Raw genomic sequence first — 144,179 nt, forward strand, 5'->3', positions numbered from 1 at the left:
GCCCCCAACACCTTATCTTCACCATGAACATCCAGCCCCTATACACCCCCATCTCCCATCATGAAGGCCTCAAAGCCCTCCGCTTCTTCCTTTCCTGCCCAACCAACCAGTACCCTTCCACTGACACCCTCCTTCGACTGACTGAACTGGTCCTCACTCTGAACAACTTTGCTTTCCAATCCTCCCACTTCCTCCAAACCCGCACGCGCATGGGCCCCTGCTATGCCTGCCTCTTCATCAGATTTGTGGAACAATCCATCTTCTGCAGCTACACTGGCACCACCCCCCCCACCTTTTCCTCCGCTACATCGATGACTGTATCGGCGCTACCTCGCGCTCTCACAAGGAGGTTGAACAGTTCATCCATTTTATTAATACCTTCCATCCCGACCTCAAATTTAGCTGGACAGTCTCAGACTCCTCCCTCCCCTTCCTAGACCTCTCCATTTCTATCTCGAACGACCGACTCAACACGGACGTTTATTATAAACCGACTGACTCCCACAGCCACCTAGATTACACCCCCTCCCACCCTGCCCCCTGTAAAAATGCCAACCCATATTCCCAATTCCTTCGCCTTCGCCGCATCTGCTCCCAGGAGGACCAATTTCAATACCGAACAACCCAGGTGGCCTCCTTCTTCAAAGACCGCAATTTCCCCTCAGACGTGGTTGAAGATGCTATCCACCGTATCTCCTCCACTTCCTGCTCCTCTGCCCTTGAACCCCGCCCCTCCAATCGCCACCAGGACAGAACCCCACTGGTCCTCACCTACCACCTCACCAACCTCCAGATACATCATATCATCCTTTGTCATTTCCACCACCTCCAAACAGACCCCACCACCAAGGGTATATTTCCCTCCCCTCCCCTATCAGCATTCCAGAAAGACCACTCCCTCCGCAACTCCCTCGTCAGGTCCACACCCCCCACCAACCCAACCTCCACTCCCGGCACCTTCCCCTGCAACCGCAAGAAATACAAAACTTGCGCCCACACCCCCCCTCTCACTTCCCTCCAAGGCCCCCTCCCATATTCATCACAACTTCACCTGCACCTCCACACACATCATTTACTGCATCCGCTGCACCCGATGTGGCCTCCTATACATTGGGGAGACAGGCTGCCTACTTGCAGAACGTTTCAGAGAACACCCGCACCAACCAACCCAACCGCCCCATGGCTGAACACTTTAACTCCCCCTCCCACTCCGCCAAGGACATGCGGGTCCTTGGCCTCCTCCATCGCCAGACCATGGCAACACGACGCCTGGAGGAAGAGTGCCTCATCTTCCGCTTAGGAATCCTCCAACCACAAGAGATGAATGCAGATTTCTCCACCTTCCTCATTTCCCCTCCCCCCATCTTTTCTCAGTCCCAACCATCGGACTCAGCACCTTCTTGACCTGCAATCTTCTTCCCGACCTCTCCATCCCCAACCCCTCTCCGGCATATCACCCTCACCTTAACCTCCTTCCATCTATCGCATTCCCAACGCCCCTCCCCCAAGTCCCTCCTCCCTCCTTGACACACCCTCCTCATTCCTGAAGAAGGGCTTATGCCCGAAACGTCGATTCTCCTGCTCCTTTGATGCTGCCTGACCTGCTGCGCTTTTCCAGCAACACATTTTTCAGCTTAGAACATAGGAAAGCAAACTTGGCCAAACCATACCAAAAACACCCAGAATGCCTCAGCAGGGACCAAGCAGGCTGACAAGTGAAATCAGACAGCACTCGCAAACATGGGAATACACTTCCCAAAACCCACGAACAATACCAGATCATCAAAGCAGTCCCAAAGCCCGAGGGCAGTCTCATGACACAGCAATACCAAAGCCACACAAAAGAAAGGTCAGACAGAGAGGCACCAAAGGACCCTTCTCCCAGGACAGGAAGAATGGAAGCACCTTCCTCACCTAGATTACATTAGATTGGATTACTTCCAGTGTGGAAACAGGCCCTTCGGCCCAACAAATCCACACCGACCCGCCAAAGCACAACACACCCAGACCCATTCCCCTACATTTACCCCTGCACCTAACACTACAGGCAATTCAGCACGGCCAATTCACCTAACCTGCACATTTTTGGACTGTGGGAGGAAACCCACACAGACACGGGGAGAATGTGCAAAATCCACACAGTCAGTCACCTGAGGTGGCATTTGAACCCTGGTCTCTGGCGCTGTGAGGCAGTAGTGCTAACCACTGTATCACCATGCCGCCACAAACCTGTGAAGAAGACTAGAAGCTCCTGACCATGTCAGGATGTTGCATTGCATTGAGATTCGGGACATTTATCCGGCACGGTGGCACAGTGGTTGGCACTGCTGCCTCACAGCGACAGGAACCTGGGTTCAATTCCCACCTCAGGTGACTGACTGTGTGGAGTTTGCACGTTCTCCCCGTGTCTGCGTGGGTTTCCTCCGGGTGCTCCGGTTTCCTCCCACAGTCCAAAGATGTGCGGGTCAGGTAAATTGGCCATGCTAAATTGCCCGTAGTGTTAGGTAAGGGGTATATGTAGGGGTATGGGTGGGTTGCGGGTCGGTGTGGACTTGTTGGGCCGAAGGGCCTGTTTCCACACTGTAAGTAATCAAACCAAAAAAAAAAACTGCTTTTTCAATTATCATCATTGTGACTAGATTACTCCATTTCCAAATACATTGTATATTTCCCCATTTTTAATTAACCTTATTGAACAAGATTCTTACAAAACCTGGCTTCATCCTCAGCTCGAGGAAGAGAACCCTTGATCTATCTGTATAGGCTGTCAGTTCTGTGTCAGCCTAGTCAATTTCTCTTCCAGCCATGTAGCTTGTAATAAACAGCTTGTCAATTTCATCCGATCCAGCTAGTGTGGTCTCTGCTTTATTGGGCTAATTTCTCTGAGTTACTAAAATACAACCCCTTTCATACACACGTTCCCTCTCAGACACACACACCCTCTATACGCACACCCTCTCACAGGCTTATACTCCATCACACTCACACTTTACCATGGATGCCCACAAGTAAACACGCACTCTCTTATGCACACACTCAGGCACAAAGTCTCTCTCACACACACACACACACACACACACACACATAAAAGTCTATGGAGTGAATTTGAATTTAGAGTCAGTCATAGAGATGTACAGCATGGACACAGACTCTTTGGTCCAACTCATCCACGCTGACAAGATATCCTAATCTAATCAAGTCCCATTTGTCAGGACTTGGCCTATATCCCTCTAATCCCTTCTTGTTCATGTGTGCATCCAGATGCTTTTTTAATATGGTAATTGTACTAGCCTCTACCAGTTTTTCTGGCAGCTCATTCCACACATGCGCATCCTCTGTGTCAAAAAGTTGCGCCCCTCACTCTAAACTTATGCCCTCTAGTTCTGGACTCCCCGACCTCAGGGAAAATACTTTGTCTATTTATCCAATCCATGCCCCTCACAATTTATAAACCTCAATAAGGTCACCCCTCAGCCTCTGACCCTCCAGGTAAAACAGCCCTAGCCTATTCAGCCTCTCCCTATAGCTCAAATCCTCCAACTCTGGCAACATCCTTGTAAATCTTAACTGAACCATTTCAAGTTTCACAACATCCTTCCAATAGGAAGGAGACCAGAATTGCACGCAATATTCCAAAAGTGGCCTAACCAATGTCCTGTCCAGCTGCAACATGACCTCCCAACTCCTATACTCAATGCATTCAATGGATCAAATAGCCTCTTTCTGCACTGCAGGGATTTTATGACTTTATTCTGTTTCCCATTCAATTTTAATCATTATCTCTGGAGTATAGTGTGTCAATGTGGAATTACTGGTACCAGAATTGCACGCAATACTACAAACGTGGCCTAACCAATGTCCTGTGAAATGTACCAAACACCACCTTCACTATCCTGTCCACCTGTGACTCTACTTTCAAAAGCTATGAACCTTCCATAGAGTCATACAGTATGGAAACAGATCTTCAGTCCAAACAGTTCGTGCCAAGCATAATTCCAAATTAAATTAGTCTCTCCTGGCATGTATCCCTCCAAACCTTGCCATTCATATACTTATCCAAATATCTTTTAATTGTCCCAGCATCGACCACTTTCTCAGGAAGTTCATTCCATACATGACCTACCCTCCACATAAAATTAGTATTTGAATGGCAAAGACAACTCAGCTGAGCAATCGTAAAGCAAGTGAGTAGGGGAGTGGGGGGGGGGGGGTGCACTTTGACCTTGAGCTGTTAAAAAGAAAATAAGCTACTTCTCATATGCCTTTTTGCTGGAGAGATCTGATGCTGTAAGAAAGTTGGGACGCAGTAAAGGTTATCTCAATGTTGGGCTCAGACTCTCATTGAAAGCTGCACAATCCAAAAGGTTTTTGTTTAAAAGTTACTGATTTCCAGTGATGCGTAATAACATCCTCAATGATTTTTTTTTTGTCACACTATACCAGGTTATAGTCCAACAGGCTTATTTGAAAGCGCAAGCTCTTGGAGTGTAGCCCCTTCATCAGGTGAAGTCATGAATTAAAATGTGCAGAAAAGAGAATCCAGATGAATGATCAGCCATGCATGGTGACGAAAGACAGAGCATCTCAATGGTCAATTGACTACTCCCATTCCTATTTCTGTCCTTAATGTATGACAAGTTGTATTTTCCAAATATTAAATATAAACATTTAAGAAGGGTCAGTTTGTTCTTTCTCACTTGGGCACATTGTGACCCAGAACATCTTTTTTGGCACTATTAATACCATAAATGCTCTTATGAGATATCACAGGAGCAGTTCATAAACAAAATTTGACGCAGTCAGTCTAGTGGATACAAGAACAGAGCAAGCTAATATATTAAGGACAAAAGGGTAACTAGGGAGAGAAAATGTGGAAGATACTAAATAAATATTTGCAGTTACTAGCGGTGTTCCGCAAGGATCTGTTTTGGGACCATTGCTGTTTGTCATTTTTATAAATGACCTAGAGGAGGGGTTTGAAGGTTGGGTGAGCAAGTTTGCAGATGACACGAAAGTCGGTGGAGTTGTGGACAGCGAAGAAGGATGTGGCAGGTTACAGCGGGATATAGATAAGTTGCAGAGCTGGGCAGAAAGGTGGCAAATGGAGTTCAATGTAGCTAAGTGTGAAGTCATTCACTTTGGTAGGAGTAACAAGAAGATGGATTACTGGGCTAATGATAGGCTACTTGGTGGTGTGGATGAGCAGAGGTATCTTGGTGTCCATGTACACAGATCTCTGAAAGTTCCCACCTAGGTAAATAGTACTGTGAAGAAGGCATATGGTGTACTGGGCTTTATTGGTAGAGGAATTGAGTTCCGGAGTCCTGAGGTCATGTTGCAGTTGTATAAGACTCTGGTGCGGCCTCATCTGGAGTATTGTGTGCAGTTTTGGTCGCCATACTATAGGAAGGATGTGGAGGCATTGGAACGAGTGCAGAGGAGGTTTACCAAGATGTTGCCTGGCATGGTAGGAAGATCGTATGAGGAAAGGCTGAGGCACTTGGGGCTGTTCTCATTGGAGAAAAGAAGATTTAGGGGAGATTTGATAGAGGTGTACAAGATGATTAGGGGTTCAGATAGGGTTGACAGTGAGAACATTTTTCCGCTAATGGAGTCAGCTGTTACTAGGGAACACAGCTTTAAATTAAGGGGGGGTAGGTATAGGACAGATGTTAGGGGTAGATTCTTCACTCAGCGGGTTGTGAGTTCATGGAATGCCCTGCCAGTAGCAGTGGTGGACTCTCCCTCTTTATGGTCATTTAAGTGGGCATTGGATAAGCATATTAGATTAGATTACTTACAGTGTGGAAACAGGCCCTTCGGCCCAACAAGTCCACACCGACTCGCCGAAGCGACAACCCACCCATACCCCTACATATACCCCTTACCTAACACTACGGGCAATTTAGCATGGCCAATTCACCTGACCCGCACATCTTTGGACTGTGAGAGGAAACCGGAGCACCCGGAGGAAACCCACGCAGACACGGGGAGAACGTGCAAACTCCACACAGTCAGTCGCCTGAGGCGGGAATTGAACCCAGGTCCCTGGCGCTGTGAGGCAGCAGTGCTAACCACTGTGCCACCGTGCCGCCCTAACCTACACTAGCCCAATATGGAGGTTATTGGGCTAGTGTAGGTTAGGTAGGCTTCGGTCGGCGCAACATCGAGGGCCGAAGGATCTGTACTGCGCTGTATTTTTCTATGTTCTATGTTCTATATTTTGCATCAGTATTTACTGTGGAAAAGGATATGGAAGATATAGAGTGTACGGAAATAAATGGTGACAACTTGCAAAATGTTCATATTACAGAGGAGGAAGTGCGGGATGCCTTGGAATGGTTAACGGTGGATAAATCCCCAGGACCTGATCAGGTGTACCCGAGAACTCTGTGGAAAGCTGGAGAAGCGATTGCTGGGCCTCTTGCTGAGATATTTGTATCATTGATAGGCACAGGCGAGGTGCCAGAAAACTGGAGGTTGGCAAACGTGGTGCTACTGTTTAAGAAGGGCGGTAAAGACAAGCCCCCAATAGACCGATGAACCTGACCTCAGTGGTGGGCAAGTTGTTGGAGGGAATCCTGAGGGATAGGATGCACATGTATTTGGAAGGGCAAGGACTGATTAGAGAGAGTCAACATGGCTTTGTGCATGGGAAATCATGTCTCACAAACTTGATTGAGTTTTTTGAATAAGTAACAAAGAAGATTGATGAGGACAGAGCAGTAGATGTGATGTATATGGACTTCAGTAAGGCGTTCGATAAGGGTCACCATGGGAGATTGATTAGCAAGGTTAGATCTCATGGAATCCAGATGGAACCAGCCATTTGGATACAGAACTGGCTCCAAAAGTAGAAGACAGAGGGTGGTGGTGCAGGGTTGTTTTTCAGACTAGTGGCCTGTGACAGTGGAGTGCCACAAGGATCGGTGCTGGGTCCTCGTCTTTTTGTCATTTACATAAATGATTTGGACGCAAGCATAAGAGGTACAGTTAGTAAGTTTGCAGATGACACCAAAATTGGAGGTGTAGTGGACAGCAAAGAGGGTTACCTCAGATTACAACAGGATCTAGACCAGATGGGCCAATGGGCTGAGAAGTGACAGATGGAGTTTAATTCAGATAAATGGGAGTGTTGCTGAACAAAGAAATCTTGGAGTGCAGGTTTATAGCTCCTTGAAATTGGAGTCGCAGGTAGATAGGATAGTGAAGGTGGCATTTGGTATGCTTTCCATTATTGGTCAGAGTATTGAGTACAGGAGTTAAGAGGTCATGTTGCGGCTGTACAGGACATTGGTTAGGCCAATGTTGGAATATTGTGTGCAATTCTGGTCTCCTTCCTATCGGAAAGACGTTGTGAAACTGAAAAGATTTACAAGGATGTTGCCAGGGTTGGAGGACTTGAGCTACAGGGAGAGGCTGAACAGGCTGAGGCTGTTTTCCCTGGAGCATTGGAGGCTGAGGGGTGACCTTATTGAGATTTACAGAATTATGAGGGGCATGGATAGGATAAATAGACAAAGTCTTTCCCCTGGGATCAGGGAGTCCAGAACTAGAGGGTATAGGTTTAGGGTGAGAGGGGAAAGATATAAAAGAGACCTAAAGGGCAACGTTTTCACAGAGAGGGTGGTATGGGTGTGGAATGAGCTGCCAGAGGATGCGCTGGTACAATTGCAACATTTAAGAGGCATTTGAATGGGTATATGAATAGGAAGGGTTTGGAGGGATATGGGCCGGGTGCTGGCAGGTGGGACTAGATTGGGTTGGGATATCTGGTCAGCATGGACAGGTTGGACCGAAGGGTCTGTTTCCATGCTGTACATCACTATGATATGAGAAATTGGGAATCTAACCAAGAGTCATCAATGTGAAGTGTTAACAGGTCTTCACTTTCCAATGATGCTGCCAGATATCCTTGGTTAGAGACAAAAAAAAACTGCAGATACAGGAATCCAAAATAAACAAGCAGGAAGCTGGAAGACGACAGCAAGGCAGGCAGCATCAGGAGATGGAGAAGTCGACGTTTTGAGTGCAACCCTTCTTCAGGACTGGGGGTGGGACAGTGCTGCGACAGAGCCAGTGACTCTCAAAATTCTGACAAACTCCGTTATCCGTCAAAAATTCATTTGGAGAAGCCTCTCAATAACATCTGTAGGTGGAGAAAGTGTGTTTAATAATGAGTCATGAAGAAAGGCTGCATTTATCTTTTATTGTGAAATTTCACTCATACATCTCACGACAGAACTTATGAGCCTGGTCAGAAGCAGCCTATGGGAATATAAGATGCCAGTGGCTATTTCCAGACCAGGATTGACTTTTAACGGAAAGCATAGACATTTTAAATGAATAGGGTGCCATTTGTTTTAAATTCAGATGAATTTAACAGGCACTGCATTGGCTTAAAAATGAGGATTTTTGACAGACAAAGCTGAAATCATCACAATGCCATTATGAGCAAATTGGAATTAAGGCTGGATAGGCTGGGATGTTTTTCTGCTGGTGCAGAGCAGGTTGAGAAGTGACATTGATAAAACCACGAGGGGTATAGGTAGGATCAATGGTAATTGTCTCTTCCCAAGGGTTGGGGATTTCAACACCAGGGCACATTTTTGTGGTGAGTGGAGTGAGTGAAAAAAATACGTGGTGCAACTTTTTTTTACACAGTGTGGTTCCATTTGGAATTAACTTCCAGAGGAAGTGGTGGACACAGGTACAACTACAACATTTAATAGACAATTGAATAAGTATGTGAATAGGAAAGGTTTGGATGGAAAGGGAGAGGCTGAATAGGCTGGGCTATTTTCCCTGGAGTGTCAAAGTTGTATATACAGGTTTATAAAATCATGAGGGGTACAGATAGGGTAAATAGTCAAGGAATTTTCCTCTGTTGGGGGAGTCCAGAACTTAAGAGAATTGGTTTAAAAGGGTCCTGAGGGGCAACCTGTTCATGCAGAGAGTAGTACGTGTATGGAATGAGCTGCGTGGAGGCTGATACAATGTCAACATGTAAAAGGCATCTGCATGAGTGTATGAATCGGAAGAGGGCAGAAAGGCAAAAACGTCCAGACTGACATCTGAGTTTTAGAGACCCTGAAAGTTAATATTTTCAGGACATTGGGATACTGCTGAGAGTGAGCAGGTCTGTTTTTTGGGAAGCAAAAAAAATGTCAATTCAGAATGAACCTGCAATGCCGCAAAGGGTACATGTGGTGATCGGAATGAGAAATCAAGACATTGACACCAACAACCAGAGAGAAACTGATCATACAGATGTGACAAACATTAGTAGCAAGCCAGACTCAGATGTACAGCACAGACACAGACTCTTCGGTCCAACTCATCAATGCTGACCAGATCTCCAAACCTAATCTAATCCCATTTGCCAACATTTGGCCCATATCCCTCTAAACCCTTGCTGTTCACATAGCCATCCAGATGCTTTCTGTACCATCATCCACCACTTCCTCTGGCAGCTCATTCCTCACAAACACCACCATCAGCATGAAAACATTGCCCCTTAGGTCCCTTTTCAATCTTACCCAGCCCCCCAACCCAAACTATTACCCTCTAGTTCTGGTCTACCTTATCCCAGGGAAAATACCTTGTCTATTTACATTATCCATGCATATATAGATTTTATAAACATCTATAAGGTCACCCCTCAGCCTTTGGCATGCTACAGACAGCCGCCACAGCCTATTCAGCTCAAACCGACAAAACGTCCTTGCAAATCTTTTCTGAATCCTTTCAAGTTTCACAACATCCCTCCGATAGGAGGGAGAACAGAACTGCACACAATATTCCAAAAGTGGCCAAACGAATGTCCTGTACAGCCACAACATAACCTCCCAACTCCTATACTCAATCAGAAGATTGGATAAGTTGTCAAAACCCACAAAAGACACTGGGAAAAATGGAGGAACAAACCAAACTTTTGAGGGTCAGCTTAGAAGCATCAACGTCCGGAGCGGGGGTGGGGGGAAAGGAAGCCGAATATACTGCAGCCAAGTCGGAGGAAGAAGAGGACGCAAAATCGTGGCAGTCAGCTTGATGCTGCAGTGAGGAATATTGCATGTGCTGTACTTGTACCTGTTGCATTTATTTGTGGAGATCGGGTGTATTTTAAAAATAGAAACAGTAAAGCAATCGACGCCTTCTCCTTCCCAATTTCTATCCTTCCCTCCTTCCTCACCCGGGTGATTAAGAACACATACCTGGGTTTCCAGATTCTGCTCCCTCCATGAATTCACTCCAGTTGCTACAAGTGGATAGAATTCCTCCCCTCTCCCTCTCCCTCCCCCAGGATGAGGAGTTGCCCAGAGGGAGGGATATTCATTCTGTAACTTCCACGTTGTAACGTCAACAATGGGGCGAGGCGAGGCCGACCGCAGAACCCGCCCTGTGCCTGTTCCAGACGGCCAGCAGTCTGGCCTGCACTGCCCTGCCCTGCCCTGCAGCAGAACGGGAGGAGAGCACAGTTTGCAAAAATCCCTTCCCTTCATAGATTCCCTTCAGGATGGAAGCAGGCCACTCGTTCTAACGAGTCCACACCGACCCTCCAAAGGGTAACCCACTCCGTCCCATTCCCCTACCCTATTGGTCTACATTTATCCCTCCCGTGTAAAACACTTCATTTCCCTCCCCCATCCCATCAATGGGAAATGCAAAAAGAGTTCTGAAACTCTGGAACTGGTTGGAATCCCACAGTGCAGAAACAGGCCAATCAGCCCAACAAGTCAAGAATGACCACTCTACATTTAGCCCTGACTAGTGCACTTAGCCTGCACATCCCTGCACACTATGGGTCAATTTCAGCATGGCCAATTCACCCTAATCTGCACATCATTGGACGGTGGGAGGAAACTGGAGCACACAGAGGAAACCCATGCAGACACAGTCGCCTGAGGATGAAATCGATCCTGGTTCTCTGCCACTGTGAGGCAGCAATGCTGACCACTGAGCCACCATGCTGCCCACGTGTGCTGAAAGAGGTGGGAGGTGGGAACTTTATTGACTGTATTCCACAATGGATTGTTGAGTCAGGTTAGATCTCACGGGGTCCAGGGCGGGCTAGCCAACTGGGTACAAAATTTAGGAGCGTATTGCTGCAGATGCTGGAATTGTCCTGAAAACAACAAATGCTGGAGATCACAGTGGGTTAGGCAGCATCCACGCAGAGAGAGCAAGCTAACATTTCGAGTCCAGATGACTCTTCTTCATTGAGATTTATAGAGTCATTGGGGATATCAATAAGTTGAATAGCAGGAGTCTTGTCTCTGGGCTGAGGAATGTCAAGATAAGGGGACATATTTTTAAGGTAAGAGCAGGAAGATTTAAAAACAAAACAAGGGGCAATGTTTTTACGCAGAGTGGTTCATGTGTGGAATGAATTTTCAGAGGAAGTGATGGATGTGGGCACAGTCACAACTCTTAAAAGACATTCGAAAAAATACGTGAATAAGAAATGTTTAGGGGGATATTGGGCCAAGCACAAGCAGGTGAGACAAGTTTAGTTTGGGATAATGGTCGACATGGATTGATTGGACCGAAAGGTCTGTTTCCGTGCTGTGCGGCTCTATGACTGGATAATGTGGATGTGGAGAAGATGTTTCCGCTAGTAGGAGAGACTAGGACCCCAGTTCACAGGCTCAGGGGGAAGGGATGCCTTTAGAACTGAGATGAGAAGGAATTTCTTTAGCCAAAGGGTGGCGAATCAGTGGATCTCATTGGAGCGGAGAGCTGTGTAGGCAGAGTCATTGAGGGCATTTAAGACAGAGTTCTTGATTAGTAAGGAGATTAAGGGGTATGGGGGGAAGGCAGCAGAATGGCGTTGAGAAACATATCAGCAATAATCGACTGGTGGAGGAGACTTGATGGGCCAAATGGTCTCATTCTGCTCCTGTGTATTATAGTCTTAAAACTAGGCCGATTATTTAAGTGGTTTTCACAAAGAAGAATTGTTGGACTCAAAACATTAACTTTGCTTTCCCTCCATAGGTACTTGCAGTCCTGCTGAGTTTTTCAATGATTTTTGTTTTTGTTTCAGATTTACAGCATAGATTCATAGAGATGTACAGCACAGAAACAGACCCTTCGGTCCAACCCGTCCATGCTGACCAGACATCCCAACCCAATCTAGTCCCACCTGCCAGCACCCGGCCCATATTCCTCCAAACCCTTCCTATTCATGTACCCATCAAATGCCTCTTTTAATGTTGCAATTGTACAGGCCTTCACCACTTCCTCTGGCAGCTCATTCCATACACTTAACACATTCTGTGTGAAAACATTGCCCCTTAGGTCTCTTTTATACCTTTCCCCTCTCATCCTAAACCTATACCCTCTAGTTCTGGACTCCGCTACCCCAGGGAAAAAAATTTAACCTATCCATGCCCTTCATAATTTTGTAAACCTCTATAAGGTCACCCCTCAGCCTCCAACGCTCCAGGAAAAAACAGCCCAAGCTTGTTCAGCCTCTCCCTGTCGCTCAAATCCTCCAATCCTGGCAACTTCCTTGTAAATCTTTTCTGAACCCTTTCAAGTTTCACAACATCTTTCTGATAGGAAGGAGACCAGAATGGCACGCAATATTCCAACAGTAGCCTAACCAGTGTCCTTTACTCAATATCGGACCAATAAAGGAAAGCATACCAAATGCCTTCCTCGCTATCCTATCTACCTGTGTCTCCACTTTCAAGGAGCTATGAACTTGCACTCCAAGGTCTCTTTGTTCAGCATCACGCCCTAGGCCCTTACCATAAGTCCTGCTAAGATTGGCTTTCCCAAAATGCAAGCATCCGCAGTTCTTTGTTTTATTTATCACAGTCACTTCTTGCTCTCCTCGGGTGTCTGAAACTTCATCTCCCTGATCCAGAAACTGTTCACTTATACCAGAAATGAGTACCTCCCTGTTGGATTAGATCTTTTTGTTACACAACGAGTGTTCAATTTTGTGACCAAAATAATTGGGTAAGTAATTACTTACCCCAGAGATTCTCATTATCTCAGGTAAGAACACAGCCAAATTGTTTCAGACAATATATTCACGTGATTTGATACAATTCCTTATTCCCTACTTTACCAAGATGTTGCCAAGAATGGAGGGTTTGAGTGATAAGGTGAGCCTGGGACGTTTTTTCACAGGAGCTTAGGAAGTTGAGAGGTGACTATCGAGGCTTAAAAAAATCATGGCAGATATGGATAAGGTGTCTTTTCCCTAGAATTGACAGGCAGGAGGCTCATAGTTTGCTACAGTGTGGAAACAGGCCCTTTGGCCCAAAATGTCCACACCAACCCTCCCAGGATTATCTCACCCAAACCGATTCCCCTACATTTACCCCTTGAACAGCATGTAATGGAACCGACAAGGAAGCAAGCTATCCTAGATATGGTCCTATAATGAAACAGGAATAATTAATGACCTCATAGTCAGGGATCCTCTTGGAAGGAGTGATCACAGTATGGTTGAATTTAAAACACAGCTGGATTGTGTGAAGATAAAATCCAAAACCGAGGTCCTGTGCTTGAATAAAGGGGACTATGACAGAATGAGGGAGAACCCGGCTAAAGTAGACTGGAAACAGAGACTTTATGGTGCAACAGTTGACGAGCAGTGGAGGACCTTCAAAAAAGGTTTTCAAAGTGCTCAGCAAAAAAGAATATTCCACTGAGAAGGAAGGACTGTAAGAGGAGAGATAATCTGCCATGGGTGTCGAAGGAAATAAGGCAGATATAAAAGTGAAAGAGAAGGCATAGAAAGTGGCCCAAAACAGCAAGAATCCAGAAGAGTGGGAAAACTTTATAGCACTTTTTGTGGCTTTCAGTTGACCTTTAAAGAAAAGTAGAGTATGAGAAAAAACTAGCACAGAATATGGACAGATAGCAAAGGTTTCAATAAATATATGAAACGAAGAAGAGTGGCTAAAGTAAGTGTTGGTCCTTCAAAGGATGAGAAGAGGCAGTTAGTTGTGGAATATGATGAAATGGCTGAGGCATTGGTCAGGCACTTTGCATCAATCTTCACAGCGAAGGATACTAATAACATGCTAGTAAGTGACAAAGAGACAAAGGTAGGTGAGGACCTGGAAACAATTATTATTACGGAACAGCTAATGTTGAGTAAGCTAATGAAGCTAAGGATAGAGAAGTCTCCTGGCCCTGATGTTTGCATGCCAGAGTACCAAAAGTGATGGTGGAAGAAATAGAAGATGGGCTGGCAGTAATTTTCCAAAATTCACTGGACTCTGGGGCAGTCCCAGCAGATTGAAAAGTAGCAAATGTGATGCCACAGTTTAAAAAGGGACGTAGACAAAAGATGGGAATTATAGACCAGTGAGCTTAACCTCTGTAGTGGGGAAGATGCTGGAGTCTATTATCAAGGAAGAAATAGCAGGGCATCTTGAAAGAAATTGTCCCATTGTACAGATGCAGCATGGGTTCATGAAGGGCAGATCATGCTTCACAAATCATTTGGAATTCTGTCAAGACATTTCAAGCAAGGTGGACAATGGAGATCCAGTGGATGTGGTGTACCTAGATTCCCAAAAAGGCTTTTAACAAGATGCCATACAAGGCTGCTGCATAAGATAAGGATGCATGGTGTTAGGGGTAAAGTATTAGCATGGATAGACTATTAATTTGACTGACAGGAAGCAAAGAGTGGGGATAAATGAGTGCTATTCTGGCTGGCAATCAGTGACTAGTGATGTGCCTCAGGGATCTGTGTTGGGACCACAATTACATTTTATCTAGATGATTTGGAGTTCAGAACCATGTGTACGGTGTCAAAATTTGCCGATGACACTTAAGATGAATGGCAGAACAAAGCGTGCAATGGAATTTTGTAGAGGAACATAGATACATTGAGTGAGTGGGCAAAGGCCCAGAAGATGGAACACAATGCTAGTAAATGTGAAGTTATACATTTTGGTAGGAGTAATTTGGTAGATTATTACTTGAATGGTAAAATGTTGCAGCATGCTGATTTGCAGAGGGACCTGGATGTCCTTGCGCATGAATTGCAAAAGGTTGGTCTGCAGGTACATAAAGTAATTAGGAAGGCAAATGGAATTTTGTCTTTCATTGCTAAAGGGGTTGAGTTTAAAAAGCAGAGAGGTAATGTTACAGCTGTACAAGGTGCTGTTGAGACCACACCTGAAGTACTGTGTGCAGATTTGGTCTCCTTACTTAGAAAGGATGTACTGGCACTGGAGGCGTGCACAGGAGATTCACTAGGTTAATTCCGGAGTTGTGGAGGTTGGCTTATGAGGACAGGCTGAGTAGATTGAGATTATATTCATTGGAATTCAGAAGAATGAAGGAGGCTCTTATAAAAACAGAATTATGAAGACAATCAATAAAATAGAAATAGATAGGATGTTTCCACTGATAGATGAAACTAGAACAAGAGGGCATAGCCTCAAGATTAGAGGAAGCAGGTTTAGAACTAAACTAAGAAAGAACTTCTTCATCCAGAGGATTGTTAATCTGTGGAGCTCCCTAGTCTTCATCTTCCATCCCACCAACCTCAGTATACATCGCACCATCCTTTGCCATTCCCCACCATCTACAAATGGACCCAACCACCAGAGATATCTTTCCTTCCCCACCCCTATCCGCTTTCCATACAGACCATTCCCTTTGCGACACTCTTGTCAGGTCCCCACAGGCACCCTCCCCTCCTGCCACCATAGGAGTTGCAAAACCTGTGCCCACAACTCCCCCTTCACCTCCGTACAAGTTCCCAAAAGAGGCAGAGTTTTACCTGTACTTCCACACATCATTTACTGTATCTGTTGCTCCCAATGTGGTCTCTTCTACATTGCATGTAGGCATCCTGTCTCCCCAGAGTGCTTCAGAGAACATCTCCAGGACACCCAGACCAACCAAACCCACCGTCTCACTCTGTCAAGGACATGCAGGTCCTGCGCCTCATCCATCGCTACTCCATAACCACCAGATGCCTGGAGGATGAATGCCTCATCTTCCGCCTCGGGACCATTCAACCCCACGGCATCAATATGGACTTCACCAGTTTGCTCATTTCTCTTCCTCCCACCTTATCCCAGTTCCAGCCTTCCAACGCAGCACCACCCTCATGACGTGTCCATCTTCCTTCACACCTATCCACTCCACCCTCTCCAGTCTATCACCATTACTCCCACCTCAGTCTATCTATCACAATCTCAGCTACCTTCCCCACCTCCCCCTCCCCTCCCCCCCCCCCTTCCCATTTCTCTCTCCACCTCTTTGGCTCACAACCTCATTTGGCTTTTGTCCGAAACATGGATTCTCCTGCTCTGCAACTAACAAGTGGCATTGACTGGCACAGAAGGACGCTTAGGCCCCTTTCTACATCCAGACATCATTCATGATGAAGGGCCCTTACCTGAAACATTAACTCTCCTGCTCCTCAGATATTGCCTGACGTGCTGTGCTTTTCCAGTGTCACACTTTTCGACTATGATCTCCAACATCTGCAGTCCTCACTTTCTCCACACCCCAACTTATGACAAATTAAACAATGGACCTGCTTTCTGCTTTTTTTTTAAACCTAGAGCAAAACCTATAACGTAATACTGTGGTACTGCATTTGCCATGTGTTTGCCAATTGAGACACAGGTCTGGACTAACTATTCCAGAGCCGGTCCCCTCCCTGGATTCATTCCCTTTCATTTCAGTTGCTGGAAGTCAACAATTAAAACCCAGAATGAAAAAAAATACAAAAGGTGGTGAGAAAAGTGAGTGTTGTACTTATAAATATTGGACAGAAGAATGAAGTTGCAGTCTGGAGTGAAGCTCAATCTTCATTCAGAGAGAGATGAACATCATCAACTTCATGATCGAACTGACGCAGACAATAGCAGGGCTCTGATTGGCAGGAGGACCACGCTCCTTCTGGTCCTCCAGGTCTCCCCAATGGTTCAATAAAAGAAAGTTCGCACGCCGTTTCGGTGGACAGCGAGAAGCATGCGCAGAATTCTGGGACACTAAAGAACATGCGCAGTGCCTGCTGACACCGAGAAGCATGTGCAATATGCTCTGTGATGTCCTTGGTATTATAGGCGGATTTTGTGTACAAATGGCAATAGTAGAAAAAAGGCTGGAGCGACAACTTATGTTCCTTTTGCATTTTGTCCAGCTACTCAACTTTTGTATATCTTTCCCCCAGGGTAGGGGAGTCCCAAAAGAGAGGGCGTAAGTTTAGAATGAGAGGGGAATGATTCAAAAGGATCACATTGATTAGAAAAAAATTGTAAAATTCCCCTCAAGAAACGCCCTGTGAGGATGTTGTGAAACTTGAGAGGCTTCAGAAACGATTTGTCACAATGTTGCTAGGATTGAGCTATCGGGAGAGGCTTGAATAGGCTGGGGCTGTTTTCCCTGGAACATCAGAGGCTGAGGATTTATCTTGTAGGGGTTTATAATATCATAAAAGGCACGATTAGGGTAAATAGATAAGGTCGATAAGAATGAGAGGGTATCAGTTTCGGATGAGAGGGGAAAGATTTAAAGAGAGAGGGGTCAGTGTCCTACAAACTGTAACCCACTCCTCCCACAGCAATCATGTTTCAATATACGCGTGGCTAAGGCAGTAGAATCATATAATCCCTGGAGGCCATTCACCCCATCGAATTCACACCAATCTTCCAAATAGCATCCAACCCAAACCCTACCCTACAGCCCTGCAGTTCCCCATGGCTAACCCACCATTTCTAAACACTTAAGCACAGCCGATCCATCCTAAACTGCAGACCTTTGGCTTGTGGGAGGAAACCAGAGCACCCAGAGGTAACCCACGAGACACAAGGAGGAGAACATGCCAAAGACGTCACTCGAGGGCGAAATTGAATCAGGGTCCCTGGCACGGAGGCAGTTCCTCTCCACTGCAGCCCTCTCTCAGGTTCCCCCTTACCTGCCTAATCAGAACACTCTGGAGAGGAATGACCGTCTGCCAGAATAGAGTGTCCGGTTAACTTTCCCCCTTTCCCACACAATGTGTCTGCAGCCTGGTTTCCAGATTCATTTCTCTGAGCCGCAGGTCCTCCAGCATGTGTTTCCCATTGATGACAGAATCCAGAGTCTCCCACCTTCAGCAAATTGAAAGACAATCCCACCCTACGCTCTCCAATGTGTGTTTTGTCATGGTTCAATCGTTTCTCGTGGCTGAGCAGAGGCTGATAGCCAAGTTCGAAACCCACAAGGAGGGCCTCAACTAGAACCCCACTGTACTGTTCATGTTTTTTCACACACACACACACTCCATCAAGCACACACTTTACCAAAATGTACACAGGCAAACACACTCGCATTCATGCACACACAAGTGTATGGGGTGAATTTGCATTTGCAAAATATTTGCAGATATTTGATTTTGCTCAAAAAAACTGCACAATCGGCAGGCAGTCATAAAATCATAATGATGCATAGCACGGAAACAGACCCTTTGGCGCAATTTGTCCATGCCAATCCATCTAACATTTTATAAATTTCTACTTTGGAAATAGACTTAAAATTGGAATACTGACAGACTCTAACCTCACACCTTTCATGCATTGTCTGAGCTGAGAAGTTACTCATTTTTATAAAATGTTAAATTATCCCAAACGTGTGACCTAAAAATAAATTCTGGGTTTACATATTAATAAACCGAAACCTGCAAATCACTCTAAAAGATGAAAGATTTAACAGCAATCTATTTGCTCAATATATCATTTCTGTTACATGACATTGATCTTTTGCTACAAATTCTGTCTTATGATCCTGATCCACAGCTACCCGATGAAGGAGCAGCACTCCGAAAGCTAGTGCTTACAAATAAACCGGTTGGACGATAACCTGATGGTGTGTGATTTTTAAACTTTGTCCACCCAATCCAACAACAGCTCCTCCATATCATTTCTAGTGAACACAGCCCACAAACCCTGGTGTTGCCAGTAAACTTTACAATGCTGATGAAACAATGGAGTACCTGCACTCCTGAAAAATTTAAAATTTCTAACGATACTAGCTACTCTTTCACTGCTCCTTCTGATACTACATTGGAAATTTTGAGCTGGAGGTTGAAAGAAATTAGCAGCTTTAAAAGAAAAACCTGTTGGATCCCGCAGCTTTCAATGAGAGTCTGAGTCAGCTCAGGTAACCTTTATTGTGATCCAATGTTTGTTACAGATCTCCCCAGCAAGAAGGCAGACAAAAAGTAGCTTTTTCTTAAAACAGCTCAAGCTCAAAGCACATACACTTCCCCCCACCACCCCACCCAGCTGGGAATTTGTGTTGCAGACATTTCGTCCCCTGTCTAGGTGACATCCTCAGTGCTTGGGAGCCTCCTGTGAAGTGCTTCTGTGACGTTTCCTCCAGCATTTATAGTGGAGAAAACATCACAGAAGCACTTCACAGGAGGCTCCCAAGCACTGAGGATGTCACCTAGACAGGGGACGAAATGTCTGCAACACAAATTCCCAGCTCGGCGATCAGAACCACAACAATGAGCACCCAAGCTACAAATCTTCTCACAACCTTTGAACCCCCACCCACTTTAGTATTGGTCAGGACTGAGCTGTCCCTATGTAATTGGATCCTTGGTACCTTAACCTGTAGGGAGTATTGCCTCACTCAGCACTATCAATGCACACACCTGTATCCAAGTAAGTTTCTCCCCACTATTTGCCAGGGCAGGGAGTAGGAGATGGATGCAGTCAAGAGTCAACCACACATCTGTGGGTCTGAAGTCACGTGTTAAGGATGCATCTGGGACAACCAAGTGAATCCTTTCTGACAACGGCAGTTCCCTTTCCTAAAAAGTACAAGTGAATCAGGTGGGGCTTTTTCCTCCTGAAAATGGTTTCATCATTAGATTCTGAACTCCAGATTTCAGACCGAATTCCAATTCCACCATCGGCCGTGGCAAGATGCAAACCCAGGATCCCCAGAACAGGGTTGATAGTCCAGTCAATAATGGCACTGGGCCATTGCTCCTTCAATCTTCCTGCGATGGCATATGAACTCGCTGGTGCCTCCGCAGGTGGGAGGAGCGGGTGAATCCCTTCCTGCACTGAGAGCAGGTGAACGGCCTCTCCCCAGTGTGTACCCGCTGGTGGGTCTGCAGGCCAGAAGAATCAATGAATCCCTTCCCACACTGAGAGCAGGTGAATGGCCTCTCCCCAGTGTGGACCCTCTGGTGGGTCAGCAGGGTGGAAGACTTGATGAATCCCTTCCCACACTGAGAGCAGGTGAAGGGTCGCTCCCCTGTATGGACCCGCTGGTGGGTCAGCAAGGTGGAAGAATTGATGAATCCCTTCCCACACTGAGAGCAGGTGAACGGCCTCTCTCCGGTGTGGACCCGCTGGTGGGTCAGGAGTGCAGCTGACTGAACGAAGCCCTTCCCACACATTGAGCAGGTGAACAGCTTCTCTCCAGTGTGGACCCGCTGGTGTGTCTGCAGGTTGCCCATCTGACTGAATCCCTGCCCACACACTGAGCATGTGAACGGCTTCTCACCAGTGTGGATCCGCTGGTGAGTCAGCAGTGTAGATGACTGAGTGAATCCCTTCCCGCACACAGGGCAGGTGAATGGCCTCTCCCCGGTGTGTACCCGCTTATGGGTCAGCAGTCTAGATGACTGAGCAAACCCCTTCCCGCACATGGGGCACGTGAACGGCTTCTCTCCAGTATGGACCCGCTGATGCGTCTGCAGGTTGCCCATCTGACTGAATCCCTTCCCACATGTGGAACAAGTGAATGGTCTCTCCCCGGTGTGTATGCGCTGGTGTCTCACGAGGTGGGATGCTTCAGTGAATCTGTGCCCACACTGAGAGCAGGTGAACGGCCTCTCCCCGGTGTGAACACGTCTGTGGTTTTCCAACGCCGATGGGGAAGAGAATCCTTTCCCACAGTCCCCACATTTCCATGGCTTCCCCATTGGGAGAGGGAGCTTTCCTTGCGTTGCTCAGGGTTGAAAATACAAATAGAACAAGTATGCAGTCTCTCCCTACCGTGAGGGGTGAGATTTTGATCCCCCAAACTGAGAAAATGACATGAAGCACTTTTTAGTGCACTGAATCTCCCACACTCGGGTGTCTCAGTATTCTTCCTGCCACAGTGTCCAAAATTTCTCAAGCAAACATTTTTTCCCCAATTTGAATGATTGCTGATGTTCAAGTCCCAATGAATCAAGTGACTCCATCAGAAATCGATGTATCATTTGCTTTCAGATTTCTTTCTGCAGGTCTTTCTGCAAAAAAAATTCACAAAATAAGAGATCATGGTCAGTACTGTTAAATGAACATAACGAGGTTGACAATTCCTGTAGATTGCCAGATGATTGCATACTATCCAGGACACAGAAACCCAAAAACCCTCATGCAACCAGATAGCCTTCTGTGTGTACGGAGGAAAACTTCATTTCGGTGACAACGACTTGGAACAAGCTGCCTACAAAGGTGCTGGAAATGGAGCTGAATCAGGGACGTGACAATGAAATGTCAAGGCTACTTGAGAAAGGAAAGCCAGTAAAGTTGCTGAATGACTTCCTTCTGTCCTATTAAATAAGGAAGATGACAAGAAATACAGACATATGTCCATTACTACATTAGAAGGTGAAGAGTAATTTTATATCAATGTGCCAATCCCTTAAATGCTGCTTGGTTCCATGAGAAACTACCCTTTCAATTGTGAACATGAGGAAACAAGCAATCCTTTACGAGTCTGCAAACTGTATACGTGCCAAACTGTGGGAATACGTAAGGAAAATACCTTTAAGAGGGTCAAGAGAGCATCTGAGCACCTTTGCAGAGTCTGCTCCTTCCCTGGATTCAGTCCAGTTGCTACAAACCTACGGTGTCTCACCCCACTCTCTCTCCCTCCCAGAATGAGGAACAGAAAGGGGAAAACATTGCTTTGCTCCTAGATGTTGCCCAGAGAAAGGGAGGTTCCCTTTGGGACTGAGAGAACACTTTGCAAACTCTCCTCCAAGTCAACGTGGTTTAGTTCAAGCAAAGCATGGGGTTTAATTTTAGCTTCACATTCACAGAAAGCCTCATTATCTGTGAATCTAACATTTTACTCCTCCCTCCACTCCATGGAAATAGCAATTTCTGAGACTCCACAGTTGAAGTTGTTACCTGCTGTAAGGGCTTTGGTAAAAACGGTTTATTTTGTGAACCATTTCAATTCAATCCCATCCTTGCCATTTAACACAGAGGATGGTTCACATGTGGATTGAACTTCCTGAGGAAGTGGAGGATGCAGGATCCAAAAGACATCAATTGGAAAGGTTGGAAGGATACAGGCCAGGAACAAGCAGGAGTGATGGGTTTTATTTGAGATTATGGTTAGCGTGGACTGGTTGGAATCTACTTCCATGCTGTGAGACTAGATGGCAGATTCACAGTTGCTTGAAAGTGGACTCGCGGGTACACAGGATAGTGAAGATGTTTGGTACACTTCACAGGATATTGGTTTGGCCAGTTTTGGAGTATTGCGTGCAATTCTGGTACCAGTGATCCCACCTTGACACACAGTACACCAGAGATAGTGACTAAAATTGACAGGGACACACAAAATCATTAAATCCCTGCAGCGCAGAAAGAGGCCATTTGGCCAATTGAATGCATCGTGTATATGAGTTGGGAGGTCATGTTGCGGCTGTACAGGATACTGGTTCAGCTACTTTGCATTCGATTCTGGTCTCCCTGCTATAGGATAAGAAGGATTTTGTGGAACTTGAGAGGGTGCAGAAAAAATTGATAAAGGATGTTGCTTGGATTGGAGGGTTTGAGGTACAAAGAGAGGCTGAATAGAATGGAGCTGTTTTCCCTGGAGCATTGGAGTCTGAGGTTTGTAAACTCATGAGCAGCATGGATAGGGTAAATAGGCAAGGTCTTTTTTCCTGGCTGGTGGTGCCCAAAACAAGAGGGCATAGGTTTAGGGGTGAAGAGGGGAAACACTTAAAAGGGACATAAGGAGCAACTTTTTCACACGTGCTGCGTGTATGAAATGTGCTGCAGAGGAAGTGGCTGGTACAATTATATTCAAAAGGCATGTAGATGGACATGTGAATAGGGTGGGTTTGGAGGGATATGGGCCAAATGCTGACAAATGGAACTAGATATACATGGGATATCTTGTCAGCTTGGATGTGTTGGTTGGAAAAGTCTATTTCTGTGCTGTATATCCTTATGTCTACTTGATAACAGATGCTTTATTTTTGTTGATGTTGTTATAAATCATAGCTGGACACTAATATTTAGATAAGGGACAGAATTCCTCAAGTAGGGCACGACAAGAATCCTTGGAGATTGTACTTCTAGTATACTTCCAAGTGAACAAATATAAAGCACGAGAATCTATTTATTTCTAACTTTGTTTCACTTTTCATGTTTTATTCCCTGCTATGATGACTCTCTGTCTGGACAGTTGACAGACTGGGAGATTGTGGGTTGGGCCTTCATTTATTGAACGTTTTATTGTTCCAGAAAGTGTAAAAGGGGGACAAAACTTCAGCAGAAAACCTGCAGAGCTGAAAACAGACTACATCTTACTCTGTGGGAACAGGGAGATCAAGAGGACAGAGAAATCAGAACCTGAAATCTGAGCTGACACCAGACTACCATGTTATCAATGCTTTGATTAGCAGTGCCGACCGTCTACCTTTACCTCACTTCCCAATGGATTTGAATGCCACGTATCCCCTCGATATTCAGGATCGAATCCTTATCATCCTGAAGCCATGTCTCTGTCGGGAGTCTGAAATCATAATTACTCTCGTCAATGTGCGCAGTCAATTCATTCACTTTTGTTACAATGCAGCACACATTCAGTCAGTTTTTTAGTTTCAATTTTTGTGATCTTTTGAATGCAGCATTGATTTTTGGTGGATTGATGAAAAAGGATTAGGAGAATCATTCTGAGATTCATTTCACACATTCCCCTTCATTGCTCACCGGCCTTGATTTGGATTGGTTTTGCTAAATTGCCCACAGTGCCAATGGATGTACAGGTTGGTGGATTAGCCAATCAGAAATACTGAGTTATAGTTTCATAGTAATAAAAGCAGGATAGGCCATTTGGCCCATCGAATCTGCTCCACCATTCGTTAAGATAGCAGCTGATCTATCCATCGTCTCAACTCCTGCTGCTTGTAATAACCCAACTACTCAATTTCCCTACCATACAAAAACCCATCCAACAGTGTCTTGAATGTACTTAATGAAGCTGCCTCTACTGCTTCCTTGGGCAGAGAAGTCCATAGATTCACTACTCTCTGGGAAAAGTTGTTCCTCTTCATCTCTGCCCTAAATCTACTCTGCATAATCTTGAGTCCATGTCCCCTCATCCTAGTCTCACCCACCAGCAGAAACAACTTGGTATGGTGGGGGATGTGCGCTGGTGGCATGCTCTTTGGAGGGGTCGGTGTGGACTTGATGGACCAAAGGCTTGCTTCCACACTGTAGGGCTTCTTTAATTTCCTGCAGTTGCGTTTGCCCCGGATCATAGCACCCAGAATCTCCCATCTTCTGCAATTCAAAAGACAGGTCCCACCCTGCCCTCTTGTATGTGTGTTATCTAACTGCTTAATCGTTTCGAGTGAATACAGCCCATACCTCCCGCTGTTGCCAGTAAACTTTACAATGCTGATGAAACAATGCAATATCTGCAGTAATGAAAATCATAAGGCTTCTAACAATACCATTTATTGATTCACTGCTCCTTCTGATGCATAGCACTGGAAATACAATGTTAGAAGCTGCAAGAAGGGACCAACTTAAAACAAAAATACACCGAACACTTCACTAGGCTCCCCAATCAGCACACTTTACTTACTGCCAGTAAACCTTAAACCACTTCATCCCCACAGTGCAACGAATACCTACTTTTAACCAATATACCAGATGAGCTCCCTCACTCAGTTGCTGTCTCACAAATGAAACATTTCACTGTAACTTCCTCTGCTCCCAGTAAGGGCAAAACATCTTTGAAAGCTGCTCTGAAAGGCCAGTCTTCACGACAATTCTGCTTTCACCGAAGACAATTAGAGTCTCACAGCACAGAAACAGATCCTTCTGTCCAACTCATTTGTGCTGACCAGATATCCGAACTTAATCAGGTTCCATTTGCCAGCATTTGGCCCGTACCCCTCTGAACCCTTCTTATTCAAGTATCTATCTAGATGTCTTTTATATATTGTAATTGTACCAGCCTCCAACACTTCTGTTGGCGGCTTGTTCCATACACGCACCACCCTCTGTGAGAAAAAGTTGGCTGTAAGGTTCCTTTTAAATCTTTCCCCTCTCACCTCAAATTTAAGCCCTCTAGTTTTATACCCCCTATCCTGTGCAAAAGATTAGATTACTTACAGTGTGGAAACAGACCCTTCAGCCCAACAAGTCCACACCGACCCGCCGAAGCGCAACCCACCCATACCCCTTACCTAACACTACGGGCAATTTAGCATAGCCAATTCACCTGACCCGCACATCTTTGTGACTGTGGGAGGAAACCAGAGCACCCGGAGGAAACCCACGCAGACACGGGGAGAACGTGCAAACTCCACACAGTCAGTCGCCTGAGGTGGGAATTGAACCCAGGTGCCTGGCGCTGTGAGGCAGCAGTGCTAACCACTGTGCCACCGTGCCGCCCACTAAAGATCTTGGCTATTCACCATATCCACGTCCCTTATAAACTTCTCACAAGGTCACCCCTCAGCTGACGGTCCAGGGAAAACAGTCGCAGCCCATTCAGCCTTTCCCTGCAGCGCAACCCCTCGAACTCTGGCAACACCCTTGTCGGTCTTTCCAAACCCTTTCAGAGTTTCATAACATATTTCCTATACCAGGAAGATTGGAGCTGAATGCAATATTTCAACAGTAGCCCATACCAATGTCCTGTACATCATCATGACCTCCCCAACTGCCATACCCACTGACCAATTAAAAGCAAGCATACTAAACACCTTTTTCACTACCATATCTTCATGTGACTCCACTTTCAAGGAACTATGAATCTCCACCACAAGGTCTCTTCTTTTCCCAGCAACACTCCCCATTAACAGCGTAAGGCCTGCCCTGGATTGCTTCACCAAAATGCAACACCTCACATTCATCTCAGTTAAACTCCATCTGCCACTGCTCAGCCATCAGCCCATCAAATCAATTCTAATTTATAACAAAGTTTCTTTCATCTCTCATTTACTGAAAGCTGAAGTTCTCCATCCTACACACTCTTCCCCCCCATTCTTACTTTGCTGAACCTAATCCTACTGAAGGGTCTGGTACATGCTGATTAACAGGCCCACACTCATGGGAGATCTAACTGAAACATGCAGAATAATGAACGGTATGGGCAGAGTGGTCGTTGGGAGGATATTTCCATAGGTAGGAGAGACTAGACTCAGAGAGATGTACAGCATGGAAACAGGCCCTTTGGTCCAACTTGTCCATGCTGACCAGATATCCCAACCCAATCTAGTTCCACCTGCCAGCAATCGGCCCATATCGCTCCAAACCCTTCCTATTCATATACCCATCCAAATGCCTCTTAAATGTTGCAATTGTACCAGCCTCCACCACTTCCTCTGCAACTCATTCCATGCATGTACCATCCTCTAAGTGAAAATGTTGCCCTTAGGTCCCTTTTACATCTTTCCCCTCTCACCCTAAACCTATGCCCTCTAGTTCTGGACTCCCCGACCCCAGGGGAAAGACTTTGTCTATTTATCCTATCCATGCCCTTCATAATTTTGTAAGCCCCCATAAGATCACCCCTCAGCCTCCAACACTCCAGGGAAAGCAGCCCCAGCCTGTTCAGACTCTCCCTGTAGCTCAAATCCTCCAACCCTGGCAACATCCTTGTAAATCTTTACTGAACCCTTTCAAGTTTCACAACATCTTTCCGATAGGAAGGAGACCAGACTTGCACGCAATATTCCAGCAGTGGCCAAACCAATGTCCTGTACGGCCGGAATATGACATCTCAACTCCGTATTCAATAGTCTAACCAATAAAGGAAAGCATTCCAAATGCCTTCTTCACTATCCTATCTACCCACTTTCAAGGAGCTATGAACCTGCACTCCAAGGTTTCTTTGTTCAGAAACACACCCAAGGACCTTACCATTAAGTGTATAAGTCCTGCTAAGATTTGCTTTCCCAAAATGCAGCACCTCACATCTATCCAAATTAAACTCCATCTGCCACTTCTCAGCCCACTGGCCTATCTGGTCAAGATCCTGTTGTAATCTGAGGGAACCTTCTTCGCTGTCCACTACACCTCCAACTTTGGTGTCATCTGCAAACTTACTAACTATACCTCTTATGCTCGCATCCAAATCATTTATGTAAATCACAAAACGAAAAGGACCGATCATTGTGGCATTCTACTGGTCACAGGCCTCCAGTCTGAAAAACAAACCTCCACCTACACCCCGTCTTCTACTATTGAGCCAGTTCTGTATCCAAATGACGAGTTTTCCCTGTATTCCGTGAGATCTAACCTTGCTAACCAGTCTCCCATGGGGAACCTTGTCGAACACCATACTAAAGTCCATATAGATCATATCCACCGCTCTGCCCTCATCCATCCTCTTTGCTACTTCTGCAAAAATACTCAATCAAGTTTGACAGACATGAGTTCTCACACACAAAACCATGTTGACTATCCCTAATCAGTCCTTGCCTTTCCAAATACATGTACATCGTGTCCCTCAGGATTCCCTCCAACAACCTGCCCACCACCGATGTCAGGCTCCTTGGTCTATAGTTCCCTGGCTTGTCCTTACCACCCTTCTTAAACAGTGTCACCACGTTAGCCAACCTCCAGTCTTCCGGCATCTCACCTGTGCCTATCGATGATACAAATATCTCAGCAAGAGGCCTAGCAATCACTTCCCTATCTTCCCACAGAGGTCTTAGGTACACCTGATCAGGTCCTGGGGATTTATCCACCTCTATGCGTTTCAAGACATCCAGTACTTCCTCTTCTGTAATATGGACATTTTGCAAGATGTCACCAGCTAGTTCCCCACAGTCTATATCTTCCATATCCTTTTCCACAGTAAATGCTGATGCAAAACACTCATTTAGTATCTCCCCCATTTTCTGCAGCTCCACACAAAGGCCGCCTTGTTGAGCTTGGACGGGCCCTATTCTCTACCCACCCTTTTGTCCTTAATGTGTTTGTAAAACCCTTTGGATTCTCCTTAATTCCATTTGCCAAAGCTATTTCATGTCCCGTTTTTGCCGTCCTGATGTCCCTCTTAGGTATATCTCCTACTGCCTTTATACTCTAAGGATTCACTTGATCTATCCTGTCCATACCTTACATATGTTTCCTTCTTTTTCTTAACCAAACCCTCAATTTCTTTAGTCATCCAGCCTTTCCTTTACCTACCAGCATTTCCTTTCACCCTGACAAGCATATACTTTCTCTGGATTCTCATTATCTCATTTCTGAAGGCCTCCCATTTTCCAGCCGTCCCTTTACCTGCGAACATCTACCCCCTATCAGCTTGTGAAAGTTCTTACCTAATACCGTCAAAATTGGCCTTTCTCCAATTTAGAGCTTCAACTTTTAGATCTAGTCTATCCTTTTTCATCACTATTTTAAATCTAATGGAATTATGGTCGCTGGCCCCAAAGTGCTTCCCCACTGACAACTCAGTCACCTGCAGTGCCTTATTTCCCAGGAGCAGGTCAGGTTTTGCACCTTCTCTAGTACGTACATCCACATACTGAATCAGAAAATGTTCTTGTACACACTTCAATTCCTCTCCATCTAAACCCTTAACACTATGGCAGTCCCAGTCTATGTTTGGAAAGTTAAAATCCCCAACCATAATCACCCAATTATTCTTACAGATAGCCGAGATCTCCTTACAAGTTTGTTTCTCAATTTCCCTCTGACTATTAGGGAATCTATAATGCAGTCCCAATAAGGTGATCATCCCTTTCTTACTTCTCAGTTCCACCCAAGTAACTTCCCTGGATGTATTTCTAGGAATATCCTCCCTCAGCACAGCTGTAATGCTATCCCTTACCAAAAACACCACTCCCCCTCCTCTCCTGCCTCCCTTTCTATCCTTCCTGTAGCATTTGTATGCTGCAACATTTAGCTGCCAGTCCTACCCATCCCTAAGCCATATCTCTGTAATTGCTATGATATCCCAGTCCCATGTTCCTAACCATGCCGAGTTCATCTACATTCCCTATTAGGCCCCTTGCATTGAAACAAATGCAGTTTAATTTATTAGGACCCAAGTGCACAGCCTGAGAGTAAAGGGAAGTCCTTTTAGAATGGAGATATGGAGAACTTCTTCAGCCAGAGTGTGGTGAATCTGTGGAATTCACTTCCACAGAAGACAGTGGAGGCCAGGTCACTGAGTATAGATAGGTTCTTGACTGTCGAGGGGATCGAGGGTAATGTGGAGGAAGCGGGTGATTGGGGTTGAGCAACTTTTCAGCCATGATTGAATGGCGGAGCAGATCCGATGGGCTGAATGGCCTAACTTCTGGTTCTGCGTCTTATGGTCTCTTACTGTCCTGGACACAGAGTGAGAGAATTGGACGTAGGAGTGGACCATTTGGTCTTTTAACCCTACACCAGCATTGAACAGATCATAACTGGATATGAATAAACGTAGGTGGATAAGCTGAGACTTTTTCCACTGGAGCATAGGAGGTTCAGAGGTGACCTTACAGAGGATTATGAAATCATAAGGGGTATAGGTTTATGGTAGGTGGCTTTTCCCTAGGGTGGGATTTTCAAGATTAGGGAGCAAATTTTGAAGGTGAGAGGAGAAAGATTTTAAAAAGACTAAGGGGCACCATTTTCTTTTCCACAGAGTATGGTTTGTGTGGGGAATGAACATCCAGAGGAAGTGATGGATAAACGTTTAAAAGACATTTAGATAAGTACATGAATAGGAAAAGTTCACAGGGATATGCAGGTGGGATTAGTTTAGTTGGAAAACAGTCAGCATGGACTAGTTGGACTGAAGGGTCTGTTTCTGTACTGTATGACTAACTGTTCTATACTTGTCTTCCCCCATAACCATCCACTTCTTTCTTGTTCAAAAATCAGATGAACTCAGCCTTGGACGTATTCAATGACCCCCTAACTGCAGGAAGACATCGCCACTTCTGAACTCAATTCCCCTGGTTAACACACTACTTGCCTTACACATTGCTTGCTGCACCTGTCTGACAACTGGCATTCACTGGTGTCGAAGGTCTCCTTGTACAACCATTTATGCCCTTTTTAATATCCACGCAATATGCCTGATGTTGGGCTCCCGCCCGAAATAACGACTCTTCTGCTCCTCGCATGTTGCCTGAACTGCTGTGCTTTTCCAGCGCCACAACTCTGATCTCCTCACTTTCGCCATATCCCAATATATCGCCACTTAAAACATGGGCCTCAGTTTCTGCCTTCTCTTTTCACAGCAAAGGCTGTGGCACTGCAATTGCCGAGTTTGCCAATTGAGACACAGGCCTGGACCATCTTTTCCAGAGTCTGTCCCCTCTCTCTGGATCCCCTTCAGTTCGTACAAGTCAACTAAACCCCAGAACCGAAAAAAGAAATGGAAAAGGGGTTAAGAAAAGAGAGTGTCGTACTCACAAAGGTTGGACAGAGGAAGGAGATTGCAGTCTGGGGTAAAGCTGAATCTTCACTCAGAGAGAGAGGGGAGGGGAACAACAGCAGCACCTTCAGAAATCCGTGACCCAACTTCCGCATTCCGGGTGTCTTTGATTGGCAGGAGGGAAAGGGCTCCTTCCGGTCGGTCCAGAGGTTCCCATTGGTTCATGACAACAATGCCTCTGCCGTTTCAGCGGACAGCGGCGAGCATGCTCGGGTTTTTTTTTCGCTGACACTGGCGCACATGCGCAGTATGCTGTGTGACGGTGTTTGTGTGACTGACAGATTTCAAGTGTCTGAATGCCATTCGGAGATAAAGAAAGGCTGGAATCAAAATTTTGTTTTTTCCCCCTGCGCCTTGATTTTTTTTTTCTTTTTGCATTTAGTTCGACTATGTAGGTGTTTTCCCCAGGGTAGAGATTTAAAAAGGAACGTAAGGGGTAACGTTTGCACGCACAGGATGGTGGGTGTATGGAATAAACTGCCAGGGGAAACAGTGGAGGCTGGTCTGACAACATTTAAAAAGCATCTGGGTGGGTACATGAATAGGAAAGATTAAGAGAAATATGAGCCAAATGCTGCCAAATAGGACACTCGATTAATTTAGGATATCTGGTAGGTACGTGCAGAAGGGTTTGTTTCTGTATCCTATAATTCTATTACTCTATTTCTACACAGTTCGAAGCAATTTCACAGGACTAGAAATAGGCCATTCATCCCTCACAGCCTGTACTCAAATGTAGCCTAACTCCACATATTTGAATGCAAGTTTCAGAAAGATGTCTGCAGGATTTTTATTTAATTGAACAAGCTTTCAGGCTTGAATGATGTTTCTGAATATATCATTTGAGGTATTCTCAATTTTATATATCAGCCATTTCTCACACAACCTCTCTCTCCCAAGTAGAGTCATCACCATCCATTCTCTCTGTCTTCTGAGAAGGGCTTGATATAGCTGCAATTTCCCTTTCAAGCTTCTCCTGTCCTGAGCACATTGGTACCCAAATCCTGTTGCCATCTGGCCTCATCCGCCAACTGCAGAGAAGAAAGAGAACAAAGAACAAGGAAAATTTACAGCCCAGGAACAGGCCCTTTGGCCCTTCAAGCCTAAGCCAATCCAAATCCACTGTCTAAACCTAACATCTGATTCCTCAGGATCTGTATCCTTCTGCTACCCACCTACTCATGCATCTGTCCAGATGAATCTACCATGCCTCCTCTACTACCTCTGCTGGAAAAACATTCCAGGCACCTACCACCCTGCGTAAAGTACTTTCCACATGTATCCACCTCTCACCTTGAAAGCGTGACCTCTCATTACTGAATCCCTCACCCTGGAAAAAATGCTTATCTCTATCTACCCTGTCTATACTCTTCATGATTTTCTAGACCTCAATCAGATGCCCCCTCAATCTCCTTTTTTCGAATGAAAACAATCCTAACCTACTCAACCTCTTTCATAGCTAGCACCTTCCATTCCAGGCAACATCCTTGTAAACTTGCTCTACATCCTCTCCAAAGTGTCCGTGTCCTTTTGGTAATGTGGCGACCAGAACTGTACACAGTATTCTAAATGCGGCCGAACCAAAGTCATGTACAATTTTAACATGCCCTGCCAGCTTTTATACTCAATACCCCGTCCAATGAAGGCAAGCATACCATATCCCTTCTTAACCACTCTATCCACCTATGCAGCAATCTTCAGGGTGCAATGGAACTGAACTCCCAGATCTCTCTGCTCAGTAACTTTTCTCAACACTCTTCCATTTACAGTATAGTTCGCTCTAAAATTAGTCTTCCCAACATGCATCACCTCACATTTGCCTGGATTGAACTCCACCTGCCACTTCTCCACCCAACTCTCCACTCTATCTCTATTCTCTTGTACTCTTTGACAGTTCCTTATGCTTTCTGCTACTCCACCAATCTTCATGTCATCTGCAAACTTACTGATCAGACCAACAATCCAAAGCCATTCAAGTCGGCAGAGTCATCATCTGCATTTTGAAGTTTCTTATTCAGCAATTTCAGTGCATTTGCTGTTTCATTTGCAATCACTTCAAAATCATGGGCAAGATCTGATATCTGGTTCAAGGCCATCTGCACTCTCCAGCCAGGTATCAATCCTCCCACTAATCTAGAGTACCATGAATGATGATGGAAAAAGCTAGAGAGGTCTCTTTATCTTCGGGTTGCTTTGTGTTGAGTTGGCACACTGTGAGAATTAATCCATTGTTGCGCTTTCCATTCAAAGACTTCCTTTGGCATGTCATGGTGTAAACTGAAACCTGGAACAAGATATGTCAGAGCGCATCTTCTTTGCCATTCCCTGGCTAAGTAGTCATATGCTGAGTTTCCACATACCCAATAGGTTCCTGTAGGGGTATTTACTGCATCGCCAGTGGAGTATGCAACAAGTCCAGTCAATGGGATAGCAGATTGAGTTAAACAGAAGTTGTTATCAAGAGAACGATTATTCATTGTCTGGTGTGGGGGCAACCGTCAATTATTCTGGATGACATTGCATAACATTTGTCCTTAGGGAGGTCCCCCATCGGGTGGGCTCCATGTGTATGTTCGACACAACAGTTGAAAATAGGGAGGATATTAACTTGGGAGAGTTTGGGTTTCTCATCACACCGTACACATGACCTGATCTGCTCTTTAGTATATTATTTATTGACACGTTAATATTCTCATTTCTTTCTAGCTTTGTCCATTACAATAGCTATCCTGTTGTTAAAACAAATTACACAGGACACAAGGGTGTATTCCAGCAGCTCATATTCAGAATTCATTGACTGCCGACAGTGGGTGTGGGGTACTATTTTAGGTGATCCTTTTTCACCTTTAGAAGCTAGGTTATGAGCGTAACCCGCCAGTTTCTTCATAACCTTTAAGTACGTCTTCTGATATCCTGGAGGTAGCAGAGGAGTAATCATAATAGGGGTTACAAGTCCAGTGCTTTGATAGCTAAACCTGGGTTGATGGGTAATATTAGGATCAACTTGATGCCAATATGATGGGTAACATTATCATAACTGGTTACGTTAGGGCAAAATATGATTGCATGATGGCAAGTTGCATTGTCCATGATTGACTCTGTCATATTCTGATAAACTATAAGGGCCATACTTCTGTTGTTAAAATGACAAAGGCCTCTATCTGTTCTGGTATTGTGCACTCATCCCCTCTGGTGCTTGTCTCATTATCGCAGAGACAATCATTCTCTTCTGTGGTAACTCTGCATCTTTCATTTTGATAGCAGTGGGTGTATTGTGTTACATGACAGAAGTTCATGGGAGATGTTTTTGATGTGATATCGCTGACCGTCTCGCTACTCGTAATGATGATTGATGCTACTGCATTATTAATAGCAGTACTTGAGGATGAGGTTGCAGACAAGACATTAGATCTTTTTTTCAGACTGTGTTGGAGTGACAATTGGACTGGTTGCATCTGCATTTTCTTCCATAATATTATGGGTAACATTGCTTGCCATCGTTCCTCCTAGGATGAGGAAGGTGCATCTGACTAATTTGCAGTGTCCCTTGGTAGACCTATCTTGGGCTTCCTCTGCATTTGATGGCTGTTTTCAGTAGTCAATACTTGAAAGGGTCCCTTACACTGCAGTCCCAACTGCTTCTTATTGAAGTTCTTGATTAAAATGTAGTCTCCAGGTTTGACGTCTTTGGCATCAAACCTGGAACTCTCCTTTTCTTCTTCTTGGATATAGGCTTCCTTTACTTGTTGATGATAAAACTGGAGAGCTTTGGTTTGTGTAATAAGGTGCATCTCTTCTGCCCTGAGGTGTACATTCACAGGGCATGTGGATGGTACCAGTCCTGACCATGGGGTTTTCAAAGAGCAGCCATAAATAATTTCAGCTGCCATGAATCCCATCTTTTTCTGGGTCATTGTTCTCATATTGAGCAATGCCAGAGACAAAAAGTGAAGCAAATTAAGTTTCATCTCTTCCCTGAGTTTGGAGAATTATCATTTCAGTGTGCTGTTGGCGGGTTCCATAATTCCTGCTGCTTGAGAATGATTCACACAGTGGAATTTTTGTTTTATACCAAGGGCTGCACAAAGCTCTTTATTAAGTTCCAAAATGAAATGGGAGCCATTGCCCATTAACAGACGATGGCACTCCAAGTCTTGGGATAATCACTTTCATCAATGTTTTACAAGTGGTTTCAGCAATACAATTTGTACATAAAAATGCTTCTATCCATTCACTAAACACATCCACAATAACTAGACAATATTTATAGCTATAACATTGTAGTAACTCTAAATTCTAACTGTATACAATCAAATGGTGCATGCCTGCAAAGGGGTAATTGCTGGTTAAGGTAGATTTACCTTTACCTGGGTTGTGTTTTTGACAAAACATACAATTTGCTGCAGCTTTTTGAGAAAAAAGACTTGAAAATCTGATTCCACCAGGTATCCACCATTGAGGAGAAAGTGAGGTCTGCAGATGCTGGAGATCAGAGCTGAAAATGTGTTGCTGGAAAAGCACAGCAGGTCAGGCACCATCAAAGGAACAGGAGATTCGACGTTTTGGGCATAAGCCTTCTTGAAAAATCGAATCTCCTGTTCCTTGGATGCTGCCTGACCTGCTGCACTTTTCCAGCAACACATTTTCAGTTCTATCCACCATTCCCTCTTTCACAACATGCGTTCAAGTACATACATAATCAACCAAAATAGGCAATAAAGAATCAGGTAAACAAGTTTGACCCTGTGGAATAATCCACAAGCCATTGTAAGTATTTATACAATAAGCAGTGAGAGGAAGTGGCCAGCACAATGGCATTTAAAGGCACCTGGATGGGTATGTGAATAAGAAGGGTTTAGATGGAAATGGACCAAATGCTGACAAATGAAACTAGATTTATATCGGATGTTTTGTCGGCATGGATGTGTTGGACCAAAAAGTCAATTTCTGTGCTGTATGTCTTGATGCCTATTTGATAGCAGATGATTTATTTCCATTGATATAAATATTGTTATAAATCATAGCTGGGTACTAATGTCAAAGTCTTCCTGAGAGCTCCTGTGGGTAAGGGATGACTCTCTACTGGAGTCTACTCAACCTTCGCTGGTTCTTTCCCTGAGATTGTTCAATGCCTGGAATAAAGCTCTTACAAGCATTCCATTAAAGGTTTTAGTACATTTATTTAGACATTTACATTTAAAAAGAGTATCACAGTTCCAGAGTAACAAAACAATAAGTCCTAGTGTAAAGCCTCAGCAGAGTAGCAGTACTGGCACTCACCAACCCAGTGCTCTCTCGGATTACTCCAAAGTGGCACTCAGTATTCTTTAGTACTTATACAGTTTTTAACCAATCATCATGTCAATCAAACATCTGCTGATGAACATGATGCCCTCACCACATTCCTGCTGTGTTTATTTGCTGACTGTGACCATTTAATCCCATTACTGACTTTGTGATCCAGAGTAGCGATAATGAAAAACTGCCCTTGTTCAAAGTTTGGGAGAAGATTTGTAGCTCGAGTGCTCGTTGTTGTGGTTCTGTTCGCCGAGCTGGGAATTTGTGTTGCAGACGTTTCGTCCCCTGTCTAGGTGATATCCTCAGTGCTTGGGAGCCTCCTGTGAAGCGCTTCTGTGATCCTTCCTCCGGCATTTGCAGTGGTTTGAATCTGCGCTTCCGGTTGTCAACAAAGACGGCATACTCAAACTACTGGACCTGTGCCTCACAATACACTTCACATTCAACAACCAAATAGATGAACAAATCAACGGCACACCCATGGGCTCACCCATCTCTGGACTCATAGCAGAAGCGGTAATGCAAAGATTAGAACAAACAGTCTTACCGCAAATTCAATCCAAACTCTGGGTCAGATATGTGGATGACACCTTTGTAATCATTAAGAACACAGAAATAGAGAACACACACCGGATCATCAACGCCACACTCACAGGAATCCAATTCACAAGAGAAGAAGAAAAGGACAACCAACTCCCATTCCTAGATGTGATGGTACAGAGAACACCTAACAGAGAATTCAGCACAAAGGTATACAGGAAAGCCACACACAGACCAAGTCCTGAACTACGAAAGCAACCACCCCAACACACAAAAGAAGTTGCACCAAGACACTATTCAAAAGGGCCACAACATGCTGCGGTACACCAGAACTGCAAAAAAAGGAAGAAGAACACCTATTCAATGTATTCGCCAAAAACGGATACCCGCGCAATTTTATCGACAGATGCCTAAGGGAAAGACAACGGAACGAGGACAAGCCGCAACCCAAAGGACTAGCCACACTACTATACATCAAGAGCATTTCTGAACTGACAGCCAGACTACTGCGACCACTAGGACTCATAACAGCACACAAACCAACAGCCACTCTCAGACAACTCACCAGAACGAAGGACCCGATACCCAGCATGAGCAAAACCAATGTAGTTTACAAAATCCCATGCAAGGACTGCACAAAACACTACATAGGACAAACAGGAAGACAGCTAATGATCCGCATCCATGAACACCAACTAGCCACATAATGACACGACCAGCTATCCTTAGTAGCCACACACGCAGATGACTAGCAACATGAATTCGACGGGGACAACACTACTATTATAGGACAAGCCAAACAGAGAACAGCCAGGGAATTCCTAGTGGCATGGCACTCATCCACAGATTCAATCAATAAGCACATCGACCTGGACCCAATATACCGACCACTGCAGCAGACAGCTGGAACTGACAACCGGAAGCGGCAGATTCAAACCACTACAAATGCCGGAGGAAAGATCACAGGAGCACTGAGGATATCACCGAGACAGGGGACGAAACGTCTGCAACACAAATTCCCAGCTCGGCGAACAGAACCACAACTGCCCTTGTGACTGTTCGTACTGATGTGGGCAATAACATTAATTGCTGATATCCTCAAAAGTTTGGTCACATACTCATCACCTCATGTCCTTATCTAAACCTGATTGTTGACTGCCTTTTTTTGTCTTAAGCTCATTCTTCATCATTTTCCATCTCATGTGCTCGGTCAGTAAACTCTTTATCCAAACCGCTATTGTCTTTTCTCATGCGTACTTTAAGTTTGAAGCGATCTGTCAATATGTTCCTTTCCACTGCAGTTTCTATACCTCCTTAATAACTAATTTTAAGTTTTGCAGCTACCTAAACTTGTTTTTGCACTTTGGTATTTTTAATTCTATGCCAACCCTCTACCTTTACCTAGCTTCGCATTTGACTTGAATTCCACATACTGCCTCGATATTCAGGATGCAATCCTCGTCATCCTGAAGCCATGTCTCTATATGGAGTCTCAGATCACAATTATTCTCTTCAGTGTGTGCAGTCAATTCATTCAATTTTCTTATAATGCAGGACACATTCAGACACCATTTTTAGTTTCAATTTTTGTGATCTGAGTGCAGTTTTGATTGCTGGTACATATATTCTCCTTGTCCCTTTCTATCATTCTCTGATGTTCCTCTTCCACATCACGACATTGCTCACAGGCCTCAGCTTGGATTGGCCATGCTAAATTGCCCACAGTGTCCAGAGATGCAGAGGTTAGGTGGGTTGGCCATGGGAATTGCAGGGTTATTGTTTCATCATAGTAGAAGCAGGAGCAAGCCATTTGGCCTGTCGAGTCTGCTCTGCCATTCATTAAGATCATGGCAGTTCTGTCCATCTCAGCTCCTCCTACTTGCATTATCCCAACTACCTTTAATTCCCCTACCATGCAAAGATGCATTCAACTGTGTCTTGAATGTTCTCAAGGAAGCTGCCTCTACTGCTTCCTTAGATGGAGAATTCCACAGATTTACTACTCTCGGGAAAAAGGAGTTCCTCCTCATCTCTGTCCTAAATCTACTCCCTCTAATCCTGAGGCTATGTCTCGTAATCCTCATCTCAGCCATCAGCAGAAACTGTGTGTGTGTGTGTGTGTGTGTGTGTGTGTGTGTGTGTTCTGGGTGGCATGATCGTCAGAGGGGTCAGTTTGGACTTGATGGGCTGAATGGCCTGCTTCCACACAGTATGGCTATTATTTACCGCAGGTATGTTTGCTCCGGATCACAAAACCCAGAACCTCCTACCTGCAAATTGAAAGATCAGTCCCACCCTGCCCTCTGGTAAGTGTTATCTAACTGCTTAATCATTTCTTGTGAATACAGCCCACAACGCCTGCTGCTGCCAATAAACTTTACAATGCTGATGAAATACCTGTAGTACAGAAAACCATAACAGCTTCTAATGATACCAGTTACTGACTCACCGTTCGTTCTGATGCACAGCATTGGAAATACAATGTTGGAGGCCGAAAGAAATGAGCTGTTTAAAATGAAAACCCACCTCACCCTCCATTAGGCTCCCCGCTCAGCACACTTTACTTACTGCCGATAAACTTTAAAGCACTTCAACCCACAGCGCAATGAATTCCCACTTTCCACCAAAATCCTGAATGTGTTCACTTACCCAGTTGCTGTCTCACAATTGAAAGATTTCATTGTAACTTCTTCTGCTCCCAGTAAGGGGAAAGTATCTTTGAAAACTGCTTTGAAAGTCCAGTCTTCACAATGACATTTCTGCTTTCACCAGTGACTATTAGAGTCCTACAGCGGAAACAGACACCTTGGTCCAACTCGTCCCTGCCGACCAGATATCCCAAATTTATCTAGTCCCATTTGCCAGCCTTTGGCCCATACCCCTCTAAATCCTTCCTACTATTATACCCATCCAGATGCCTTTTAAATGCTGTAATTATACTACCCTCCATCACTTCCCCTGACAGCTGATTTGATAAATGTACCACCCTCTGCATGAACAAGTTGCCCCTCAGGTGCCTTTAAAATTGTCCCCCCTCACTTCAAACTTCTGACCACTACCTTTGGGCTCCAATATCTGGGGGAAAAGACCTTGGCTATTCACCCTATCCATGCCCTTATGAATTCCTCTCAGCCTCCAATGCTCCAGGGAAAACAGTCCTAGCATATTCAGCCTTGCTCTGTAGATCAAACACTCCAACTCTGGCAAGAGCATTGTAAATATTTTCCAAACCCTTTCACAAAAAAGTGGCTTAACCAATGTCCTGTACAGCCGCAACATGACCTCCCAACTTCTCTACTCAATGTTCTGATCAATAAAAGAAAGGATACCAAACACCTACTTCACTATCCGATCTACTTGCAACTTCACTTTCAGGGAACTATGAACCTGCACCCCAAGGTCTTTTTTTCAGCAACATTCCCCATGACCTTACCATTAAGTGTATAAGTCCTGCCCTTATCAAAATGTAACACCTCACATTTATCTAAATTAAACTCCATCTGCCACTCTGTTGCCCATCAGCCCATCTGATCAATTCTAATTTGTATTGAACCTTCCTCTCTCATTCTCTAAAAGCTGTAAATCTCTATCTCACACACTTTCCCTCCATTTTCACTTTGCTGAACCTAATCCCTTGCTATACCTCATCTTGAAGGGTCCTAGTTCATGTTAATTAACAGGCCTACACTCAGGGGATTCTCAGTGAAACATACTGAATACTAAATGGTCTGAATAGAGTGAACATTGGGAGGATGTTGCCATTGGTAGGAGAGACAAGGACCCGAGGGCAAAGCCTTCAAGGAAAGGGAAGACCTTTTGAAATGGAGATAAGGAGAAACTTCTTCAGCCAGAGAGTGGTGAATCAATGGATTCACTGCCACAGAGGCAAGATGACTGAATATATTTAAGACTGAGATAGATAGGTTCTTGAGTGTCAAGAGGAGCGAGGGTTAAGGGGAAATGGAATAATAGGGTAGAGAAACCTATCAGCCAGGATTGATTGGTGGAGCAGACCTAATGGTCTCTTGCTGTCCTGGATACAGTGTGACAATTGGGATCAGGAGTAGGCCATTTAGTCTTTCGAGCCTGCACCAGCATTGAGCAGATCATAACTGGATATAATTATACCAACATCTAGGTGGATAGGCTGGGACTTTTTTCACTGGAACATAGGAGGTTGAGAGGTGATCTTATAGAAGTTTATAATATCATGAAGGGTATAGATGAGGTGAAAGGCAGGTGTCCTTTCCCTAGGGTGGGGGGTTTGAAGATTAGGGAGCAAACCTTTTAAGGTGAGTGGAGAAAGATTTTAAAAAGACACCAGGGGCACTTTTTTGTTTTTACAGAGAGTAATTTGTGTGTGGAATGAATGTCCAGAGGAAGTGGTGGATGCAGGTACAGTTACAACGTTTAAAAGACTTTTGGATTAGTGCATAAATAGGGAAGGTGTGGAGGAATAACGACCAAACACTGGCAGGTGGGACAGGTTTAGTTTGAGAACATAGTCAACATGGACTAGTTAGTCTGAAGGGTCTGTTTTTGTGCTGTATAACTCTGTAACTATTTTGTACAGGTCTTAAAACCATTGTCTTACCTTCCCCCATAACCATCCACTTTGTTGTTCAAACATCAGATGGACTCTCCCTCTTTATGGGCATTTAAGTGGGCATTGGATAGGCATATGGAGGATAGTGGACTAGTGTAGGTTAGGTGGGCTTGGGTCGGCGCAACATCGAGGGCCAAAGGGCCTGTACTGCGCTGTATTTTTCTATGTTCTATGTTCTAACTCAGCCTTGGATATATTCAATGACCCCCTAACTGCAGGAAGACATCCCCACTTCTGAAATCAATCATTTCTGAAATATCTTGCTGATATACCACTTGCCTTGCTGATTACTTGCTGCACCTGTCTGACAACTGGCATTGACTGGTGTAGAAAGACACTGAGAGGCCTTTGTACATCCACATGCTATTCCTGATGAAGGGCCCATGCCCAAAACATTTACCTTCCTGCTCCTCAATCGCTGCCTGACCTGCTGCGCTTTTGCAGTGCCACACTATTCGGCTCCGATCTCCAGCATTTGCAGTCCTCACTTTCTCCATATCCTAATATACCACCATTTAAACAATGCACCTGCTTTGTTTTTTTTCCCCACAGTAACCACTTTAACTTCACATTATGATATTGCATTTGCCAATTGAGACACAGACCTGGACCAACTTTTCTCAAGTCTGTACCATCCCTGGATTCACTCCCTTTCCTTCCAGTTGCTGCACATCAACAACTGAACCGCAGAATGAAAAAAATAAGAAATCGAAAAGGGGGTGAGAAAAGAGAGTACTCACAGATGTTGGGCAGAGGAAAGTAGTTGCAGTCTGAGGAGAAGGTCAATCTTCATTCAGAGAGAGAGGAGCAGCTGTAACCCCAGAAATTCATGGTCCAACCTCCGCATTCTGACAAGGAGTGGGCTGTGATTGGCAGGAGGTCAAGACTCTTTCTGGTCCTCCAGGGCTTGCCATTGGTCCAACAAAGGAAGGTCGTGCATCGTTTCTGTGGCCAGCGAGAAGCCTGCGCAGAATTTTACTGATACCGGCGAACATGCGTAAAATTACACTGTGAAGTTGCTGGTGTTACTGACGGATTTGTGTCTAAACCGCAAGAGGTGGAAAAGAGGCTGCAGCGACATTTTATTACTTTTGCATTTTGTCTGGCTACTCAATTATTGCATAAAGCCAAAGTACAAAGGGATCTGGGAGTGCTAGTCGAGGATTCTTTAAAGGTAAACATGCAGGTTGAGTCCTGTGATTAAGAAAGCAAATGCAATGTTGTCTCTTATCTCAAGAGGGTTGGAATATAAAAGCACTGTTGTGCTACTGAGACTTTATAAAGCTCTGGCTAGGCCCCATTTGGAGTACTGTGTCCAGTTTTGGTCCCCACACCTCAGGAAGGACATACTGGCACTGGAACGTGTCCAGCGGAGATTCACACGGATGGTCCCTGAAAAGGTAGGTCTAACATACGAGGAACAGCTGAGGATCCTGGGATTGTATTCGTTGGAGTTTAGAAGATTAAGGGGAGATTTAATAGAAACTTACAAGATAATACATGGCTTGGAAAGGGTGGACGCTAGGAAATTGTTTCCGTTAGGCAAGGAGACTAGGACCCGTAGACACAGCCTTAGAATTAGAGTGGGTAAATTCAGAACAGAAATGCGGAGACATTTCTTCAGCCAGAGAGTGGTGGGCCTGTGGAATTCATTGCCGCAGAGTGCAGTGGAGGCTGGGACGCTAAATGTCTTCAAGGCAGAGATTGATAAATTCTTGATGTCACAAGGAATTAAGAGCTACGGGGAGAATACGGGTAAGTGGAGTTGAAATGCCCATCAGCCATGATTGAATGACAGAGTGGACTCGATGGGCCAAATGGCCTTACTTCCACTCCTATGTCTTATGGTCTTATGGTCTTAACTTTTCCCTAGGATGGCCGAGTCCCAAACTAGAGGGCATAGGTTTAGGGTGAGAAGATTCAAAAGGATCCTAAGGATTAGAAAAAAATCGTGAAAGTTAATTCCCCTAAAAAAAACCTCTCTTATGCCCTGAACAAAATAGATTGTTCAAAGTATGTTAATCTCTAAGTAGGAAGGATGTTGTGAAACTTGAAAGGATTCAGAAACGAGTTATAAGGATGTTGTTAGGTTTGGAAGGTTGGAGCTTTAAGGAGAGGCTGAATAGATTGGGCCTGTTTTTCCTGGAGCATTGGAGGGTTAGAGGTGACCTTATAAAAGCTTATAAAATCACGAAGGGCATGGAAATGATACCTAGACAGGGGTGGGGGACTAGGAGAAAGTGAGGACTGCAGATGCTGGAGATCAGAACTGAAAAATGTGTTGCTGGAAAAGCGCAGCAGGTCAGGCAGCATCAAAGGAGCAGGAGAATCTATGTTTCGGGCATAAGCCCTTCTTCAGGAATGGTCTTCTTCAGGGGTGGGGGACTCCAGAACTCAAAGGCATTAATTTAGAGTGAGAGGGGAAATATTTAAAAGAGACCTAAAGGACGACATTTTCACATAGAGGGTAGTGCGTGGATTGAATGAGTTTTCAGAAGAAGTGGTCGAGCCTGGTACAGTTACAATGAGTAGAAAGAGTTCAGTGGGATGTGGGCAAAGGGCTGGCAAATGGGCCTAGATTAATTTAGGATATCCGGTCAGCATGGACCAAATGGTTTGTTTCCATGCTCTACAACTCTATCACTATTTCTATATAGTTAGAACCAATTTCACAAGACGAGTAATAGGCCATTACAGCCTGTTCTCAACTGTGGCCTGACATAGTTCAATGCAAGTTTCAGAAAGATGTCTGCAGCTTTTTTTATAAAATTGAACATAATTTCAGGCTTAATGATATTTCTGAATATGTCATTTTAGCCATTCTCAATTTTAAAGATCAGCTATTTCTCGTGCACCTGCATGTCCCAGGCAGAGTCATCACCATCCATTATCCCTCCTTTTCTGAGAAGGGCTTGATATAGCAATCAAAGAGGGCTCCAGGCATGAGAAAGTTTTGGGGAATGGAAGAGACAATGGATGGGGGATAGTGTACGGGGGCCATCAAGAGACTGTGGGCACAGAGAGTTGGGGGGGGGGGAAGACTGGGGAGACAAAGGGTGGGCTAAGAGAATGAGGGGGAGAGAGACAGTATGGTGCAGAGGGTTGCAGGGGGAGAAATAATGGACGGGGAGACAGTGAGCGGGGGAGACACAGCACAATTCCCACCTTCCCCAGGCCTGGTGTCAGTGTCCCACGAACTGGAACCCACTTCTCTCACAGCAGTCCATTTCTCAATATACACATGGCTAATGCAGTCAAATCATATAATCTCAAAGGCCATTCAGCCCATCACATTCACACCAACCTTCAAAACAGCATCCCACCCAGACCCACCCACTTACCCTACAGCTCAGCACTTCTTCATGCTAACTCATCCAAATATGCACATCCCTGGACACTTCAGCATGGTCAATCCATCCTAAACTGCAGATCTTTGGAATGTGGGAGGAAACTGGATCACCAAGAGGTAACCCTCACAAACACGAGGGGGAGAATGCACCAAAGTCCACACAGACATCACCTGAGGGTGGAATTGAATCCGGATCCCTGGTACTGTGAGGCAGTTCCTCCCTGCTGCAGCCTTCTCTCAGATTCCCTTTACTTGCCTGACTCGCAATCACATCCTTCTGACCCTGTCCACTGACCCAATCAGAAGGATCTGTCCAGAGGGGAATGAACATCTCCCAGAATAAAGAGTCCAGTTAACTTTCCCCTTTCTCCCCCAACATGTCTGCAATCTGGCTTCCAGCTCCATCTCTCTGAACGAAGATCCTTCAACATGTGTTTGTCCTAGATCACAGCATCCAGAGCCTCCCACCTTCTGGAAATCGAAAGACAAATCCCACCCTGCCCTCTCCAATGTGTGTTGTGTAACTGCTTAATCATTTCTAGTGGCCGAGCAGAGGTTGATGGCCAAGTTCAGAAACCATGAGGGTGGCCTTAACCAGGAGCTTGGGTTCCTGTCACACTTCAGGTAATTCCACTACACTATACACTTCCTCTTACACACGTTCACCTACACACACTCTGACATACTCAAACACTCACAAAGACCCTCTTGCAAAGACTCTCCGACACACACATTAATGACCATACTCACACCCACGCACTGCACCCCCTCACAGTCTTATACTCCAACACACACACACACACACACACACGCGCGCGTCTGGGGTGAATTTGCAATTGCAGAATTATATTTGCAGATACGTTCTATTTTGCTTAAAAAATGCACAATTTGCAGGCAGTCATAAAGTCATAGAGTCAGAGAGATGTCCAGCATGAAAACAGACCCTTCAGTCCAACCCATCCATGCCAAACTCATTTAATATTTTGTAAATTTCTACTTTGGAAATAGAACTAGTCTGACTCAAGATTGGGATAAGACAGACTCGAACCTCACACCTTTAGTGCATTGTCTGAGCTGAGAGGTTGCTTTTTTCTCCCTAAAAGCTTAAGCTATTTCAAGAATGTGATTTAAAAGAAGTTCTGAGATGTACATATTAATGAACCGAAATATACATCTCACTCTAAAAAATGAAAGACTTAACAGCAATCTAGGTTTGTTCAATATATCATTTTGGTTCCATGACACTGTAATCTTTTGCTATAAATTCTGTGTCTTATGATCCTGCTCCACAAATACCCAATGAATTAGCAGTGCTCTGAAAGCTAGTGCTTCCAAATAAACCTGTTGGCCTATAAACTGGTTTTATGTGATTTTTAGTCTTTATTTCTAGTGAATACAGCCCACACCTCCACTGCTGCCAGTAAACCTTGCAATGCCGATGAAATGATGAACCTGCATTCCTGAAAAATTCACAATTTCTAATGATACTAGCTGCTCATTCACTGCTCCTTCTGATACACGACATTGGAAACTTCGTGCTGGAGGCTGAAAGAAATGAGCAGCTTTAAAACAAAATCCTGTTGGATCTCACAGCTTTCTATGAGAGTCTGAGTCTGACAGGAAATTCAGGTGGCCTTTATTGCGACGCAGCTTTGTTACAGCTTCAGGTCTCCCCAGCAAAAAGGTGCATGAAAAGTAGTTTTTTTTAAGCAGGTCAAGGTCAGCGCATACATTCCACACCCCTACCGCCCAGCCCACCTGCTTTACAAGTGGTTAACACTGAGTTGTCCCTGGATAATTCGATCCTCGTTACAGCCTTAACCCATAGGAAGTATTGTCTCACTCAGCAATTTCAACCTACACACTGTATTCAAGTAAGTTTCTCCTTGCTCATCTATTGGGTGATGGGGGCTGCTGTGCATCTGGAGACTGGTGTCGGCCAATATCAGGTAAAGGATGCAGCTGGGACAACTGAGTGAATCCTGCCCTGCAAGGGCAGTTTCTTTCCCTAAAAAGGACATGAGTGAATCAGATGGAAGACTTTTTTTCCCTGAAAATGGTTTCATCACTAGATTCTGAACTCCAGATTTCTGACCAAATTCCAATTCAGCCATCTGTTGCGGCAAGATTTTAAACCTGGGAGTCCCAGAACTGAGTTGATAGTCCAATCAAAAATGGCCTTCGGCCTTCACTCCTTCAGTCTCGGGAGTGGGGGTCTGCAAAGGAAAAAGGAAAAATAAAAAGGGGGGAACTAAAAGACAATGAACATAAAAAAGAGACATGAGAAAGAAAGGGAGACTAAAAAGAGACAGGAATAAAAAGGCAAACACAAGTAAATGGGGGGCGGTGGTGCAAGAAAACAGACAGGGCAACAGAAAGAGATGGTGGAGACAAAAACCAGGGGGAGTTGTTCTGCAGCGAGATGAAGGGTAAAAAAGAGAGGACATGAGAAAGAAGAAACCAAAAACTACAAGACAGAAACAAGGAAAAAAAGAATGGGAAAGAACAGAGACAATAAGGTTAAAGTCAGAAATGCAAAAGAAATAGTCAGGCAGGCAGGCACCCAAATCTGCGCCCAAATCTCAACTCATCCAGTCAGCTCCTTCTCCCTAGGGCATACCTCCCCCAGGTTGGGAGGCATCTTCATGAGCTGAGAGGGGGCAAGGAGGTGGTGAGAGAGAAAGCAACAGCTCAATAGTTTAGTCCAAACTGCCTGTCGGTTCATCTCCTCCCTTGCCCACCTCCTCACCTCACACACAGGCTCCAGACTTAAAATGCATACAGACAAAAAGCTGCAATTTCAAACCAGCAGCAGCAATTCATTTAAACAACAGAACACAGGCATCTGCACCCAATGGACACAAATTTATTTCTCAAGGAAACACAGGATTTTCACACATATCAATGTAACATGTGAGTAGGACTGAAACAAACAAGTCAGCAAGTTTACTTTTAATAAGTTTTTGAGAATTCTGCCAATGAAACAATCAAGTTTACAAATGGTAATTATACAGATTTGTTGTATAAAGTAATATACGCTTATTAAACAGAATAACCCTGATCATATGCAGAGTGACATTGTCTGTGTATATCACTGTGTTTGTAAAAGTTAGTGATTCTGTGTCTCACTGTCTGTATTGGTCCTCGTGGGTTTTGGGGATGTGTGGAGGGGAGGGAGGGGAGGGGAGGACAGGACTTGCAGCCAGGTGTGAACTTGCTTGTGTCTCAGAGAGTGGGATGACTGAGTAAATCTTTCTCACTGACAGAGCAGGTAGCAGCTCCTCACCAGGGTGCACTTACTGGTGTTTCAGAAAGTTTTTTGAATAGACAAATAGTTTCCACACAGAGAGCAGGGGAATGGCCTCTCCCCAGTTTGAGCAAATTAATGCATCAGCATTACACATCTGCATAAAACATAGAACATTACAGCGCAGTACAGGCCCTTCGGCACCGACCTGTCATACCAATCTGAAGCCCATCTAACCTACACTATTCCATGTACGTCCATACTCTTGTCCAATGATGACTTAAATTTACTTAAAGTTGCCGAATCTACTACCATTGCAGGCAAAGCATTCCATACCCTTACTACTCTCTGAGTAAAGAAACTACCTCTGACATCTGTCCTATATCTATCACCCCTCAATTTAAAGTTATGCCCACTCATGCTCACTGTCACCATACTTGGAAAAAGGCTCTCCCTGTCCACCCTATCTAATCCTCTGATTATCTTATACCTCTCAACCTTCTTCTCTAATGAAAATGGCCTCAATTCCCTCAGCCTTTCCTCATAAGACCTTCCCTCCATACCAGGCAACATTCGAGTAAATCTCCTCTGCACCCTTTCCAAAGCTTCCTTCTTATAATGCGGTGACCAGAACTGTACACATACTTCAAGTGTGGCCGCACCACAGTTTTGTACAGCTGCAGCATAACCTCATGGTTCTGGAACTCAATCCGTCTATTAATAAAAGCTAAAACACTGTATGCCTTCTTAACAACCCTGTCAACCTGGGTGGCAACTTTCAAGGATCTGTGTACATGGACACTGAGATCTCTCTGCTCATCTACACTACCAAGAATCTTACCAGTACTTTGCATTCCGGTTACTCCGACCAAAGTGAATCACCTCACACTTATCCGCGTTAAACTCCATTTGCCACCTCTCAGCCCAGCTCTGCAACTTATCTATGTCTCTCTGTAACCTACAACATCCTTCATCACTATCCACAACTCCACTGACCTTAGTGTCATCTGCAAATTTACTAACCCACCCTTCTACGCCCTCATCCAGGTCGTTGATAAAAATGACAAACAGCAGTGGACCCAAAACCGACCCTTATGGTACACCACTAGTAACTGGACTCCAGAAAGAACATTTCCCATCAACCACCACCCTCTGTCTTCTTTCAGCAAGCCAATCCCATTCCTCCGCATTTTGTACAATAGCCTACTGTGGGGAACCTTATCAAATGCCTTGCTGAAATCCATATACACTAATTCAACCGATTTACTCAAATCTGCCTGTCTGGTCACCTTCTCAAAGAACTCAATAAGGTTTATGAGGCACGACCTACCCTTCACAAAACCGTGCTGATTATCCCTAATCAAATTATTCTTTTCTAGACGATTATAAATCCTATCTCTTATAACCTTTTCCAACACTTTACCAACAACTGAAGTAAGGGCTCACTGCTCTATAATTACCAGTGTTGTCTCTACTTCCCTTCTTGAACAGGGGAACCATATTTACGATCCTCCAGTCTTCTGGCACTATTCCTGTAGACAATGATGATTTAAAGATCAATGCCAAAGGCTCGGCAATCTTCTCCCTGGCTTCCCAGAGGATCCTAGTATAAATCCCGTTCGGCCCAGGGGACTTATCAATTTTCACACACTGCAGGATTTCTAATATCTCTTCCTTGTGAACCTCAATCCCACCTAGTCTAGTAGCCTGTATCTCAGTATTCTCCTCGACAGCATTGTCATTTTCTAGAGTGAATACTGTTGAAAAATATTCATTTAGTGCTTCCCCTATCTCCTCTGACTCCACACACACCTTTCCCACTACTATCCTTGATTGGCCTTAATCTTACTCTCGTCTTTCTTTTACCCCTTAAATACCTATAGAGAGCCTTAGGGTTTGCCCTGATCCTATCCGCCAACAACTTCTCATGTCTCCTCCTGGCTCTTCTGAGCTCGCTCTTTCGGTCTTTCCTGGCTACCTTGTAACCCTCAAGTGCCCTAACTGAGCCTTCACATCTCATCCTAACATAAGCCTTCTTCTTCCTCTTGACCCGAGATTTCACTTCCTTCATAAACCACAGTTCCCGCACTCTACAGCTTCCTCCAAGCCTGACAGGTATATACTTACCTAGGACACACAGGAGCTTTTCCTTGAATAAACTCCACACTTCTAATGTGCCCATCCCCTGCAGTTTTCTTCCCCATCTTATGCTTTCTAAATCTTGCCTAATCACATCGTAATTGCCTTTCCCCCAGCTGTAGCTCTTGCCCAGTGCTATACACCTATCCCTTTCTATTACTAAAGTAAACATAACAGAATTGTGATCACTATCACCAAAGTGCTCACTTACTTCCAAGTCTAACACCTGGCTGAGCTCATTACCCAGTACCAAATCTAATGTGGCTTCGCCCCTTGTTGACCTGTCCACATACTGTGTCAGGAAGCTCTTCTGCACACACTGGACAAAAACTGACCCATCTATAGTACTCATACTATAGTGTTCCAGTCACTATTTGGAAAGTTGAAGTCCCCCATGACAACTACCCTGTCTCTCTCACTCCTATTGAGAATCATTTAAAACTTTTCTCAGTGTGAGCATTTGAAAGGTCTCTCATCAGTGTGAACCAGTTGATGTGCCCAGAGGTTGATAACAAAGAATGCTTTCTCGCACTCAGAGTAGGAGAATAGCCAACCCCAGTCTGAACTCGCTGGTGTGTGTCAGCAGGTAGGATGAGTCACTGAGTGCATTCATGTTTCTCAAGGTCAGGTGACTGAGTGAATCCCTTCCCACAAACAGAGCAAATGAATGCCTCTCCCCAGTGTGACTGCATCAAAGAGTTTCCAGCATAGATGGATATTTGAATCCCTTCCCACAGTCTGCACATTTCCATGGTTTCTCCATGGTGCAGGTGCCCTCATGTCTCTCCATATTGGATGATGAGCTGACTCCTCACCCAGACAGAGGACAGGGATACAGTTTCTCCTCACTGTGAATGGTAGGACGTTATGCAGGCTATGGAACTGGTGCAGGACCTATGCACAGTCAGTTCACTGGGCACACTGATGTTTGCAAACTTTTCCTACTTGCAAGTATTGATAATCCAATGGTTTTCAGCTCCTGATGTATTGACTCACTAAGATCTTGAAAGGATTTTTGTTTGGGATTCTCTGTCAAAGAATTTAAATCAGGAAAAGGAGAGATTGAAAAATAAGACACTAAAGAAGATTGTTCAGAATCATAGAAACCCAGTGTGAAAGCAGGCTCTTCAGCCCAGTGAGTCCACACCCACCCTCTGAATAGCATCCCACACAGACCCACACCCTTTGGCTAATCCACCTAGCCTGCACAGCCCTATACATTATGGGCAATTGAACATGGCCAATCTACCTAACCCAGATATTATTGAATTGTGGGAGCAAACAGGAGAATCCAGAGAAAATCCACACAGACACAGGGAGAACTTGCAAACTCCACACAGTCACCCAGAGGCTGGAATCAAACCCAGGTCCCTAGAGCTGAGAGGCCACAATGCTAACAACTGAGCCACCATGGAGCTCATTGAATCCAGTAATTTGTGTGAAAGACATTCAAGTAGTGACCATGAAAAGTTACTGGATTGACATTAAAAAGTCAACTAGTTGACAAATGTCCTTCAGGGAAGGGGATCCACTGCCTGTCCTGGGCCTCCACAAGACTCAGCCCTCATCGAGAGCAGTGAGATACGAAAGAACACAATTTCTTCCATCCCCATCACAGGACTAACTGTGACAGGCCCACCCTTTAAGAAGATCGAGACCAGCATGTATGGAGAACTATCACCTATAAACTCTGCTCCCAGACACACACTGTCATCTTGTAGATACATGTCACTGTTTCTTTATTGCTGCTACCTGATAATCCTGTAACCCGTCACTGAACAGCACTGTGGGAGAACTATCACAGCCGCACAGCAGTGCACGTGTAAGGTAAATTAGAACTATTCTTGTGCATTTTTAAAATTTATTTCAAAAATATACTTTGTTCATCGAAATCTTGTGGCACCTGTAGAGTTAGTGATACTATTCATATATACATTACATGTCTTTACATTTGTATACACAAGTCCAGACGTTTAGCTGAAACATCAGCGGAGCCTAACTGTTGAGTGGGCTCCCATTGTTCTTTGGCAGCAGACCTTACACAGTGGTCTTTCCCCACCGCGCCTTGGCAGCAGCTGCCACAGCTTCAATGCGTCCCTCGCACATAGTCCTGAACCTTGGAATGTGCCAGTCTGCAACACTCAGTCGGGGTCAACTCTTTCAGCTGGAAGATCAACAGGTTTTGGGCACACCAAAGAGCATCTTTCACTGAGTTGATGATCCTCCAGGCACAGTTGATGTTCGTCTCGGTGTGTGTCCCAGGAAACAGACCACAAAGCACGGAGTCCCACGTCACGGAGCTGCTCAGGAAAATCTCGACAAACACCACTGCATTTCCCTCCGGACTTCCTTTGCATAGGCACATTCCAGAAGGAGGTGTGTGACAGTCTCGTCCCCTCCACAGCCGCTTTGAGGGCAGCGTGCGGTGCGGCAGAGAGACAGGGTGTGCATAAAGGATCTCACCGGCAGAGCCCTTTTCACCACCAGCCAAGCTTAGACCTGATGCTTGTTGGAAAGTTCTGGCAATGAGACATTCTGCCAAATTACTTTAACAGTCTAGGAGAAAGTGAGGTCTGCAGATGCTGGAGATCAGAGCTGAAAATGTGTTGCTGGAAAAGCGCAGCAGGTCAGGCAGCATCCAAGGAACAGGAGATTCAACGTTTCGGGCATGAGCCCTTCTTCAGGAATGAGGAAAGTGTGTCCAGCAGGCTAAGATAAAAGGTAGGGAGGAAGGGCTTGGGGGAGGGGTGTTGGAGATGCGGTAGGTGGAAGGAGGTGAGGGCGATAGGCCGGAGTGGGGTGGGGGCGGAGAGGTCAGGAAGAAGATTGCAGGTTAGGAAGGCGGTGCTGAGTCAGCACTCTATCAGCATTCCGAAAAGACCACTCCCACCGTGACTCCCTCGTCAGGTCCACACCCCCCACTAACCCAACCTCGACTCCCAGCACCTTCCCCTGCAACCGCAAGAAATGCAAAACTTGCGCCCACACCTCCTCCCTTACTTGTCTCCAAGGCCCCAAGGGATCCTTCCAAATCCGCCACAAATTCACCTGCACCTCCAGACACATCATCTATTGCATCCGTTCACCCGATGTGGCCTCCTCTATATTGGGGAGACAGGCCGCCTACTTGCCGAATGTTTCAGAGAACACCTCTGGGACACCCGCACCAACCAACCCAACCACCCCGTGGCTCAACTCCCCCTCCCACTCCACCAAGGATATGCAGGTCCTTGGACTCCTCCATCGCCAGACCATAACAACACGACGGTTGAAGGAAGAGCGCCTCATCTTCCTCCAACCACAAGGGATGAACTCAGATTTCTCTAGTTTCCTCATTTCCCCTCCCCCCACCTTGTCTCAGTCAAATCCCTTGAACTCAGCACCGCCTTCCTAACCTGCAATCTTCTTCCTGACCTCTCCGCCCCACCCTACTCCGGCCTATCACCCTCACCTTGACGTCCTTCCACCTATCGCATCTCCAACGCCCCTCCCCCAAGTCCCTCCTCCCTACCTTTTATCTTAGCCTGCTGGACACACTTTTCTCACTCCTGAAACGTCCGAAACGTCGCATCTCCTGTTCCTTGGATGCTGCCTGACCTGCTGTGCTTTTCCAGCAACACATTTTCAGCTCTACTTTAACAGTCTACCCAGGGAACTGCCCAACAGGATCCACCCTCTCCTTTTCCTGAAGGGTCTCAAGGACACGACGTGCTGACCACTTCCTGATGGACTTGTAGTGAAAAGTGTTTTCCTTCATACATTTCTCCACAAAGGACAGGTGATACGGAACAGTCCAAATACTTGGAGCGTTCCACAACAGCGGTGCCAGGTTCTGGGAATAGGCCAGACCTGTGCCACATATAACACTGGGAGTACCTCACACCTGATGACCAGGTTTTTACCCACGAAGGAGAGCGACCATTTCTCCCATCTGCCCATTTTCTGCCTCGCATTGCTGATGTGCTCCTCCCGAGACTTGGCGCAAGCCCCAGCCCCTGCAAACCAAATACTCAGCATCTTCAGGTGGTCAGTTCTAATGGTGAAGGGGGTAGAGGATTGGTCAGCCCAGTTCCCAAAGAGCATGGCCTCGCTCTTGCCCGTTCGAACTGGTCACAGATGCAAATGAGTCTGTGCACGGACAGCAGATCTGAGCAGAAAACAGCGACATCATCCATGTACAGGGAAGCCTTAACCTGTAGGCCCCTGCTGCCAGGAATAGTCACCCCTCCTGGCTCGCATCCTTCCTGATGGACTCGGCAAATGGCTCTATGCAGCACACACACAAGGCAGGAGAGAGAGGACAGCCGTGCCTGACTGGGAAACTATCTGATACCCACCCATTGCACTGACAATGTTGATGGAGAGCAGTCGGATCCAATTGCACATTCCCTCCTCAAAGCCCATTTTGGAGAAGACATCTCTCATGTACATATGTGATATCCTGTCAAATGCTTTCTCCTGGTCCAGGCTGATGAGGCAAGTGTCCACTCCCCTGTCCTGCATGTAGGTGATCGTATCCCTGAAGAGTGCCAGACTCTCAGCGACCTTCCTGCCCAGTACAGCACATTTTTGGTCAGGGTGAATCACCGAACCCAGAGCAGAGCTGACCCAGTTGGCAACGACCCTTGACAGAATTTTGTAACCTACATTTAGCAGCGAAATTGGTTGCCAATTTCTAATTTCCTCCCTCTCCCCCTTCTGCTTGGAAATCAGGGTGATGATGCCTTTCTTCTTGGACTCACTCATGATACCTGCCAGAAGCAAACTGACATACACCTCCAGCTGGTCCTGGCCAATCAAGTCCCACAGAGCAGAATGGAGCTCGACCGGTAAGCCGTCACTTCCGGGAGTTTTATTCTATTCTTGTGAATTTTTTTTTAATTTCAAAAATATACTCATACAAAATATTTTGTTATCTATACAATTTGTGATGCCATTCATATGTATATATTGCATTTATTTACATACAGAGATCAAAATTAATCATTCATACATACAAGTCTGTATGTTGACCATCCATATATATTGCTGAGATGTCAGCAGAGCCCAAGTACTGGGTGGGCCCCCTGTTCTTCTTAGGCAGGCAGTCTCTACACGGTGGTCTTTCCCCACCGTGCCTTGGCAGTAGCTGCCCCAAGCTTCAGCGCGTCCCTCATCACGTAGTCCTGGACCTAGGAATGTGCCAGTCTGCAACACTCAGTCGGGGTCCAACAAGATCAACAGGTTTCGGACCGCCCAGAGAGCGTCATTCACCGAGTTGATGATCCTCCAGGCACAGTTGATGTTCGTCTCGGTGTGTGTCCCGGAGAACAGACCATAGAGCACGGAGTGCCGCATCACGGAGCTGCTCAGGATGAACCTTGACAAACACCACTGCATTCCTGTCCAGACTTCCTTTGCATAGGCACATTCCAGAAGGAGGTGTGTGACAGTCTCGTCCCCCCCGCAGCCACTTCAAAGGTGTGTGCGGTGGGGCAAAGAGTCTGGGCATATACGAAGGATCTCACCGGCAGAGCCCTTCTCCCCACCAGCCGAGCCATGTCTTGGTGCTTGTTTGAAAGTTCTGGCGATGAGTCATACTGCCAAATGACTTTTACAGTCTGCTCAGGGAACCGCTCAACAGGATCCACCCTCCTCTTTTCCCGAAGGGTGAAAGGGACACTACGTGCTGACCACTTCCTGATGGACTTGTAGTCAAAGGTGTTTTTCTTCATAAATTTCTCCACGAAGGACAGGTGGTATGGAATGGTCCGACTACTTGGAGCGTTCTGTGGCTGCGAGGCCAGGCCCATCCTTCACAACTCCGGGGACAGGTAGAACCTCAGTACGTAGTGACACTTGGTGTTTGCGTACCGGGGATCCACGCACAGCTTGATGCAGCCACACACAAAGGTGGCCATCAGGGTGAGGATGGCATTGGGTGTGCTTTTTCTCCCGTTGCCCAGATCTTTATACGTGGTGTCCCTTCGGACCCGGTTCATCTTCGATCTCCACATGAAGTGGAACATGGCCCGGGTGACTGCGGTGGCACAGGTTCCGGGAATAGGCCAGACCTGTGCCACATATAATAACAATGACAGTACCTCACACCTGATGACCAGGTTTTTACCCATGATGGAGAGTGGCTGTTGCTCCCATCTGCCTACTTTCTGCCTCACTTTGCTGATACGCTCCTCCCAAGACTTGACGCACGACCCAGCCCCTCTGAACCAAATACCCAGTATGTTCAGGTGGTCAGTCCTGACGGTGAAGTGGATGAAGGATTGATCAGCCCAGTTCCCAAAGAGCATGGCCTTGCTCTTGCCTCGGTTTATCTTGGCCCCTGAGGCCCGTTCGAATTGGTCACAGATGCACATGAGGCTGTGCACGGACAGCGGATCCGAGCAGAAAACGGCGACGTTATCCATGTACAGGGAGGCTTTAACCTGCAGGCCCCCGCTGCCAGGAATAGTCACCCCTCTCAGGCTCGCATCCTTCCTGATGGACTTGCAAACGGCTCTGTGCAGCACACAAACAAGGCAGGAGAGAGAGAGGGCAGCCCTGCCTGACTCCAGGTCTGACTGGAAAACTGCCTGAATCCCTCCCATTGATTGAGACCGCACTGACAATCTTGCTGTAGAGCAGTCAAATTCAATTGCAGATTCCCTCCCCAAAACTCATTTTGTATCCACCCCCCTGTCCTGCACAGAGGAAATCGTATCCCTGAGGAGTGCAAGACTCTCAGAGATCTTCCTGCCCGGTACAGCACAGGTTTGGTCAGGGTGAATCACCGCTCCCAGAGCAGACCTGACCCGGTTGGCAATGACCTTTGACAAGATTTTGTAATCTATGTTTACTGGTGAGATTAGTCTCCAATTTCTGATTCCCTCCCTCTCTTCCTTCTGCTTGTATATGAGGGTGATGATGCCCTTCCTCATGGATTCGCTCATGGTACCTGCCCGAAGCATACTGACATACACCTCCAGCAGGTCCTGGCCAATCAAGTCCCACAGAGCAGAGTAGAGCTCAACCGGTAAGCCTTCGCTTCCGGGAGTTTTATCTTTTTTTTATTTCAAAAATATACTTTATTCATAAAATAATTTGATGGTCTGTACAGTTGGTCATGCCATACATATGTAAACATTTACATACAGAGATCAGAATTTATCATTGTTATATACAGGTCTGTACATTTTTCAATCATATGCCCATATATCTAGCTGAGGCATCAGCAGAGCCCAAATGACTGCATGGGCCCCCTGTTCTTCTTTAGGCAGGCAGATGTTACACGGTGGTCTTTCCCCACCGCGCCTTGGTGGCAGCTGCCCCAAGCTTCAGCGCATCCCTCAACAAGTAGTCCTGGACCTTGGAATGTGCCAGTCTGCAACACTCAGTCGGGGTTAACTCCTTCAGCTGAAAGATCAACAGGTTTTGAACCGCCCAGAGAGCGTCCTTCACCAGGTTGATGATCCTCCAGGCACAGTTGATGTTTGTCTCGGTGTGCGTCCCGGGGAACAGGCCGTAGAGCACGGAATCCCGCGTCACGGCGCTGCTCGGGACGAACCTCAACAAACACCACTGCATTCCTCTCCAGACTTCTTCTGTGTAGGCACATTCCAGAAGGAAGTATGTGACAGTCTCATTCCCCCCCACCGCAGCTGCTTCGAGGGCAGCGTGCAGTTTGGCTGAGAGTCCGGGCATGCATAAAGGATCTCACAGGCAGAGCCCTTCTCACCACCAGCCAAGCCATGTCTTGGTGCTTGTTGGAAAGTTCTGGCGATGAGGCATTCTGCCAAATGCTCAGGGAACCGCTCGATAGGATCCACCCTCTCCTTTTTCCGAAGGGTCTCAAGGGCACTACGTGCTGACCACTTCCTGATGGTCAAAGGTGTTTTTCTTCATAAACTTCTCCATGAAGGACAGGTGATATGGAATGGATCAGGGTGAGGGTGGCATTAGGTGCATTTTTTCCCCCGTTGCCCAGATCTTTGTACAGTGAGTCCCTTCGGACTCGGTCCATCTTTGATCTCCATATAAACTGGAAGATGGCCCGGGTGACTGCAGCAGCACAGCTTCTGGGAATAGGCCAGACCTGTGCCACGTATAATAGCAATGACAGTGCCTCACACCTGATGACCAAGTTTTTTCCCGTGATGGAGAGCGACCGTAGCTTCCATCTGCCCAGTTTCTGCCTCACTTTGCTGATACGTTCCTCCCAGGACTTGGTGCATGCCCCAGCCCCCCGAACCAAATACCCGGCACCTTCCGGTGGTCGGTCCTGACGGTGAAGGGGATCAAGGATTGGTCGGCCCAGTTCCCGAAGAGCATGGCCTCGCTCTTGCCTCAATTTACCTTGGCCCCCGAGGCCCGTTCGCACTGGTCACGTATGCACATGAGTCTGCGCACAGACAGCGGATCTGAGCAGAAAACGGCGACGTCATCCATGTACAGGGAGGCCTTAACCTGCAGGCCCCCGCTGCCAGGAATAGTTACCCCTCTCAGGCTCGCATCCTTCCTGATGGACTCGGCAAATGGCTCTATGCAGCACATAAACAAGGTAGGAGAGAGGGCAGCCCTGACTGACTCCAGATCTGACTGGGAAACTATCTGATTCCCACCCATTGATTGAGACTGCACTGACAATGTTGGTATAGAGCAGTCTGATCCAATTGCAGATTCCCTCCCCAAAGCCCATTTTGGAGAGAACATCTCTCATATACCTGTGTGATATCCTGTCAAAGACTTTCTCCTGGTCCAGGCTGATCAGGCAGGTGTCCAACCCTCTGTCCTGCACGAAGGCGATTGTATCCCTGAGGAGTGCAAGACTCTCAGCGATCTTCCTGCACAGCACAGTACAGGTTTGGTCAGGGTGAATCACTGACCCCAGAGCAGTGCTGACCCGGTTGGCAATTAACTTTGACAGAATTTTGTAATCCACATTCAATAGTGAGATTGGTCTCCAATTTTTGAGTTCCTCCCTCTCCCCCTTCCGCTTGTAGATGAGGGTGATGATGCCTTTCCTCATGGATTCACTCATGGTACCTGCCCGAAGCATACTGACATACACCTCCAGCAGGTCCTGGCCAATCAAGTCCCACAGAGCGGAATAGAGCTCGACCGGTAAGCTGTCACTTCCGGGAGTTTTATTCTTTTCGAAGGACTCGAGGGCCTTGGTCAGCTTGTCCAGAGATAGCAGCTGGTCCGGCCTCTCGCGTGTCTGTCGTCTAAGACCTCCGTGATAGACGACAGGAACGACTGGGAGGCCGCGCTGTCGGTCGGCTTCACGTCATACAGACTGGCATAGAAGGATTTACTGATCCTCATGATGTCAGCCTGAGATAACGTTATCAAGCCATCTTCTTCCTTCAGGCTGCTGTGCACAGAGCTCTCTTTGTGCACCTTCTGGAAGAAGAAACGTGAGCACGTCTCATCCTGCTCCACCGAGCGGACCCTGGACCGGAAGATTATCTTGGAGGCCTCCGAGGCAAAGAGCGAGGCTTGCTGGCCCTTCACCTTGAGGTCCTCCGTGACATCGACCCCCATCGTCTGCAGCAGGAGCAGGTTCTGCATAGTTTCCTGGAGCTGGGACAGTTTTCCCTGCCTCTCTCTCACCTCCTGAACACCTTTGAGGATGAAGAACCTCTTGATGTTCCCTTTTACTGTTTCCCACCAGTCCGCTGGGAACTCAAAGAGGGGCTTCATGGTTCTCCATGAATTCTGTTTTCTTTAAGTTTCTTATCAGTTTTGCTTCTCATAATCATTCAAAGAGCTCTACCAACTGTACCATTTGATCTTTCCATGACTCCCTAAGGATCACCACATCATCAAGATATACAACACAGTTACTTAATCCAGCCACAACACTGTTCATGAGTCTTTGGAATGTGTTTGTAATTCTAATTCTTCATTTCACTTGAATTGGAGTTACAAACACAGAAACTACTTTTGCTTTCTCTGATAAAGTTACCTGCCGATAATCATGCAATAAGTCCAACTTTGTGATGTAAGTTGGCTTGTCCAAATTTCTCTATACAGCCCTCCAATCTTGGGATTGGGTGTGGGTCTGAGTTTGTTATGGCATTGACCTTCCGATAGTCTACAGAAAATTGTTGAGTCCCATCAGGTTTGGGAACTAACACAATCAGTGAACTCAACTCACTCTAACTTGGTTTGATGATATCTTTGTTGACCCTGGCATCCACTTTTCCAGACCTGGACAGCTTCAAGAGGACTCAGCCTATGGGGTGTTGTTTTATTGGAACAGCATTCCCTTCTTCCACCTCATGCACAATACTATTAGTCCTCCACATCTATTCCTATATATATCCTCATACTACTGCAACAAATCTTTCTTTGCTCTTGAGACAGATAGCTCACTATCCTATTCCATTCCTCAAGTACTACCTCAATGCATTTTGAGTCACATTACAATCCAGGTCATCTGGATTTAATTCCACACTCTGTAAGGCAGTAACTAACACCTGTTTTTCCAGTTTCCTTTCTCTATTATAGTGAGGTTTCAGCATGACATACCCAAAGCAGTTTTTTTCTAGCCGACACCTTTACCAGACTCAATTTTTTCTCAATTTGATAGAGACCACTAAAACTGGCTTTGAATGGTTCTCTTACCACTGGTAACAATACAAACATGTTATCACCAGGGGAAAATGTTCAAATTTTTTATCTGCTACCTACTTGATTCTATGCTGTGCCCTCTTCAGGTGTTGATAAGCTAATTCACCTACCTGATTTAACCTTTCCCTCAACTCAGATATATAATCCAAATGTAAAATCTCCAATTTTAGTCCTATCATTTTTTATTAATGTCAGAGGCCCTCTCACTTTATGTCTGAATATTAACTCAAAGGGAGTAAACCGAGTAGATTCATTTGGGGCATTTCTAATGGCAAACATTATGAATGGAATATCTTTAGCTTAACCATTCGGGCAATCTGACAGGACACTCTTAACATGGTCTTCAGGGTCTGCTGCCACCTTTCCAAGGTTCCCTGGGATTCAGGATGGTATGCATTTGATTCAATGCTGTATACCTAAGCTATCCATGTCTTCCTTAAACAGCCTAGCAGTAAAATTAAAACTTTGGTTTGCCTGAATATCTCTGGGTAGCCCGTATTGGGTAAAGAAAACTACAAACTCCTCCATCACCCTTTTTTGCCTTAACACTCCATAATGGAATCGCTTCTGGAAATCTGGTAGGCGTATCCATTATGGTTAGCAAATATTGGTTCCCACTTTTAGTTTTAGGAAAGGGACCTACACAAACAATCATAATCTATGTAAAAGGTTCTTTGAATGTGGGAATTGGCAACAAAGGTGCTGGTTTTATAATTGCCTATAATTTACCTACCATTTGGTACATATAACATGTGTGGCAAAAGTCAACCACATCCTTGTGCAGTCTTTTATATCTTAGTGTGAGTCCTTCCTCACATCAAGGTGATTTCCTACTAGTAATTCATGTGCTACTCATAATACTTCCTGTCTGTTTGCTACCAGCAACACAATCCTGTGCACGTCCACCCATTTCTCCTATGCACTAACCTGCTGTGGTCTTCATTTTCGTCTTAAGATTCTATCCTTAGACAATAATCCTCATGAATACACTCTGAACCCTTTTCTAAGTAGGCTTCATTATCTCATCTTTCTGTTGTAAGCCCATTAGCCTTTCAGGACAAAACAACTCTGCCTGACTCACTATCTGTTCAGGTTTTTCCTATTCCATTACCTCAAACAGGGTGTCAACTAACTGAATCTCAACTCTTTCATCTTTCTCTTTAGCCTTTCCTTCTTGCAGTAACTTATGATAGTGGACCTTGTTACCACACAGTCTGAAAAAATCCTGGGTATTTTTCATTTACCTCCTCCATTCCCTGGTTTCCTGGTTCTCCACCACAATAGCCATCACTCTCACTTTGGATCGTACCACGTTGTTCCCAAGAACAAACTGTATTCCTGTTTCTGACACGCTGTCCATCACTCCTACTGTTATTTCCCCAGTCTTGATTTGGCTCTCCATCTTAATCTTACACAGGGGAATGCTACATTTCTGTCCATCTATTCCACAAATTGCCACACTCTCGTGTGACATTTCAGAAAGAGTGCAAATTCTTTTATCTCTTACTGTTAGAGACTGATTAGCTCACGTATCTCTCAAAATTGTAACTTCTTTCCCTTCTCCCTCTGTTCTTCTTGAGTAAATTTTACCCACAGACATAAAGTCTTTATAGAGATCGGGCAGTAACTCATTATCCTGCCCCTGTCTAAGCTGTGCACTCTCCCGCAGCTCCTTTCTTTTTCCTGGGTTTCCTTTTATTATTTTCATTAATACGACTGGTTTAGCCTTTTTTTTAACCACTTCTTTTCCCACAGTGCCTTTCTCCAAGGACCAGCACTGTGATTTTACATGTCCCACTTTCTGGGAGTGAAGACACCTTTTCCCAGTAGCCTGCTTAAACCATCAGCACTGGAACTTTGTGTGTCCCACTCCATTATAGAAAACACCTGAGGCCTTTTAATCCCCCGGGCTTCTTTTTCACCGGTGATAAATTATTCCCATTGTGATCCACTCTGTTTTGTAGAGAAGGATCTTCACTTCTCCCAATTTCTATCAGAAATTCCTGTCGGAAATGAAATTTTGCCTTATGCACGAATGCATATTCATCTGCCATCCCTGCCACTCTTCTCACTTTTAAAAGTTTCTGTTCATCCACTTAAGTTTGTAGCATCTCTGTAAGTGAGTTTTTGAACTCCTCCAGCAGAATAATCTCTCTTAGAGCCTCATAGGTCTTATCTATTTTTAAGACCTGCGCTATCTATCAAAATGGCTATCTTTAATGCTTTAGCACTCAACATAAGCCTGACCTGGTTCCTTCTTTATGTTTTTGAACCACTGTCTGTATGTTTCTGATACCAATTCATAAGCACTCAAAATACCTTTTTGTCATCTGTATAATCTCTTGACCCCTCATTTGACAGCACTGCAAATGCCTCACTGGCTCTGCCTACCAGCTTAGTTTGGACTAGCATTACCCACAAGTTTTCTGGCCACCCCTAGCCTAGCCAAATTTTCAAATGAAATAAAAAAGACTTCGACATCTTTCTCATCGAAATGGGGCAATGTTTTAAGATATTTGTATACATCCCTACCTTTTCCCTTCATCTCCATCCTGTTACCTTTACTTTCCTGACTAATTCATAATTTCTGAAGTTCAAATTCTCTCTCTGTTTCTCTTTGGTTAGGCAAGAACCTCCTCACCATTTCTTCATCTTCTAACATGGCTCTTCTTTCATAGAACACAGAACAGTACAGCACAGTAGAGGCCCTCGATGTTGTGCTGACTTTTTAATCCTACTCTAAGATGAAACTAACCTACATACCCTTCATTTTACTATCATCCATGTGCCTATCCAAGAATCACTTAAATGTCCCTCATGTGCAGTGCATTTCACAAACCCACCACTCTCTGTAAAAAAACCTACCTTCTTTTCTTTATCTTCTAACTGCAGTTGCCTCAATTGCAATTTAAGTCTTTCTAACTCTACTGTGCTTGTCCGTTCATCTAATACACCAAAGTACTTGACCAACTCCAGAACCTCTTTAGCAATGTTAAGAGCTATTTCTCTCACTTTTAATTTAACCAACCATAAGTAACCGACATTAAATACATTTTCTCACCTAAGTTTTATTTAAAGATCAAGGACACTAATTGCCAAGTGCTTAAATCTGCTAAAACCTTTCATACCCCAAATCTATTCAAATATGTCCAAATCTCTGGATCTATATAAACCTGTTCAAATCCCCGACAACAAGCCCCCAAACCACTACTTCATAGAGGTCAAGCCTCTCTGTTAATTAAAACCAAACACACAGAAAAGCTTGCCTCATCTCGTAATATGTTAAAATGTGAGTAAGTGACAGAGAACTCCTCAATTTCACGATATAAAGAAAAATAACAATTTATATTTTAAACTCTAATGTTGAATATTAAACAAAAACTATTCACAATTCTAAGCACCCCTTTTTAACTATTTATTATCTGACCCCATCGCTATAAAATAATTTGATGTTCCCATAACACATTTATTCAACATTACACTAACTTAATCTCTATCGTTTTTGGTGTTTTCACTTTTCCTGATCTCCATGAGTGTTTTTTTACTATGAGTATGTTTCACATGGAAAGGTACCTTTGACACAGAGTGTTTCCTAATTTCTTTGAGGAAGAGGTATTAGATGGGCAGTTGCTCTCTCGCTCTGTTCGATGGCAGTTGTTGTCTTTCTAATTTTCATAATATTGGGTTTATTTGCCGCCCCCCCATCCCATGATACAGTAAATTTTTATAATTTGGTTTCTAGGTGTCAAAACAATAAAATTTAAATTCCATTGACTTCTGGGCATAATTTAAATTAACTGGTTAAATTTGACTAGTTAAATTCGAATTGGTGTCAAAACATCAAGCAGAACTCAGGTATCCATTTAATAGCCAATTGCTACATTTGGAGCAGTCCGACGTTTTGCTGGCAGCTGTGGTTGTGCTTTAAACTCAGAAAAGCACTCTGTATCTTAAAGTGACCATACATGCTTTTGACTTCATAACATTGCATTGATCATTCGTCCTGGACAAACACGAGGACCCCAGCACCATGATGAAACCATGGAAATGTTGAGACTGTGGGAAGAGATTTAGTTACCCTTTCCAACTGGAAATTGATTGATGCAGATACAATGGAGAGAGGTTGTTTACCTGCTCTACATGAGGGAAGGGATTCACAGTGTTATTTAGCCTCCAGAAATACCTGCTTATTCGCACTGAGGGGATACTATTTAGGTGCACTTCCGTTGGAAAGTGTTTCACAAAGTCAACTTCACTGCGCACCAACAAGTTCACATGGGACAGGTTGTTTATGTGTCCTGTGTGTGGGAAGGGATTTGCACGACCATCAAACTTGTTGCAACACCTGTGAGTTCACACTGGAAATGAATTATTTACTTGCTCTGAGTTTGCGAAGGGATTTGCATAGTCCCAAAACTGGTGATACATCAACACTTGCATACTGGCAAGAGTGTGTAAAAGAATTCACTCAGTCTATTCTTCTGCCAGCACATCAGTTCACACTACGGAGAGATCATTCACTGCTCCGAGTGTGATAAGAAATGCATTCAGTTTTCCCAATTGCTCAGCTCTCCCAGTGCAGTTACAATACTGACATCTACCCAACAATGTGGAAAATGGCCAGAGAATGTGCTAACATGAGAGTGCCAGACCTTGACCTCAAGGCTGCATTTGACCCAGTGTGGCATCAAGGAGCTTTGCTTAGATTCCACTCTATAACTTACTACAGCGTATACAGAATAACATATGAATCACCCTGATCCCCTTGATTAGATTCCAGTCTGTAATTCCTTCCCAAGTAGCATTTCCAGACTTTTCCTTGAGTAATGTTTGACTGGAGTCTTTCTAATCTCTGTCTCACTCACTTGATAATTTTGGTGGTTTGTAATTCGCTGTGAATGTTAGACTGCACTCCTCAATCTTCTGCATTTATCTTATTCAGATATGGGACCTGAACATCGTTAGCATCTATTTGCCATCCCTCATTGTGCCATTCTGAGTTCCAGACTTCAGATCTCTGGGGTTCTATGTCAGCTTGAATGAGAATGTTGGGACTTTACTGAGCTCCTTGAATTCAGAGGCACAGAGAAGATGATAGAGATAGCGAAGGACAAGACTATGAGCAAAGGTTAGCATTTTATAATGCATTACCAGAAGCCTGTGTGGGACAGCAGGCACGGGAATCATATATTAAATTAACTTGGTGTGAGGAAGGCGAGAACCAGCTCTGGAATGAAACGAGGTCACTGGACCTGAAACGTTGACTGTACTGTCTGCCCATTGATACTGCCAGACCGACTGAGGTTCTCCAGCAATTTTTGTTTTTGTTTCAGATTTCCAACATCTGCAGTTATTTATTTCTTGTTTATTGGTCTGGATGATCTGTTTTTTGGGGGGAATAGAAAGCTGCAGGCCTTCAGGAATGTGTCAGAAGAATCAAACTCAGAGGTAACAAATGCATAGATGTAATTTTCAGAAGCAGATGAGCTGAGGTGGGGAAGAGTCAGATATTATTCCTAAGGTTTAAAGAGGTGGTCATAAGGCAAGTGTGTATATGCAGTTGGAAGCTCATCTGGGAGGAAAATCATTTACCAAGCTTTCAAGTGGCAGGTTTAGCCTCCCACATTTGGCATGAAGGTAGATGGAAGTGGTGGCTGGAGAGTGGTGTTTGCAATATGGTTTGGACATAATGAACTTGAACTTCTCATTATTTAATTGTGCAAGATTTGCAAGTATCTAGAATTGAGTGTTGGACAAGTCAAGACAGTAAGAAATACGGAGAGAAACTTGAGGATAATGGTTTTCACATATACCTGCTTCTCAGGTCGAAATTTCACAAGTTCTGTCATTGTATTAACGATACCTGAAATGTCCACCCTTTCTTCCCTATCTCTCCCACTTCTCACTCTCTCTGCTTCTGTCACTCTCACTGTATTTCCTCTTTCAGGGGTTAGAGTCATGTGTCAATCCAGACCAGGAAGTAGAGTTTCTTCACTGAAGAACATCATTGAATCAGTGACAATCGAGCAATGTTTATGATCACTATTTCCTAGTTTGGATCCCATAAATGATCAAAATAATTCAGGTCTCTGTGATTTTCTGATATCTCAATCAATCTTTTTGTTGTTTCAGATGAAGTAGTGGATAGGAATGATTTACAGGTCAGGAAATAAAACCATACATCCCATCAGGATCTGACCGAGAAACCCAATTTCTCGTATCCTGAACATCTGTTTCTGTTGGATTAATTGAATCTTGCCCAGTCACAGATATTTTGAATGAACATGAAATAAATTCACTTGTTTTGAAGCAGATTAAACAATAGTCTTTTTAATTTCTCTCACACAAGGTTTTTCTTTTCTTTTCAAAGATTGGCTCCCAACAGTGTCTCCTCCCCCATCCTGTCTAACAGCTGAAGAACAGTGCTCCAGTTTCCTCCCACACTCCAAAGATGTGCAGGTTAGGTGGATTGTTCATGCTAAATAACCCACAGTGTTCAGGGATGGATAGGTTGGGAGCATGAGACTGGTAAATATAGGAATGGGTCTGGGTGGACTTGTTGGGCTGAAGGGCCTGTTTCCACACAGTAGGAATTCTAATTCTACTGCATAGTTTAAGTGGTGATATATTGGGATGTGGAGAAAGTGAGTACTCCAGATGCTGGAGATCAGATTTGGCAAGTGTGGTGCTGGAAAAGCACAACTGGAGCAGGAGAGTCAACGTTTCAGGCAGGAGGCCTATATCGGGAATGATGTGTGGATGTACAAAGAATCTTCTACACCAGTCAATGTCAGTTGTTAGACAGGTACAGCAAGCAATGCGCAAGGCAAGTGGTATATTAGCAAGAGGAATTAAGTTAAGAAGTGGGGATGTCTTCCTGTATGTAGGGAGTCATTGAGTACGTCCAAGGCTGAGTTCGTCTGATATTTGAACAAGAAAGAAGTGGATGCCTATGGGCATAGGCAAGAAAATGGTATTTCGACCAGTACAGAACAGTTAGAGTCATACAGCACAGAAACAGACACTTCAGTCAAACTAAACTGCCAGTCTTTGGCCCAAAACCCTCCAAACCTTGCCTATTCATATACTTAACCAAATGACTTAAACATTGTAACTGTACCTACATCCCCCACTTCCTCTGGACATTCATTCCAGACGCAAACCACTCTCTGTAGAAAACAAATGATACCCCTCATGTCTTTTTAAAATCTTCCTCCTCTCACCTTCAAAATTTGCTCCCTAGTCTTGAAGCCCCCACCCTCGGGAAAGAATACCTATCATCCACCTCATCTATACCTCTCATGATTTTATAAACCTCGATAAGGTAACCTCTCAAACGTCAATTTTCCAGTGAGAAAGGTCCCAGTCTATCCCTTAGATGTAATTTTATTCATATTCATTTATGATCTGTTCAATGCTGGTGCAGGCTCGAAAGACCAAACGGCCTACTCCTGCTCCCAATCCTCACACTCTATGTCAAGGACAGCAAGAGACCATAAGACATAGAAGCAGAAATTATGCCATTCAGCCCATCAGGTCTGCTCCACCATTCAGCATGACTGATAAGTTACTTAACCCCAATTTTTCCCTCTTTCTCCACATAACTCTCAATCCCCCTGATACTCAAGAACCTCTCTATCTCAGTCTTAAATCTTCTCAGTGACCTGGTCTCCACAGCCTTCTGTGGCAGTGAATTCCACAGGTTCACCACTCTCTGGCTCAAGAAATTTATTCTTATCTCCATTCCAAAAGGTCTTTCTTTTACTCCGAGGCTGTGCCTTCAGGTCCTAGTCTCTCCTACCTATGGAAATATTCTCTCAACTACCACTCTGCCTAGGCCGTTAAGTATTCTGTATGTTTCAATTAGATTCCCCCATGAGTGTGGACCTGCTAATCAGCATGTACCAGACTCTTCAGTATGAGGTCCAGCAGGGATTAGGTTCAGCAAAATGAGAATGGGGGGACAGAGTGTGGGAGGGAGATTTTCAGCTTTCAGTGAATGAGAGAGGAAAGAGACTTGGCTATGAATTAGAATTGATTAGATGGGCTGAGGAGTGGCAGATGGAGTTTAATTTAGATAAATGTGCATTTTGGTGGAGCAATCCGGGACAAGACTTACACAGTTGATGGGGAGTGTTTCTGAAAAGTAAGAGACCTTGTGTCACAGGTTCATAATTCCTTGAAAGCAGAGTCACAGGTAGACATAGTAGTGAAGAAGGCGTTTAGTATGCTTGCCCTTATTGGTCAGTGCATTGAGTATAGGAGTTGAGAGGTCACATTGCAGCTGTACAGGACATTGGTTTGGCCACTTTTGGAATATTGCATTCAGTTCTGGTCTCCCTGGTATACTACAGGAAAGATGTCTTGAAACTCTGAAAGGATTTGGAAATGATTTACAAGGTTGTTGCTAGATTTTGAGAGTTGAACTACAAGGAAAGGCTGAATAGGTGGCGGCTGTTTTCCCTGGAGCATCGGAGGTTGAGGGGTGACCTTTTCAAAGTTTATAAGGGGCATGGATGTGGTGAATAGCCAAGATCTTTTCCCCAGGATCGAGGAGTACAAAACTGGTGAGAGGCGAAAGATTTAAAAGGAACCTGAGGGACAACTTTTTCACTCAGAGGGTGTGACATGAATGGAACAAGCTGCCAAAGGAAGTGGTGGAGGCTGGTATAATTACAGCATTTGAAAGGCATCTGAATGGATACATGAATAGCAAGGATTCAGAGGGATATGGGCCAAATGCTGGCAAGTGGGACTTGATTAATTTCGGATATCTGGTCAGCACGAACAAGTTGGACTGAAAGGTGTCTTTCTGTGGTGTATGACTTAACAGTCTTTGGTGAAAGCAGAAGTGTCAATGAGAAGACTAGACTTACAGTGCAGCTTTCAAAGATGTTTTGCCCTGACTGGGAGTAGAGGAAGTTACAATGAAATCTTTCATTTGTGAGACAGCAACTGGGTAAGGAGTCTGGTATTTTGGTGGAAAATAAAATTCATTGCATTGTAGGAATGAAGTAGTTTCGGGTTTACTGGCAGTAAGTAAAGTGTGCTGAGTGGGGAGCCTAGTGAAGTGTCAGGATTTTTTTTTAAACTGTTCATTTCTTTCAGCCTTCAACATTGTATCTCTAATGTTGTGAATCAGAGGAAGTGGTGGATCAGTAACTGGTATTGTTAGAAGCCTTATGATTTTCAGCACTGCAGGTATTGCGTTGTTTTATCAGCATTGTAAAGGTAACTGGCAGCAGCCGGAGGTGTGGGATCTATTCATTAGAAATGGTTAAGCAGTTAGATAATGCATGTACAAGAGGGATTTGCAGAAGGTGGGAGGTTCTGGATGCTGTGATTGGGCAAACACAACTGCAGAAAATCATAGAAGCCCTAGAGTGTTGAAGCAGGCCATTTGGCCCATCACATTCACGCCAACCATTCGAATAAGCATGCCACCAGCCCACATCCCCCAACCTACCAAGTTGTTTCTGCTGGTGGGTGAGAGTAGTACTAGGGGACATGGCCTCAAGATTAGGGGAAGTAGATTTAGCACAAAGGTGAGGAGGAACTGTTTTTCCCGGAGAGTAGTGGATCTGTTGAATTCTCTGCCCAAGGAAGCAAGAGAGGCAGCTTCATTAAGAATGTTCAAGACAGTTGTGTAGGTACTTGCATGGTAGGGGAATTAAAAGTAGTTGGGATAGTGCAAGTAGGAGGAGCTGAAACGATGGCTAGATTAGCCACGATCCTAATGAATGGCGGAGCAAGCTCAATGGGCCAATTGGTCTTCTTCTTCAATTACTACTAATATATAACCCTGTATTTAGCATGACCGATTCAAATCAATGCAGGTAAGCAATGTTGTGATGTGGAAAATGAACATCAGAGAATGATAGAAAGGAACACAGAGAATAAATCAACCAGCAAACAATGCTGGATTCAAAAGATCACAAAAACTAAAAACTGGATGCTGCGTTACAACAAAAGTGACTGTAAACAATTGAAGAGAATAATTATGATCTGAGACTCCTCACAGAGGCATGTCTTCAGGATGACATAGATTGAATCCTAAATATAGAGGGGGTACATGGAATTCAAGTCAAATGGGAAGCTAGGGAAAGCTAGACAGTTGGCACTGCTACTTCAAGCACTGATACCATGGTAGTATGGTGTCAACTCGAATTACAGGTCCTGATTTCTCTGTCCTCCGACCTCCCTGTTCCCACAGAGTGAGATGTCATCTGCACTCCTAACCCACCAACTGGTCCACACTGGGGAGAGGCCGTTCACCTGCTCTCGGTATGGGAAGGGATTCACCCACTCCTCCCACCTACAGAGGCACCAGTGAGTTCACTTGCCATCACAGGGGGAATTGAAGGAGCAACGGCCAAGTCCCAATATCGACTGGACTATCAACCCAGTTCTGGGTTCCCACTGTGACAAATGGCGGAACTGGAATTCGGTCAGGAATCAGGAGTTCAGGCCATTTTTGTAGGGAGAAAAACCCATGTGATTATCTCATGTCCTTTTTAGGGAAGGAAACTGCCATTGCGGGAAAGAATTCACTCAGTCGTCCCAGCTGCATCCTTTACTGAGTCTGGCCTACACATGATTCCAGACCCACAGCAGTGTAGTTGACACTTGACTGCATTTCCCCCCACCCCACCATCAAATTAGTGGGGAAAAACTTACTTGGATACAGCGATTGAAATTGCTGAGTGAGGCACTACTTCCTGAGTTAAGGCTGTAACAAGGATTCAATTTTCCTGTTGTCATTTTATGAAAACAAGGACAACTACAGCAACAAAAAAAAATACAGAGCCAGAATAGCTGTACATCAGAAAATGTTTAGGAAATACCAGGCCTTTCCTCAGACACCACCTACCCGAAACACAGCTTTGTGGTGGTATCATCACTTTGTTCTGGTGTGCCCTGTACACAGCCCATGTTCACACGTCACACTTGTCAACGCCATGGTAGGGTGGGGTCCACGCAATCGGATCTTCCTGCCGTGGGGCCACTGATGATTTTACCATTTGGTACCCTACTGCACTCATAAGCAAGTGTAGGCAGGTACACAAGCAGGGTCCTATACACAACACTATGAGCAAGACCAGTCCTACAACTAGTAGCTCATGTAAGATCCAATACCCCCATCCTCCCCAAAGGGAAGTGAGCCATCGGAACCAAGAGTCATCTGCTGGGGCAGGCGGTTGTATCAGTACCTTCATATGATTTATTACACTAGTGATATTCTGGGACACATCAGGGTATAAAACAGCATGAGGTACCTAACATTTTGCAGACGCCCCCTCTCTCGGCCGTCAATATGTCTAGTATTAATCGACTTTGTATCATTGCTTCCCTAACTGCCACTAACTCAGTGTTAATGAGTGCTAGGCCTTCCTCCATCTCATTTGCTAACAGTAATATACTATATGCGAGGCCATTAATCTTGTTTCTTGCCACTGTTGTCCCTGTTCCCAAAAGGATGGTGCAGTACAGGGGTCTGTGAATGTGTACCCATTCCAATGCCGTGGGACGTCCCTTCGGGTGCGTCTGTTCCGGCTCTCGGGGTGAACACTGTTGTGCCAGTGGACAGTATTGCGGGGTAGCATCCCAGGGGAAGGTGGTGGTACCCTTTCACTCCACAGGCCCATATTATACCCGCCATCATGGTCTGATTATTGATAAAGGGACAAGCAATGTTTATGGTCGTACCATTAGCATAAGTTGCTGAGCAAGAATCATTGTTCAAGTACAGCGTTGTCGTGCACTGGGAGATCCCCAAGTGGAGTCTTCCCCGACTGGTGCATATACACATCTCTCCTCTGCCTTCCACTATATGGAAAGCTGTGGTCGGGAGCGTGTCAGCCTTGGGACTGCAGTTAGCCTTGAGTTCGGATGGTGGTGCGAGATTTTCCCTTATTGCTCCCCCTGTCAGGGTCAGAGTGGTTGCTGCCCGCGGAAGGAGACAGCTAGCATTTCTCACCAGGCTCTCTGTAATTGGTTCGGCAGTTCACCATTGGGCTGTGTGCAAGCATATCCAACAAGGATGGCCACCGTCTAATCTCTGGTATTTATTAGGGCCAAAGCACATGCTCTGTTCCCTTCACATCTAGCAATGGCCATTTGCACTTCCCAACCTACTGGTGTCGCATTTACGCCATTTATCTCCTGCACGGCTAATTCAACTACCGAGTTAGACTTGCTATCGTGCCCCAGTCGACTCCCTCCAGGTTCGGCCATGACATTAATGTTCTCCGCCCTTCTTGGGGTTAGGTCCATGATCTGATTTGGTTTGGTTGACTGCTGCCTCACAGTGCCAGAGACACTGTTCAATTCCCACCTCAGTCGACTGGAGTTTGCTCATTCTCTCCGTGTCCGCGTGGGTGTGCTCCAGTTTCCTCCCACAGTCCAAAAATGTGCAGATTAGGTGAACTGGCCATGCTAAATTGCCTGTAGTGTTAGGTGTGAAGGGGTAAATGTAGGGGAATGGGTCTGGGTGGGTTGCGCTTCGGCGGTTCGGTGTGGACTTGTTGGGCCGAAGGGCCTGTTTTCACACTGTAAGTAATCTAATCTAATCTAATCGTCCTGGTTTCTAAACGGCCATGGGTCGCATGTGAAGGTCCTCTTAGTTCCCTCAGTTAAGATTACAATCTGCGGCTGCATCCCAGATGCCCCTGCCCTTACGGATAGTCCTACCAGGGCGCTTGCTAAAAGTATGAGCTGGTACAGCCCCATATTCGTATGAGGCTTCTAATCACTACTTGCACTTAATTGGTTCAGGTGCTGACTGACGTCTCCTCAGGTAAAAAATGAGGTCTGCAGATGCTGGAGATCACAGTTGAAAATGTGTTGCTGGTTAAAGCACAGCAGGTCAGGCAGCATCCAAGGAATAGGAAATTCGACGTTTCGGGCATAAGCCCTTCATCAGGAATGAGGAGAGGGTGCCAGGCAGGTTAAGATAAAAGGTAGGGAGGAGGGACTTGGGGGAGGGGCGATGGAGATGTGATAGGTGGAAGGAGGTCAAGGTAAGGGTGATAGGCTGGAGTGGGGTGGGGGCGGAGAGGTTAGGAAGAAGATTGCAGGTTAGGAGGGCAGTGCTGAGTTGAGGGAACGGACTGAGACAAGGTGGGGGGAGGGGAAATGAGGAAACTGGAGAAATCCGAGTTCATCCCTTGTGGTTGGAGGGTTCCCAGGCGGAAGATGAGGCGTTCTTCCTCCAGCCGTCGTGTTGTTATGTTCTGCCGGTGGAGGAGTCCAAGGACCTGCATGTCCTTGGTGGAGTGGGAGGGAGAGTTAAAGTGTTGAGCCACGGGGTGGTTGGGTTGGTTGGTCCGGGCGTCCCTGAGGTGTTCTCTGAAGCGTTCCGCAAGTAAGCGGCCCGTCTCCCCAATGTAGAGGAGGCCACATCGGGTGCAGCGGATGCAATAGATGATGTGTGTGGAGGTACAGGTGAACTTGTGGCGGATATGGAAGGATCCCTTGGGGCCTTGGAGGGATGTGAAGGAGGAGGTGTGGGCGCAAGTTTTACATTTCCTGCGGTTGCAGGGGAAGATGCTGGGAGTGGAGGTTGGGTTGGTTGAGGGTGTGGATCTGACGAGGGAGTCACGAAGGGAGTGGTCTTTGCGGAACGCTGATAGGGGAGGGGAGGGAAATATATCCCTGGTGGTGGGGTCCATTTGGAGGTGGCGGAAATGACGGCGGATGATACGCTGTATCCGGAGGTTGGTGGGGTGGTAGGTGAGAACCAGTGGGGTTCTGTCTTGGTGGCGGTTGGAGGGGCGGGGCTCAAGGGCAGAGGAGCGGGAAGTGGAGGAGATGCGGTGGAGGGCATCGTCGAACACGTTTGGGGGGAATCTGCGGTCCTTGAAGAAGGAGGCCATCTGGGCTGTGCGGTGTTGGAACTGGGCCATCTGGGCTGTTGCCATGGGCACCCGCATGGGCCCTAGCTATGCCTGTCTCTTCGTAGGATATGTGGAACAGTCCATCTTCCGCAACTGCACTGGCACCACCCCCCACCTTTTCCTCCGCTACATCGATGACTGTATCGGCGCTGCCTCGTGCTCCCACGAGGAGGTTGAACAGTTCATCAACTTCACTAACACCTTCCATCCCGACCTCAAATTCACCTGGACTGTCTCAGACTCCTCCCTCCCCTTCCTAGACCTTTCCATTTCTATCTCAGGCGACCGACTCAACACAGACATCTACTATAAACCGACTGACTCCCACAGCTATCTGGACTACACCTCCTCCCACCCTGCCCCCTGTAAAAACTCCATCCCATATTCCCAATTCCTTCGTCTCCGCCGCATCTGCTCCCAGGAGGACCAGTTCCAACACCGCACAGCCCAGATGGCCTCCTTCTTCAAGGACCGCAGATTCCCCCCAAACGTGATCAACGATGCCCTCCACCGCATCTCCTCCACTTCCCGCTCCTCCGCCCTTGAGCCCCGCCCCTCCAACCGCCACCAAGACAGAACCCCACTGGTTCTCACCTACCACCCCACCAACCTCCGTATACAGCGTATCATCTGCTGTCATTTCCGCCACCTCCAAACGGACCCCACCACCAAGGATATATTTCCCTCCCCTCCCTTATCAGCGTTCCGCAAAGACCACTCCCTTCGTGACTCCCTCGTCAGATCCACACCCTCAACCAACCCAACCTCCACTCCCAGCATCTTCCCCTGCAACCGCAGGAAATGTAAAACTTGCGCCCACACCTCCTCCTTCACATCCCTCCAAGGCCCCAAGGGATCCTTCCATATCCGCCACAAGTTCACCTGTACCTCCACACACATCATCTATTGCATCCGCTGCACCCGATGTGGCCTCCTCTACATTGGGGAGACGGGCCGCTTACTTGCGGAACGCTTCAGAGAACACCTCAGGGACGCCCGGACCAACCAACCCAACCACCCCGTGGCTCAACACTTTAACTCTCCCTCCCACTCCACCAAGGACATGCAGGTCCTTGGACTCCTCCACCGGCAGAACATAACAACACGACGGCTGGAGGAAGAACGCCTCATCTTCCGCCTGGGAACCCTCCAACCACAAGGGATGAACTCGGATTTCTCCAGTTTCCTCATTTCCCCTCCCCCCACCTTGTCTCAGTCCGTTCCCTCAACTCAGCACTGCCCTCCTAACCTGCAATCTTCTTCCTAACCTCTCCGCCCCCACCCCACTCCAGCCTATCACCCTTACCTTGACCTCCTTCCACCTATCACATCTCCATCGCCCCTCCCCCAAGTCCCTCCTCCCTACCTTTTATCTTAACCTGCCTGGCACCCTCTCCTCATTCCTGATGAAGGGCTTATGCCCGAAACGTCGAATTTCCTATTCCTTGGATGCTGCCTGACCTGCTGTGCTTTAACCAGCAACACATTTTCAACTGACGTCTCCTCAGGCCCAGCTACACACTTGCAATGCTGGCGTGTGTCCATGTGGCTCTTTCTGCAATCTTAACTGCTGCCTTTGTTGCAAGGAGCACTTGAAATGGTCCCAGCCACCTTTTCGCCTTCCAGTTTTTCCTCCTGAAGTACAAATTTTTGTCATACACATGTCAATCTGCTCACTTGGTGGCTGCTGGGTTGTGGTTCTTGCTGCCCTTACATTGTCTGTACCTTGTGGGCTGCCCACCTCCACCTCAGCCTTCCCCTGTCAGTCACCCTGTCACTCAGCCTCCACAAACAAAGCACCCGCCTCTGCCCGTGCCTCTTCCACGACCTCGTCCTCTTCCGCGACATCCACCTCTGCCTCTCTCTCTTCCTGCAGCACCCCCCTCCAATGGCTGGGTGACCATTTGCATCATAGTAAGCTGAGCTTAGTACTTGCTGTTCTATCCTTAGTTTCCGCTTATCCTTCTCTTGGGTAAGCAATTTGTCAGCATGTATCGCATGTTGTTCTATCAAATTCAGCTTTCCCGTGTCCCAGGCAATACATGTATCTTTTACCTTTATCGCTATTCCGTCCTTCATTCCATTGATGAATCTGTTCCTCGGGTGTACCTAATACGCTGTGATCTCGGCCGCCGTTATTTCGTCAGGTGGTCTCAGTCCACTATGGGCATTATGGACTTCAGTGAGGCGTGTAAGGTACCGGGGCACGGTCTCACCTTCCCATTGTTTATACATTGCTATTTTGGTCATGTCCATTCACACTGGGAGTGCCTCCCGACAGGTGGTAGCCTGTGCTGCAACAAAAGCATTAAAGTCTGCTCCGCTTGCGGGTCGGCTACTCTGGCATGGACGTTCGCAGCTGGCCAGGTATACTTGATTTTGGTGACGTCAGCACCTAGTTTTCATCCCAGGAGATGTATCATCTCCTGTGATGTGGGATGGAACTCAGTACAGAACTTTGTCACTTCTCTGGCAACCTTATTACCTCCAACCTCGCGTGGGTCAGGCAACTGCCCACAGGCGCTTTCCAGATCCTTCATGGTCCATGGCCATTGGACCAACACTGGATACCCTTCTGGACCTGCAACTGCAACCATTGGGGTTTGCAGAACTACCTGGTTAGATGATCATGCACCAGTACCCTCACTGTCTGACTCCTCATCCGTCGGGGGGTGATCGCAAACAGGCCTTGGATGCCTTTCCGTCTTGGAGTGGTCGTCCTTCTTTTGGGTTCTTGCTTCAATTGGTTGTGGGTATGGTGTGCTATTGGTGATCCAGCAGACCCTGAGACAATGGCCGCTGACATGGAACTTTCACCAGGCGGATCTCATAGGGGGGCTGAAGGTCTCAGTCATCAAGGTCAGGATCTGAAACAGACTTAAGACACCGTACAGCTTTGGTATGTTGTTTTCCATTTGCATGTGTGCCGGTGTTTGGTATTTGATCTATCCTTTACTTGAGATTTCCTTTCTCTGATATCAGCCTCAGCCTTCCACATGTTATAAGCACTCCAATTCACAGGTTATATTTTTCCCTTTCTTTTCTCTCCTCTCTCTCCTCCAACCTTGACCTCAATATTTCCAACTGTCTTTTTCTAAAATTTGCTCCCTCCAGAAAACCACATTCCTTGATCCTCAATTCTAACTGCTTTACAGACCCTGGGCCGTAATTATTTAAGGATGTATTGTATTTTGGTTGGCCATTCCAAGTCCTGTGTGGACTCTCCCTTTGTTTGCTCTTGCCGGAGCCCATTTTTAGTGTGACTGGAAAAGTGTCCATCTCTCTCTCTCTCGCGGTACAGTTATCTTTTCCCTTTGACTTACTTTTTACCTCCGGAGGACCCCTCTCCCGTTGGGCGCATCTGCCTCAATGCCTTGGTTTTCGTAAACCAAGAAACCATATACCCGGTACGTCTTTGGCGAGTCCAACTCAGCCAGTGGTGGTTCCAAGTCTAAAACCACCCTTAAACTTGCTGTCTCCTAAACACTCTTGAGACAGCAATCCCCTTCCCTGCGGTTTTGCTCCAATACCCACGCGACAGTTCACTGAACCCTTTTCCTGCTGTGTTTATTTTCTTAGAATGAGTCTCTATGTAGGATTACTTAAGCCACGATTCTTACCCCGAGCCTAATCGATTCAAACCCCCAGCACTGGGGCGATCCACAGATTCTCAGTCCTCTCATGCAAAAGGGCCAATTCAGCGCTCGAGATGAAGTGAAAGACCTTCAAGGCGCTGGTGCCTGCGCCTCCTGGGAATCTTCAGAATCTCACCCAGTCGCGGAAATTAAATCAACTTGACTCAATTATTAGCAAGAGCAAAGAAAGGAGTTTTATTCTTAATCCAGTAGGATTGACTCGTTACACTAAGCCAGATGCCTCAATGTAAGGAGGCCAGAGCATTGTTCACATGCTCACCTTATACGGTTTCTTATCATGCTCTTAAGGGCAGAGACTGGGAGAGCTCAAGTTGTTATCCTCTCATCCCCTGGTCTTAGACATAACAGTTCTTCAGCTTTAGCTGAGTTCGACTATCGCAAGGTCAAGTCGAATGTTTACGGAATTCAAACAGAGATAAGCTAACGGCAAATCTTCGTTAAAGTATCGTTTGCAAAGCTCATTACAGCATTGAACTGAAGAAAAGCATTCTCTTTTAAATTCCACAGTAAATGGATAATTAATTTCACAGTAAATGGATAATTTTCCATTACAATATCATTTCAGCTTTTCTCAGTTTTAAAGATCAGCCATTTCTTGTGCACCTGCATCTCCCAGGCAGAGTCAACACCATCCATTCTCTTTTGCTCTTCTGAGAAGGGCTTGAGGCGTGAGAAATCTTGGGGGTGAGGGAAGAGAGAATGGACAAGGGGAAAGAGTGTCGGGGCATTGAGAAACTATGGGGACAGAGGGTGGGGGAGAGAAGGCAAAGTGGGGGGAACAAAGGGTGGGAGAATGTGGGGAGAGAGAATGAACTGGGCAGAAGGTTGGGGGGGAAGAGATAAAGGACTGGGGCAGCAGTGGGTGGGGGTAGAGACAGTACAATTCCCACTTTCCCCAGGATGGGTGTCAGTCCCACAAACTGGAACCCACCCCTCCCACAGCAGTCATTTCTCAATATGCATGTGGCTAAGGCAGTCAAATCATATAATCCCTGCAGGCCATTCAGCCTATCAAATTCACACCGACCTTCCAAACAGCATTCCAGCCAAACCCACCTACTTACCCTGCAGCCCTGCATTTCGCCATGGCTAACTCACTCTAACCTGCACATCCCTGGACAGTTTAGTATGGTCGATCAATCCTAAACTGCAGACCTTTGGACCGTGGGAGGAAACCGGAGCACCCAGAAGTAATCCATGCAGACACAAGGACAAGTAGGTACCAAAGACATCGTCCAAGGGTGTAATCGAATCTGGGTGCGTGAGGCAGTTCCTCCCTCTGCAGCCCTCTCTCAGATCCTGTTTACATGCCTGACCACGCTCACATCCTCCTGACCCTGTCCACTGACCCAACCAGAAGGGTCGGTCCAGAGGGGAATACCATCTCCCGGAATAAAGTGTCTGGTTAACTTTCCCCCTTTCCCCCCAACATGTCTGCAGCTTGGCTTCCAACTCCAACTCTCTGAATGAAGGTCCTCCAGTACGTGTCCAGAGCTTCCCACCTTCTGCATTTTGAAAGACAAGTCATATCCTGCCCTCTCCAATGTGTGTCGTGTAACTGCTTATTCACTTCTTGTGGCCAAGCAGTGGCTGATACCCAAGTTCAGAACTATGAGGATGGCCTCAACTGGGACCTTGGGTTCATGTCACATGACATGTAACCCCACTACACTGTACACTCCCTCTCACACGTACATTCTTACATACTCTCACACTCACTTAGACCCTCTGCTATCCACACATGCTCTCTCAGACACACACGCACACCCTTTCACAGGCTTATACTCCATCAAGCACACACTATCAAGCATACACATATGGAAGCGCACATGCACACACACACAAGTCTATGGGGTGAATTTGCATTTGGAGATACATTCTATTTTACTCAAAACGCACACAATCTGCAGGCAGTCATAAAGTCATAGAGATGCTTAGCATGGAAACAGACCCTTAGGTGCAACTCATCCATGCCAAATCCATTTAAAATTTTATAAATTCCTAATGTGGAAATAGAACCAGTCTGACTCAAGATTAGCATACAGACCGACTCTAACCTCACATCTTTCATGCATTGCCTGAGCTGAGAAGTTGTTTTCTTTTTAAAGAAAACGTTAAATTATCTTGAGAAAGTGACCTGAAAGTAGTTCTGGGATATACATAGTAACGAACCGAAAACATGCAACCCATTCTAAAAGATAAAAGACCGAACAGCAATCTAGGTTTGTTCAACATATCATTTCTGTTATATGACACTGTGGTCTTTTGCTACAAATTCTGTCTTATGATCCTGCTCCACAGCTACCCGATGAAGGAGCAGCGCTCCGAAAGTTAGTGCTTCCAAATAAACCTGTGGGACTCTAGCCGAGTATTGTGTGATTTTTAACTTTGTCCAACCCAGTCCAACACTGGCTCCTCGACATCGTTCCTAGTGAATATAGCCCACATCTCCCGCTGCTGCCAGTGAACTTTATAATGCTGATGAAATGATGTAGTACTTCCACTCCTGAAAAATTTACAATTCCTAACGATACTAGCTACTCGTTCACTGCTTCTTCTGACACATGATATTGGAAACTTAGTGCTGGAGGCTGAAAGAAATGAGCAGCTTTAAAATAAAAACCTGTGGGTTCTCATAGATTTTAATGAGAGTCTGAACCCAGGGGTAAGTTCGGGTAACCTATATTGCGACGCAACTTTGTTACAGCTTCAGATTGCCCCAGCAACAAGGCATACAATAAAGTAGCTTTTTTTTAAAAGAAACACCTCAAGCTCAAAGCACACACACTCACCCTGCCCCACTTGCTTTACTATTGGTCAGCTGAGTTGTCCCTTCTATTCATTCAGGAGGCAGGATTCCTAGCCTCCGATCTGCTCTTATTGCTACAGTGTATTGGGTCAGTTTTTGGTCAATGGTAAACCCAAAGATGTTCATAAGTGTGTGGCCAAAAACTTGGTCAAAGTGCAGGGTAGTTTGAACACAGGAGGGACGTAGATGTGGAGAACTTTCAGTGGGGGAGTCATGGTGTTAATGGTGGGGGAGGGGAGAGGGGAATCCATAGATTGATGAGCGAAGGAAATCAGAAATGCCCAAGGGGTTGTGAGGCCATATTTAAACTAAGTATAAATTTTACAATTGAGGCTTGCCAGATCAGGAGCTAAAGTACATCAGCAGGCATAGGAGTGAGGAGTGGAGTGTACTTAGAGTCTTACAGCACAGCATGGAAACAGACCCTTCGGTCCAACTCATCCATGCCAATCAGAATATCCTAAAATAATCTTGTCCCATTTGCCAGCATTCGGCCCATATCGCTCCCAACCCTTCATGTATCCATCCAGATGCCTTTTTAATGTAATTGTACCAGCTTCCGCCACTTATGACTCTAAGTCTTTAAAAATAGCACATTGCCTCAACTGAACACTGAAACCCAATGTTACTGACAGTTTCTTTGTGTGTGAATTGAGGGTCTTATCTGTCCTGTTATAGCATCGTAGGCATGTACAGCACCGAAAACAGACCCTTTGGTCCAACTTGTCCATGCTGACCAGATATCCTAAATTAATCTTATTCCATTTGCATGGGCGGTACGGTACGGTGGCTCAGTGGTTAGCACTGCTGCCTCACAGCACCAGGGACCTGAGTTCAATTCTCATCTCGGGCAACTGTCTGTGTGGAGTTTGCACGTTCTCCCCGTGTCTGCGTGGGTTTCCTCCAGGTGCTCTGATTTCCTCTCACCGTCCAAAGATGTGCAGGTGGGTGAATTGGCCATGCTAAATTGCCCCATAGTGTTAAGTGCATTAGTTTGGGGTAAATGTAGAGGAATGGGTCTGGGTGGGTTGCTCTTTGTAGGGTTGGTGTGGATTTGTTTCCACACTGTAGGGAATCTAATCTAATTTGGCTCATATACCCATCCAGATGCCTTTTAAATGCTGTAATTGTACCAGCCTCCACCACTTCCTCTAGCTCATTCCATACACACACCAATCTCCGTTTGAAAAGATTGTCCCTGAGGACCATTTTAAACTTTTCCCCTCTTACCTTAAATCTATGCCTACTAGTTCTGGACTCCCCTACCCTGGGGGAAAAAAACTTTTCTATTTACTCTGTCCATGCCCCTCATGATTTTATAAACCCCTATACGGTCACCCCTCAGCCTCAAACTCCAGGGAAAATAGTTCCTAAAAGCTCCAACCCAGGAAAATCCTTGTAAACCTTTTCTGAACCCTTTCAAGTTTCACAACTTGTTACAAACACGTCAACTTTGCTCGTCTGACATGAGAGAATTTTCTGCACCATGTGTCTGTCTGAAAGAGCCCTCCCCTTTGCTGCGACAGAACCACAGAGACTTTCAAAATCCTGACAAACTCCATTATCAATCAAAGATTCATTTGGAGAAGCCTCGCTGTTAAATCTGTAAATGTGCAAGTGTGTTGAATAATGAGTCACGAGTAAAGGCTGCATTAATCCTTTATTGTGAAGTTTTGCTCATACATCTTAAAACAAAGCTTACGAACCTAGTCAGAATCAGCCTATGGGAATATAAGATGCCACTGGGTTATTTCCCAACCAGGACTGACTTTGCGTGGAAAATAGACATTTTAAATGAATGGGGTGCCGTTTGTTTTAAAAACCAGTGAACTTAAGAGGAACTGTATTGACACACAGAAACAGCTGAAATCATCACTGCAAATTGGAATTAAGGCTGGATAGGCTGGGATGTTTTTCCTCTGGAACAGAGGACGCTCAGAGGTGAAATTTATAATACCATGAGGGGTATAGATAGGGTTAATGGTAGTTGTCTCTTTCTTGCGTGGGGGATTTCAAGACTGGGGGCACAATTTACGGTGAGAGAGGAGAGATTGAAAAGAGATGTGGGGCAGATTCCCACCCGCCTCCCCACCGCCCCTCCCTCCCACTGCCCCTGCCTCCTCCTCCTCCACCCCCCCACAATACTTAAAAGAGATTTGAATAAGTACATGAATAGGAAAGATTTGGAGGGAAAGGGAAAGGCTGAATAGTCTGGAGTTGTTTTCCCTGGAGCATCAGAGGCTGAGGGGTTGCCCTTATGGAGGCTTATAAAACCATGAGTGGCATGTTTAGGGTAAATAGTCAAGGACTTCTCTGGAGTTAGAGGGGGAGTCTACAACTAGAGGGAATATGTTTAAAGTAGGTGGGGAAAGATTTAAAAGGGACCTTTTTCACACAGAGAATGATGTGTGTATGGAATGAGCTGCCAGAGGAAGCGGTGGAGACTGGTACACTGACAACATGCAAACGACATCTGGACAGGTATATAAATAGGAAGAGTTTAGAAGGATGTGGGCAAAGTGCTGGTAAATGGCACTAGATTAAATTAGGAAAACTAGTCGGCATGGACTAGTTGGACCGAAGTTTCTGTTTCCGTGCTGTGCATCTCTATGACTATCAGATGCCACCTGTGGCAGGCAGGTGGCACTAGTGTGGTTGGTGGATCATAGACTGGTTGGACTGAAGGGTCTGTTTCCGGGCTGTATAACTCCGTAGCATCGAATAAATGGGGATCCATCCCAAAGGGATGATAAAGGTTTCAAGCACCACCTTAGGCACGCGTGTGTGGACCCCCTCCAGATAATTGAGGGCAGTGGGGCACTGTGAGGTTCAGTAGATCAGACAGGCAGCAAGTTCTCTCCAGGAGAGTTGACTCGAGAAAGGAAAAGGCTTCCTATCCAAACATCAAGACTGACATCTCTGAATTTTGGATAACTGTATGACTCGAGAGTCTGAGTTATAAGGAGAGGTTGAACAAGCTCAGATACATTTCTTTAGAGCATAGGAGACTGGGGGGGGGGGTTGCATATGGAAGTTTATAAGATTATGGATTGGGTGAATGCACTCAGTCTTTTTCCCCGGTTGGGGAATCGAGGACTAGAGGGCATCAGTTTAAGGTTAAAGGGGAAAGATTAAAAGGGAACCTGAGGGATAACGTTTTTTGCACAGAGGTTGGTATGCATATGGAATGAGCTGCCAGTGGAAGTGGTTGAGGCGGGTACATGAACAACATTTAAAAGGCGTTTGGACAAATACATGGATAGGAAGGGTTTAAAAGGATATGGGTCAAGTGCAGGGAAACGGGATTAGTTTTGATGAATGTTTTGGTCGGCATGGCCAAAGGGCCTGTCTCCATGCTGTAGGACTCTATGACTCATGTCTTTTTGTCACTCTGACAGTTTTGGGTTTCCTTAAGAGCATCTCACTAAATCACGCTGAATAAAACCAATCTCATTTATCAACTCTGACACAGAGGTGCCGGTGTTGGATCAGGGTAGGCAAGGTCAGAAGTCACACGGCACCAGGTTAGAGTCGAACAGGTTTACTTGAACTCACGAGCTTTCAGAGCACTAGTCCTTCGTCAGGGGAAGTGATGAAGGAGCAATGCTCCTACAGCTTGGGATTTCAAATAAACCTGTTGGACTGTAACCTGGTGTCATGTGACTTCTGACTACTTCAACTTTGGGTTTGTGTCAAACTTGATGGGATAGAATGTCCAACATGGCAAATTTAAACAGTATCGCTCAGAGGGATTAATTTGAAACCTTTCAGGAAGTGAGCTCAACAAGGTTGAACTATTTAAAGTTACTTGGACTCAATTTTAAACTTACATCAGGATCGGTAGTCAGAGATGTACAGCACGGAAACAGACCCTTCGGTCCAACTCATCCATGCTGACCAGATATCCTAAATTAACCTAGACCCATTTGTCAGCACTTGGCCGAGATCCCGCTGAACCCTTCCTATTCCTGTCCCCATCCAATTGTATTTTAAATGTTATAATTGTACCAGCCTCCACCACTTCCTCTGGCAGCTCATTCCTTACATGCACCGCCCTCTGTGAACAAGTTGCCTCTTAGGTCTTTTTTAAATCCTTCCCCTTTCACCCTAAACCTATGCCCTCTTGTTCTGGACTCATCCACCTCCAGGGCAAAGACCTTGTTTATTTACCCTATCCCTGCCTCTCATGATTTTATAAACCTCCATAAAAGGTCACCCCTCTGCTTCCAATGATCCAGGGAAAACTGTACCAGACTATTCAGTCTCACCTTGCAGTTCAAATCCTCCAACCCCCAGCAACATCCTGGTAAATCGTTTCGGATGGAGAAGTCAACGTTTCAGGCAATTCCCAAATCGCTGACTTCTCCCCCTGCCTGGTGCTGCCTGGCTTGTTGTGTTCTCCCAGCATCCGCAGTTTGTTTTTGTTTCTAACGAATGGTGGAGCAGACTTGATGGGCCAAATGGCCTAACTTCTGCTCTGATGGTCTTGTGGTCTTAGGTTTATGTGAATTGTTTCAGTGGGAACGTAAAGTTCCAGGCTTATCAAGCAGCAGCACCTACTAGAAGCAAAGTTTGTACAATCCCTATAATGTGGAAACAGGCCCTTCAGCCCAAGTCCATACCGAACCTCTGAAGAGTAACCCACCCACCCACCATTTACCCCAGACTAATTCACTACACTACACATTCGTGAACACTGTGGGACAATTCAGCTTGGCCCACCAACCCTAACCTGCACAGCTTTGGATCATGAGAGGATACCAGAGCACCTGGAGGAAACTCACACAGGCATGGATGAAGAACATGCAAACTCCACACAGACAGTCGCTGAGGGTGGAATCGAACCCAGGTCCCTGGTGCCACGAGGCAGCAGTGCTAACCACTGAGCCACCGTAGGGTTGGGGTTTGCAGTGAGGGATTTCCAGCAGAAAACAAAAAGAGCCCACCAACTCTCCGACCGCGCACACTGTCAGAACGGGCAGGAGGTTCAGTCCTGGGGGTGACCCACAGCAGTGTCACCAGGGGAATCAGATTGTTGAGAATGCTGGTGCCTGCGCTGGTGCTTCCGCAAGTTGCTGGACAATGTGAACCTCCGCATGCACTTGGGGCAGGCAAACGGCCTCTCCCCGGTGTGGACTCGCAGGTGGGCCAGAAGGTCAGAGGACTGGGTAAAGCCCTTCCCACACTCGGGGCAGCCGAAGGGCCTCTCCCCAGTGTGGACCCGCCGGTGCTTCAGCAGGTCAGAGGAGCACGTAAAGCCTTTCCTGCACTCAGGGCATCTGAAGGGTCTCTCGCCGGTGTGGACCCGCCGGTGGGTCAGCAGGTTGGAGGAATTACTGAAAGCCTTCCCGCACTCGGGGCAGTGGAAGGGCTTCTCGCCGCTATGCACCCGCTGGTGGGATACAAGGTGGGAGTAGCGAGTGAAACCCTTCCTGCACTCGAGGCAGCTGAAGGGCCTCTCACCGGTGTGGACTCTCCGGTGGTTCAGCAGGGCAGAGGAATCGTTGAAGGCCTTCCCGCACGTGGGGCAGCTGAAGGGCCTTTTGCCAGTGTGGACCCACTGGTGCCTCAGCAGGGAGTAGGATTTGCTGAAGGCCTTCCCGCACTCGGGGCAGCTGAAGGGCCTCTCCCCCGTGTGGCCCCACCGGTGCAACAGCAAGGCAGAGAAATCGCTGAAGGCCTTCCCGCACTCGGGGCAGGAGAACGGCCTCTCCCCAGTGTGACTGCGTCGATGTGTCTCCAGGGCAGACGGGACACGGAAGCCTTTCCCGCAGTCACCACACTTCCACGGTTTCTCCACGGGATGGGATTCCTCGGGTTTCTCCATGGCTGAAGCTTCAGCCACACCCTAATGTATATACAGGCACTCCCCGCCGTGAATTCCTTTTTCCAGGCCGTGTAACTGTTTCAGACTCCACACAGTGCACTGCAACAGTCGGGTTTCTCATCCAGTCCACTGATGCTAAAAACTTATTGAAACAGGAATCAAAAAGCTTTACTGCTTTCATAGATGTGAAATTGAGGACTGTAGAGGATGGACAGTCAGAATCGAAAACTGCAGCACTGGAAAACATAGGTCAGGCAGCATTCGAGGAACAGGAGAGTCGATGTTCTAGGCATAAGCCCTTCACATGTTGATTTTGAAACTTCCGTCTTCAGATCTTCAAATACTCTGGAAAAAAAGATTACAATAGTCATCACTGTTAGTCCAGGGTAGAAATTCAGAACAAGCAAATCTACATTCTGCAGATCATTCTTTTCTAGTTATTCCACAAAATTGAAAGCACCATCCCACTCTCCCCCCTTCTGTTCTCACTCCACTCAAACTAATCCTCCTGAACGTGCTGCTTCAGGATATTATAGGGGCAAAAAACAAAACCATCAAGACTGACATCTCTGAATTTTGAACGACTCCACTTGAAAATTAATGTCTTTCGTGACATTGGGATACTGCTGAGAGTGAGCAGGTCTGATTTTGGGAAGCAAAAGAACAAAGTGAGTCAATTCAAGATGAACCTGCAATGCAGTTTCTTGAGAAATCACAAAATGGTAAATGTGACCTCAGGGAGGATATAAGACATCAAGGCATTGACATCGACACCAGAGAGAAACCAAACATACAGCCGCAGCAAACGCTAGTGGCAAACCAAGATCATAGAGATATACAGCGCAGAAACAGACCCTTCGATCCAATGCCGACCAGATATCCTACCCTAATCTATTCACATTTGCCAACACTTAGCCTATATCTTTCTGAACCCTTCCCACTTGTATACACATCCAGATGTCTTTTAAATGTCATAATTGTACCAGCATACACCACTTCCTCTGACAGCTCATTCCTTACACGCGCCACCCTCTGAATGAAAAGGTTGCCCTCTCAAATTCTTTCCCCTTCACCCTAAACTTATTGCCCTTTAGCTCTGGACTCCCCCATCCCTTGGCTATTTACTCTATCCATGACTTCCATAAGTTTATAAACATCTCTCAGGTCACCCCTCAGCCTCAGGCACGTTTGGGAAAAGAGTCCCAGCTTATTCATCTCAAACCCTGGAAACATCCTTGTCAATCTTTTCTGAACCCCTTCAAGTTTCACAACATCCTTCTGATAGGATAGAGGCCAGAATTGCACACAATATTCCAAAAGAGGCGTAAACCAATGTGCTGTACAGCCACAACATGAACTTCAAAATCCTATACTTAATCAGAGGATTGGGAAAATTTTCAAAACCCCCAACAGACAAGCGGGAAAGAATGGAGGGACAAACCGAACATTCAAGGGTCAGCTTGGAAGTATCAACTTCGGGGCGGGAGTGGGGATGGGGGATGGAAGCCGAATGTGCTGGAGCCAAGGCTGAGGAAGAAGAGGATGCAAAACTGCTGCTTTCAAACTCCAATGAAGATTATTAATGGGCTGTACTTGTACCTGTTGCATTTATTTGTGGGAATCAGGTGCAGTTAAAAAATAAAAACAGAAAAACCCCCCTTCCCAATCTCTATCCTTCCGTCCCTCCTCACCCGGGTAATTAAGACACATACCTGAGTTTGCAGAGTCTGCTCCCTCCCTGGATTCACTCCAGTTGCTACAAGTGAACAGATCTCTCCTCTCTCTCTCCCCTCCCAAGATGAGGAGTTGCCCAGAAGGAGGGTATTTCACTCGGAAACTGACAATAATGCACCTAACCTGCACAGCCCTGGGCACTATGGGTAATTTAGCATGGCCAACCCACCCTAATCTGGGCAAAGTTTAAAATCACATCAGTTTATAGTCCAACAAATTTATTTGGAAGCACTAGCTTTTAGAGAGCTGCTCCTTCATCAGGCAGTTATGGATTATAAGATCATAAGACACAGCATTTATAGCAAAGCATTACAATATCATACCACTGAAATGGTATATTGAACAACATGGGATTGTAAAGTCTTTGATCTTTTAGACTGGGTTGTAGGTATCATTAATAGGTAAATCCCAGAACTTCTTACAAGTCTCCTTTCTGAGATAACAAGGTTTTATAACAAATGGTAACTTGTCAGCTCAGACAATGCATTAAAGGTGTGAGTTCAAAGTCGGTCTATATCCCAATTTAGAGGCAGACTGGTTCTATTTCTGAAGTGGAATTTACAAAATATTACATGTATTGACTGCCTGAAGATTGTGCATTTTTTGAGCAAAATAGAATGTATTTGCAAATATGTGTGTGCGCGCATAAAAGAGAGAAGTGTATTTCCATGCTGTGTATCTCTATGTCCGTTTGATAACAAATGCTTTATTTCTGTTGATGAAAAAATTGTTTTAAATCGTAGCTGAGTACTAATAGATGTAAGGGGCAGAGAACTCCTAAAGCAGGGCATGATAAGAATCCTGAGAGAATCGCATTTCTGATTAATTTGCTAATGAACAAACATTAACCACCAGCACCAACTATGTATTTATTTCTCATTTGGTTCCCTTTTCTTGTTTTATTCACCGCTATGATGACTCTCTGTCTGAATGGTTGATAGACTTGGAGATTGTGGGCTGGGTCTTGATGGACTGAACGTTTTATTGAAGGTGTAAAAAGGGGGGGGTCAAAGTTTCATCAGAATTCCAACAGAGCTGAGAACAGATGACATGTCACTCTGTAGGAATAGGGAGATCAACAGAAGACAGAGAAATCAGAACCTGAAATCCGAGCTGACACCAGACTACCCTGTGGTCAGTGCTTTGATTAGCAGTGCCAACCCTCGACCTTTACCTAGCTTCCCATTTAACTTGAATGCAAAACACCCCCTTATATTCGGGATACAATCCTTGTCATGCTGAAGTAGTGTCTTTGGAAGGAATCTCAGCTCATAATTATTCTCTTCAATGTGTGCAGCAATTCATTCACTTTTGTTACAATGCAGCACACATTCAGACACCCAGTCTTTAGTTTCAATTATCGTCATCGACAGAATCCAGGTTTGATTGCTGATACATTTACTTCCTTGTCCCTCTGTATCGTTCGCTGATGTTTATTTTCCACATCCCTACATTGCTGACTGGTCTTGATGTGGTTTGGCCATGATAAATTACTCATAGGGTTCAGGGAGGTGCAGGTTAGGTGCATTAGCCTTGGGAAATGCAGGCTTTTAGTTTCATATTGCTAGAAATGGGGAAAAAAGTGTTGTTTTTGCAGATATAGAAAAAGCACACAGTAAAGGGGTACAGCAAGAGAACTATTAACTCTGCACGTATTTAGGGAAGAGTATCTCTACGTTTCAGTGTATAATTATGGAGAATTAAGTACTAACTTTAATGTAGATTTATTAAAGAAAATAATTCCTTTTACCATAATGTTTAAAACAACAGTTTCAGCAAAAAGCTAAGATTACTGAAACATATAAGCGAAGCATGAAAAAGATACATTGTTAAGATGTATGTACAAGAATGGAATGTACATATGGATAATGAAAGAAGTTACAAAGGGGAACATCGAGACTTGGAAAGAAAGGGGCAATGGGCATGGAGCATAGATGGGTAGAGGTAAAACAGTAAGAGAGATTGGGTAATTAGGAGTCTGGAGAGATGAACTCACTCAGTTCATCTCTCTGGACACTAACCTAAGTTCTAATTTGCTTCATTTGCTTATGCAATTGAGGCCCATGCTTGCAAGTTCGTAATAAATTGTCTTGTTTCCAATTTTGGTGGTCTTGTCTAAATTTTATTTCGAACAGATTTGGGGGCTCGTCCAGGATCCCATGCTCCGGTCGCTCGGCAATTGTTGGGAAAACGAAGAAGGTGCACCTCGCTGATTTCGGCAGTCTTTAGTTTCCCTCTTTGCCGCAGCAGCTTTGGGCGAGCGTGATCCAGACTGAGACACCCTGGAAACAAGACGGGTTGAGACGCGGCAGGTCCGGTCGAGTGGGTCTTGTGTACACAAGATCCGGGTAAGAAAGGTCTTAAAAGAGTTATCCGGGCGACCGGGGTAGGCAGCAGTATTTGCTGTCATTTGGATATATCCGGGGAACCGGTGACTGGAATAGGCTAATCCAGTCAGCCATGGTGGGTAGCCGTTGATACTGTTGCTAGGTGGATGTATCCAGGTGGCTGGCAATGGTAGTTGCTGCCAGGTGGATATATCCGGGGATCTGGGGAACCGGAGTTCTGGTCGACCAGGGTTGGTAGTTGGATATATCTGGGTAACCGGCAATCAGGGTTGGCAGTGGTATTTGCTGCCAGGTGGATGTGTCCACGTATCCGGTGCCAGTTGGATATATCCGGGGAACCAGAGTTCTGGGCGACCGGGTTAGGCAAACCCGACCAACCAGGGTAGGTAGCAGTTGTCACGGTTGCCAGGTGGATATATCCGGGGAATTGCTGCTGGACAGGGCACACAAACACGCGGCGGGAAGTTCGGTCGGGTAAGCGACCGGGGTTGGCAATGATACTGGTTGCCAGGTATTGCCGCAGAACAGGGTGCACTGACACGCAGCAGGAAGTTCAGTCGGGTAGGCCACCGGGTATTGCCGCGGGATAAGGACGTGCGAATTCGACCAGGTAACTCTTGTGCACAGACCAACGTATGAAAAGGGACCTTTAAGTATTACCTTGGTGGTCGGGACGTACAGAATGTACGGGGAATTGGCGATATTAAATTAAGCATATGTCAATAGAAAAGTAGCCCGTGTCAAAGACTACTTGAAGGGTTGCAGGTCCATGGAAAAACAGCCCGTGTCAGAAGGCTACTGAAGGGCTGCTGAGGGTACACGACCTTAGGTGGTCGGGCACATATGAGAAGTACAGGGAATTGGCAACACATAAATTAAGGTATTTAATTTGAGGAGTGAGGTGTCTACCTGATTCAACCACCCAGCTTTAGACCAGCTGTTAAGAGGAGAAATCCCCCACGTGAAGTGGGTGCTGAAGAAGCTGACACTGAACCTCAGTAAGGTTAATTATATTACATAAAGAAATGGCCGAGTATTGAAATTAGAAATAATAATAGTGATTTAAGTGTAGAAGAAGAAACTAAAGGGATGTCCGAGGACTGCATTCCAACAGACAGCCCTTTAGGAAAAATGTTACGAGACTGGAAGTACAATCCTCGGACGAAAGGGAAGGATACAAAAATGATAAAATGTCAATGAAAAACAGCCTTAACTGTCAGGAGGAATCAGATCATGCCTTGTGTCAGAAGGGCTAGTAATTGAAGGGCTACGGAGGGTGCACTCCGTAACTAACTTATGCCAGACATCCAGAAAAATATTCAAAAGCTAGAGGAGTTGTTGTGGGAAATTCAAAGTAGACAAGAAACTCAAAGTGAGACGTGGGGGTGTGTGTGTGTGTGTGTGTGTGTGTGTGTGAGAGAAAGAGAGAGAGAGAAAAGAGCTGTACAGCTGGTAGAAAGTTTAACCCTTTGTGATTCAGTCTGAATGCACATTTGTTTGTTGGTGATTGAATGTTCCCTGGAGCTTGAGAGCTGGAACTGTTTTGAATCTGATTTCTATTATGGAAATTTTAACATTATTTCTTTTAAGGTTAAGGATTTTACAGATTATGAAATAAAATGTTAACTCCTGCTCTTTTTACTGGTCATAATTGCCTCACTATCAGTTTCTAACTAATCTCTTATCCTTACATAAAAGCGATTTATGGAGGACAGTTGAAGTTCCAGTTGAACATCAGACTGTAATAAATCAGAAAAAATATCCTATGGTTAAAATCGGTGACCTTGGATTCGGCCGTTATTCATGCATTAGAAGTTTTTTTTTTAAAACAATCTATAGCATTGTAATTGAGCGATGACTGGTCAGGACTACTTAAGAAAACTGATTTTGGATTTAAATCAAGGGACTAAAACTGGGTAATTATAGTGAATTTACAAGAAAGATTCCTAAATGTATATTTAGGAGCAGGCTTTAAAGTTAGACAAGCATAAATTGACAAATTATAGAACATAGAACATAGAAGGATACAGCGCAGTACAGGCCCTTCGGCCCTCGATGTTGCGCCAACCGAGTCCTACCTAACCTATACTAGCCCAATAACTTCCAAATGCCTATCCAATGCCCGCTTAAATGAACATAAAGAAGGAGAGTTCACCACTGATACGGGCAGGGCATTCCATGAACTCACAACCCGCTGTGTGAAGAATCTACCCCTAACATCTGTCCTATACCTACCACCCCTTAATTTAAAGCTATGTCCCCTAGTAACACCTGACTCCATTAGCGGTAAAAGGTTCTTAGTATCTACCCTATCTAAACCCCTAATCATCTTATACACTTCTATCAGATCTCCCCTAAACCTTCTCTTCTCCAATGAGAACAGCCCCAAGTGCCTCAGCCTTTCCTCATAAGATTTTCCTACCATTCCAGGCAACATCCTGGTAAACCTCCTCTGCACTCGTTCTAAAGCTTCCACATCCTTCCTATAGTATGGCGACCAAAACTGCACACAATACTCCAGATTATATTTGAGATTAGAACATAGAACATAAAACATAGAACAATACAGCACAGAACTGGCCCTTCGGCCCACGATGTTGTGCCGAACATCTATCCTAGATTAAGCACCCATCCATGTACCTATCCAATTGCCGCTTAAAGGTTGCCAATGATTCTGACTCTACCACTCCCACGAGCAGCGCATTCCATGCCCCCCACCACTCTCTGGGTAAAGAACCCACCCTGACATCTCCCCTATACCTTCCACCCTTCACCTTAAATTTATGTCCCCTTGTAACACTCTGTTGTACCCAGGGAAAAAGTTTCTGACTGTCTACTCTATCTATTCCTCTGATCATCTTATAAACCTCTATCAAGTCACCCCTCATCCTTCGCCGTTCCAACGAGAAAAGGCCAAGAACTCTCAACCTATCCTCGTACGACCTATTCTCCATTCCAGGCAACATCCTGGTAAATCTCCTCTGCACCCTCTCCAAAGCTTCCACATCTTTCCTAAAGTGAGGCGACCAGAACTGCACACAGTACTCCAAATGTGGCCTAACCAAAGTCCTGTACAGCTGCAACATCACTTCACGACTCTTGAATTCAATCCCTCTGCTAATGAACGCTAATACACCATAGGCCTTCTTACAAGCTCTATCCACCTGAGTGGCAACTTTCAAAGATCTATGTACATACACCCCAAGATCCCTCTGTTCCTCCACCTGACTAAGAACCCTACCGTTAACCCTGTATTCCGCATTCTTATTAGTTCTTCCAAAATGGACAACCTCACACTTGGCAGGGTTGAACTCCATCTGCCACTCCTTAGCCCAGCTCTGCATCATATCTAAGTCCCTTTGCAGCCGACAACAGCCCTCCTCACTGTCCACAACTCCACCAATCTTCGTATCATCTGCAGATTTACTGACCCACCCTTCGACTCCCTCATCCAAGTCATTAATAAAAATTACAAACAAAAATTACAGGGAGCAAGAAATATTGCAATATTTCTATAAAAATCCACGTCTAAACAAAACATTGGGTGATGAGGAATGGCCATGAGGTGGCCCTAAAGCTGTTCAGTTGGTTAAACCGGCTCAGCAATTGATCTGGCAACGTAACAGGAGAAGCAGAAACCGAAGGCAAAAATAACGATAAGCCACGGTTAGTGAGGTAATAAAGAAAAGGACAAAACTAAAAGGAGAAGGAAACCGGAACGGTGGCGGGCAGCTTGTTGAAAATAAAGGGAGGAGAAAGAGATCGGGGAGGAGATGTTAAGGGGTCTGGCAGACAGGAACAAGGATCAAAGTGGAAATTCCCACAGGCAGGATGTTATTACAGTGAAAGGACGGGTCGTTTTAAGACAGAGTGTCCTGATCCGAAAAAGGAAGTAAAGGCAATGCTGCTTATGAACCATAGGGGTGTCAGGAGTTCCTGCCCCCGGGCACCCACCAGGAACCCTTGATAAATTTAAAGGTGGGACCTTACAAAGAGGACATAGTTTTCTTAGCCGATATGGGCGAGCAAGATCATCCTTAAAGTTTAAGCCAAAAGGAGTGGGAACGAAAAAGTTAATTGGATTATGGCGACAGTTTTGTGATGAGAGGCACAAAGAATCAGTTTTGCGCTCATGACGAGATATTGCCACCAGATTGGGACTGAATTAACTGCAAATGGTGCTATAGAATCTGTTGAGGTTCTTAAAAATGAAAGTGCTCGACCAAACAATTACAGAAACAGAGTGAGAAGTCACAAGTGACTGGTAAACAAACAGAACTGCGCAATTAATTTTTTAAAAATGTTTTAGTCACTTGTTGCGTTTCCGCCCTGAATTGTCAATTGCGTTAGCCTGAATCAATGTTAATTGACAGGATTCCTTCACACATTCTCAGTGACCTGTTATATTGATTCACGGTTAATTTAAAACATGAACTGCATTAATTCATTGTTAATTAAAGAATGGAACGATACATTACTGGCCAGAGTATGTGCAGGCTGTGGTAGCAACAGCCTGATTGGTAGAGTAGAGTCGGAAACTTACTTTTGGGGGAGCCTTAATAGTCAGCACTCCACACCAGGTACGGACCATACTAAATCAGAAAGCAGGACGATGGCTCACAGACTCTGGGATCTTGAAATATGAGACAATTGTAATAGAACAGGATGACCTTGTGTTAGTCACAGACAGTTGCTTGAATCCAGCTGCATTTCTGTGGCGGAGAGAGGGGGGTGGCCCCTGGCAATCCAGAACATAACTGCCTTGATATTACTGAATATCAGACTAAATTGCGAATGAACTTACGAAACGTAACCTTGCATGCCGGAGCTCGGTTGTTTATCGACGGGTCCTCCCGGATGATTGAGGGTAGAAAAAAAACACAATGGATATGCTGTAGTAGACGGGATAGAGGGAAGTAAAAAATGAGGTCTGCAGATGCTGGAGATCACAGCTGCAAATGTGTTGCTGGTCAAAGCACAGCAGGCCAGGCAGCATCTCAGGAATAGAGAATTCGACGTTTCGAGCATAAGCCCTTCATCAGGAATAAGAGGGAAGCATTATTGAGGCTGAAAGACTGCCTCACGGCTAGTCAGCCCAAACTTGTGAACTCTATGCCCTAGAAAGAGCTCTCAGAACCTTAGAAAACAAAAAAGGAACAATATGTACAGACTCCAATTATGCGTTTGGAGTGCACACACTTTTGAAAAAACAAATTTGGCAAGAAAGAGGACTGATAAATAGCAGAAGAAAAGAACTAGCTCATGAGAAATTGATAAAACAATTGCTGAAATCTCTGTTACTCCCGAGAGGAATAGTGGTAATTCATATAAATGGACATCAGACGATGAATGACCTGGAAATAAGGGGAAATAGACTGGTCAAAGAGGTAGTTAAAGAAGCGACCCTGAATCCACAAGGAGCAGTAATATACCCCCTAATACCTGCAATTTCAGATCTTCAGGGTGCCCTGTAGTTTACTACAAAGGGGGGAAAAGATACCAAAAGATTTAGGAGCTGAAAAGACAGCAGATGGAGCAGCCTTATAGGAGATAGTACCCCGCCCCTCCCCCCCATCAAGTCAGAACGGTGTTAAACCAAAAGGCAGGGAGATGGTTGACGAGGCCATCCTGATGGAAAAAGATGACCTGATGTTAGCAGTCGACATCTGTCGAAATCCAGCTACCTTCTTATGGAAGGGAGAACCCCTAGACAAATAAGAATTAGAACATGACTGTTTAGATATCATAGAGTATCAAACCAAAATTCGACAGGACCCGAGAGATCTACCTTTACATGACGGGGATAGCTTGTTTATAGATGGATCATCGAGAATAGTGGAAGGAAAAAGACACAATGGATAACAAAAACCAAACAGTGGAGGCAGACCGGCTGCCTAACACATGGGCAGCCCAGACCTGTGAATTGTACCTGTGCATTAAATCAAGCTTTAAAACACTTAGAGAATCGGGATGGAACAATTTACACTGACTCTAAATATGCTTACGGAGTAGTCCATACCTTTGGAAAGATATGGCAAGAACGAGGACTAATCAATAGTCGGGGAAAAGGAGTTAGTCTATTACGTGTTCGAACTGCCCCAAGACATGATACCGGCCTTTCTCCTTATGAAATGATGTTTGGACGACCATTTCTAGGAGGGAAAGGAGAGGTGCCTACAGCTGAATTTAATGACAGGTTTTTGAAAAACTATATTGTGGCACTTGGCTCTTCATTATCTATTCTTAGGAACGAAGGCCTGCTGGTGCAGACATCGCCACTCGAGTTTGCAGCACATCAGATACGACCGGGTGACTGGGTCCTGATCAAGACCTGGAAAGATACCAAACTACACCCAAGCTGGGAGGGATCATTCTTAACCCTCCTGACTACTGAGACAGCTATCCGAACTGCTGAGAAAGGGTGGAGTCATCACACTCACGTCAAAGGTCCTGTGACTGCCCCATTGGCGTAGTGTAACGCTCATCCTACAGACAACCCTCTGAAAGTTAAGCTGAGAAAGAGGGAATGAACTAAGATAAAAGACTCTTTTTTTTAAAAATGTTTGATAATATATATTGTTATTGATTGTAACAGCTGCGTGGACTCACCTCTCCCTGACACCTAAAAGGTTAAGACAGGATTAGATTAGATTAGACTTACAGTGTGGAAACAGGCCCTTCGGCCCAACAAGTCCACACCGACCCGCCGAAGCGCAACCCACCCATACCCCTACACTTACCCCTTACCTAACACTACGGGCAATTTAGCATGGCCAATTCACCTAACCCGCACATCTTTGGACTGTGGGAGGAAACCGGAGCACCCGGAGGAAACCCACGCAGACACTGGGAGAACGTGCAAACTCCACACAGTCAGTCGCCTGAGTCGGGAATTGAACCCGGGTCTCAGGCGCTGTGAGGCAGCAGTGCTAACCACTGTGCCACCGTGCCGCCCACGGTGGTAGGCAGGGTTTAGAGATGAGTAGATACTGGTATAGTATTGTAATGTTAGTAGTACTAACTATTCAAGGAGGCGGGAAAAATCACTTCACTATGCTGTGCCAGAATTATGCTAAACAAGAGGGACTTGCCAACTGTTCGGTCTGTGCAGAGGTCCCACACCATGGTGAATCCGGGATCCCCACCTCAGTAATACCGCTCACTAAAAAAAAGTATACGATATACAACAATTTGATGTGGGTTCAAATAATACAAAGTGGAGATCTGAAAGGAGCAAATATAACTTTGTGGGATGATTCCCAAGGCCAGCCCCAAAAAATCAGGGTGCGATTGATAGCCTTAGAATTTCCCCACTGAAAGGAGCAATGAATCCCACCTGTTTCTGTAATCAGAATGATGCTGCACCTTTCCAACTGGGAAAATCATCTTGTGTCCACACCAGTCAAGCCACTATCACAACCACTCCCCGAATATTAAATGGAACATATTGGGTATGCAGTCTGAAGGCCTGTCCATTTATTCCCAGGGAAAAATATGTTAAGAAACACTTTTTTTTTAGATTAGACTTAGTGTGGAAACAGGCCCTTCGGCCCAACAAGTCCACACCGACCCGCTGAAGCGAAACCCACCCATACCCCTACATTACCCCTTGCCTAACACTAAGGGCAATTTAGCATAGCCAATTCACCTGACCCGCACATCTTTGGACTGTGGGAGGAAACCGGAGCACCCGGAGGAAACCCACGCCGACACGGGGAGAACATGCAAACTCCACACAGTCAGTCGCCTGAGTCGGGAATTGAACCCAGGTCTCTGGCGCTGTGAGGCAGCAGTGCTAACCACTGTGCCACCGTGCCGCCTTTATGCCACCGTGCCGCCTTTAAAACCAGAAAGGTTGGAGTAGCTGCTGTTACCTCACTTATATAGTCCCTCACCTCCGAATAGAAAAGCATGAGCCCAAACTGAGAAAGGAGAGGGGGGTAAGACATAAGACCCGAGAGGTCTCAGAAGGAGACCGTCAGCTGTGGACACTACTCCCAAACTACGGCACTACAAGGGCAGGGGTGAAAATACAGAAAGTGGAGGCTGCCCTTGAAAATTTAATTTATGATACTACCGGCGCAATGGGGGAAACTCAATCCCAAATATCGGCCATAACCATTAAAATGATTGCCACGAAACTAACAGCTTTACAAAATCAAATGGCTTTAGACTATCTTTTGGCTGAAAAGGGGGAACCTGTGCTCTGATTGGTAAAGAATGCTGCACCTTCATCCCAGACACTTCTTCCATCGTGGAAGATAAGGCAGAAATAGTAAAGAAAAAGATAAGCAATATAAGATAAATTGGAGATAAACTCTGAAAAAATGATGGATGGGGATGGGGTAAATGGAGATTGACCAGGTGGGGAAAATGGTTAGTGAATTTAGGCATTCATGTGTTACTAATAATTTTAGGTAAGGTTTAATGTGTTCACAAGCGCAAGAAGGAGAGAGTAACAGATTACTCCTAGAGTTTGAAAAAAAAAGACAAATTTAGAAGGACAGAAATAACTAGATTGTGAACCTCGGGGACAGCAAGAGAACTATTAACCCTGCAGGTATTTAGGGAAGAGTATCTCTACGTTTCAGTGCATAATTATGGATAATTAAGTACTAACTTTAATGTAGATTTATTAAAGAAAATAATTCCTTTTACCATAATGTTTAAAACAACAGTTTCAGCAAAAAGCTAAGATTACTGAAACATATAAGTGAAGCATGAAAAAGATACATTGTTAAGATATACGTACAAGAATGGATAATGAAAGAAGTTACAGAGGGGAACATCAAGATAAGAGTTTAGCCTTATGACAGCACGGGCAAGGGGGAAATTGTCAACTTGGAAAGAAAGGGGCAATGGGTGTGGAGCATCGATGGGTAGAGGTGGGATAGTAAGAGAGATTGGGTAATTAGGAGTCTGGAGAGATGATCTCACTCAGCTCAAACGGTATAACAGGACACTAAACGAAGTTCTAATTTGCTTCATTTGCTTATGCAATTGAGGCCTGTGCTTGCAAGTTCGTAATAAATTGTCTTGTTTCCAGTTTTGGTGGTCTCGTCTAAATTTTATTGATTTTGTTTCTAACAATAGTAATAGAAGCAGGAGTAGGCCATTTGGTCCATTGAGCCTGCTCTGCCATTCTTTAAGACTATTGCTGATCTATCCATCGTCTCAGCTCCTCTGACCTGCATTATCCCAACTACCCTTTATTCCCCAACCATGTAAAAACCCATCCAACTGTGTCTTGAATATAGTTAACGAAGCTGCCTCTACAGCTTCACTGGGCAGAAAATTCCATAGATTCACTACTCTCTAAAAAAGCAGTCCCTCCTCATCTCTGCCCTAAATCTACTCCGAGTAAAAAATGAGGTCTGCAGATGCGGGAGATCACAGCTGAAAATGTGTTGCTGGTCAAAACACAGCAGGCCAGGCAGCATCTCAGGAATAGGGAATTCGACGTTTCGAGCATAAGCCCTTCATCAGGAATGAGAGAGAGTAGCCAAGCAGGCTAAGATAAAAGGTAGGGAGGAGGGACTTGGGGGAGGGGCGATGGAGGTGGGATAGGTGGAAGGAGGTCAAGGTGAGGGTGATAGGCCGGAGTAGGGTGGGGGCGGAGAGGTCAGGAAGGAGATTGCAGGTTAGGAGGGCGGTGCTGAGTTGAGGGAACCGACTGAGACAAGGTGGGGGGAGGGGAAATGAGGAAACCGGAGAAATCTGAATTCATACCTTGTGGTTGGAGGGTTCCCAGGCGGAAGATGAGGCGCTCCTCCTCCAGCCGTCGTGTTATGTTCTGCCGGTGGAGGAGTCCAAGGACCTGCATGTCCTCGGTGGAGTGGGAGGGAGAGTTAAAGTGTTGAGCCACGGGGTGGTTGGGTTGGTTGGTCCGGGCGGCCCAGAGGTGTTCTCTGAAGCGTTCCGCAAGTAAGCGGCCTGTCTCCCCAATATAGAGGAGGCCACATCGGGTGCAGCGGATGCAATAGATGATGTGTGTGGAGGTACAGGTGAACTTGTGGCGGATATGGAAGGATCCCTTGGGGCCTTGGAGGGAAGAGAGTGTGGAGGTGTGGGCGCAAGTTTTACATTTCCTGCGGTTGCAGGGGAAAGTGCCGGGGGGGGAGGTTGGGTTGGTGGGGGGTGTGGATCTGACGAGTGAGTCACGAAGGGAGTGGTCCTTGCGGAACGCTGATAGGGGAGGGGAGGGAAATATATCCTTGGTGGTGGGGTCCATTTGGAGGTGGCGGAAATGACAGCGGATGATACGTTGTATGCGGAGGTTGGTGGGGTGGTAGGTGACCTACACCCCACCAACCTCCGCATGCAACGTATCATCCGCCGTCATTTCTGCCACCTCCAAACGGACCCCACCACCAAGGATATATTTCCCTCCCCTCCCCTATCAGCGTTCCGCAAGGACCACTCCCTTCGTGACTCACTCGTCAGATCCACACCCCCCACCAACCCAACCTCCACCCCCGGCACTTTCCCCTGCAACCGCAGGAAATGTAAAACTTGCGCCCACACCTCCACACTCTCTTCCCTCCAAGGCCCCAAGGGATCCTTCCATATCCGCCACAAGTTCACCTGTACCTCCACACACATCATCTATTGCATCCGCTGCACCCGATGTGGCCTCCTCTATATTGGGGAGACAGGCCGCTTACTTGCGGAACGCTTCAGAGAACACCTCTGGGCCGCCCGGACCAACCAACCCAACCACCCCGTGGCTCAACACTTTAACTCTCCCTCCCACTCCACCGAGGACATGCAGGTCCTTGGACTCCTCCACCGGCAGAACATAACAACACGACGGCTGGAGGAGGAGCGCCTCATCTTCCGCCTGGGAACCCTCCAACCACAAGGTATGAATTCAGATTTCTCCAGTTTCCTCATTTCCCCTCCCCCCACCTTGTCTCAGTCGGTTCCCTCAACTCAGCACCGCCCTCCTAACCTGCAATCTCCTTCCTGACCTGTCCGCCCCCACCCCACTCCGGCCTATCACCCTCACCTTGACCTCCTTCCACCTATCCCACCTCCATCACCCCTCCCCCAAGTCCCTCCTCCCTACCTTTTATCTTAGCCTGCTTGGCTACTCTCTCTCATTCCTGATGAAGGGCTTATACTCGAAACGTCGAATTCCCTATTCCGGAGATGCTGCCTGGCCTGCTGTGCTTTGACCAGCAACACATTTTCAGCCTAAATCTACCCCCCCGAACCTTGAGGCCTACTCTCACCCATCTGCAGAAACAACCTCATTGCAGGGGGCGGTGGGGTGAGGTGGGTCTGGATGGCATGATCTTCAGAGGGGCCGATGTGGACTTGATGGGCTGAATGGCCTGCGTCACACTGTAGGGCTTCTATGACTTCCCACAGTTGTGTTCGCCCTGGATCACAGCACACAGAACCTCCTACCTTCTGCAAATCAAAAGACAAATCCCACCCTGCCTTCTCTTACGTGTTATCTAACTGCTTAATCATTTCTAGTGAATACAGCCCACACCTACCACAGCTGCCAGTAACTTTTACAATGCTGATGAAACAATAGACAATAGATGCAGGAGTAGGCCATTCTGCCCTTCGAGCCTGCACCATCATTCAATATGATCATGGCTGATCATCCTTAATTAGTATCCTGTTCCTGTCTCATCTCCATAACCTTTGATTCCACTATCCTTGAGAGCTCGATCCAACTCTTTCTTAAATGAATCCAGAGACTGTGCCTCCACTGCCCTCTGGGGCAGAGCATTCCACACAGCTACCACTCTCTGGGTGAAGAAGTTTCTCCTCATTTCTGTCCTAAATGGTCTACCCTGTATTTTTAAGCTGTGTCCTCTGGTTCGGCACTTACCCATCAACGGAAGCATGCTTCCTGCTTCCAGAGTGTCCAATCCTTTAATAATCTTGTGTCTCAATCAGATTCCCCCCTCAGTCTTCTAAACTTGTCTTCTATACAAGCCCAGTCGCTCCAGTCTTTCAGCGTAAGGTAGTCCCACCATTCCAAGAATTGACCTTGTGAACCTACGCTGCACTCCCTCAATAGCCAGAATGTCTTTCCTCAAATTTGGAGACCAGAACTGCACACAATACTCCAGGTGTGGTCTCATCAGGGCCCTGTACAGCTGTAGAAGAACCTCTTTGCTTCTATGCTCAATCCCTCTTGTTATGAAGGCCAGCATGCTATTAGCCTTCTTCACTACCTGCTGTACCTGCATGCTTACCTTCATTGACTGGTGTACAAGAACACCCAGATCTCTTTGTACTGCCCCTTTACCTAAATTGATTCCATTTAGGTAGTAATCTGCCTTCCTATTCTTGCCACCAAAGTGAATAACCATACATTTATCCACATCTGCCATGCATCTGACCACTCACCTAACCTGTCCAGGTCACCCTGTAATCTCCTAACATCCTCCTCACATTTCACCCTGCCACCCAAATTTGCTAATGTTATTACTAATACCATCTTCAATATCATTAATATATATTGTAAAAAGCTGCGGTCCCAGCACTGATCCCTGCAGTACCCTACTGGTCACTGCCTGCCATTCCAAAATGGAGTCGTTTATCACTACTCTTTGTTTCCTGTCAGCCAACCAACTTTCAATCCAAGTTAGTACTTTGCCCCCAGTACCATGCACCCTAATTTTGCTCACTAACCTCCTTTGTGGGACTTTATCAAAAGCTTTCTGAAAGTCCAGGTACACTACATTACTGGGTCTCCCTCGTCCATCTTCAGAGTTACATCCTCAAAAAAACAATATCTGCAGTCATGAAAATTTTAAGGCATCTAACAATACCAGTTACTAATTCCCCACTCCAGCATTTCCAATGCCGCGCATCAATGTTGGAGGCTGAAAGAAATATACAGCTTCAAACAAAATCCGCCTAACCCTTCACTGGGCTCCCCACTCAGCACACTTTATTTACTGCCAGTAAACCTTGAAGCACTTCATCCCCAAAGTGCATCCCCACTTGCCACCAAAATCCCAGATGTGCTCCCTCACTCATTCGGTTGCTGTCTCACAAATGAAAGATTTCACTGTAACTTCCTCTGCTCCCAGTAAGGGTAAGCTGCTCTGAAAGTCCAGTCTTCACAATGACATTTCAGCTTTCACCAAAGACAATTAGAGTCATACAGAACCGAAACAGACTCGTCCGTGCTGACCAGATATCAGAAACTAACTTAGTCCCATTTGCCAGCATTTGGCCCAGATCTCTCTGAACCCTTCACATACCCATCCAGATGCCCTTTAACTGTTGTAATTGTTCCAGGCTCCACCACTTCCTCTGGCAACTCGTTCCAAACACACACCACCTTCTGCCTGAAAAAGTTGCCCCTCAGGTCCATTTTAAATCTTGTCCTCTCCCTCAAACGTTATGCCTCTACTTTGGGGCTCCCATATCCTGGGAAAAGATCTTGGCCATTCACCCTGTCCATGCTTACTGCTCAGCCTCTGACACTCCAGGGAGAGCATCTCCCTGTAGCTCAAAGCTTCCAACTCTGGCAACAGCCTTGTAAATCATTTCCAAACCCTTTAAAGTTTCACAAAATCTTTCCTATAGCAGGGAGACCAGAACAGAGTGCAATATTCCAAAAATGGCCTAATCAATGTCCTGCACAGCTGCAACATGACTTCCCAATTCCTGGACTCAATGTTTTGACCCATAAAGGAAAGCTTACCAAATGCCTTCTTCATTATCCTATCCACTTGCAACACCACTTTCCAGGAATTATGAACCTGCACTCCAAGGTCTCTTTGTTCAGCAACACTCCCCAGGACCTTACCATTGTGGGCGGCACGGTGGCACAGTGGTTAGCACTGCTGCCTCACAGCGCCTGAAGACCCGGGTTCAATTCCCGACTCAGGCGACTGACTGTGTGGAGTTTGCACGTTCTCCCCGTGTCAGCGTGGGTTTCCTCCGGGTGCTCCGGTTTCCTCCCACAGTCCAAAGATGTGCGGGTCAGGTGAATTGGCCATGCTAAATTGCCCGTAGTGTTAGGTAAGGGGTAAATGTAGGGGTATGGGTGGGTTTCGCTTCGGCGGGTCGGTGTGGACTTGTTGGGCCGAAGGGCCTGTTTCCACACTGTAAATCTAATCTAATCTAATTGTGTATATGCCCTGCCCTGATTTGCTTTTCCAAACTGCAACACCTTACATTTATCTAAATTAAACTGCATCTGCTACTCCTTGGCCATTTAGCCCATCTGATCAATTCTAATTTATATCAGTGTCTTTCCTCTCTCATTCCCTAAAAGCTGAAACTCTCCATCCCACACACACTACCCACCATTCTCATTTTGCTGTACCTCACCCTGAAGAGTCTGGTACATGCTGATTGGCAGGCCCACACTGAAGGGGGATCTAATTGAAATACTGAATGGCCTGGACAGATTGGAATTGGGTAAATGTTTCCATCGATAGGGGAGACTAGGATCCAAGGGCACAGTCTCAGAGCAAAGGGAAGATCTTTTAGAATGGAAAGGAGGAAAAATACTTTCAGCCAGAGTAGTGAATCTATGGAATTCACTGCCACAGAAGACTGTGGAGGCCAGTTCATTGACTATATTTAAGAGTGAGGTAGGTAGGTTCTTGAGTATCAAGGGGATCAAGGTTTACAGGGAGAAAGCGAGAGAATGAGATTGAGAAACCTATCAGCCAGGATTGAATTGTGCAGCAGGCCCGATGGGCTGAATGGCATAATTTCTGCTCTTGTGTGTTATGATCTCTTGCTGTCCTAGACCCAGAGTGAGAGAATTGGGAACAGGAGTGGACCATTTGGTCTTTCGAACCTGCACCAGCATTGAACAGATCATAACTGGATGTGAATATACCTACGTCTGGGACTTTCTTCACTGGAGCATAGGAGGTTGAGAGGTGACCTTATAGAGGATAATAAAATAATGAGGGGCATAGATGTGGTAAACGGCAGGTGTTCTTTCCCTAGTGTGGGGGTTTTAAGATTAAGAAAGAAATTTTAAAGGTGAGAGGAACAAGATTTTAAAATAGACATGAGGAGCACCTTTGTTTTTAGAGAGTAGTTTGTGTGTGGAATGAGTGTCCAGAGAAAGTGATGGATGCAGGTACAGTTACATTTAAAAGACATTTGAATAAGTATATGAATAGGAAAGGTTCAGAGGGATATGGGCCAAACACTGGCAAATGGGATTAATTGAGCTTAAGAACATAGTCAGCATGGACAAGTTGGACTGAAGGGTCTGTTTCGGTGCTGTATGACTAACTGTTCTATACTCCTCTTAAAAGCATTTTCTCGCTTTCACCCATAACTATCCACTTCTTTGTTGTTCAAAAATCAGATGAACTGAGCATTGAATATATTCAGTGATACCCTAACTGCAAGAAAACATCTCCACTTCTGAATTCAATTCTTCTTGGTCAAACACCACTTGCCTTGCTGATTGCTTGTTACACCTGACTTCACATAGAACACAGAACAGGCCCTTTGGCCCACGATATTGTGCCAAGGATTATTCCCTATCTAAGATAAACAAACTTACACACCCCTCAATTCACTGCTGTCCATGTGCATCTCCAGCAGTTGCTTAAATGTCCCGAATGACTTTGCTTCCACCACCACCGCTGGCAACACATTCACAATTGTCTGCGTAAAGAACCTACCTCTGACATCTCCTCTATACCTTTCTCCTAATATCTTAAAACCATGACCCCTCATGCCAGTCAATCCTGCCTAGGGAAAAGTCTCTGGCTATTGACTCTATCCATGCCTCTCATTACCATGTGTACCTTGATCATGTCATCTCTTTTCCTCCTTCTCTGCAGAGAAAAGTCCGAGCTTATTCAACCATTCTTCGTAAGACAAGCCCTCCAGTCCAGGCAGCAGCCTGGTAAACCATCTTTACACCCTCTCCAAAGCCTCTGTATCTTTCCTATAATAGGGCGACCAGAACTGGACACAATATTCCAAGTGTGGTCTCATCAGGGTTTTGTAGAGCTGCAGCAAAACCTTGCAGCTCTGAAACTCAATCCCCCTCAAAACCTCTGTTCCTCTACACTGCCAAGAATCCTATATTCAGCATTCAAGTTTAACTCTCCAAAATGCATCACTTCGCATTTATCCAGGTTAAACTCCATCTGCCATTTCTCCAACCAGCTCTGCATCCTGTCTACACTGCGCTGCAGCTTGCAATAGCCCTCCATAGTATTAACAGTACTTCCAATCTTTGCATCATTGGCAAATTTACTAACCCACCCCTCAACCTCCTCATCCAAGGCATTTATAAAAACTACAAAGAGAACACAGCCCTGAGGTACACCACTCAACACTGACCTCCAGGCAGAATACTTTCCATTTACAACCACTCTCTGCCTCTGTCAGCCAACCAATTCTGAATCCAGACAGCTAAATCTCCCTGTAACCCATACCTCCTGACTTTATGAATGAGCCATAGGGAACCTTATCTAATGCCTTGCTGAAGAATATATATACCACATTCACAGGTCAACAAAGGTTGAGCAATCTCGTCACTACCTCAAAGAACTCTAAGATTTGTTAGGCATGACCTGCCCCTCACAAAGCTATGCTGACTGCCTTTAATCAAGCTTTGTTTTTCCAAATAGTCTTAAATCCTATCCCTCAGAATTCTTTCCAAAACATGTCTGTAGTCAGAAAGAAGACTGACTGGTCTGTAATTGCCAGGGATTTCCCTATTCCCCTTCTTGAAAAGGGGAACAACATTCGCCTCCCTCCAATCCTCCGGTATGACTCCCGTGGGGAGTGAGGAAGCAAAGACCTTCACCAGCAGCTTAGCAATCTTCTTTCTCACTTCCCAGAGCAGCCTAGGATAAATCTGGTCTGGCCCTGGGGACTTATCAATCTTAATGTTTGCCAAAGTTTTCAGCACATCAAATACATTAATCTTGATCTGTTCAAGTCTGTTTCCCAACTCCTAAGATTTCTCATTCACAACAAGGTCCATTTCCTTAGTGAAAGCTGAAGCAAAAAACTCATTTAGGGCTTCCCCTATCTGCTGAGACTCCATGCACAAGTTCCCTATGCTATCCCTGACCAGCCCTATCTTCTCCCTGATCATTCTCTTATTCCTCACATACGAGTAAAATGCCTTTGGGTTCTCCTTAATCCTTCCTGCCAAGTCTTTTTTGTGCCACATCCTGGCTCTCATGTCCATTTCTGAGCTCCTTTCTAGTAAGCCTGTAATCTAAAGCCTTGCTTCCTCCAACTTACTTAAGATGCCTTCTTCCTTTTGACAAGAAGCTCCTCTGTTCTGGTCATCCAAGGCTCCCTAATCTTACCCCTTCTTGCCTCTCTCAGGGAAACAAATTTGTGCATCACTCGCAACAAATTCTCCTTAAACAGTCTGCACATGTCCATTGTGCCCTTTCTGTGGAACAATTGCTCCCAATCTGTACTTCCCAACTCCCGTCTGTTACCATCATAATTTCCTTTTCCCCAATTAAACATCTTCCCTTGGTAACTGCTCCGTTCCCTCTCCAAGGCTATGGTAAATGTGAAGCAGTTGTGGTCACTGTCAAAGTGTTCTCCCACCACGAGATCTGACACCTGTCCTGGCTCATTGCTGAGCACCAAACCCGAAATGGCCTCTCCCCTCATCAGCCTGCCTACGTACGGAGTAAGGAAACCCTCCTGAACACACCTGACAGAAACAACTCCATCCAAACCGTCTGCACTAAGGAAGTTCCAGTCAATATTGGGAAGTTGAAGCCACACAACAACAACTCTGCTACATCTGCATTTTTTTCAAAATCTGCTGGCCTACGAGCTCTTCAATCTCCCTACTGCTATTAGGGTGTCCGTAGAAAACCCCCAATGCAGTGGCTGTTCCCTTGCTGTTCCTAACTTCCATCCATACTGACTCAGTAGACAAACCTTCCTTGATAACCTTCATTTCTGTAGCTGTGATGCACTCTCTGATGAGCAAAGCTACACGCCCTCCTCTTTTTCCACCCTCCTTGTTCTTTTTAAACATTCTAAACCCTGGAACATCTAGCAACCATTCCTGCCCCTGTGAAACCCACGTCTCCATTATGGTCACAACATCATAGTCCCAAGTACTGATCCATGCTCTAAGTTCGTCACTCTTATTTCTGGCACTCCTTGTGTTAAAGCAAACACACTTTAACCGATCCCTTTGTTCTATCGTGTGAAAAATCTTCCCGATAGATTCACTACATCCTGTCACTGCCCCATCTACAACTTACCCCCTCTCCGATACATAGCTCTGGTTCCCACCCCCTTGCCAAATTAGTTTCAACCCTCCCGAACTATTGTGGTACTACATTTACTGCGTCTGTGCCAATTGATACACAGACCCCAACCAACTTTTCCAGAGTCTGTCCCTTCCCTGGATTCACTCCTTTTCCTTTCAATTGCTGCAAGTCAACAATACAACCCCAGAATGAAAACAAAATGAAATGGAAAACGGGAAGGGAGAGAAAAGAGAGTATTGTACTCACTGAGATTGCACGGAGGAATAAAGCTGCAGCAACTTCACAAGATCAAGGTCCCACTTCCGCGTTTAGACAATAGGGGCCTCTGATTCGCAGGAGGACAAGGCTGCTGCTGGTCCTCCACAGCTCCCCATTGGCCCGGGGGAAGTCAGTCACATGCCGTTTCCGCGGACACCGTGGAGCTTAGCTGCCACCGAAGAGTATGCTCTATTAAGATGCTGGTTTTATTGAACAATTTTAAGCGTCCAAACGCCACTTGGAGAGAAAAATGCTGAAGCCACAATTCCCATCACCCGCACATTTTACTCCTTTTGCACGTTGTTTGGCTGCTCAACCTTTATATGTCTTTTCCTAAGGGTACAGGAGTCCCAAACTTAGAGGGGCATAGATTTACAGTAAAAGGGGAAAGATTTAAAAGGGACATAAAAGGCAACTTTTTTTGTGCAGAGGGTAGCGCGTGTATTGAACTGACTACCAAAGGATGTTGTGAAGGCTGGTACAATTACAACATTTAACAGGCATCTGTATGTGTTGAGGGGGATATGGGCCAAGTGCTGGCGAAATACTGCTGTCTCTCAGGGCCAGGGACCCAGGTTCGATTCCAGCCTTAGGTGACTGTCTGTGTGGGTTTCCTCCTACAATCCAAAGATGTGCAGGCCAGGTGAATTGGCTATGCTAAATTGCCCATAGTGTTAGGTGCATTAGTCAGAGGAAAAGGGTGTGTTCGTATTTGGCGGGTTGATGTGGACTTGTTGGGTCAAAGAGCCTGTTCCCGCACAACAGGGAATCTAATCTAATCAACTGTGTCACTACATTAATTTAGGATATCTGGTCACACGGGCCAAAGGGTTTCTTTCCACGCTCTGAAACTAAATGACTATTTATACGTGATCAGAACTAATTTCACAAGACTAGAAAAAGGCCATTCACCCAGTACAGCTGTCGCTTAACCACGCATACCTCCATGCAAGTTTCAGAAAGATTTTAGCAGCTTATTTAGAAAAGATTAACATGCTTTCAGACTTTAATTGTGTTTCTGAATATATCGTTATACCTATTTTCAATTTTAAAACTCAGTCATTTCTCGTGCACTCCCATCTCCCAGGTAGAGTCATCACCATCCATTCTCTCTCTTCTGAGAAGGACTTGATACAGCAATCAAAGAGGGCTCGAGGGATGAGAGAGGAGTCAGGGGAGGTGGAGAAGGGAGATAAGATGGACAAGGGGTGTAGGGTACAGAAAGACTGGGTGGTCAGAGTAGGGAGAGAGAATTGAGGGATGCAGAGTATGAGGGGAGAGAGACAGAGAGAGAGAGAGAGACAGAGACACAGAATAATGGGGGGCAGTAGATGGGGAAAGAATGGGGGGGGGGGAAAAGACAGCATAAAACCCACCTTCCTCAGTGTCCCATGAACTGGAATCCACTCCTCCCACAACAGGCTTGGGACAATCATTTCTCAATATACATATGCCTAAGGCAAGAGAACCATATAATCCCTTCAGGCCATTTGGCCCATCAAATTCACATGACCTTCCAAACAGCATCCCACCCAGACCCATTCGCCTACCCAACAGCCCTGCAAGTCCCAATGACTAACCCACTCAGTTGAGACGACAGTGAATCCTTTCTTGCAATGGCAGACTCCTTCTTTAAAAAAAAAGGACATGAGTGAATCAGATGGGGTTTCCTTTTCCCTGAAAACAGTCTCCTCATTAGATTCTGAACTCCAGATTTCTGACTGAATTGCAATCCTGCCATGGCAGATGGCGGAATTCAAACTTGGGAGTCCAAGAGCTAGGTTGATAGTCCAGTCAATAATGGCATTCGGCTGTTGCTCCTGGAATTCCCCTGCAATGGCAGGTGAACTCGCTGGGACCTCCGCAGGTGTGGAGGAGCGGATGAATCCCTTCCCACACTGAGAGCAAGTCTACAGCCTCACACCAGCGTGTACCTGCTTATAGATTGACAGTCGAGGTGACTGAGCAAACCCCTTCCCACACACTGGGCCCATGAATGGCCTCTCTCCTGTTTGGAACCATGGGTACATCTGCAGGTTGCCCATCTGACTGAATCTCTTCCTGCACATGGAGCGCTGCTGTCTCACGAGGTGGGATGCTTCAGCGAATCTCTGCCCACACAGAGCAGGTGAATGGCCTCTCCCCTGTGTGAATGTATCCATGGTTGTTGCAACATTTGTGAAGGTTTGTAGCTCAGGTTGAGGTTTAGGCTGTAGGTTTGATATCCAGACGTTTCGTTACCTGGCTAGGTAACGTCATCAGTGGCGACCTCCAAGTGAAGCGAAGCTGTTGTCTCCTGCTTTCTATTTATATGTTTATCCTGGATAGGGTTCCTGGGGTTTGTGGTGATGTCCTTTCCTGTTCGTTTTCTGAGGGGTTGATAGATGGCATCTAGATCTATGTGCTTGTTTATGGTATTGTGGTTGGAGTGCCAGGCCTCTAGGAATTATCTGCCATGTCTTTGCTTAGCCTGTCCCAGGATAGATGTGTTGTCCCAGTCGAAATGGTGGCTTTTTTCATCCGTATGTAGGGCTACGAGGGAGAGAGGGTCGTGTCTTTTTGTGGTTAGCTGATGTTCATGTATCCTGGTGGCTAACTTTCTTCCTGTTTGTCCTACATATGTTTGTGGCAGTCCTTGCATGGAATTTTGTATATGACGTTGGTTTTGTCCATGGGTGTACTGGGTCTTTTAAGTTTGTTAATGTTTGTTTGAGAGTTGGTAGGTTTGTGTGCTACTAGGATTCCGAGGGGTCTTAGTAGCCTGGCTGTCATTTCTGAAACTTCTTTTTGATGTATGATAAGGTGGTTAGGTTTGCTGGCTGTGTTTGGTCTTGAGGAATCTGCGGACTGTATTTTTTGAGTATCCGTACTTCTTGAATACGTTGTATAGGTGGTACTCCTCGTTTTCCGAAGTTAGTCTCCTCGTAGCCCTACATGCCAGATAATTCCTAGAGGCCTGGCACTCCAATCACAACGCCATAAACAAACACATAGATTGTATCTAGATCTATCAACCCCTCAGAAAATGAACAGGAAATGACATCACCACAAACCCCAGGAACCCCATCCAGGACAAACACATCAATAGAAAGCAGGAGACAACAGCTTTGCCTCAGTTGGAGGTCGCCACTGATGATGTTACCTAGCCAGGTAATGAAACATCTGGATATCAAACCTACAGCTCAGCGAGCAAACCTACACCCATATCCATGGTTTTTCAGAGCCAATGGGGAAGGGAATCCTTTCCCACATTTCCACAGCGTCCCCCCTGTGAGGAGCTTTCCTTGGGTCTCTCTGGGTTTGAAATTACAAAACAGAATGGATACATACAGTCTCTTCCCACCGCACGGGGCAAGATTTTGATCCCCAAGCTGAGCAAATGGTTTGAAGCACTTTTCACAGTCAGCGCACTGAATCTCCCTCACGCGGGTGTCTCAGTATTCTTCCTACCACATCAATGTCCAAAATCTCTCAAGCAGACAAAAACAAACATTTCTTTTTGATTTTATTGGCTGCTGCTATTCAATTTCCAATGAATCAAGTGGCTCCATCAGAAATTGATGTATCAATTGTTTTCAATTTTTTTTTCTGCAAGTATTCACAAAATAAGTGTTCACTGTTAGTACAATTAAATAAACATAACATTAGTAGAAATTCCTGAAGATTGCCAGATGCTTGCTGATCACATTATTCAGGACACAAATCTGAAAAGGCTATCTGGGTGCACGAGGGTTAAGTGTGTATGGAGGAAAACTTCATTTAGGTGACAATGACCTGGAACAAGCTGCCGGAAATGGACATAGAACATAGAAAGATACAGTGCAGTACAGGCCCTTCGGCCCTCAATGTTGCGCCGACCGAATCCTACCTAACCTACACTAGCCCAATAACTTCCAAATGCCTATCCAATGCCCGCTTAAATGACCATAAAGAGGGAGAGTCCACCACTGCTACTGGCAGGGCATTCCATGAACTCTCAACCCGCTGTGTAAAGAATCTACCCCTAACATCTGTGCTATACCTTCCACCCCTTAATTTAAAGCTGTGTCCCCTTGTAACAGCTGACTCCATTAGCGGTAAAAGGTTCTCAGTGTCGACCCTATCTAAACCCCTAATCATCTTGTACACCTCTATCAAATCTCCCCTAAACCTTCTTTTCTCCAATGAGAACAGCCCCAAGTGCCTCAGTCTTTCCTCATACGATTTTCCTACCATTCCAGGCAACATCCTGGTAAACCTCCTCTGCACTCGTTCCAATGCCTCCACATCCTTCCTATAGTATGGCGACCAAAACTGCACACAATACTCCAGATGAGGCCTCACCAGAGTCTTATACAACTGCAACATGACCTCAGGACTCCGGAACTCAATTCCTCTGCCAATAAAGCCCAGTACACCATATGCCTTCCTCACAGCACTATTTACCTGGGTGGCAACTTTCAGAGATCTGTGTACATGGACACCAAGATCCCTCTGCTCATCCACACTACCAAGTAGCCTACCATTAGCCCAGTAATCCATCTTCTTGTTACTCCTAAGAGTTGAACTGAGGATATGAAAATGAAATGTCAAGGCTACCTGAGAAAACAAAACCAATAAAGATAAATGACTGACTTCCTGCTGTCTTATTAAATAAAAAAAATGACAAGAAATACAGGACATATCTCCGATACTACATTAGAAGGTGAAGAATAATTTTATATCAATCTGCCAATCCCTTAAATACTGCTCAGTTCCATGAGAAAATACCCTTTTAATTGTGAACATGAGGAAAGAAGCAATCCTTTTTAAGGATGCAATGTACCAAACAGAGAATACACAAGGAAAATACCTTTAACAGGGACAGGGGAAGATCTGAGCACCTTTGCAGAGTCTGCTCCCTCCCTGTATTCTCTCCAGGTGCTACAAGTGAACAGTGTTCCTCCCCCTGCCAACTTTCTCTCTCCCTCCCAGGATGAGGAATGGAAAGGGGAAAACATTTCTTTGCTCCCAGATTTTGCCCAGAGGGAGCGAGTTTCACTCTGAAACTGACATGACTTCTATGTTGTGATGTCCACAAAGGGTCGAGGGGGCTGGGCAGACAGTGAGCTTGCACTGAAGGATACTTTGCAAACTCCCTTCACTCACCAAGTTTATGCAGTTTGAGTTCAAGCAAGGCATGGGGTTTAATTTTAGCTTCACACACAGAAAACTTCCTCCTCTGTGAATCCAGCACTTTACTCCCCCCTCCACTCCATTGAAATAGCAATTTAAGAGACTCCAGAGTTGGAGTTGCTACCATACCTGCTGCAGAGGACTGGGTAGAAACTGTTTACTTTATGAACATTTCAATTCAACCTCATCCTTGCCATTTAAATACTAATTTTACACAGAGGGTGGTTCATAGTTGGAATGAATCCCAAGGAAGTGGTGGATGCAAGTACAATTAAAAGAGATTTGGATAAGTACATGAATTGGAAAGATTTGGAAGGATACAGATCAGGAGCAGGCAGGAGAGACCGGTTTAATTTGGGTCTATGGTTAGCACAGACTGGTTGGACTGAAGGTCTGTTTCCATTCTGTATAACTCTATGGCAGGTTCATAGTTCCTTGAAAGTGGGGTCATAGATAGACAGGACAGTGAATATTGTTTGATAAACTTCACAGTTTATCAAACTGATGAAGGGCTTGTGCCCGAAACGTCAAATTTCCTGTTCCTTGGATGCTGCCTGACCTGCTGCGCTTAACCAGCAACACATTTTCAGCTCTGATAAACTTCACAGGACATTGGATAGGCCACTTTTGGAGTATTGTATTCGATTTTGGCCTCCCTGCTATGGGATGGGTCAGATGTTGTGAAACTTGAGAGGATGCAGAAAAGATTGAAAAGGATGTAGCCAGGCATCAGGATTTTCAGGTATAAGGAGAGGCTGAATAGAATGTGGCCGTCTTCCCTGGTGCTTCGGAGGCTGAGGGGTGACTTTATGGAAGTTTATAAATTCATGAGGGGCATGAATAGGGTAAATAGGAAATGTCTTTTCTCCAGGGCGAGGGTGTCCAAAACCAGAGGGAACAGGTTTAGGGGTAAGAAGGGGAAAGATTTAAATGGGATCTCAAGGGCAACAATTCCACACAGAGGGTGGTGTGTGCGCGCCATGAGCTGCTAGAGAAAGTGGCTGGTACAATTACATTTGAAAGGCATCTGGATGGTACAGGAATGGGAATAGTTTGGAGGGATATGGGCCAAAATGCTGACAAATAGAACTAGATTTAGACAGGATTTATTGTCAGCTTGGAGGTGTTGGATCGAAAAGTCTATTATCTATATGTCTATTCGATAACAGATGCTTTATTTCTGTTGATGTAAATATTGTTATAAATCATAGCTGAGTACTCATATAGTTAGATGTAAAGGAGAGAAAATTCCTCAAGTAGAGCAGTATAAGAATCCTGGGAGAGCCCGTTTTGAGTTTAGTTCCTGGTGAAAAAATATTGAGCACAACCACCAACTATGTATTTATTTCAAATTTTGTTTCATTTTTCTTGTTTTATTCCCTGCCACAATGACAATCTGTATTTGTATGGTTGACAGGTTGGGAGATTGTGGGTTTGGACTTCATTGACTGAATGTTTTATTGTTCTGGAAGGTGTAAAAGGTGGGTCAAAGCTTCAGCAGAAACGCCGCAGAGCTGAGGACAGATAACATCTTACCCTGTAGGAACAGGGAGATCAACAGAGGACAGAGAAATCAGGACCTGAAATCTGAGCTGACACCAGACTACCATGTTATCAGTGCTGTGATTAGCACTGCCAATCCCTTACCTTTACCTAGCTTCCCATTTGACTTGAATGCCACATACCCCCCCTCCATATTCAGGATCGAATTCTTGTCAGCCTGAAGCCATGTCTCTGCAAGGAGTCTCAGATCATAATTATTCTGTTCAATATGTGCAGTCAATTCATTCAATTTTGTTACAATGCCACACACATTCAGTCACAGGTTTTAGTTTCAATTTTTGTGATTTTTTGAATCCAGCGTTGGTTGCTTCGCCTTATCCCTATCATTCTCTGACATTCATTTTCCACATCACTTAAGTGCTCACCAGCCCTGATTTGGATCAGATATGCTAAATTGCGCAGAGCGTCCAGGGATGTGCAGGTTAGGTAGGTTAGCCAATGGGAAATACAGAGTTATATATTAATCGTAATTGAAGCAAAAGGCGATTTGGCCCATCGAGCCTGTTCTGCCACTCAAGATCATGGCTGATCTATCCATCATCTCAGCTCTTCCTACCTGCAATATCCCAACTACCCTTAATTCCCCTACCATGCAAAAACCCATCCAACTGTGTCCTGAATAGACTTAATGAAGCTGCCTCTACTGCTTCCTTAGAGTCAGATGTACAGCATGGAAACAGACCCTTCAGTCCAACCCGTCCATGCCGACCAAATATCCCAACCCAATCTAATCCCACCTTGCCAGCACCCAGCCCATATCCCTCCAAACCCTTCCTATTCATATACCCATCCAAATGCCTCTTAAATGTTGCAATTGTACCAGCATCCACCACTTCCCCAGGCCATACGCATACCACCCTCTGCGTGAAAAAGGTGGTCCTCAGGTCTCTTTTATATCTTTCCCCTCTCATCCTAAACCCATGCCCTCTAGTTCTGGACTCCCTGACCCCAGGGAAAAGACTTTGCCTATTTACCCTATCCATGCCCCTCATAATTTTGTAAACCTCTAAGGTCAACCCTCAGCCTCCGATGCTCCAGGGAAAAACAACCCCAGCCTGTTCAGCCTCTCCCTGTACTCAAGTCCTCCAACTTGTTTCTTGTAAATCTTCTCTGAACCCTTTCAAGGGTCACAATATCTTTCCAATAAGAAGGAGATCAGAATTGCACGCAATATTCCAACAGTGGCCTAACCAACGTCCTGTACAGTCGCAACATGACCTCCCAACCCCTGTACTCAATATTCTGACCAATAAAGGAAAGCATACCAAACGCCTTCTTCACTATCCTCTCTACCTGCAACTCCACTTTCAAGGAGCTATGAACCTGCACTCCAAGGACACTTTGTTCAGCAACACTCCGTAGGACCTTCCCATTAAGTGTATAAGTCCTGGGGGGATCCAAGATGGCGGCGACCCAGCAAGACTGAGTCCACAGTGCTCTACCCAAAACTTGGGAAAAGTGGGCTATCCACCCCCACCACACTCACTAAACCATTTATAATAGTTGTTAACCTTAAATAGTTACCTATTAGTACATTTAAATAGTCTAATACTAGCTGGAAAATGAGTAAAGGGAAGGGAACAGGCGGCTCTAAGAAAGCAGGGACCCCTCCCCCACCCTCTCCCTCTTCAGCTGCAACAAAGGTGTCTTCAGCTACTTCAGGAGATTTACCAATGAAGATGAGCTTTGAGGAGATGTTTGCCAGGTGGGAGGTGAAGATTGATGCTTTTATCGATGAGTCTCGGCAGAGCAGAGAAGCACTATCAGCTGAGCTGCAGAAGCAGGGCAGAGACATTCAGGAACTGGAGTGCCGAGTCAGAGAGGTGGAGTCGAAGGCCGCAGCCTCAGAGACTGCGATAAAATCAACAGCCGACCACATCCGTTTTCTCGAGAATCGAGTCCAGAACCTAGAAAACCACATTGATTACCTCGAAAATCGATGTCGTAGAAAAAATATTCGGTTGTTGGGCCTGCCCGAACAGGAAGAGGGAGGCCAGCTAACAGCATTCTTAGAGCATTGGCTGCCACAACTTTTAAATCTGCATAATGGATCAGGCCGGGTAAGGGTAGAATGGGCCTACTGGGTCACAGTACGTGGGCCCGGCTCAACCCAGCGCCCACGCCCGGTCCTGTTCCAGCTGCAGAGCTATAGGGAGAGGCAGATGCTCCTGGAAGCCTCAAGAAATCTGGGAAAAGATCCCCAAGCTATGGCCCACAAAGGATCCAGGATCATGCTGTTCCAGGACTTCTCCCCAGCTTTGGTCCGAAAGAGGAAGGCATTCGATGAGGCGAAGAAGCGTTTAAGGGACTTAAATATCCAGTACTCCTTACGATATCCAGCGACGCTACGCCTTAGCCACGAAGGATCCATATATAACTTCGGATCACCGGAGAAGGCTAAGGAATTCTTGGACTCTCTTAAATAAACTGTAAGAGATTGTGGACGCTGGTCTGCCTTTCCCATTATTTTGGTTTACATCCCTTCATCTTTTCTTATCTTTCCCCCTATGTGTGTATGTATATATATATGTTGGGGCGTTTGGTTAATGTTGATGGGGAGAGGTGGTTACCTTACTCTATTTTACTTCTGTTTTTAGGAGTGGGGTTGTTTTTCTTTCCCCTGTTATTTTGTGGTATTATATTTAAGTATTACATGTTGAGATTGTAATCTTATAGTTATATATTTATATATGGTACTAATATTCCCAAATATATTTAGATGTGGGTGTGGGTGGGGGTGGGGTGTTCACTGTTAACTCTAGCTTTATATTATATTTGAATTCTCCTCATTTTATTGAGGAACACCTGGGTCAAGGGTGGGGCACTGGTTGGAAGAGGGTAAGATGGACTGTGGGAGAGGAAGTGACGCTCCCTGGGAACAAGGGAGAAAATCTCCAATTCGGAATGTTTTATATTTTTTATACTTAGAAAGAGTTTTTTGTTATATTGTTTTGAGTGTATCAGAGAATCTTTACTTTTGTAAATCTTGTATGCTCCATGCTCGGGATGTTCTAGATAGGGTTTCCCCTCCCGAGGGGTCTCGGATCTGTCCAGATGATTATGGCTGAACAGTCGGTTAAGTGGTGCACCTGGAATGTCAGGGGGAGTAATTCGCCAGTTAAAAGGAAGAAAATATTATCAAATCTTAAGAAGGAGAGAGTTGATATAGCTCTCCTACAGGAGACACACCTGTCGGATAAAGAACACTTAAAATTACGACAGGGCGGATTTGATCAGGCCTTTTTTTCCTCTTTTAATTCAAAAAGCAGGGGAGTCGTTATCCTTGTCCGGAAGAACTTCCCTTTGAAAATTCTAAATCAGATAAAAGACGAATCTGGACGATATATTTTGATTAAAGCCCTCATAAATGGAGAGGAATATGGGATCTTAAATGTATACTGCCCCCCGGCACACCCCTTTAAATTCATAACGGAAGCTTTTTCAAAACTGATGGCATTTGGTGCCCGTCATACAATTATAGGGGGAGACTTTAATTGTATTATGGATCCGGAAATAGACAGGATTCCCAAGAGTGCCGCTGGAGTATCTCCCAGATCTAGACAACTGGCGGACCTGAATAAAGAATTAGGATTAGTATGGAGATGTCTCCATCCACAGGGTAGAGATTTTTCTTTCTACTCTAATCCACATAAATGTCACACAAGAATTGATATGTTTTTTGCCCCATCGATTTTTCTAAACTCTATAGCAACCTGTAAAATAGGTACTATAGCAATCTCTGACCATGCCGCTGTATACATGGAAACTAAGGTAAAGAACAATGGGACATCTGCTCGGCATTGGCGTATGGACCCCTTCCTGATAAAAGATAGCAAATTTTTAAAGTACTTCTCCCAAGAACTTAAAACCTTTTTAGAAATTAATACTGGTACGGCTAGCAATCCGTCAATGATGTGGGAGACCATCAAAGCTTATGCACGAGGTTTGATCATCTCCTATTCAGCGACCCAGAGGAAAATGAAGGGAGAGCAACAGCGTCTGCTCGAAGCTCGCCTAAAAGCAGCCGAAACAGCATACGCTGATAGACCTTCTATCACAAAATTGCAGAGGATTACAGCTCTTAGGACAGCTTTAAACACCGCACTTACTCAAACGGCTAAAAGGGAAATATTATTAGCGAAACAAAGATTATATGAATATGGCGACAAACCGGGTAGATACTTAGCATTTCTTGCAAACAAAAAGAAAGCCCCTCAAACTATTCCGATCAAGGAAAGTACAGGTACCCTGACTCATGATCATAAAAAGATCAATGCGACCTTTAAAGAATTTTATTCTGAACTATATAGATCGCAGGATTGTGAAGATAGGATTAGGAGGATGCAGTCATTTTTTAAAAATTTGACCTTTTTATTTTACACATTGGAAAGGTTTGGCATTGGACAGGTGTTTACCAAATGGGTTTCAACATTGTATAATGACCCCAAAGCAGCTGTTATTACTAATGGGTTAAGATCGGATGGCTTCAGTGTGGGTAGGGGCTGCCGTCAAGGATGTCCTCTCTCACCATTGTTGTTTACACTGATAATCGAACCATTAGCAGAAGCCATCCGGACTGATCCTAATATAACGGCCCCGAGGATTGGTACAGGTAAACACAAAATTACCCTCTATGCAGATGACGTTCTCTTATTCCTCAGTAATCCTTTAATGTCAGTGCCTCGTCTAATTCAAGTTATTAATACATTTAGTGCATTCTTAGGCTATAAAATTAATTTTTCAAAATCGGAAGCCATGCCAATGGGTGGTCTGGCTATGATACCCCACTTAATGGACGGATCCCCTTTTCCCTTCCGTTGGTCCCTGGAGGGCTTCTTATATTTAGGTATTTTTATCACGCCAGTATTTGATCAGCTGTATAGGGCTAATTTTGTACAATTAATGGAAAGGATAAGGCAGGACCTCCAGCAATGGAGAGACCTTCCGACTTCCTGGCTAGGGAGAATAGCATTAATTAAAATGAATGTTCTGCCCCGTCTCTTATATCCTATGAGAATGCTCCCGCTGATGCTGCCAAAGCTAGCCCTACGTAAATTATATGGCTGGTTGGGCTCCTTTATTTGGAACCATAGATGGCCCCTTATTAAGCTGAAGAAGCTACAGCTTCCACAGGCAAGGGGAGGACTGGACTTCCCAGACTTTAGGAAATATCAGTTAAGCTCCCTACTAAGTTACATAGCTGATTGGATTTCATCTGATCCACAATCAATTTGGCTGGATATCGAAGCCTCCCAAGTAAAATACCCACTTATTAACCTTTTATTTTCAGATAAGAGGAAAATCATTACAGACCACTGTAAAAATCCCATAATATTAAACACAATTAAGGCCTGGAATATAATGCGGCAAAATGAGGGTAACTCACATAAAACATCCCCCCATGCACCAATAGTAGGCGCATGGGGATTCCAACCGGGGATTACAGATGCCACCTTTAAACTCTGGAGATCCAGGGGCATCTCATGCTTAGGGGACCTATTTAAAGATGGGATCCTGATGTCCTTTGAGCAGCTGCGTCTGAAATTCGGAATACCTAATGGGGATCTCTTTCGATACTTCCAAGTTCGAGATTATATACAGAGGAAGACTACATTAATAGATAGTCTTTATAAATCAGACAGAGAACGTAATGTCTTACGACCAGCGGGGGCATCCTCCGTTAGTACTATATACCATTTGCTACATGATGGAGTCTCAGGAGACATGGATGACCTGCTTAAAACATGGGAGCAGGACTTGGGGCTAGAAATCTCTGAGGATATGTGGAATGACATTTGGGAAAATGCTAGAAGAATTGCTATCTGTAACAGAACTCAGGCTATCCAACTAAAGATACTTCATAGGGCCCATATAGCTCTGGCTCGACTGGCAAAATTTAAGGCAGGAGCATCTCCAATGTGTCCTAAATGCAAAATAGAGGTGGGTACTCTTGTACATTGTTTGTGGACTTGTCAGAAAATCCGCAGATACTGGACTAAAGTGGCAAATACCCTGACAGAAATTTTAGGAACGGAAATTAGGGTGGACCCTGTATCTCTCCTTTTGGGCTTTTCGAACCTCTCATCTATGGATATGCATGGGAAGAGACTATTTTCTATTCTCTCTTTCTGTGCAAGGAAAAATATTTTGGTGAACTGGGTGGCTGAGGGCCCCCCTGGACTTTCAAATTGGCACAGATTAATTATGGAATATATCCCCCTTGACTTCCTCACAAATATGGTGCACCGAAAGACTGAATTATTTTATAAAATATGGCAGCCCTTTTTGAATTATATAAATGCAGATATTTCGGCTATCCTAACAAGGGCTTTTATTTAGTGAAGAATTCAGACCGGGCTACTCCGGGGCCCCTTGGGAGAGGAATCCTGCGCGAATACGGGTTTTATTATATTTGATGTTTATACATTCCGAGCGTGTAAGAGACTTAGGTATACACTCTGGTTAGTTATAGGTTAGATTAGTAGAAAGTTGAGTTTTTTTTTCTTTTTTCGTTTCTTTTTTTTTTCTTTTTTTGTTTTCTTTCTTTCTCTTTTCTTTGTTAAATTATGTCTATTGTATATATGATTTAATTGTACATCAATGTTTGTATTTGAGAGTTTTGTTTATTTTTGTAAATTTTCAAAAATGTTAAATTTCAATAAAAATATCTACAAAAAAGTGTATAAAGTCCTGCTAAGATTTGCTTTCCCAAAAATGCAGCACTTCGCACTTATCGGAATTAAACTCCATCCGCCACTTCTCAGCCCATCCAAATCCTGTTGTAATCGGAGGTAACCCTTTTCACTGTCCACTAAACCTCCAATTTTTGTTGCCATCTGCAAACTTACTTACTGTACCTCTTATGCTCGCATCCAAATCATTTATGTAAATGACAAAAAGTAGAGGATCCAGCAGTCTGAAAAACAACCCTCCACCACCACCCTGTCATCTTCTACCCTTGAGCCAGTTCTGTATCCAAATGGCTAGTTCCCCCTATATTCTATGAGATCTAACCTTGCTAATCAGTCTCCCACAGGGAACCTTGTCGAATGCCTGACTGAAGTCCATATAGATCACATCTACAACTCAATCAAGTTTGTGAGACATGATTTCCCACACACAATGCCATGTTGACTATCCCTAATCAGTACTTGCTTTTCCAAATACATATACATCCTGTCCCTCAGGATTCCCTCCGACAACTTGCCCACCACTGAGGTCAGGCTCATGGTCTATAGTTCCCTGGCTTGTCTTTACCGCCCTTCTTAAACAGTGGTACATTTGCCAACCTCCAGTCTTCCAGCACCTCACCTGTGACTGTCGATAATACAGATATCTCAGCAGGAGGCCCAGTAATCACTTCCTTAGCTTCCCACAGAGTTCTTGGGTACACCTGATCAGGTTCTGGTGATTTATCCACCATTACCCTTTTCAAGACATCCAGCACTTCCTCCTCTGTAATCTGGACATTGGCCAAGATGTCACCATCTATTTCCCTACAGTCTATATCTTTCATATCCTTTCCACAGCAAATACTGATGCAAAATATTCATTTAGTATCTCCCCCCATTTTCTGCGGCTCCACACAAAGGCAGCCTTGCCAATCATTGAGGGGCCCTATTCTCTCCCTCGTTACTCTTTTGTCCTTAAATGTATTTGTAAAAACCCTTTGGATTCCCTTAATTCTATTTGCCAAAGCAATCTCATGTCCCCTTTTTGCCATCCTGATTTCCCTTTTAAGTATACTCCTACTTCCTTTATACGCTAAAGGATTCACTTGATCTATCCTGTCTATACCTTACATATGGGAGGAGAAAGTGAGGACTGCAAATGCTGGAGATCAGAGCTGAAAATGTGTTGCTGGAAAAGTGCACGTCAGGCAGCATCCAAGGAGCAGGAGAATCGACGTTTCGGGCATGAGCCCGAAGAAGGGCTCATGCCCGAAATGTCGATTCTCCTGCTCCTTGGATGCTGCCTGACCTGCTGCGCTTTTCCGGCACCACATTTTCAGCTCTATACCTTACATATGCTTCCTTCTTTTTCTTGACCAAACCCTCAATTTCTTTAGTCATCCAGCATTCCCTATCCCTACCACCCTTTCCTTTCACCCTGACAGGAATATACTTTCTCTGGATTCTTGTTATCTCATTTCTGAAGGTTTCCCATTTTCCAGCTGCCCCTTTCTGCCTGCAATCAGCTTTCTCCAATTTCAAACTTCAACTTTTAGATCTGGTCTATCCTTTTCCATCACGATTTTTTTTTTAAAGATATTTTTATTAGAAATTTAATATTTTGACAGATTTACAAAACTAAACAGAACTTTCAAGCACAAACATTAATATAAAAATAGATCTTAAATATATAATCATCAAAATTCAAAGGAATGATACTAAAGAAGAAAGAAAAACAATGAAACTCAGTTAACTACTAATCTAATCCACAATTATCCAGAGTGTATAGTTGAGTCACTTACATCCTTCAAACAAGAGAAAATGTTCTCTAATACACTCATAACAGTATAATAAAAAGGAAACTATTTCCAAACAATAAGAACAAAAAAAAACATGTTTGGATGGAGATCCTCCCTTGTTCTCAGGGGGCCTTACTTCCTTTCTAAAGGTCCACCATATCCTCTCCCAAACAGTGTCCCACCCTTGACCCGGGCGCTCCTTAATAGGATTTAGATATAATACCGAGCTAGAGTTAACAGTGAGCGCTCCACCCCCACCCCTCCCCACCCATACCTGAGTATATCTGATAGCATCAATGCCACGTACAAACACACATAACTATAAAATTACAACTCCAACAGATTACAGTTAAGTATAATAAAATAAAATAGCAATGGAAGACAACCCTGCTCCCAGAAGCAAAAGTAAAGTAGAGTAAAGTATCCACTTCTCCCCACGGAGTGTGGAAGAGGCAAGCCAACATAAATTGTCTCTTACGATTTATTTAAACGAGTCTAAAAGTTCCTTAGCCTCTTCTGGTGATCTAAAATTATACTCGGATCCTTCGTGGGTAAAGCATAACGTCACTGGGTAGCGTAAGGTGTATTGAATATTTAAGTTCCTTAGACATTTCTTCACCTCAAACGCCTTCCTCCTTCGTGCCAGAGCCGGGGAGAAGTCCTGAAATAACAATCTTGGACCCTTCATGAATCATAGCTTTAGGATCCTTTCCAAGATTTCTGGAGGCATCCAGGAGTATCTGCCTCTCCCTATAACTCTGCAGCCGGAACAGGACCGGGCGTGGGCGCTGGTTTGGGCCAGATCCGCGCACTGCGACCCGGTAGGCCCACTCCACCCTTACCCGGTCAGTTTCAACCCCCAGGTTTAAAAGCTGGGGCAGCCATCGCTCCAGAAATACTGCTAACTGTCCCTTCTCTTCTTGTTCAGGGAGGGCCAGAAGATGGATATTCTTTCTCCGATTTCTATTATCCAGGTCATCCATGTAGATTTCAAAGGCCCGGACTCTCTGCTCCAGAGCTCGTACCTGTTCTGCAGCTGTTTGTGCTGCAGCCTCGGAGGTCGTGGCCTTTAGCTCCGCCCCCTCCACTCGGCCCTGTAATTCCTCGAGAGCCTGGCTGTGCTTTTGTAACTTTTCTTCGAATGAGTTCCATCTCTGTCTGGATTCTGCGATGAAATTGACGAGTGTTGTTTCCAGCCTGGCAATCATCTCTTCAAGGCCTGTTTTTACATCAGCTGCAGCCGGAGGAGAGGAGGGTGGGGGAGGGGGCTTTGTTTTCTGAGAGCTGCGGGATCCCTTTGGTTTACTCATTATCCACTTAATATTAAACTGCTTAAATATAATAGTAAGCAGCTAATTAAGGTTAGAAAATTTTTTTGGGTGGTTTGGTAAGTGTGGTGGGGGTGAGTAACTCACTTTACCCAGGTTTTGGGAAGAGCACTGTAAACTCAGACTTGCTGAGTCGCCGCCATCTTGGATCTCCTCCATCTCGATTTTAAAACAAATACAATTATGGTTGCTGGCCCCAAAGTGCTCCCCCCACTGACACCTCAGTCACCTGCCCTGCCTTATTTCCCAAGAGTAGGTCAAGTTTTGCACCTTCTCTAGTAGGTTCATCCAGGTACAGAATCAGAAAATTGTCTTGTACACACTTTACACCACAGCAGTCCCAGTCTAATGTTTGGAAAGTTAAATTCCCCCACCTTAACTCCCCTATTATTCTTACAGATAGCTGAGATCTCCTTACAAGTTTGTTTCTCAATTTCCCTCTGACTATTAGGGGATCTATAATACAATCCCAATCAGGTGATCATCCCTTTCTTATTTCTCAGTTCCACCCAAATAACTTCCTTGGATGTATTTCTGGGAATATCCTCCCTCAGCCCAGCTGTAATGCTATCCCTTATCAAAAATACCACTCCCCCTCCTCTGTTGCCTCCCTTTCTATCCTTCCTGTAGCATTTGTCTCCTGGAACATTAAGCTGCCAGTCCTGCCCATCCCTGAGCCATGTTTCTGTAATTGCTATGATATCCCAGTCCCATGTTCCTAACCATGCCCTGATTTCATCTGCCTTCCCTGTTAGGCCCCTTGCATTGAAATAAATGCAGTTTAATTTATTAGTCCTACCTTGTCCCTGCCTGCCCTGACTGTTTGACTCACTTCTGTTCTCAACTGTACAAGTCTCAGATTGATCTCTTTCCTCACTATCTCCCTGGACCCCACCCCCACCTTACTAGTTTAAATCCTCCTGAGCAGTTCTAGCAAATTTCCCTGCCAGTATATTAGTCCCCTTCCAATTTAGGTGCAATCCGTCCTTCTTGTACAGGTTAGTTCTACCCCAAAAGAGATGCCAATGATCCAAAAATGTGAATCCTTCTCCCATACACCAGCCATGCATTCATCTGCTCTATCCTCCTATTCCTGCCCTCACTAGCTCGTAGCACTGGGAGTAATCCAGATATTACTACTCTTGAGGACTGGGTAGAGAATTCCATAGACTCACTATTCTCCGAGAAAAGCAGTACCTGCTCATCTGTCCAAAATCTATTCCCCCTAATCTTGAGGTCCCCTTATCCTAGTCTCACCCACCAGCAGAACCGACTTGGTATGGTGGGGGATGTGGACTGGTGGCGTGCTCTTTGGAGAGGTCGTCGTGGACTTGATGGGCCTAAGGCTTGCTTCCACACTGTAGGGCTTCTTTAATTTCCTGCAGTTATGTTTGCCCCGGATCACAGCACCTAGAAGCTCCCATCTTCTGCAAATCAAAAGACAAGTTCCATCCTGCTCTCTCTTATTGGTGTCATCAAACTGATTAAATCATTCCTAGTGAATACAGCCCACACCTCCCACTACTGCCAGTAACCTTTACAATGCTGATGAAACAATGCAATACCTGCAGTACTGAAATTTGTAAGGCTTCTAAGGATACCAGTTACTGATTCACTGCTCCGTCAGATGCACAGCATTGCAAATACAATGTTGGAGGCTGAAAGAAGCGAGCAGTTTAAAACAAAAACCCCACCTAACCCTTCACTAGGCTCCCCGCTCAGCACACTTTACTTCCTGCTGGTAAACCTTAAAGCACTTCATCCCCACAGTGCAATGAATTCCCATTTTCAACCAAAATACCAGATGAACTCCCTCACTCAGTTGTCGTCTCACAAATGAAAGATTTCATTGCAAGTTATTCTACAAAACATCTTTGCAAAACAAGGGCAAAACACCTTTGAAAGTTGCTCTGAAAGTCCAGTCTTCACAATGACATTTCTGCTTTCACCAATGACTATTAGAGTCATACAGCCCAGAAACAGAACCTTTGGTCCAACTCATTCGTGCCGACCAGATATTCGAAATTGATATAGAGTCCCATTTGTCTGCATTTGGCCCATAACCTTCTGAACCCTTCCATTCATGTATCCATCCAGATGTTTTTTTTTAAAATGCTGTAATTGTACCAGCCTCCACAACTTCCTTTGGCATCTTGTTCTATACACACCAAGTGAAAAAAGTTGTCCCTCAGGTTCCTTAAGTATTTCCCCTCACTTCCACCTTAAGCCCTCTAGTTTTATACTCCCCTATCCTGGGGAAAAGATCTTAGCTATTCACCTTATCCATGCCCTTTATAAAAGGTCACTCCTCAGCCTCCTATGCTCCAGGGAAAATAGTCGCAGCCTATTCAGCCTTTCCCTGCAGCCTCCAACTCTGGCAACAGCCTTATAAAGCTTTTCCATATTGTTTCAAAACATCTATACCAGGGAGACCAGAATTGAATGCACATTCCAAAAGTGGCCGAACCAAATGTCCTGAATATCCTCAGCATGACCTCCCAACTCCTATGCCTACTCACCAATAAAAGCAAGCATACTAAACACCTTCACTACCATGTCTACCTGTGACTCCACTTTCAAGGAAGTATGAACCAGCACCACAAAGTCTATTTGTTCAGTCACATTCCCTATTAACTGGATCGCTTCACTAAAATGCAACACCGCACATTTATCCAAATTAAACTCCATCTGCCACTCCTCAGCCCATCCAAATCAATTCTAATATACAGCAATCTTTCTTTCCTCTCTCAATCACTGAAAGCTGAAAATCTCCCTCCATTCTCACTTTACTGAATCTAATCCCTACTGGACCTCATCCTGAAGGGTCCAGTACATGCCGATTAACAGGCCCACACTCAGATGGAATCTAATTGAAACATACAAAATACTGAATGGCCCAGGCAGAGTGGTAGTTGGGAGGATGTTTCCATTGGTAGGAGAGACTAGGAGCGATGCCTATTGCTGTAGCCTCTGCTTGGTTTCACCAATGTACCATACCTCAGGGCATTATTGCCAGCAACGTATAAGATAGACAACTTTGGCTAAGTCACATGAATACCTGCCACGTACATGGTGGGAGGTGTCCCCACGTGTAGTGGTGGTACGTCCACACTGACACGTCTTGCAGCGCCTACCGTTGTATGGAGGAATTGTCCTGAAAGCCAGACAGCTTGCTACAAACAATGATCTGTTTGAGGTTTGGCGGTTGTTTTAAGGCAAGCAGTGCAGGTGTGGGGAAGGTCTAGGCGAGGTGCTCATCCTCATTTATAATGTGTTGTGGGTCACAAAGAAAATGGCATCGTTTTTCAGCTCCTGGGAAGTACTGAACAACAAAGGGTACCCTATCGGTTGCAGCACGTGTCTGTCTCCTGAGGTCATTACAGTTCCTTGCTGTGGCATGTCGGAACTGGTGGTTGATGAGTTGAGCATCATACCCCGTTCTTATGAGGGCATCCCCGAGTACTTCCAGGTGCCTGTCATGTTCCTCATCTGAGCAGATCCGTTGTACGCGTAGGGTTTGTTCATAGGGGATGTTTTAATATGTTTTGGGTGGAAGCTGGAGAAGTGTAGCATTGTGAGGTTGTCTGTGGGTTTGCGGTAGAGTGTGGTGCTGATGTATCTATCCTTGATCGAGATGCATGTGTCCAAAATGAGACAGATGGTCGAGAGTAGATAATGATGAGTTTGATGGTGGGATGAAACTTGTTGATATCACTGTGTAGTTTTATCAGTGACTCCTTGCCATGGGTCCAGGGGAAGAAAATGTCAATGTACCTGGTGTATAATGTTGGTTGGAGATCCTGTGTAGAGAAGAAGTCTTGTTTGAACCTGTGCATGAAGATGTTGGCATATTGGGGTGCAAATTTGGTCCCCATGGCTGTTCCATGTGTCTGGATGAAGAACTGGTTGTCGAAGGTGAAGACATGACCGGGGATAAAGTGGATGAGTTGTCGGATGGTGTTTGGAGATTGACAGTTGTTGGTGTTGAGTACAGAGGCTGTTGCTGCATTGCCATCATTGTGGGTGATGCTGGTGTACAGTGCTGAAAAATTCATTGTGATGAGGAATGTTCTCGGTCCAACTGGTCTGTAGTTTCTGTAAGAAATCCGTAGTGTAGCGACAGAAGCTGAGGATCCCCTGTACAATAGGTTTCAAGATGCCTTCAACATAGCTAGACAGATTCTCAAACAAGGTCCTATTGCCTCATATGATGGGATGTTCTGGTGTGTTGGCTTTGTGTACCTTTGGAAGGCAATAGAAGTTGCCTACACAAGTAGTATGTGGGATGAGGGCACGTAGGGAACTCTGAAGGACGGGATCCAAAGTCCTGATCAATGTGTTTAATTCACAGGTGTGTTCTTTGATCGGATCAGCTGGTAGTTGCCTATAGTGTTCCTGGTTGTTCAGTTGTCGGTCCACTTTCTTGCAGTAATCCGTTCTATTCTGAATGACAATGGCTCCTCCTTTATCTGCTGGTTTGATGACAATGTTGTGATTAGTTTGGAGACCCTGAATGGCACTGCATTGTGAACGGGTGATGTTCTGCTCTACCTTGTGGGTACAGCTGATGAAGCTGGCATTTATATATTTCCTGACGGTTTGAGCATACGTGTCAAGCCCAGGGCAGCGGCCCTCCGGTGGGGTCCATGTTGATACCTTCTTTGGTCGCTCGTCTACAGATCCCTGTGATGACTGTTCCAGTTCAGTGGGATCACTGCTGGCACCTTTAAAGAATTTCCAGAGTTTGATGAACTCCATGTCTGCTGCAAGAACCAATGGATCCATTTTGGTGGGTGGGGCAGAAGTTAAGACCCCGGCTCAGGACTTCAATCCCTTCTGGTTGAAGGGTGTGGTCTGATAAGTTGATAATAGACTTTCCCGCAGTGATAATGTTGTCTACTGTGGTGGCAGGGTGGGCTTTGCTATTACTGGCATAGACAGAACACACAGGGCTAACACCTTCAACATATTGTTTAGCTCACAATTGTTACAGTTAATCTGAGAAAGCAACTTTTAAAAAAGGTTTTGTCATTTACACATGAAGGAAGTGAAACGATCATGGTATTCAAACAGATGAAAGACTCATCTGTAATTGCAATGTATAAATTCAGTTACATCACACTGTAAATTTTTGCTATAAAATTCTGTGCCTTACAATTGCATCCTCCACAACCACCTGTTGAAGAAGCAGCGCTCCAAAAGCTAGTGTGCTTCCAAATAAACCTGTTGGACTATAACTTGATGTTGTATTATTTAACTTTGTACACCCCAGTCCAACACCGGCATCTCCAAATCATGCAGATACACAGCACGGTTGAAAAAGATATGGGCCAAACACTTGCAAATAGGTCACTTGATTAATTTAGGATATCTGGTCAGCATGGGCCCTACAAATCTCTCTCTCCATATTTGGAACCAATTTCACAAGACTAGGAAAAGGCCATTCACCCCTTGCAGCCAGTCATCAAATGTGGCCTAATTGCACATATTTGATTGCAAGTTTCAAAAAGATGTCCACAGCTTTAAAAAAAAACATGCTTTCAGACTTTAATGTTGTTTCTAAATATATCATTTGAGTTATGCTCAATTTTACAGATCAGCCATTTCTCGTTCACCCCCATCTCCCAGGATGACTCATCACCATCCATTTTCTCTCTCTTTTTAAAAGGGCTTGATATAGCTGCAACCTCACTTTCCAGTTTCTGCAGTCCTGAGCACATCGGTTCCCAAGTCTTGGCGCCAGACAGACACCGATACCATCTGGCGTCATGCTGCCAACTACAGAGAACAGAGACTTAACAGTAACTGCTTGATTGTTTGTAGTGGCGGAGCGGAAGCTGATAACCAAGTTCAGTGCCCAAGATGACCTCAACCAGGACTTTGGGTTCATGTCACACTACAGGTGACCCCATTGGACTATACAATGGGGTCACACTGACACACATAAACACCCTCTCACAGGCTTATACTTCACCTCACACACGTGCAAACAGTCAAACTCTTTCTCACTCACATACATGCACGCGCAAACACACACACACACACACACACACACACGTCCATGGGGTGAAGTTGCATTTGCAGAATTATTTTTGCAGACATTCAATTTTGCTCAAAGTATGCACAATCTGCAGCAGTTAATACAGGCAAATGTAATATTTTAATAAATTCCTACTTTGGAAATAAAACCAGTCTGACTCAATGCATTGTCTGAGCTGACATCTCACTTTTTCTTTTATATACACAAAACCTCAAGTTATATTGAGAATGTGACTTAAAAGTAGTTCTGGGATTTACATATTAATGAACCAAAACCAGCAACCCAGTCTAAAAATTGAAAGACTTAACAGCAATCTAGTTTTGTTCAATATATCATTTCAGTTGCACGACACTATGATCTTTTGCTATAAATTCTGTGCCTTATGAGCCCGCTCTACAGCTACCCAATGAAGGAGCAGCGCTGCAAAAGCTAATGCTTCGAAATAAATGTCTGGAAGTATAACCTAGTGTTGTCTGATTTTTAACTTCGTCCACTCCAGTCCAACATCACTCTGCCACATCATTTCTAGTGAACACAGCCCAACCTAACAGTAAACTTTCCAATGCAGATGAAACAATGCAGCACCTGCACTCCTGAAAAATTTACAGTTTCCAACGATACTAGCTACTCATTCACTGCTCTTTCTGATACAACCCTACATTGTAAACTAAAGTATTCAGCCACTTTAAAACAAATACCTATTGGATGTCTCAGCTTTCAAGGAGAGTTTGAGTCCAGCGGTAAGTTCAGGTAACCTTTATTGTGACCCAACTTTGTTACAGCTTCAGATCTCCCCAGCAAAATGGTGTCCAAAAAGTTACTTATTTGCTTTTTCAACAGTTCAAGATCAAAGCACACACTCACCCTACCACCCACCCCAAATCCTTTACTATTGGTCAGCTGACTTGTCCCTTTGAACATTATTAACAGCTAAACACATAGAAAATATTGTCTCACTCAGAAATTTCAACTCACACTGTATCCAAGTAAGTTTTTCCTCACTCATTTGCCAGGAGGGCAGTCAGGTGTAAAGAGTCACTGGAGGCCAGACCAGGTAAAAGGATGCAGCTGGATTTGATGGAGTGAATCCTTTCACACAACGGCAGTTTCCCTCCCTAAAAAAGGACATGAGTGAATCAGATGGGGTTTTTCCCCTGAAAATGGGTTCATGAGATTCTGAACTCCAGATTTCTGACCAAATTCCAATTCTGCCATCTGCCATGGCGGGATTCGAACCTGGCATTCCAGAATTGGGTTGATAGTCCAGTCGATAATGGCACTCAGCTTCACTCCTTTAATCCCCCTGCAATGGCAAGTGAACTCGTTGGTGCCTCTGTAGGAGAGAGGAGCAGGTGAATCCCTTCCCGCACAGAGCGGGTGAACAGCCTCATCCCGGTGTGGACCTGTTGGTGGGTCAGCAGCTTAGCTGAACACATGATACCTTCACGCACTTGGAGCAGGTGAATGGCCTCTTTCGGGTGTGCACCCTCTGGTGGGTCCACAGGTTGCCCACCTGAGTGAACCACTTCCTGCAGATGGAGGTGAATGGCTTTTCCCCAGTGTGGACCTGCTGGTGGATCAGCAACTAATGAACTTCAAATACCTTACACAGAACAGTATTTACAAAATACCTCAAGAACTGTAACAAACACTACATTGGACAAACAAACAGGCAAAACTAGCCAGCACAGTACATGAACATCAATTAGCCACAAAAAGACATGACCCACTATCACTAATATTTTTACATACAGATGAGGAATGACACCATTTTGACTGGGACAACACATCCATCCTAGGAAAGCCAAACAGAGACATGTGTAAGAATTCCAAGAAGTATGGCATTCCAACTGGCATTCTATCAACAAACATCAATTTGGACCCCATCTACCATCCTGAGAAAAAAAACAGTAATGACATCAACCCAAAGAAACCTAAACACAAATAGAAAGTGGAACATAACAACAGTGCTTCACCAGAGACTCACTGATGATGTTCCTTAGTATGGTGACAAAACGTGTGAAAATGAACCTTCCAGCTCAGTCCAGATCCAGAACCTCAACCTTAGCTGAAAATCTTTTCAAAACTCACTATTCCTTATGTTTCTCCAGGTTGGAAGATCAACTGAAGCTGGGACCTCACACAGATCACGAGTGTGGTTTCCCTGCACTGGCAATGGCATGGCTTCTTTTCAGGCTGAATCACTGGTTACACAGTTCTTTCAAAAGTCAGGAGACATCCCATTTGGGCATGTGTGGATGTTGTTCTCGGTCTATTTCCAGTCATACGGATATTTGAAATTGCCTTCTACAGACACAGTTTCTCTTGATAGATTCAAAGGCCAATATGTTCACGTCATGCTGAATCAAGTGAATCATTCAGACCTTGACGTGTAGTTTAGCTTGAATTTGCTTTTGATGAATCCTCCTCTTACCCCGGAAAAGGAACACAAAATAATTTCAGGAAAAGCGATTCTAGCTATGACAGCATTTTCTTCCATCTCTTGTTCTGCCAGAGCAAAAAATCCCTGACCCATAACTTCTCCCCGGGCTGAATTTCCAAACTTAATGCTAACATTTCTTTTCTCCATCCCCAGTTTTTACCCTCCCTGACACCCATGGTTGGTGTCAGTTCTTTCACTGTTGGATAGGGTGGGGAGGGGCAGGGAAGACACTGGAGGGAGCCCACCTCTTGAAAAAGAAGCCTTGTGTTAGAGAAATTAGAAAGACTTATTGCTCATCTGCTTCAAAACAAAGTGAATTTATTTGATGTTCATCCCCAAAATATCCGCATCTGTGACTGGGCAAGATTCAATTAATCCAACAGAAACAGGTGTTCAGGATGTGAGAAATTGGATTTCTCAGTCAGACCCTGGTGTGTTGTGTGGTTTTATTCCCTCGCCTCTAAATAATTACTGTCCACTACTTATTAAAAAGTGATCTGAACCTAAACATGGAGTGATTGAGAAATCAGAAAATCACAGAATTATTTGTGGGGTCAAATCTAGGAAATAGTAATCATAATTTTGATGGATCGTCACTGATTTAATTATGTTCTTCAGTGAAGAAGCTCTACTTCTTGGTCTGAACTTCCACATGACTCCAATCCCTGAAGGTAGAAAGACAGAGTGACAGAGACAGAGGAGTGAGAAGTGGAAGAGATAGGGAACAAAGGGTGGACATTTTAGGTATTATTAATACAATAAGACATTTGACACAACTTGCCAAATCTCAACCAGACAAGCAGGTATATGTGAAAATCATTGTCAAGTTTCTCCCTGCATTGTCTTGACCTGCCCAACACCCAATTCTAGATACTTGTAAGTCTTGCACAATTGAATGAGAAGTTCGAATCCATTGTGTCCAAACCACATTGTAAACACCACTCTCCAGCCACCACTTCCATCTTCATGTTGAATGTGAGAGGCTAAACTAGCTATGTGAAACCTTTGTAAATGAAATGGCTGAGCAAGGCACTGTTTGCAAATGGGTGCGAAATGCCAGCGGTGCCCAGAGAGATGGCAGGAGGGGCTTCCCAAGATAAAACGGCAAGGATGTGGCATTCCAGCCTTCAGTTCCTCCAGGGTGCTTTGGTTCAACCCGCATTTATTACCCAACGCTAGACCACACTGCCACAATCCATGCTTACCAAAATTCAAAAGGAAACATCTGTGTTTCATTCCAATTTTGTGCCTGGGCAGCACTTGAATTTATTGTCACGTGTACCAAGGCACAGTGAAAAGCTCTGTCTTGCGAGAAATACAAGCAGATCAGAGAGTTAAGCAGCATAGATAGTAAATAATAGGTATACAGTGGCAGAAACAAAAACGCAGGGACAGGCAAATGTTAAGAGTTGGTGAGTCCATTCAGTATTCTAACAACAGGAGGGTAGACACTGTTCTGAAACCGGCCGGTGCATGGGTTCAGGCTTCTCGCAGAGCATTCCTGGCAGGAAGGACTTTTACTAAGCTGGAGAGGGCTCCGAAGGGATTTCCCAGGAGGTTGCCCGGAATTGAGGGTTTGAGTTTATGGGGGAAAGAGGCTGGGACTTGAGGTGACAGAGATTTCCTGAAATCAGGAGGGGTCGAGACAAGAGTTTACGGTGGGTGTCTTTTCATGAGGGGACTTCAAAATGAGGAGAAGCACGTTTTTAATGTGACAGGAGAGAGGTTTAAATAAAAAGATGAGGGGCAAATTGTTTGACATGTCAGGTGGGTCACATCTGGAATGAATGTAATAAGTGTGGGCACCTGTGATGTTCCAAAAATGTTTGGAGGGGGACATGAATTGGAGCCAGATGGGACTAGTTTAGTTTGGGGTTATGTTCATCTGGACTGGTTGGACCGTAGAGTCTGTTGCTGTGCTAGATGACTGTGCATGCTATCCATTAGTCTAGCAAGCAATGGGAAGTGAGCAGTGAGGATCTACTTTGTACCTGGACTACATTTGATTTATTATTGTTGAGAGACACTGCCAAGTATTGTCTCAGGCTATCCAGGCAACTCATACCTTACATAAGGACATCAAGGTAATAGAACTCAACAGGTGCTGGCACGGTGGCTCAGTGGTTAGTGCCTCTGCCTCACAGCACCAGGGATCTGGGTTCGATTCCAGTCTCGGGCGACGGTGTGGAGTTTGCACATTCTACCAGTGTCTGCATGGGGTTCCTCTGGGTGCTCCGATTTCCTCCCACAATCCAAAATAATGTGCAGGTTAGGGTGGATAGGCTGTGGTAAATTGTCACCTAGTGCTCAGGGATGTGCAGGTTAGGGTGGATTAGTCAGGGGGAAATGTAGAGTAATAGAATGGGTCGGGGTGGGTTACTCTTCAAGGGTCAGTGTGGCGTTGTTGGGCTGAAGGGCCTGTTTCCACACTGTAGGGATTCTATGAAAATGCAGAATGTTCTGTTACACCTGCAGAGAAAGATCAGCTCAAACAAACAAGAGGTCTGTTTGTAAGTCAGATAACCGCAGGAGATGATGATAGAAGCTCGCGTGTAGGGGGATGTGAGAAAACCCCAATCTCTCCTGCCTTTACCTGACCGTGAAGAGGGTTACCTCAGATTACAACAGGATAGGCCAATGGGCTGAGAAATGGCAGATGGATTTAATTCAGATAAATGCGAGGTGCTGCATTAGCAGGACTTATACACTTAATGAGGTAAAAACAATGACTGCAGATGCTGGAAACTAGATTCTGGATCAGTGGTGCTGGAAGAGCACAGCAGTTCGGGCAGCATCCAAAGTGCAGCGAAATCGATGTTTCAGGCAAAAGCCCTTCATCAGGAATTCCTGATGAAGGGTTTTTGCCCGAAACATCGATTTCGCTGCACTTTGGATGCTGCCCGAACTGCTGTGCTCTTCCAGCACCACTGATCCAGAATTATACACTTTATGGTAAGATCCTAGGGAGTGTTGCTGAACAAAGAGACCTTGGAGTGCAGGTTCATAGCTCCTTGAAAGTGGCGTCACAGGTAGATAGGATAGTGAAAGCGGTTGGTATACTTTCCTTTCTTGGTCAGAGTATTGAGTACAGAAGCTGGGAGGTCATGTTGCGGCTGTACAGGACATTGGTTAGGCCACTGTTGGAATATTGCACACACTTCTGGTCTCCTTCCTATCGGAAATATGTTGTGAAACTTGAAAGGGTTCAGAAAAGATTTACAAGGATGTTGCCAGGGTCGCAGGACCTGAGCTACAGGAGAGGCTGAACAGGCTGGGGCTGTTTTCCCTGGAGCATTGGAGGCTGAGGTTTACAAAATTATGAGGGGCATGGATAGGGTAAATAGGCAAAGTCTTTTCCCTGGGGTCAGGGAGTCCAGAACTAGAGGGCATAGGTTTAGGGTGAGAGGGGAAAGATATAAAAGAGACTTAAGAGGCAACTTTTTCACAGAGAGTGTTGTGTGTATGGAATGAGCTGCCAGAGGAAATGGTGGAGGCTGTTACAATTACAACATTTAAAAGAGGCATTTGGGTGGGTATATGAATAGGAAGGGTTTGGAGGGATATGGGCTGGGTACTGGCAGGTGGGACTAGATTGGGTTGGGATATCTAGTCGGCATGTAGGAGTTGGACCAAAGGGTCTGTTTCCATGTTGTACATCTCTAGGACTCTGACTCACCTTCCTGATGAACTTCCAACAACATATCCACACTTGAATTATGACCACCTCTTTAAACCTCAGGAATAATATTGGACTCTGTCCATATCAGCTCATCTGCTTCTGAAAATTACATCTATGCATTTGTCACCTCTGAGTTTGATTCTTCTGTCACACACTGAGGCTTGCAACATTGTATTCCCCGAAACAACAGATCATCCAGATCTATAAACAAGAAACAAATAACTGCAGATGTTGGAAATCTGAAACAGAAACAAAATTGCTAGAGAACCTCAGTCGGTCTGGCAGCATCAATGGGCAGACAGTACAGTCAACGTTTCAGGTCCAGTGACCTAGTTTCATTCCACCGCTGGTTCTCGCCTTCCTCACACCCAGCTCATTTAATCTAGGATTACTGTGCCTGCTGGTCTACACAGGCTCCTGGTAATGCAGAAGTTCCATTATAAAATACCAATCTTTGCTCATAGTCTTGTCCCTCGCTATCTCTATCATCTTCTCTGTGCCTCTTAACTCAAGGAGCTCAGTAAATACCCAACATTCTCATTCAAGCTGACATCGAACGCCAAGAGTCTGAAGTCTGGAACTCAATGGCACAATGAGGGATGGCAAATTGATGCTAATGACGTTCAGGTCCCGTGTACGAGTAAAATAAAAGCAAAGATTGAGGAGTGCAGTCTAACATTCGCAGTGAACTACAAACCACCAAAATTATCAAGGGAGTGAGACAGAGATTAGAAAGACTCACCACACCACTCCAGTCAAACATTGCTCGAGGAAAAGTCTGGAAATGCTCCCTCTCTTTCCCCTGGGAAAGGAGTTTCCAGGAACCATCACTGTCAATGTAGGACAGCAATTAACATCATTCTCTCTTCCTGCCTCCGGACCATCAGTGCACATGATCCCGACTCCACCCCACACGCTTGTCTCCGCGCATTGCGCTTGTTCGTAGGCCGCCTGCATTGAAAATGGGGCACTGTCACATTCGCATGGCATGCTGGGTAAGACATAAGCCATGACAGACCATGTTATAACTTCAGACGGAGGGGTTTTTGATTGATCAGTACTAAAAGTTAAAAATGAATGCCAAAGGGTAGCTAGACTCGTGGGAGGGTTTTATAGACTGGAATCTAATCGAGGAATGGGGTTGTTAACAGGCAGAAAATCACAATCAGGAGTGAGCGACAGACGGAAATTTGATCGAGGAGATCGGCATGATTACATCCATTGTAACAGAAAACTGTGGTCGACGTACAGGTTATAATCTAATCAGGAATGATATTTACAGACTGGAATCTAATCAAGGAGATCGGGATGATTTATACAGAGAGAAACATACACAGCAGTAAGTACAGACTGGAATCTAATCAAAGCTCCTTGATGCCATATTGGGTCAAATACAGCCTTGAGATCAAGGGCTGTCACTCTCATTTCACCTCTCGGATTCATCTCTTTCATCCATATTTTAACCAAGGCTGGAATCAGGTCAGTATCTGAGTGAGCTTGGTGGTACCCAAATGCTTTCCACAGGAAGGACAGCTGAACAGCATCTCCTCAGTGTGAATAAGCAGATGCTTCTGGAAGCTGGATAACACGGAATCCCTTCCTACGTGTAGAGCAGTAAAAAGCCTCTTTCTAATGTGACTGCTTCAATTAATTTCCAGCTGGAAAGGGTAGCTGATTCTCTTCCTACATTTCCATAGTTTAATCACAGTGACCTCGTTGGTGTCCTCGTGTTTGTCCAGGACAAATGTTACGAAGTCGAAAACATGTATGTTCACTTTAAGAGAGAGAGTGTTTTTCCGAATTTTAAAGTACAGCCACAGCAGCCAGCAAAAAGTCAGGTAAAATGTAGCAATTGGCTGTTAAATGGATAACAGAGTTCTCTTTGATATTTTGATAACAATTTGAATTTAACTAATTAGTTTAAATCATGCCCAGGACACCAGAAGCCAATGGAAGTTGAAAAGAATCATTATCCATAAGTCTCAGTATAAATAATACTCTTTTGTCATGGACATCAAACCCCTTTGTTAATTAAACCAATTGTGTAGAAAAGCTCATCTTGCCTCGTAATCTATTAAAGTGGTTTGATATCTGAGCGAGTAAAAACATTGAAGAAGAGGAGACTGTGTTGCCTTGAGTTAATGTAATGTTTAATAAATGTTATTAGAATAGCATTATTTTATAGAGTCAGTGTTAAATAATAATAAAGCATTGGGTTTTATTCTCCCTAACGTAAGTATTAGTTTAAAGTCTGGTTAGTCAACTTAGGAATTATGATGCTTCTTTTCATTTGTAAATCTTCTCCTTTTAAAATGCTGTGAAAGAAGTTTTACAGAAGTTATTCCTGTCAGTTCAGGATATAAGTCTGAACAGATAATTCTGGTTTCCTTGGGACAGTGTATACTCTTGTTGACCAAAGCTGGAAATTCCTGTCCCAGGCGACAGTGGCTTTGTCTCATTATAACTAGACTCGTCATCTTTCCTGAAGAAGGGCTCATACCCGAAACGTTGATTCGCCTGCTCCTTGGATACTGTCTGACCTGCTGCGCTTTTCCAGCAAAGCACTTTCAGCTCGTCATCCATGAGCCTTGGGAGATACGTTCAAATCCCGCCAGGCCACAGAAAGGTGAAACGTTAAGTCATTAAAAAGCTGGACTCTGTCAATTATTGTAAAATACCATTGAGTTCACCTTTCACCGGTCTGACCTTCAACATCGTGGTTGACTCTTCATCGCCCTCCAGACAATGAGGGACGGACAATAAACATACACAAGCTCAGGCATGAATGTGTATATATATTTATTTTTAATTGTCCCTGGGAGGAAGTAGAAAGGAGTTCAATTTCTTTCCTTTTAATACATGTGTACAATTGGAAATGCGTCTTATGATCCGAACGTCCTTCCTGCACTGCTCATACTTCTGTCCCTGGGTGATTGACGGCATGTTCTGGCCAATAGAAAGAGGGGTAGCGCAGGCTGACATTTTGTGATTGGCTGGTCCTCAAACTGATCAGGGTGAATGAATGCTGTTTACAGAGTATGCGCAATGTAGGTGTTGGAGCTCGAGTCAGGACTGAAGGGAGGGATTGGGTGGGTTCTGGAACAGCCTGGTGGGAGTTATCTGTACTGGAGTTAGTATTGTGCCCCAGGAAATTTCTTTTACACGGGGTGAGAGTCAAAGGATTTACTTGCAGCCAACTCAAACCAAAAGAAACATTTTGTTTCTCCTGCATCGAGAAGGAGAGGCTTTGGAACGGTTGGCTCTTGAAGACCGAAGGTTAGTAAGCTGCAATTCTCACTCTCACTCTCCCCTTAAGAGATGCTGCCTGAGCTGCTGATAGTTTCCAGAACTTTGACTTTCTTGCAGATTTCCCCCTTGTTGCGCCAGCCTTTGTCTGTTGGAATGAGGAGTAACTGCTGGGTTTAACCCCTAGCACTTGCTGAGACTGATCGGCTCCAGTAACTTCCAATGTGAGGCTGTCGCGGCAAATCTTGCCAGGGTTAATTGCTAAACTGAAGGTGTCTGTTCAAAGCTCAGGAATATGTTTTTGGAAGAAGTATTTAGAACAATAGTTGTAATTTAGTTTATATCAAATGTTATCATTGGGACATGAGCAAGGCTAAAGAGGTCAACATTCACTGCTGTGCGGCTGTGACCCAGCTCCCAGCCCTGCCAAGTTTTCACCATTTCCCCCCAGACCTCCCCCTCACTGAGGACGAACGAGCAGTCCTCGGCAAAGGACTCACCTTCATCCCCCTCTGTCCACGCATCAATGAATTTAATACACGCCGTGACGTCGAACAATTCTTCCGTCGCCTCCCCCTCCGAGCTTACTTTCACAATCAGGATTCCCGCCCACCTTCCGAGGACCCCTTCTCCCACCTCCAACACACTGCATCCACCTGGACACCCTGCGCTGGCCTATTACCTGCCTTTGACCTCTTCATTTCCAACTGCCGCTGGGACATTAACCGCCTCAACCTGTCTACCCCCCTCCCCCACTCCAAACCCTCACCCTCACAACACACAGCCCTCCAATCCCAACCTCCCCATCAAGCCAGCGGATAAAGGGGGTGCAGTGGTAGTCTGGCACACTGACCTCTACACCGCTAAAGCAAAACGCCAACTTGAGGACACCTCTTTCTACTGTGCCCCCGACACTCTCATTCATTTGGCCGAACTGGTCCTCACCCTGAACAATTTCTCCTTCGAATCCTCCCACTTTCTCAAGACCAAAGGAGGAGCCATGGGCACATGTATGGGCCCCAGCTATGCCTGTCTCTTTGTTGGCTACATAGAACAGTTGATCTTCCGTAATTACACCTGCACCACTCCCCACTCTTCCTCCATTACATTGGTGCCACCTTGGGCTCCCGCGAGGAGGTTGAGCAATTCATCAACTTCACCAACACATTCCACCCTGATCTTAAATTTACCTGGACCATCTCTGACACCTCCCTCCTCTTCCTGGACCTCTCCATCTCCATTAATGATGACCGACTTGACACTGACATTTTTTACAAACCCACCGACTCCCACAGTTACCTGGATTACACCCCTTCCCACCCTTGCAAAAATACCATCCCGTATTCCTAAATCCTCCGCTGTATCTGCTCCCAGGAGGACCAGAACACACCAGATCGCCTCCTTCTTTAGAGACCGCAATTTCCCTTCCCACATGGTTAAAGATGCCCTCCAACACATCTCGTCCACATCCCGCACCTCCGTCTTCAGACCACACCCTCTTCAACTGTAACAAGGACAGAACGCCCCTGGTGCTCACCTTTCACCCTACCAACCTTCGCATAAACCAAATCATCTGCCGACATTTCCGCCACCTCCAAAAAGACCCCACCACCAGGGATATATTTCCCTCCCCACCCCTTTCCACCTTCCGCAAAGACCGTTCCCTCTGTGACTACCTGGTCAGGTCCAAGCCCCCCTACAACCCACCCTCCCATCCTGGCACCTTTCCCTGACACCGCAGGAACTGTAAAACCTGCGCCCACACCTTCTCCCTCACCTCTATCCAAGGCCCTAAAGGAGCCTTCCACATCCATCAAAGTTTTACCTTCACATCTACTAATATCACTTATTGTATCTGTTGCTCCCGATGCAGTCTCCTCTATATTGGGGAGACTGAGTGCCTCCTAGCAGAGTGCTTTAGGGAACATTCCAGGATACCCGCACCAATCAACCACACCGCCCTGACCCAACATTTCAACTCCCCCTCCCTCTCTGCTGAGGACATGGAGGTCCTGGGCCTCCTTCACTGCCGCTCCCTCACCACCAGATGCCTGGAGAAAGAACGCCTCATCTTTTGCCTCGGAACACTTCAACCAAAGGGCATCAATGTGGACTTCAACAGTTTCTTCATTTCCCCCCCCACCCTAGTTCCAAACTTCCAGCTCGGCACCGTCCCCATGACTTGTCCAGTCTTGCCGTATCTGCCTATCTCCTTTTCCACCTATCCACTCCACCCTCTCCTCCCTGACCTATCACCTTCATCCCCTCCCCCACTCACCTATTGTACTCTATGCTACTTTCTTCCCACCCCCACCCTCCTCTAGCTTATCTCTCCACGCTTCAGGCTCTCTGCCTTTATTCCTGATGAAGGGCTTTTCCCCGAAGCATCGATTTCACTGCTCCTTGGATGCTGCCTGAACTGCTGTGCTCTTCCAGCACCACTAATCCAGAATCTGGTTTCCAGCATCTGCAGTCATTTTTTTTTTACCGCATTTCTCCCACAGTGCTGTTCAGTGAGGGGTTCCAGGATTATCAGGTGGCAGCAATAAAGAAACAGTGACATGTATATATAAGAGGACTGTCTGTCTGTCTGTCTGTGAGTGGAGTTTATAGGTGGTAGTTCTCCATACCTGCTGGTCTTGATCTTCGAGTCATAGAGATGTACAGCATGGAAACAGACCTTTCTGTCCAACTCATTCTTGCCGACCAGAAATCCCAAGCCAACCTAGTCCCACCTGCCAGCACCTGGCCCATATCCCTCCAAACCCTTCCTATTCATATACCCACACAAATGCCTCTTTTAAATTGTTGTAATTGTAACAGCCTCCACCATTTCCTCTGGCAGCTCATTCCATACACATACCACTCTGTGTGGAAAAGTTGCCTCTTAGGTCTCTTTATATCTTTCCCCTCTCATCCTAAACCTATGCTCTCTAGTTCTGACTCCCTAACCCCAGGGAAAATAATCTTTTCCCTGGGGTTAGGGAGTCAGAACTTGATTATTTATCTTATCCATGCCCATCACAATTTTGTAAACCTCTATAAGGTCACCCCTCAGCCTCCGACACTCCAGAGA

General features: G+C 45.3%; 2 protein-coding genes across 2 annotated transcripts in view; one reads left to right on the forward strand and one right to left on the reverse strand.

The window, feature by feature from the left end:
* Positions 1-19,375: 19,375 nt before the first annotated feature.
* On the reverse strand, positions 19,376-109,221 carry LOC132807148 (zinc finger protein 420-like). The gene is made up of 3 exons (XM_060821474.1): positions 109,169-109,221; positions 85,844-86,958; positions 19,376-20,849 (listed from the first exon to the last, which is right to left on the reverse strand). The coding sequence occupies exons 2-3, from the start codon at positions 86,611-86,613 to the stop codon at positions 19,979-19,981; spliced, it is 1,641 nt and encodes a 546-aa protein (XP_060677457.1). The 5' UTR covers positions 86,614-86,958; positions 109,169-109,221; the 3' UTR covers positions 19,376-19,978.
* Positions 109,222-139,620: 30,399 nt separating this feature from the next.
* LOC132807080 (gastrula zinc finger protein XlCGF7.1-like) overlaps positions 139,621-144,179 on the forward strand; it is a 6,317-nt gene continuing 1,758 nt past the window's right edge. The window contains exon 1 of the mRNA XM_060821382.1: positions 139,621-139,695. Coding sequence (XP_060677365.1) covers positions 139,621-139,695 — 75 coding nt within the window. The remainder of the gene's footprint in view (positions 139,696-144,179) is intronic.

Source organism: Hemiscyllium ocellatum (genome assembly GCF_020745735.1).
Source record: "Hemiscyllium ocellatum isolate sHemOce1 chromosome 27 unlocalized genomic scaffold, sHemOce1.pat.X.cur. SUPER_27_unloc_1, whole genome shotgun sequence".
NCBI classification, from domain to species: domain Eukaryota; kingdom Metazoa; phylum Chordata; class Chondrichthyes; order Orectolobiformes; family Hemiscylliidae; genus Hemiscyllium; species Hemiscyllium ocellatum.

Bases quoted from the DNA above. Each gene is read 5' to 3' on its own strand.
- LOC132807148 (XM_060821474.1), bottom strand. From the start codon at position 86,613: ATGGAGAAACCCGAGGAATCCCATCCCGTGGAGAAACCGTGGAAGTGT. The intron at 20,850-85,843 runs GCGCAGGCACCA...GGAAAACCACAG, and splicing joins AGCAACTTGCGGAAGCACCA to ACGTGTTCACACCGGGGAGA.